General features: G+C 52.3%; 7 protein-coding genes across 9 annotated transcripts; 4 read left to right on the top strand and 3 right to left on the bottom strand.

The window, feature by feature from the left end:
- Positions 1–10,754: 10,754 nt before the first annotated feature.
- On the bottom strand, positions 10,755–13,270 carry LOC132592496 (lysophosphatidic acid receptor 6-like). The gene is made up of 2 exons (XM_060277509.1): positions 13,265–13,270; positions 10,755–11,852 (listed from the first exon to the last, which is right to left on the bottom strand). Exons 1-2 carry the CDS (start codon positions 13,268–13,270, stop codon positions 10,755–10,757), a joined length of 1,104 nt encoding a protein of 367 aa, XP_060133492.1.
- Positions 13,271–17,175: 3,905 nt separating this feature from the next.
- Positions 17,176–20,306, top strand: COPS6 (COP9 signalosome subunit 6). Its single transcript, XM_035122428.2, has 10 exons — positions 17,176–17,289; positions 17,392–17,517; positions 17,810–17,941; positions 18,354–18,442; positions 18,589–18,651; positions 18,758–18,805; positions 19,076–19,190; positions 19,384–19,476; positions 19,591–19,691; positions 20,129–20,306. Exons 1-10 carry the CDS (start codon positions 17,211–17,213, stop codon positions 20,267–20,269), a joined length of 987 nt encoding a protein of 328 aa, XP_034978319.1. The 5' UTR covers positions 17,176–17,210; the 3' UTR covers positions 20,270–20,306.
- Positions 20,307–20,532: 226 nt separating this feature from the next.
- Positions 20,533–27,790, bottom strand: MCM7 (minichromosome maintenance complex component 7). Of its 2 annotated transcripts, none has more exons than XM_035122426.2 (15): positions 27,662–27,790; positions 27,286–27,362; positions 27,011–27,175; positions 26,791–26,918; positions 26,286–26,466; positions 26,040–26,177; positions 24,837–24,986; positions 24,638–24,752; positions 23,750–23,881; positions 23,495–23,578; positions 22,620–23,013; positions 22,441–22,524; positions 22,175–22,343; positions 20,979–21,088; positions 20,533–20,885 (listed from the first exon to the last, which is right to left on the bottom strand). In XM_035122426.2, exons 1-15 carry the CDS (start codon positions 27,702–27,704, stop codon positions 20,678–20,680), a joined length of 2,178 nt encoding a protein of 725 aa, XP_034978317.1. In that variant the 5' UTR covers positions 27,705–27,790; the 3' UTR covers positions 20,533–20,677. The 2 variants fall into 2 exon arrangements, with proteins under 2 accessions (XP_034978317.1, XP_034978318.1); XM_035122427.2 differs by having other exon boundaries at positions 26,791–26,915.
- A 144-nt stretch (positions 27,791–27,934) lies between these two features.
- Positions 27,935–35,259, top strand: AP4M1 (adaptor related protein complex 4 subunit mu 1). The gene is made up of 15 exons (XM_035122430.2): positions 27,935–28,164; positions 28,296–28,381; positions 28,475–28,584; positions 28,676–28,772; positions 29,348–29,458; positions 30,346–30,426; positions 32,234–32,296; positions 32,400–32,466; positions 33,068–33,121; positions 33,195–33,301; positions 33,387–33,478; positions 33,589–33,633; positions 33,713–33,763; positions 33,872–33,989; positions 34,098–35,259. Exons 1-15 carry the CDS (start codon positions 28,107–28,109, stop codon positions 34,296–34,298), a joined length of 1,341 nt encoding a protein of 446 aa, XP_034978321.1. The 5' UTR covers positions 27,935–28,106; the 3' UTR covers positions 34,299–35,259.
- A 292-nt stretch (positions 35,260–35,551) lies between these two features.
- On the bottom strand, positions 35,552–62,820 carry STAG3 (STAG3 cohesin complex component). Its single transcript, XM_060277508.1, is given in 29 exon segments — positions 35,552–35,976; positions 36,076–36,204; positions 36,524–36,669; positions 36,987–37,088; positions 43,975–44,108; positions 44,212–44,374; positions 45,332–45,479; positions 45,549–45,598; positions 45,850–45,937; positions 46,116–46,189; positions 46,493–46,693; positions 46,825–46,914; positions 47,130–47,222; positions 47,316–47,419; positions 48,173–48,284; positions 48,355–48,424; positions 48,683–48,790; positions 49,047–49,126; positions 49,268–49,366; positions 49,812–49,935; positions 50,027–50,100; positions 59,619–59,770; positions 59,866–60,070; positions 60,178–60,254; positions 60,403–60,499; positions 61,273–61,371; positions 61,487–61,574; positions 61,668–62,110; positions 62,617–62,820. Coding segments are annotated over 29 exon segments (3,897 nt in total). The 3' UTR covers positions 35,552–35,633.
- A 23,314-nt stretch (positions 62,821–86,134) lies between these two features.
- LOC118088736 (protein-glutamine gamma-glutamyltransferase E) lies at positions 86,135–99,409 on the top strand. Its single transcript, XM_035122751.2, has 13 exons — positions 86,135–86,239; positions 88,364–88,531; positions 88,736–88,972; positions 89,432–89,550; positions 91,806–91,934; positions 92,226–92,403; positions 93,437–93,572; positions 93,764–93,867; positions 94,987–95,232; positions 95,816–96,109; positions 96,847–97,004; positions 97,277–97,410; positions 99,167–99,409. Exons 1-13 carry the CDS (start codon positions 86,233–86,235, stop codon positions 99,312–99,314), a joined length of 2,058 nt encoding a protein of 685 aa, XP_034978642.1. The 5' UTR covers positions 86,135–86,232; the 3' UTR covers positions 99,315–99,409.
- Positions 99,410–106,807: 7,398 nt separating this feature from the next.
- On the top strand, positions 106,808–124,057 carry LOC118089357 (protein-glutamine gamma-glutamyltransferase E). Of its 2 annotated transcripts, XM_035123945.2 has the most exons (15): positions 106,808–107,142; positions 107,752–107,852; positions 108,665–108,788; positions 111,083–111,256; positions 111,886–112,128; positions 114,143–114,261; positions 115,977–116,105; positions 116,239–116,419; positions 116,514–116,649; positions 118,146–118,249; positions 118,327–118,569; positions 120,648–120,968; positions 122,049–122,206; positions 123,442–123,566; positions 123,812–124,057. In XM_035123945.2, the coding sequence occupies exons 3-15, from the start codon at positions 108,782–108,784 to the stop codon at positions 123,969–123,971; spliced, it is 2,100 nt and encodes a 699-aa protein (XP_034979836.1). In that variant the 5' UTR covers positions 106,808–107,142; positions 107,752–107,852; positions 108,665–108,781; the 3' UTR covers positions 123,972–124,057. The 2 variants fall into 2 exon arrangements, with proteins under 2 accessions (XP_034979836.1, XP_034979837.1); XM_035123946.2 differs by lacking the exons at positions 106,808–107,142; positions 107,752–107,852 and having other exon boundaries at positions 108,611–108,788.
- Positions 124,058–138,112: the final 14,055 nt, after the last annotated feature.

Raw genomic sequence — 138,112 nt, 5'->3', positions numbered from 1 at the left:
AACAATTATAGAAGCTGCTCAAACACCTCCTCCCCAAGAGAGGGGAGCCTCCCTGCATAATTCAGCACATTTTCCTGCCTTTTTAGAACTCCTTTATTCCACACCCCACACAGACGACCAAGACCACGCTCCAGAAGCAAGCATTTGATATTTAAATTGGAAAGGCATATTTTGGGGTGGGTGGGAGGGTAGGATCTGTTCCTAGGGAGTTTTTCCTCTGAGAAAAGGCAGAAATCCTTACCTTTCGACAAAGAGCACACGGCGCTCCCCCTGTGCAAAGCAAGATTTGAGAGGCGGGCCACTTTACTATTTCCTCTTATTTCCCCCCACAACGTGTAAACCCATTGGCTGCCCAGCGGAGGCCCTTAGACACAGTAGCTCGAGACTGCCCAGGCTGCTCGGGCACAGGGAGTAGTGCTCTTCATAACACCAACACACACACCCCGCCCCAGAATAAATAGCGATGTGGTTTTGTGATGATTATTTTTTAATCCATTCTCTGCACAGCGCCTCCATCTCTTGCAAGGGGGAGACACAGTACCGATACACAGGAGTGGAGGAGGAGGAAGGAGATTGCTGCTGGGTTGTGGGTTTGGGTGGGTTGTTGTTGTTTTTAGCTCCTGTTTTTTTTAACGGGAGCGCACAGGGTGCTGGAGCCGACCATGGGGTTGAGGATGGAGCTGCCAGCACCTCTGCAGCGCCTGCCCGCGGTGGAACTGAGCCAGGGAGGGAGAGGGACAGGAAGCCGCTTTGCAGCAAGCGGAGGGATTCTCTGCTCCTGGCTGCAGCAGGGGCGGTGGGATTTTCCTTTCCCAGTGGCAGAGGGATCCCGGGGCGGTTTGCTGACGGCGCCGCTCGAGGGTCGTAGGGCGCAGCAGCAGAGCCATTCCGGCCGGCGGAGCCTCCCTGATGACGCTCAGAGGCAGCAGGAGGAGGAGGCGATCGAGCCGGGCGTGCAGCGATCAGCCTCCCTCCCTCCCTCTCTGGTGTGCGCTCCGGAGACCAGGAGGCGGGAAACATTAGAAACATACTCCCCACGCGCCTCTGGGGCTTCGCGCGGGGAGTGGGAGCCTGGGGCCACCTCCGCTGAATAGCTGAGAGGAGAGGCGCAGCGAGGTAGCCCCAGGCTCGCACTCCCAGCGCGCCTCCGGGAGGCGGCCCCAGGCAGCACCGGGCGACAGGGGGCGAGCTGGCGGGCGGGGGGCGAGCTGTTCAGCACCCCCTCCATTCTGGCGCTCTAGGCAGTGGCCTAATTTGCCTTGATGGGTGCACCGGCCCTGGTTTCAGCTTGTCAGTATCCTTCTTGAACTGTGGTGCCCAGAACTGGACACAGTACTCCAGGTGAGGTCTGACCAGAGCAGAATACAGTGGTACTATTACTTCCCTTGATCTAGTTTTAGGTAGGTAGCCGTGTTGGTCTGAGTTGAAGCAAAATAAAAAATTCCTTCAGTAGCACCTTAAAGACCAACTAAGTTTTTATTTTGGTATGAGCTTTTGTGTGCATGCACACTTCTTCAGATACACTTGAAACAGAAGCAACCAGATGAAACAGAAGCAACCAGACCCTTATATATATCCAGAGGGTGGGGGGGGGGTGATGGGAATGGGTGATGGGCTGTAAGAGTGGTAAACCTGTTGATGGCTGTTAACAAGGGCTGAGGCTAAAGAAAGCTTGATCATGCATAATGAGATAAGAATCCTATGTCCTTATTCATCCCAGGTGGCCACAGCCCTTGTTTTTCCCCCGCAGGACCTATTGCAGTAATCAGCGGCGGGGTATAAATAAATTATTATTATTATTATTATTATTATTATTATTGACGGTGAGTTAGGTGTGGCCCCAAGCAAAAAGCATTAGAATCCGTGAGGATCCATGCATCAATAACCACGTTTTTGGGCCACGGTGTCGCCAGGAAGCTGTAGATCCTTGATTTTTGTGGTGCAGACCGTGCCCCTGGGCATGATATGTGATTTGACAGTGAGTTAGGGGTGGCCCCATGCAAAAAGTGTGAGGATCCATGAGGATCTGTACCTCAAAACCACATTTTTTCACCCTGGTATCGCCAGGAAGCCGTGAATCCGTGATTTTTGTGGTGCAGGCTGTGCCCCTGGGCATGATATGTGATTTGAGGGTGAGTTCGGGGTGGCCCAATTAAAAAGGCGTGAGGATCCATCAGGATCCGTGCTTCAAAACCACGTTTTGTCACTGTGGTGTCACCAGGAAGTCGTGGATCCATGATTTTTGTGGTGCAGGCTGTGCCCCTGGGCATGATATGTGATTTGACGGTGAGTTCGGGGTGGCCCAGGGACCCAGGTGGCGCTGTGGTTAAACCATATCCAGTTCTAACTGTAGCTTCTTGTCCCACATAGAGATTTCTCAGGAGGCAGATGAGGTGATCAGGCACTCTGCCATCAAGGTTGTGTCATCTGCATATCTGAGGTTGTTGATATTTCTTCCGGCAATCTTAATTCCGGCTTGGGATTCATCTAGTCCAGCCTTTCGCATGATGAATTCTGCATATAAGTTAAATAAGCAGGGAGACAATATACAACCTTGTCGTACTCCTTTCCCAATTTTGAACCAATCAGTTGTTCCATATCCAGTGCTAACTGTAGCTTCTTGTCCCACATAGAGATTTCTCAGGAGACAGATGAGGTGATCAGGCACTCCCATTTCTTTGAGAACTTGCCATAGTTTGCTGTGGTCGACACAGTCAAAGCTTTTGCATAGTCTCGGAAATGTTATGCGAGCCAATATAGGTCTTTCAGGACCGGTGTTATATGGTTTTGGCGGCCACTCCCAGTCACCAGTCTAGCCACAGCATTCTGAATTAGTTGCAGTTACCAAACCACCTTCAAAGACCACAGACCCTAGGACTTGGGTTAAACCACAGACCCTAGGACTTGCTGATCAGAAGGTCGGCGGTTCGAATCCCTGTGACGGGGTGAGCGCCCGTTGCTTGGTCCCAGCTCCTGCCAACCTAGCAGTTCGAAAGCACGTCAAAATGCAAGTAGATAAATAGGAACCGCTACAGCGGGAAGGTAAACGGCGTTTCCATGTGCTGCTCTGGTTTGCCAGAAGTGGCTTTGTCATGCTGGCCACATGACCTGGAAGCTATACGCCGGCTCCCTCGGCGAATAATGCGAGATGAGCGTGCAACCCCAGAGTCGGTCACGACTGGACCTAATGGTCAGGGGTCCCTTTACCTTTACCTTTAGGGGTGGCCCTATTCAAAAAGTGTGAGGATCCATCAGGATCCGTGCTTTGAAACCACGTTTTTTCACCCTGGTATCACCAGGAAGCCGTGGATCCGTGTTTTTTTGTGGTGCAGGCTGTGCCCCTGGGCATGATATGTGATTTGACAGTGAGTTAGGGGTGGCCCAGTTCAAAAAGCATGAGGATCCATGAAGATCCGTGCTTCAAAACCACGTTTTTGCGCCCTATTGTCGCCAGGAAGTCGTGGATCCGTGATTTTTGTGGTGCAGGCTGTGCCCCTGGGCATGATATGCGATTTGAGGGTGAGTTCAGGGTGGCCCAATGCAAAAAGCGTGAGGATCCGTTGGGATCCGTGCTTCAAAACCACGTTTTTGGGCCACGGTGTCGCCAGGAAGCTGTGGGTCCTTGATTTTTGTGGTGCAGGCTGTGCCCCTGGGCATGATATGTGATTTGACAGTCAGTTAGGGGTGGCCCCATGCAAAAAGCATTAGGATCCGTGATGATCCATGCGTCAAAACCACTTTTTTGGGCCACTGTGTCGCCAGGAAACTGTGGATCCTTGATCTTTTTGGTGCAGGCTGTGCCCCTGGCCATGATATGTGATTTTTGCGCCATTGCGGCCCCAGGAAACAGTGGGTGCATGATTTTTTGTTGTTGGTGCCTATAGACTAAGATGTGGTCTAGAGCATCATGATACTTTTATTTTGTTTCAATATAAAAACCATATGAATTCATGAAGATTCATCCTTTGTAACCACGTTTTTGGACCCTGGTGTCTCCAGGAAGCCGTGGATCCGTGTTTTTTGTGGTCAGGCTGTGCCCCTGGCTATGATGTGTGAGTTGAGGGATCCATGTGGATCCGTGCTTCAAAACCACGTTTTTGGGCCGTGGTGTCGCCAGGAAGTCGTGGATCCGTGGTTTTTGTGGTGCAGTCTGTGCCCCGGTCTATGATGTGTTATTTGATGGTGAGTTAGGGTGGCAAAATGCAATAAACGTGAGGATCCATGTGGATCCGTGCTTTGTAACCACGTTTCTGCGCCATTGCAGCCCCACCAAACAGTGGATGCGTGATTTTTTTGGTGGTGCCTACAGACTAAGATGTGGTCTAGAGTATCATGGTGGTTTTATTTTGTTTCAATATAAAAATCATATGAATTCATGAGGATCCGTGCCTCGGATCCATGTTTTTGTGGTGCTGCAGGGCAGCAAAGTCTTGGATCCACGTTTTTTATAGTCCAGTCTGTAGGCGTGGCTTCCAGATGTGATTTGACACTGGATTTGTTGGAGTTGTTTTCGCATTTTACCTTCTTCCTATTAGCGGTAATAAGAATAAGAATAGAATAGTTACAGGTAAGTAGCCGTGTTGGTATGCCGTAAAGGTAAAGGTAAAGGTAAAGGGGCCCCTGACCATCAGGTCCAGTCATGTCCGACTCTGGGGTTGCGGCGCTCATCTCGCCCTATAGGCCGAGGGTGCCAGCGTTTGTCCGCAGACAGCTTCCGGGTCATGTGGCCAGCATGACAAAGCTGCTTCTGGCGAACCAGAGCAGCACACAGAAACGCCGTTTACCTTCCCGCCGGAGCGGTCCCTATTTATCTACAGTACTTGCAATTTGATGTGCTTTCGAACTGCTAGGTGGGCAAGAGTTTGGTATGCCGTAGTTGAAACAAAATTTTAAAAAAATCCTTCCAGTAACAAACTTAGTTGGTCTCTAAGGTGCTACTGGAAGGAATTTTGAAGAATAAGAATGGTGATGATGAGCAAAGGGTTCAACAACCATTTAATCAAGAAGTCCCTATTAAAAACTTGGGGAAACTACAGACGATTGCTGGAACCAAAAACACCGAAATGGGCATCGCCAATAGAAATAATTACAATAAAAAAAATAAATTCAGAAGGAAAATGGGGAAAGTATATAGATTTATTGGAAGTAAAGGAAGGCAAATTTAAGCTCAAAAAGTATGAAGAAATAAAACAATATTTAACAGGGTGGTTGCAATATCATAAATAGCAGATTCAATTAGGACTATTCTAAAAATGGCTTCCAGACTGAACCCTCTTTATTAGAAATTAATTTGCTGCAAGGTGATCAGAAAATTATAACCAAGATGTACAAGGTGCTATTGGAATGGGAATTAAAGGATGAAACAGTAAAGGAGACAATGACTAAATGGACAATAGATCTGGGAAAGCCCATACCAGGGGTCTGCAACCTTTAAGACAAAAAGAGCCACTTGGACCCGTTTCCGAAGAAAAAAAATAAACTGGGAGCCGCAAAACAGGGACGTAATTAGAAATCAGAGGGCCCCATGGCAAAATTTGCTATGCCCAATAATCAATGCCCCAAAATGCCATAGAAAATTAATCAGGGCCCCAGTGTACCATAAATCATAATCAGTGCCTGATGAAAATAATAATTAATAATGAGGGCCCAATGTCATCCTCGTTATTATAAAAATAACTTTGAGTTTGGGCTGCCTTGATTACTGGGAACATAGCTGCCAAGTTCTCCCTTTTTTTAAGGGAAATTCCCTTATGCTGAATAGGCTTCCTCGTGAGAAAAGGGAAAACTTGGCAGCTATGACTGGGAATGGGCACCAGCAACCACTGCCTTATGAGTTTGGGCTGCCTTGATTACTGGGAATGGGCAAAACTCTGACTCCCTTATTAGGACACCTGTATGGTTTCATGTGTGTTGCTCCCATCAAGTGAATTTATAAAATTTCCTCATATTGAATCAACCCATTGATTAATACATCTACCTCAATCTCCTGACCAGGCCGGCAGGAGGCCACAGGCAGGCTGCAGGCAGCAGCAGCAGCAGCAGCAGCAGCAGCAGCAGCAGCAGCAAACACGCGCTCTGAGCCCGCAAGCCTTTTCTGCTGCTGGGCGGGAAGAAGCGCACCCGTTTAAAAAAATAAATAACTCCGCCCCCGCCCCCCCGTGAGCCTATTGGCTGCAGAAATGCGGCAGGGAGGGGCTGATGCAGGGAGGGGGCCGATCACGCTCCCCGGGCTGCTAACATCACCTTGTGTCCTTTTTGCACAGCGCACGCGCACAGCAGAGTTGTGGACTCCGGCGGGCGCCATGCGGGGCGCACAGCGCGCCGCCGCAGCTGTGTGCTCCGGCAGCGGTGGGCACTGCGTGAGTGTCTGGCGGGCGTGACATGTGCCGCCACATGGCTCAGGCGGCGCATGGCTCGGACGCCTCCTCCCCTCGTATCCGCTCCGGAGCCACAGCAAAGGTGTAAAAGAGCCACATGCGGCTCCGGAGCCGCAGGTTGCAGACCCCTGGCCCATACAAATGGAGAGCTGGGAAAGGTTATGGAAAATCTCATAGAGATTCACGGCGTCAGAGGGGATTAAGGAAAACATGGTTAAAATGTTTTACAAGTGGTACCTCACACTGGTAAAAATAAATAAAATGTACAGAATTAAAGACAACCTCTGTTGGAGGTGCAAGAAAGAAGTGGGGACATTTGTGCATATATGGTGGCACTGCGACAAAGTTAAATTATTTTGGAATGGAATACTGGAGGAATTCAATTGTTGTTGTTTTCTAATATGCTTCTCTCTCATTCACTCTGTATGCACACACTTGTTTTATTTTCATAAAAACCTGAGCCTATGATGGAAGAGTTCAAAGAATTACAGTACAAGAGGTCCCTTACCCTTGTGTGAGTGCCTGGAGGCGGTTGGAAGATGGATGGCGGCTAATGAATGGGGTAACTGTGCCCCTGAATGACCAGATGCGCAGTCTAGGACTCATTTTGGACTCACAGCTGTCCATGGAGGTGCAGGTCAATTCTGTGTCCAGGACGACTGTCTACCAGCTCCATCTGCTACGCAGGCTGGGACCCTAGAATCATAGAATCATAGAGTTGGAAGAGACTACAAGGGCCATCCAGTCCAACCCCCTGCCAAGCAGGAAACACCATCAAAGCATTCTTGACATATGTCTGTCAAGCCTCTGCTTAAAGACCTCCAAAGAAGGAGACCACCACACTTCTTGGCAGCAAATTCCACTGTCAAACAGCTCTTACTGTCAGGAAGTTCTTCCTAATGTTTAGGTGGAATCTTCTTTCTTGTAGTTTGAATCCATTGCTCCGTGTCCGCTTCTCTGGAGCAGCAGAAAACAACCTTTCACCCAGAATTGCATTGGCTTTTTTAGCTGCTGCATCACACTGTTGACTCATGTCAAGTTTGTGGTCTACCAGGACTCCTAGATCCTTTTCACATGTACTGCTCTCAAGCCGGGTGTCTCCCATCCTGTATTTGTGACTTTCATTTTTTTTGCCCAAGTGTAGTACTTTACATTTCTCCTTGTTAAAATTCATCTTCTTTGCTTTGGCCCAGTTGTCTAATCTGTTAAGGTCATTCTGAAGTGTGATTCTGTCCTCCGGGGTATTAGCCACCCCTCCCAATTTGGTGTCGTCTGCAAACTTGCTCAGGATGCCCTCAAGCCCATCATCTGAGTCATTGATAAAGATGTTTAATAAGACTGGGCCGAAGACAGAATCCTGTGGCACCCCACTAGTCACTACTCTCCAGGATGAAGAGGAGCCATTGATGAGCACCCTTTGGGTTCGGTCAGTCAGCCTGTTACAAATCCACTGAATGGTAGCATTGTCTAGCCCGCATTTTACCAGCTTCTTTACAAGAATATCATGGGGCACCTTGTCAAAGGCCTTGCTGAAATCAAGATAGGCTATATCCACAGGATCCCCTTCATCTACTAGGCTTGTAATTCTGTCAAAAAATGTGATCAGATTAGTCTGACATGACTTGTTTTTCAGAAACCCATGCTGACTTTTAGTGATCACAGCGTTCCTTTCTAGGTGCCCACAGACTGTTTGCTTAATGATCTGCTCTAGAATCTTTCCTGGTATTGATGTCAGGCTGACTGGGCGGTAATTGTTTGGGTCCTCTCTTTCCCCCTTTTTGAAAATAGGGACAACATTTTCCCTCCTCCAGTCTGCTGGGACTTCACCTGTTCTCCAGGAATTCTCAAAGATTATTGCCAGTGGTTCTGAAATCACCTCTGCTAGTTCTTTTAATACTCTTGGATGTAGTTCATCTGGCCCTGGAGACTTGAATACATCTAAATTAGCCAAGCATTCTTGTATTACCTCCTTACTTATTCTGGGCTGTGTTTCCCCTGCTGAATCATAGAATCATAGAGTTGGAAGAGACCACAAGGGCCATCTAGTCCAACCCTCTGCCAAGCAGGAAACACCATCAAAGCATTCTTGACATATGCCTGTCAAGCCTCTGCTTAAAGTCCTCCAAAGAAGGAGACTCCACCACACTTATTGGCAGCAAATTCCACTGTTGAACAGCTCTTACTGTCAGGAAGTTCTTCCTAATGTTTAGGTGGAATCTTCTTTCTTGTAGTTTGAATCCATTGCTCTGTGTCCGCATCAGCTCCATATTCTTTAGGCCTAGGGCTTGCCAATCAGAAGGTTGGCGGTTTGAATCCCCGCAATAGGATGAGCTCCCACCAGGGCGATGGGTTTTTCATGGGTGCTGATGGTTTAGTGCAGCAGCACCTGCCCTTACGAACTCCCTGCCTCTTGATGTCAAGCAGACCCTGCCACTGTGCTCTTTTTGGTGACTGCTGAAAACTTCCTTTTTAGACAAGCCTACCCTAGACAACCTAGCAGTTCGAAAGCACTTCAAAGTGCAAGTGGATAAATAGGTACCACTCTGGCAGGAAGGTAAACAGTGTTTCCGTTTGTAGCTCTGGTTTGCCAGAAGTGCCTTAGTCATGCTGGCCAATTTAGACATTTTAGGAGTGTCTTGCCCCCAACCAGCTGCCACCATGAAATTATAATGCTAGCTTGTTATGATTTCTTAGGTTAAAGATCAAACAAGAACAAAAACTGGGGGGGGGGACACGGGTAGTTTCCCCAACTCTTGGGAAGCGTTCCCCAACATTCTTTTGCTGATGGGCAGTCCCACCACATGTGCAGCCCAGTCACCACAGAACTGCAGCCCCTCCAATGCAATGCTGAAACCAATTGATAGGGGTATATTGCCATTTATCCCACACCTGTAGGGTTTAAAGAGAAATGTAAAACATTCTACGGTAGCAAATAAATATTTTATGTACCTTAGACCATCTGTCACATTGTTTGTATTTATCTGGACAATACAATTTTGGAAGGGAGCCAGGGACAGGCCTGCATTCCATTTTCCCCCATACCACCAGAGTGGAGGAAAAGGTGGCTACTTTTCCAAATCAATGACCTTGATGGGCTCAGAAGCAGTAATGCCTTGATGCTGGAGCACAAAGAAGTGAATCAAGCTGAACACAAAGGAAGGTCTTTTGCATCTCTAATTATCTGTATAACATGTCTCAACCAAAATGCCTTGTAATACAGTTTCAGGTTTGGGATTCCCAGACCAACCTGTTCCACTCTGTAGAATGTGTTGCCACTTACTCTGCCCCCCCCCAGGCAAAATAAAGTTATTTAACATCTTTTGCTGTTTAGCTAGTTGTTGTTTTGGTATTGTAATGGAAAGGCTCTAGACTAAAAACAGAGATTTGGGCAGGAGCAAGAGAATCAATGCCTATAGCAACCTATATTGTATGTTGTAACCCTCTCCCCATCTTCTTTGCAATATGTGAATACTGTGTCTTACCTGAACTGCATTACTCTGACACTAACACTGTTTCCTAGAAGCACCCGCCCATTTTGCTGGCTCCCCCCTCCACTTATTACCCCTGCACTCACAGCCAAGTGGCAATGAGGGCTGTTGGGATGTTCCCTGGCAAACTTGGCCATTCAGACATCATATTTGTGTGTGTTTGTGCATGTGCAGAATGGCCGCATCAGATGCTGAGGAGGGTGTGAGGCAAAGGGGTACATAGGCCCATACAGCACTCCTTCTTTTTTCGATCCATTAGCAAGATAGAAGGTTGCCTTATTTTTCGACAGACCATCTAGCTCAATGCTGTCTGCGCTGACTGGCAGCAGCACTCCAGATTTCAGCCTACGGTCTCTCTCAGCCCTTCCTGGAAACGTCAGAAATTGAAGCTGGGCCCCTCTGCGTGCAAAAGATGCTCTCTTCTCCTTCTTCTGCCTGGGTGTGGAAGCCCCTCCCTACCTTTACTCTAATTGGTGTATAGAAAGCAGGGAGTACCTGCACCTTGTTAAAGTCTGCCTGCCACAAAGACTTCGGAAGAGGTCCCAACTGCGAAACCCCAACTCCCGCAGCAGCAGCTCTAGAAACCCCTTCAAGGGAGGGGAACTCTCTCTCCCCCGCCCTCTCCTTCTCCCTCTCTTTGCCTTCCACATTCCCATCTCACACTGTGCTTGCGACGAACGGGCTGTGGGTGTAAATGAGCACTTTAACGTGAAGAGGGCGAAGGGACCTCCTCCAGGGCAGTTTAACTGGTCATCAATATGCTGGACGCTTGTCAGAAATGGGATGCTTGTCGAAGGCTGAGGAACTACTTCGCTCGCACGAACGCGCAGCCAGAATGCCCGAGGAGCACGCGGTCGCACCTCCGACGATCACCGATCTGCTGGAGAGCTCACTGCGCCGTCCCGGGAGCGCTTTCTCCCCCCGAGGATGACCCCTGCTTACTGGCCACAAACCCGCGGAGTCTCAGCAGGGACGGCTGGGCGGTTTCTAGCCGGCAGCAGCAGCAGCAGCAGCATTTCCACCAACCGGGCTTCCAGGCAAAGCGCTCGGCGGCGAAGTAGTAGACGAGCGGGTCGAGGCAGGCGTTGAGGCTGGTGAGGGCCATGGTGAGCCGGCGGGCCACGTAGGTGGCGCGAATGAGCGGGCAGCCTCCCAGCACGCCTGCGCGCCCCAACGTGTGCACCACTTGCACCAGGTGATACGGCGCGAAGCAAACCAGAAAGACGCCCAGCACCACTAGCACCGTGCGCAGCGCCTTGCGCCGCACCGCTCGTGAGCCAGGCTGCATTCCTGGAGTGGCCAACAGCCGCCAGGCAATGAGCGGGTAGCAGACGCCGATGAGGAAGAGCGGCAGCAGGAAGCCCACGGCAGCGGCGAAGAGACTGACGGAGGAGATGCGTCCCCGCCAGGAGCTGGAGGAGAAGTTCTCCAAGCAAGCGGTGCGGCCGTCGGGGAAGCGGCTGGTCAGCGGGCCGCGGAGCGCCAGGTACAGGACGGCGGCGGCTAGCACCGCCCAAACCCCGACGGCGGCCGTCACCCGGTACCGCAGCTGCCGGAGCCGGAGGTGGCGCAGCGGGTGCACGACGGCCACGTAGCGCTCCAGGCAGATACAGGCCAGGAAGAGGGAGCTGCCGTACAGGTTGGCGAAGAAGAGGCAGCCAGTGATCTTGCACAGCGCCTCGCCGAAGACCCAGTCATTGCGCAGCGCGTGGTAGGCAATGCGGAAGGGCAGCGTTAGCACGAAGAGCAGGTCGATGGCGACCAGGTTCACCAAAAAGACGTTGGCGGGCTCCGCGGCGGACTTGGTGCGGAAGAAGTAGCCTAGAACGAAGAGGTTCCCCGCCAGGCCCAAGGCAAAGACCAGACTGTAAACCACGGGGAAGAGCAGGTACTGGAAGTCGGCGCTCTCCAAGCAGCCGGAGGTGCTGTTGCTGCTGTTCCACGCTGAGCCACCAGAAAGCGGCACTGAGAGGTTCTTCGACGGCCGCTGGGAAAAAATGAAAGGAAACCGCTATTTATTTATTTATTTATTCGCCCTTCATCCGTATTGCTCAGAGCGGTTCACAAAGTTAAAATGCAATTTAAAAACACAAAATACATAATAAAAATTAGAACAAAAACAAACCAAGAATCTCCCACTCCCACAACACATTTAAAAGGCCAAACATGCACTCGGCGTCCTGTTCGCGATGCTTGTTCCTTAGCTACGGCGTGTTTCTCCCTCTCCTAGGCTAACACTTCTCTCACCCACCCTATAGCTGTCTACTGAGTATCTCCGAAGCAAGGAGCCACCCAGAGAGCAACCACCTGTTGTCCCCGTCTGTCTAATGTACCCGTCAATCATTGCGCTGGAAAAACCTTCAGATGCCTCGGGCCTCCTGGGTTTTCCACAGAGATGGACATAAAGGAGAAAAAGAAAGAAAAAGGCGGGGAGCGGGCAGAGAGTGGTCTTTCCTTTTGTTTTTGTAGTGCACTGGGCCCTGAAATTTTGCCTGCTGCAACCTACCTTTTCCTCCTTTAAATGGCTCTTTTTTATTTTATCCTTTTTCGGCCCCTCTTTGCCTGATTCTTAGTTCTCCCTCCCTCCCCCCCCCCAATTTTATATAACTTCCAACCACTTTCGAAATATTTGACAATCTTGACTCTCCCTTTTAACCTGAAACCCTTTCTTAGGATTCTGCGGTGCTTGGAGATGCTTTATCAATGGCTGCTTGGCCATGATGACTATGTCGCTATGCTCTACCTAAATACCGGTAACTTGAGGCAATAATGCCTCCGAATACCAGTTCCCGGAAGGCTCAAGAGAGGAGAATGCTCTTGTGCCTGAATCCGGCTTGCAGGTTTTCCTTGGGGGTATCTGGTTGGCGGCTCTTCTGTCCTAGATTGTCCCTACTTAAAAGAAGTCTCAAATCCTGACATCTCCGCATTTCGTCCAGTTGAGACTGGGCGGGGGGGGGGGGAGGCCGTGCTCTTCTTCCTGCAGAGGACTCTCTCTCTCTCTCGCTCTCTCGCTCTCGGGGCTCACAGGCAGTCCCTCCGCGGAGGCTGGTGTAGTATTTCCTCCCTGGAGCTACTGGCTGAGCCCCTTGGAAAGGAACGGGGAGGGGGCGAGAGAAGTAGGTGGGCAGGTGGGAGGGAGCACTGGCCGTCGACGGGGTGGGAGTGCCTTTCTTCCCCACTCCCGGCTGTCCAGGGTGCTGACGACCCTCCCGGAGCTTCTCGCTTCCTACAAAGCGTCTCCGCCGCCCTCCCCCAAGCCCCGGGAGCAGAGTTGACTCCTTCCTCCCCATGGGACCCAAGAGTCCTGCCGTCGGCGCCAAACGAGTCCTGCCGCCGTCTCCCTGCCTCACCTTGGCTCACAGCCAAGCAACCGGCGCCCCCAGTCCCATTCCCTCCTACCTCCATGTGGGTATCTATCCGCCTGCCCGCCCTGCGGCTGCTGCTGCTGCCAATGCCCGGCAACTCTAGGCCCCCTTGCGCAACCTCAACCCCTCCAGGCACATTCCGGGAAGGTTTGCCTCGGACCCACTTCCTCCCCCCGCCCTCCGGCGTCTCCGGCTGGGGAAAACCACAAGCCGCGTCTCTCGCCAGCCCCTTCCCTGTTGACTGCATGGGGGGGGCAAGCCCCACAACTGCCATTGATTCTGCTGTTTATATTGCGTTTGGATGTCTCTAGAAGGTGAAGAACTTAGTGAAAATAAAACTGCTGTTATCATGTTCTTGAACCAATCTATAGTGCCACCGTTTCTGGAATACTGTGTGCAGTACTGGACGGCTTACTTCAGAAAGAATACTGTATTGCATAGTTGGAAAAGGGTCAGAAACGGGACACCAAAATGATAAAGAGGAACGAGAGGCTAAGGCTTCCCTACGAACAGGTTGCAGCGTTTGTGACTTTTTAGTTTTTTGAAGTCAGTTTTTTAAAATTAAACTTTATACAGTACACATATATTCCAGATTACAACTTTGTTTTACATTTCTCTTTAAACTTTGACTTCCCGCCGTTCTCTCCATGCTATTCTTAATCCCATCACATTTACATAACGCATTCAAATAAACATTTCAGCTAAAACATATTCCTTTATTTTATATACAGTATTATCAATCGTCAATGGCTGCTCATATTTCATATCCTGCTCCCGAATTCATCTGCTTATTTTTGAGGTGTTTCCAAAAGGGCTTCCATTCTTCATGACTAGCCCTTCATGTTGGTGCATGCACACTTCTTCCTCATACCAATGACAAACATAGTTGGTCTCTAAGGTGCTACTGGAAGGAATTTTTTAATTTTGTTTCTTATTTTTGCTGTTAGTTTTGCCAGCTCCGCATAGGGATTTTTTAGTTTAAAGAACATTCAAGTAAGAGGCGACAGGATAGAAGTTTATAAAATTATGCATGGCATGGAGACATGGGCGTAGCCAGGCTTTTAATAGGGGGCCCCGGCTTCTGCTGGGGGGGAAATAAAACTTAGGTTAATACTTTTAAATAATATTTGGGGGGGGGGCCTCCCCTTGGCTACGCCCATGCATGGAGAAAGTGGAAATAGGCAATTTTTTCTCCCTCTCTCGTGACCCTGGAATACAGGGGCATCCGCCCAATGAAGCTGATTGTTGGGAGATGCAGGACAAAAAAAAAAATCTAAAGTCCTTCTTCACGCAGCGCAGAGTCAAGCTATGGAACTCGCTCTCCCAAAAGTCAGAAATGGGCACCGATTTGGTTGGCTTTAAAATAATGTTAGAGAAAATCATGGAGACTAAGGCTATTATAGCTGCTAGCAGCCACAATGCCTAAGTTCTGCCTCCACAATTGGAGGCAGCAATGCTTCTGAACCCCAGTTGCTGGGGATCGAGAGTGGGGCGAGTGGCTGGTGCGCCAGGTCTTGCTTGCGGGCTTTCCATGCGGGTCTCTGGCTGGGAGGAAAACCGGATGCTGGGCTAGATGGGCCTTTTGGCCTGATGCAGCCGCCGGCCTCTTCTGATATCCTTATAACTGGTGTGTTTAGATGACCCTCAGGATCCCTTCCAATTCTACAGTTCTATGATTCCTAAAAGAGAGAGGCGCTCCCAGGCACCTCTCCCCCTACACACGTGAGCTCGTCTGCACTTGTGAATGCTGAAGGCGCCTCCCTGCCCGCCACTCTGGGCGCTCAGTGGCAACACACGGCAGAAGCCGCTCCCCACTGCCGCTCTTGAGCCGGGAATGCCCGGGTTGCGCAATGCGCTGATTGCTGAGACCGGCGCGCCCAAAAGGAGCTGCAGATGTCAGAGGAGGCAGCTGAAAGCAGCGCGGGCGCCTCCCTCCAGCCTCGCTCAATTAGCTCCCTCTCTGCCTGCTGGGACGCGGGTGGCGCTGTGGGTTAAACCACTGAGCCTAGGGCTTGCCGATCAGAAGGTCGGCGGTTCAAATCCCCGCGATGGGGTGAGCTCGGTCCCAGCTCCTGCCAACCTAGCAGTTCGAAAGCACGTGGAAGTGCAAGTAGATAAATAGGTGGTACCGCTACAGCGGGAAGGTAAACGGTTTCCGTGCTCTGCTCTGGTTCGCCAGGAGCGGTTTAGTCATGCTGGCCACATGACCTGGAAGCTGTACGCAGGCTCCCTCGGCCAATACCGTGAGATGAGCGCCGCAACCCCAGAGTCAGTCACGACTGGACCTACCCTTTACAGCCTGCTGAGCTGGCCCTGGAGGGCGAATTCCCCTTTCCGTGCGGACAGGAGGAGGAACTGAGATTTCAGTCGGGCTGGGGCAGCCCCTTCTTCCCGCTCGCCAGAGCAGACGCAGCTGTCGAGAAAGAGGGAAATCGGAGAGGCAGAGGTTCCCCATCCTGCCTCACATATAAAGAGAAAGGAGTGGCGACACGATTTGCCACTGTCTTGCGACAGAAACGTTCGTGGATTATATTCCACTTTATCAGGTGCTTGAACGGTGATCCAGTTTGCAGGAATATTTGTTCGCTTTGTGCACATACCTAAGTGCACGAAGAAAAGAAAGCAGCGGAGAGGAAATGAAATCGAAAAGTACAGTACTGTACTGACTAACACTGAAGCTTAAATGCCTGCTTAAAAGGCAAAATTTTGTAGTACTTAGAATGCCGGACTAGGTTTTGCCTGGCACCTACATAACTGCAGCTTGGAACATCCATAGAAACACAGAGCACAAGTTAGACTGATAGAATTGTCGAGTTGGAAGGAACCCCCAAGGGTCATCTAGTCCACCTCCCGAGGGAGACCGTTCCACTGTAGAACAGCTCTTATTGTCAGAAAACTCTTCCTGATGTTGAGTCTGAATCTCTTTCTTATAACTAGAAGGCATGAAGCAAAATAAAAAAAATCCTTCAGTAGCACCTTAAAGACCAACTAAGTTTTTGTTTTGGTATGAGCTTTCGTGTGCATGCACACTTCTTCAGATACACACGAAAGCTCATACCAAAATAAAAACTTAGTTGGTCTTTAACGTGCTACTGAAGGATTTTTTTATTTTGCTTCGACTCAGACCAACACGGCTACCTACCTGTAACTAGGAGGCATGGGTTCGAGTCCTGCCCTCCAGAGCAGCAGAAAATAAGCTTGCTCCCTCTTCCCAGCCCTTGAGGTATTTGAAGAAGAATCTCGTATCTCCTCTCAGTCTCCTCTTTTCCAGGCTAAACATCCCCAGCAACTATCCCTCATAAGGTTTGGTTCCCCAGACCTTTGATCATCTTGCACACCTTCTGGCTTGTCAATATCCTTCTTAAACTGTGGCGTCCAGAGCTGTACACGGTATTTCAGATGTGGAATTATTACTGGGGGGCGGGGGGCGGGGCGGGGGCTGCGTGCAGCTCTAGCTTCAGCCCGGCCGCCCCCACCCCGCTGCCAGTGGGACTCCAGAAAAAGGATGGGGGGGCATAAGGGTATTTCTAGGCCAGGCATTCCCAAACCTCGGCCCTCCAGATGCTTTGGACTACAATTCTCATCATCCCTGACCACTGGTCCTCTTAGCTAGGGTTCATGGGAGTTGTAGGCCAAAACATCTGGAGGGCCGCAGTTTGGGGATGCCTGTTCTAGGCGGACGAGAAATGAAAATCTCAGCGGGTGTTGGGGACGGCAGCTGCTCCGCCTCCGCCACCCGCAGCAAGGGTAGCCAGGACCCGCCCTGCCTCCTCCCCTGTAAGGGCCCTTCCTCCCCTCCCTGCCCCCCCCCCGCAGCTGGAGGTAAGAAGCCGAGCTGCTTTGAGAAGAACCCGGAAGTTCCATCTCGGGATCCTTCTACATTCTTCATATCTCTTTGGCTTCACTCCCGACGCTCATGCGCCCTTCGTCCGTCGGGGAGATTTCTCTACGGAGAGCGCGACGGGACATACGCGGCCAAGATGGCGGCTGCTCCCAGCGGCGGCGGTTCTTGCCCGGCCGGGAGCAGCAACGGGGCCGGCATGGAGGTGGACGCGGCGGGTAAGCCCGGGAGGCGGCGGGCGGGGGGGGGCTGGCTGGGAAGAGCGGCGGAGCCGCCCTCGGGGCCTCCCTCCGTCCTCACGGCTCCCTCGGTCTCCGCAGCGGCGCCGGCGGTGATGGCGTCGGGCGTGACGGGGAGCGTGTCGGTGGCGCTGCACCCGCTCGTCATTCTCAACATCAGCGACCACTGGATCCGGATGCGCTCGCAGGAGGGGCGCCCCGTCCAAGGTGAGCGGGGGGGGGGGAGGAGAGCTGCACCTGGTGGGCTTCTGCCTGCGAGCCGGGAAGGGGCGGCCTCCCGCGGGACCCCGGAGTGAAGGGACCTAGCCCGGCGGTCGGGGGCGCGCGCGAATGCATCTTCTGCACCCCCAGGCCGCCCGCCCGGGAAGGGAGGGGAGAGAGGTCCCTCCCCCCCAAAAAATCTCTGGCAAGACTCCAACTCGCGTTGTTCTGGAGCATGAGCCGCCCTTGCTGGGGCTGCTGGGAGGAGGCGTCCTGACTCCCCCCCTCACCCCCGCAGTAATCGGGGCCCTGATCGGCCGCCAGGAGGGGCGCAACATCGAGGTGATGAACTCCTTCGAGCTGCTGTCGCACACGGTGGGAGAGAACGTGGTCATCGACAAGGAGTATTACTATACCAAGGAGGAACAGTGTGAGTCGGCAATTGGGCCTGCCAGGAGGACGAGGGGGGCTGGTGGGGGCAACTCACAGGACAGGCATGAGCCAAAGAGGGCCTCTCAGAGCAGCCTGGCTGGTAGCAGGGGGCTGAGGGGCACAGAGCCCAGCACTCTTTCTCCACAGTGGTAAACCAGAGGCACACTCCCCTGGGAGCTGGCAAGCAGGACCCCGGTGCAGCTGCACCCCTCCCCCTCCCCCCGGGGTGATTCCTGGCAACTGGTACTCAGAATTCTGCCTCCAATAGTAAAGGTAATATAGATCCGTCGTCATATTCACAAGCAATAGTCTTATCCTCCATAACTTAGTTTAATGCCTTATTGCAGCCATCGTAGTTGGCCAGTGTCACTTTATGTTGTGATAGCCGTTTTTCTTCCGATATCCTGCAGTTAAACAAGTCTTCAAAGATTTGGAGTTCCTAGGCTGGTACACAACAGGCGGCCCCCCAGACCAGTCTGACATCCATGTCCACAAGCAGGTGAGCCCGGCCCTCATCCCCTTTGCTGCCTGCTGACTGTGAGATGGGTGTGCAGAGGCCTCTGAGCAGCCCTCTGGTTTCACATTGCCAAGGGACAGAGGCCCAAACTTCTGCCGCTCCTGATAGCACCTTCATTTTTTCCTCAGGTGTGTGAGATCATTGAGAGCCCCCTCTTCCTCAAGCTGAACCCCATGACGAAACACACGGATGTGAGTATCTGCTCTTCTTCCCTTCCATGACTGAAACCTCAAACAGCTGCACCAAGGGACATCTGAGTGAGCTGCTGTGCACTCTCTCTCTCTCTCTCCCCCTCAGCTGCCTGTCAGTGTCTTCGAGTCGGTGATTGACATCATCAATGGAGAGGTAATATCCACCACTCTTGCGCCATCTCACTCTTTTTAGAAAGGCGTGTATTGCAAGGACTTGGGTAGAAGTGGGCAATCTTTCCTGTATGGGAGGAGAGATCCGCAGTGCAGGAGTCACAGCTAAAGGATCCCTCACCGTCCAACCTCTGCTTAAAAATCTCCAAGGAAGGAGAGCCAGCTGCCTTTGGAGGGAGCCCCACTTGCTGCCAGTGCAGGGGGGGGGAGGCTTATCTGTGTGCTTATTGTCTCTTTCCCCCTTTCTATCAAGGCTACAATGCTGTTTGCTGAACTGATGTACACTCTGGCCACAGAGGAGGCCGAGCGCATTGGGGTTGATCATGTGGCACGGATGACAGCGACAGGCAGTGGCGAGAACTCCACAGGCAAGGGAGGGCAACGGGCAGTGAGGCTGTTAGCCAGTTAGTGCTAACTTTGGGCTGGAGCTGCAAGGTCTCCTGTGAGAGGATGGTGGAAGCTGTCCCTGGCCTGCTTCATGCCTCAGGGGAGACAGGTGTTCGGGCACTTTTCAGGCTTCTCCCCCTGACTCTCTCCCCCCCCCCCCACTTGTCACTGTAGTGGCCGAGCATCTCATTGCCCAGCACAGTGCCATAAAGATGCTTCACAGCCGTGTCAAGCTCATCTTGGAGTATGTTAAAGCCTCGGAAGCAGGTGAGGGCTGTGGGTGAAGCAGCAGTGTCCACCTTTGTCTGTTCCTCTTTCCTGCAGGTGGGAAGCACCTCAGCCTCCTCTCTAACTTGTTGCTTCTTTTCACACCCTCGTCAGGGGAGGTGCCCTTCAACCATGAGATCTTGCGTGAGGCCTATGCTCTCTGCCACTGCCTGCCTGTGCTGAGCACTGACAAGTTCAAAACAGATTTCTATGATGTGAGTGTCCTGGGCAAGGGAAACTTGTATGGGAAGACATGTCAAACTGGAGCAAGGGAGAGGAATCCCTTGTTAATGGGGAGTAGGGATGGAGCAGGAATGTTGTCATTTGCTTCTACTTCCTCTGGCCTGGGGGGTTCTTGCATCTCACAGAGACCTCCACAAAAGCAAAAGGTTGGAAATGTACCTGCCAACTTGATCTTTTCTGGCATTGCAAGGGGTTGGACTAGATGATCCTCAATGTCTCTTCCAATGCTACGATTATGGCAAAGCTGTTGCAAGAGCCTGATCTGAGGGCAGCTGGAGAAGAGCTCTGGTGCATGGGAAGGTGGGAGGAAGAAGTGCTTCCAAGAGCTGTGCAGGGCACATGCCACAGCAGCTGCCCTTACCTGGGGTGTCCCCTCTGATCAGCCAGCCTCCTTTTGTCTCCCTCTCAGCAATGCAATGACGTGGGCCTCATGACATACCTTGGCACCATCACCAAGACCTGCAACACCATGAACCAGTTTGTGAACAAGTTTAACATTCTATATGACCGCCAGGGCATTGGCCGGCGAATGCGGGGGCTCTTCTTTTGAGATGTTGGCTCTTCCTAATAAAGCAGTTGTGACGGCAGAGACTGTGTGTGGTTCATGTCTTTGGCCTCTTTGGGGTGGTAGTGTGTAGGAGGTCCTACAACACCCCCCTTGCTTCTCTTCCTCAATGGACATTGCAACCTTGAACAGGCTGCCCATCCTGCCCCCCCCCTGCTCCAAGACAGAAAGAGCCCTGGAAGCAGAGGGCTGCTAGGAGATGGAAGGGGTCAACATTCAGCTGTCAGCATTATTTAGATCACAAGATATACAAATTAATTGCTTTATTAGGAAAAAATGCCAGTCTTAAGAGAAGCGATAGCAGGAGACACCCTGCCACTCTGCAAATGGTCCCCCAGCCCAGGTCCAACCCAAGGTGGGAGAGAGCAGACACCAAGACGACACCTGCAGGGTTCAGACGAAAGTGAGGCGGGTCTTTTTCTGGTTCACCTGCCAGACATTGAGCTCCTCATACTCCGAGAGCGCAGCCTGGAACTGGGCGGGAGTGAAGCCCTTCGAGACGCAGCGCTGCTCAGCTGCCGCCAGGTGCACAGAGCGAGGTCCCCCAGCCGGAACCAATTCCCTGATGGCTGCAAAGATCAGTTCAGAGGGGCGCTGTGTCCTGCAGTGGGGAGGGGGGAGGTCAATCCAGTAGCCCAAGAGAAGTCTGGTGCCCCCACTCCACAGCACGAGGGAGGGAGGGAAATAACAATACCTGCTTGGCTGTCCCTTGTCTGCCAGAAGGGAGTCTTTGGACATCTCCATGAGGCGCATGGCTTCATTCACATCCTCCTTTTCCACCAAGTCCACACGCCGCAGACGAGCCTAAAGAGGAGCCCCACAATGTCAGCCGGCTCACCCACCGTCCCTCCACCACCGCAGGGAAGAAATAGTTCCCTTCCTGCTCCAAACCACCAAGCGATGCCCTCCAAGGTCCTGCCGCTGCATTGAAACCCTTTCAGTGCAGGCTCCAGAATTGCAGGAGCCAACCCTAAGCAGGCTTCTTAAGGATTAAAAAAAGAAAAATAGGGAAGCAAAGTACAGTATTCTAAAAAGATGTTTGCCCCACTGCAATTTCTGCTACATCCACACAAATTTCTGGAAGTGAGAAGGTGGAGCAGGTGGCCTGGAATGGATTCACCTGTTTCCCTCTGAAGTATTGGCCAGAGGACAGCATGGAGACTACAAATACAGTTGATGGGAGGAAACTAGATATGACAGAACTACAATTACAGGTGAAACTCGGAAAATTAGAATATCGTCGAAAAGTGCATTTCTTTCAGTAATACAACTTATTATTTTTTATTTTTATTTTTACAAATGCTTTCTTTTGGAAATTCCACAGTAATAAAACAAATAGTTACAATAATACAAAAATAAACATCGCCATTACATTTCATTAATTACATTCCATTTATAATTGACCCGCCTAATGACAAATAATTACAATTACAACAAATAAAGGCTTGACATATCTTGCTTTGCATGTCATGCATCTATCTCATATATTGGTTTCACCTTTTAAGTTGCATTACTTGAAAGAAATGCACTTTTTGACAATATTCTAATTTTCCGAGTTTCACCTGTAATAATTATATTTTGGGGTGGGGGAGGGGAGAGCTGAACCCTGGAAGAATTAGAGCAGACAAATGCAGCGCTCGTGGCCTCTGACTCAGATGGTTTTAAAAGGATGAGACAACCCCGGGGGGCGGGGGGGCAAAAGGCTACTGGCAGCCACTAGCTGCAACGTCTATGTTCCACCTCCATCATCAGAGCTGGGTAGCAGCTGTTGGCAACTGTAAGTGGGAAGAACTGCTGCCCTGTGGGTCTGCTGGTGGGCTCCCAGACATGGGGCTATGGTGGCTCCTGGCCTGGTCAGCTGCTGCAGGACTCTCGTTGCTCTCTACTCACCAGGGCGGTGGCCAGACGCAGGATCCCCAGCAAGGTGCGGGCCGAGGTGTAGGTGGTGTCCTTGTTGGACAAGGCCTCCTTCCGCATCTCCACGTAAGCGGCTGTGATGTAGTCTGCCAGAGCCTCAGGCACCGCTGGCTGCTTCTGCTTGCACATGGCAATGTACCGCCTGGCAGGAAACACAAGGAGATGAGCCCTGAGCCAAGGCCTCCGCTGCATGGGAGCCACCCTCCCTGCAGCTTGCGCCAATGCCCAGTCCCCCTCACCTCATGAGGCCCATGTCGAGCTCCTGGAACTGGCAGGGGGGCTGGTGGTTGTGCTGGTGCACGTAGGTGATGTGCTGGGCAAGACTGTGGGAAACAGACAACCATTCAGAAAAAGCAGCAAAACCCGGGGGGGGGGGGCGGAGGGGCCTCATCTGCAGCGCCTGGTGGCCCTTGCTCACCGGAGGTCGTTGTCACGGTCTGGCCGGTCCTGGATGAGCCACAGCAAGTCGAAGCGGGAGAGGAGGGCAGCTGGGAGCTGGATGTTCTGCTCCAGGCTGCGTTTGGGATTGTAGCGGCCATAGGTGGGGTTGGCGGCCGCCAGGATGGCACAGCGGGCGTTCAGCGTGGTCAGGATGCCAGCCTTGGCAATGGAGAGGGTCTGCTGCTCCATCACTTCATGGATGGCCGTCCGGTCTGCTTCCAGCATCTTGTCAAACTCGTCGATGCAGCAGACGCCTTGGTCAGCCAGCACCAGCGCCCCCCCCTCTAGGGTCAGCTCCCCTGTCAGCGGGTCACGCAGCACAGCAGCTGTCAGCCCCACACCAGAGGAGCCGCGGCCCGTGGTGTACTGGCCTGGAGAACGGGACGGAAGTTGGGCCTGTCACTAAAGCAGCTCTCCTCCGCCCTCACCCAATGCTCCTGGGCTCAAGGCAGGAAACATCCACCCCCAGAGCTAAGTTTCAGGCACTGGGTGACAGGCCCCCGGCTGCACAAAAAATCCATGGGCTGAGGCAAAAGGGGTGTCTTGTCCAACTGACAAAACGACATCAGGCGAGATGCACCTCAGAGGCAAGGCTTTTCTAGAGGCAAGGGGACCCCTCTGCCCCCCCCCCGGTAGCTTCTTCTGAAGCGGAGAGCTCAGGTGGTCTTCCCCCTCCATGGCAGCTTGTAGGTCTCCTTAGCGGGAGCTGGGTAACTCTTGGACCCTCTCCAGCAGCTGCAACATCAGCCAGACAGGCGCTGGTCAGGGACAGAGCACCTGCCTTGCAGGCAGAAGGTCCCAGGCTCAGTCCCATGCAGCATCCCTTTCAGTGAACTCTGAAGTGGTACTCACTGCGTGGCGCCAGGCGCGTGATGTATGACAGCAGCTGGGACTTGGCCACACCAGGGTCCCCCATGAGGCAGATGTTGATGTTCCCTACAAGGTCCAGGAGTAGGAAGAAGACGGCACATTATCCAGGGGTGTCTCTGGCCTCTGGAGAAAATGTTGCCCCACCCTTGGGAGCAAAGGCAGCACTTTGCAGAGATGGCAGCAGAGGGAGGAAGGTGGCGCAGGAGAGCAGCTGCTTGCAGCCCCGGGGGGTCTTACCCCGAATCTTCATGCCCCGGGGGTTCTGGTCCACGCCCCCCACCAGCAGGAGGAGGAGGGCCTTTTTGACATCCTCATGGCCATAGATCTCAGGGGCGATGGAGGCCGCCAGCTTGTCGTAGAAGTCCTCCTCTGCAAGAGTAAGCAGGAGGGAGATGTGAGTGCAGGCCAGGGGCCCCTCCTAGAGCGACCGAAGGAGGGGCCCCTGCACTGCACCTTCCAGGCACTCAACTAGACCATGCCAGCCCCTTGGGCAATTCAGGATCCTGGGGGCAGGAAGGGGCTGGGAGGCACTGTGTGGGATGGTGCTGGACAGACGCCCCACCCCCTGCACAAGCAGGTTTGCCAGTAATCTTGCTTGAGGGACGGAAGCACCCAAACTATGGCCAGCCAACCTCCAGAGAAACTCTCCAAATCAGGGTGTGAAAGAGGCAGTTACAATCCAGATTACAGCTGAGGCAGCTGAGAGATGCCCACAGGAGGGGCCAGACAGGCAAGACTCTGGCTTCACTTCGGCCAGGAACAAGGAGGCAGCGCTTTGGGCGAGATTTCTGCCATGACCCCAAGGTTGTCTTCCTGGACAGTCATTGCCCAAGGGCCCTACAGAAGCTTCCCAGTTAAATCCCTGCCAACAGCATCGCCAGGTAGGGCTGGGAAAGACTCTCTGCCTTATACCTTGGGCCTAACTCAGTATAAGGCAGCTGCTTCCTCTGTTTCGCTGCAGCTCTGAGGCACCTCTTCTGAGAAGGAATTTTGCCCAAAGCATCTTGGAACCAGAGTACACAAGGCAGGCCGGAGCACCACTTCCCCACCACAACCAGCTTCCTGGAAGCTCCTTTCCAAGCCCCACGGAGCCAGAGGTGCAGGGAGGATGAAGCCACCCCTCACCTGTGATCTGGCGCAGCTCCTCCTCCGTGAGCCCCTCTCCACCCAGCTCCTCCTGCTCACTCTTGCTCACACAGACGATGTGGTGGGCCTCCAGGTATGTGTCGGACAGAAGGCCCTACAATGCAGCAAGAGATGTGCTCAGTCCAGAGCCCCAGCACCACCCCCAGACGCCTCCCAGCTTCACCTACTGCTCTCCCACCTGCAGGATCTGCCGGAATCCTGTCTGCCGCAAAGGGAGGAAGATGCCAGTAATGCTGACGTGGTCCCCTGGCTGCACAAGGCGCGTATTCTCCCCTTGCACGCTGACGCTGATGGAGCGTGGCAAGTTCCCCACCGGCACCTGGTCGCTCTATGAGGGAGGGAGGGAGGGAGGGAAGGAGGGAGGGAGGGGGAGGTGAGAGCAGGGCTCCCTCCTTGCCCTTCCAGTGCACCCAGACCCTCTGCCCATGCACCAGGCAGTCCATCTACTCCAATCCCCTGCATTGCAGGCATCATACATAAAGAATCCCTGGCCACCCAGGGATGAAAGAGAGCCCATCACCTTCATTGGAGGTTTCTGAATATCCAGTCACCCACCCACCTGCCCTAGCCCAGAACAGCACTGCCTACTCTGACCGCAGCACCTGCCCAAGAGCTCCCCCCCACACACCCAGAGACTGTGAAGAGTCCCTGCCCCCCACCTGGAGGTGCTTGTGGAGGCAGCAGCTGCACAGCCCCCACACTGGCCCCTGCAGGATTTAGTCCATTGTCAAGCATGCTCCTCCCTTGCTTGTGTCTTGTTAAGCGAATCACTTTGGGGTGCCTGATGTTTCCAGTGTAGCATCCAGTCTTGGGTTATGTCTGAATGTCACTTGCTGTGCCCCAAGGATGTGGGCATGGAGTGGCTCAGTCTCCACAAGCGGTAAGTGCCTCCTTGAGGGAAGGGATAGGCACACCTGCTGTGAAGGAGGCAGCCAATCATAGGGCTGCTCCAAAAGAAGCACTTCCTTGGGGCCCAAGGACCAGAACCACTTTGGGCCAGCTGACAGGTGCACATCGACTGGGAAACGTGCAGAATGACCAATTCTGCATGTTAATCACCCAACTAACATTACTTTTTACTCTTTTATTGTAAGCCACTCTAAAAGACTTTGGGAATTGATGAGCAAGACAGAAACACTTAAAGTAAAATTGTGCCTTTCCCCGTCAAACCAACCCAACAACCTTTCCTTTGAGATGCTGGGGACCTTTTGCCTGTGAAACATGCTCTCTGCAACCACTGGCCCACGCTGCTTCCATTGGTGGCTGAGCAGCTAGATATTGGCTCTCCACACCACCCCTGGAACACTGTGGGTGGGAAGGGGGAAAATGGCTACAGCAGCAGAAGGGCCCATTGTTTTGACAGAAACACACAGAGGCTCACATGCTCCTGGATCTTCAGCTCCTGATACTTGATGAACTTGGAGCCACGGCTCTGCAGGTAAAGTCGGCCACCAGCTTGGTTGGTCTGGCACTCCCGGCTGGGGCACATCAGCAGAGGGGTGAAGTTGGGGGCCTGTATCTGGGAGGAGGCAAGAGCAGGAAGAAGGGGGGTCAGGTGCAAGGAGCCTCGGCTGGGGTATCACCCCCTTGTGCATTTCCCTTTCCCACTGAAAGGCTGTCTCCTCACCGGCTGATAGGTCTCAGCACCACACTGGTCACAGCTGTAGGTAGCTACCACCATGCGAGGCTTCACTTCAGAGACGCGGGTGACAATGCCCCGGATGGCCACAAGCTTCCCAATGGCATCAGCCTTCACCTCCCGGATCACCTGGGCCTTGGTGCTCGATGGCGCCTTGAAGTACAGCTCACTATGAATCGGGGTGGGGGGAGACAGAGTGAGACCACGGTGGGCCATGAGGCGCCCTGGGAGAGAGCTGCCTCTGCCCGAAAAGCCAGAAGGGGGCTCACGTGTATAAGGTGTCTCCTCTGCAGCTTTGCAGCAATATCTGGAGATGGGGGAAAGGACACCCCCATCCCCTGCCCTCCTCAGCTCACAGAGCCACACTCCCCCCCCCCCGCTTCCATTTCTACCAGAAGGAGAGGAACTCAGCAAATGCTCCCTCTGCTTGCAGGGGCGGCCACAGAGGCAGCAGGATTCCCGGCCAGGCTGGCAAAGGGGGGGCGGCACTCACAAGCGGCGCATGAGCTCTGGCGGGAACTGGTTCTGGGGGTCGTGGGGTTGGCCGGGCTCCCGCCCGCGCCCCTCCAGCAGCAACCGGTGCTCGATGTAGACATCCAGCGCATCCTTGTGGGCGACCTGCTGGGCGAGAGGAGAGGGGCAAGGCAGCGGTCACCCCGCGGCAGGAAGGCCGCAGCCTGGGAAAAGGAGTGGGGCGCGGGCCCGAGGCTCACCTCCCGCTGCCGGTACCGGGGCAGCAGCTCCGCGACGGCGTCGGCGAAGACCTTCTCATAGCGCTTCGCGTTCTCGCACACCGAGTCCACCAGCGCCGGGTCCTCCTCGGCCACGTCGTCCAGATCCACGCGCAGCGCCACCTGTTCCCGCTGCGCCACCCGCCGCTGCCGGGAAGGAGCCAGGGAGGGAAGGGCGTCAGCGGCGGAGGGCCGAGGAAGGGCCCCTGTCCCCCGCCCCGCACACGCTCCGGCGCCCGCCCCGCGCCCCGCCTCACCAGCTGCTCCACGTAAGGAAACTCCTTCCCCGCCTCGCTCTGCCGGTAGAAGCCCTCCAGGAACGCCGAAGCCCTCGCTGTGGGGAGAGAGTTAGTTACAGGTGTTGGTCTGACGTAGTCGAAACAAAATAAAAAAATTCCTTCAGTAGCACCTTAAAGACCAACTCAGTTTTTATTTTGGTATGAGCTTTCGTGTGCATGCATCTGAAGAAGTATCTGAAGAAGTGTGCATGCACACGAAAGCTCATACCAAAATAAAAACTGAGTTGGTCTTTAAGGTGCTACTGAAGGAATTTTTGTGAGGAGAGAGAGAGAGACAGAGACGGTCGGCTCGGCTCCGCTCGCCCTCGCCCGCCTCCGCCGCCCCTCCGCTCACCGGCCTCCTCCGCGTAGTCGCGGCCTCCGGCTTTTCCCGCCATCTTGGTCGCTTCGCCTCCTTCTCCTTTTTCCCGCCACGGAACTGAGTGACGCGGGAAGTGGCGCCAATTCCGCCTATGGCCGCTCTCGTCACCTCCTGCCGGTCAGGAAGGCCAATCCCCACACGGGAAGGAACGCCCGTCTCCCCCCTCCATATCACCCAATCAGTCCCCATCGTCAGCAGAAGTCCCGCCCACCGACTTTCCCCCTCCTCTCCCTCTGTACGGCAAGCTGTCACTTGACGGCGGCCAGCTTCCGAAAAGAGCGGAGGTCCCGGATGTAGGGGGCGGGCGTAAAAGGGATCTGTATACCCAGCCCCGGACCCGGAATCTCCTTCCGCCGGGCTCTCCGGGTCATGTGCAGAGTGTCCGGCTCGCCCTCCTCCTCCTCCTCCCTCCGCGACGATGCTGCCTCAGGTCTTCGTGCTCTCCGCCAAGGGCGACCGCCTCCTCTATAAGGACTGTATCCTCCACGCGCTCCTTGGCCCGCACAACAGCCCGGCAGCTGGGGAAGGGGAGGGCAGAGGGGCCCCGGGCGCAGGGGGACCGAGCGGGCTCTGACTCCCCCCCTTTTTCCTTGATCCCCCCCCTCAGTCCGCGGCGACGGCGACTCCGAGCTGGTCGATACCTTTTGCCAGAAGATTGCTGCGCTGCCGGGGGACCAGGCGCCCGTTTTCATGGTAGAGAAGCGGGCAGGGTGGGGGGCTCTGTGTCTTGCAAGGAGAAGCGGGGCGACGCTGACTGACACCCCTCTCCTCCTTCCTTTCCTCCAGCAGGCGCGCCAGGGACTCCACTTCGCGCACGTGCGCCACGCCGGGCTGTACTTCGTGGCGACATTGCTTCCCAGCACCTCTCCCTTCACAGCTGTCGAGTTCCTCAACCGGTGAGACTGCTGCCTGGGGGGCACAGGCGGGGCACAGGCGGGGCGCTGAGGGGACCCCACTGTTGACACCAGTACTCCCTCCTGCCTCCAGGCTGGTGACTCTCCTCCGGGACTACTGTGGCTCTCTGAGTGAGAAGACTGTCAGCCTGAACTTTGCACTCATCTACGAACTCCTGGATGAGCTCTTGGTAGGTGGGGTGTGGGGTGCACCAGGCCCCCTTTTGACAGCAAGCCAGCTGCCCCATGCAAATAAATGGCACCTGCCAGGATGGCCAGCCAGTGCAAAAAGCTCCAATATCAAACAAGGCCATGACAAATTCGTAGCAGTTTCCGCAGAACGCAGGGTAAGGACATCCACCGTGTAAGAGGAAGAAGATACCAGAGGTGCCAACAGGCTCACATCCAGCTTCAAGGATCAAAATGTGTGACACCTCATCAGGAAAGTTGGGTAGGGGGGCACCATGGTCCCAAGCCAGAATAGGGCCATTGCGGAGGAAGGGTCCATTCATGCAAACCATTTTAAAAGGGCAGCGCCTGGCATTAGATCCGCTTCTATCTGAAGTTGGGATGAGGAGGCTACCACTTGACCCCCCCCCCCCCATAGCCATTATTGGCTTTCTATCTTAAGTGATTTCCTTTGATCAAATCTGTGCATGGCTAGTAATCCTGCTGCATAGATGCTTCCAGGTGTTTTCTCTCTTGGGGCACAAAGGGGAAGGGAAGGAGGGAACTGGTTGCACCCACAACTCTCCCCTCCCCTCAGGATTATGGCTACATCCAGACAACAGCGCCTGACGTGCTGAAGAACTTCATCCAGATGGAGCCTGTGCTCAGCCAGCCCTTCAGCCTTCTCGACCTCAGTACGGTGGGCCTGGTGAGTGGGGCTGGTAGTGCAAGACCCAGAAATGGGCTCCATGGGAGTGAATGGCAACCTGGCATTGAGGTCACCTAAAGCCTTTTAGCTTCTAAAGATCAGCTCTTCCCGAGAAGCCCCAGCTGCTAGATGAGGGAGACTTGCTTGCACAGCACAAGACTGTGCATGTGGCCATGCGCTTCTGTCCAGTTGTCAAGATCCCTTGGGCTGGATTTGTCATGCTTAGCCTGAAAATGCTAAGAAATGGCTCTGCTCTGGGTGCCTCTCCGACACTGCAGCCAAAGCCGCCTCCTGCTAGATGGGCAAAGTGAGGCTGCAAGGAAAGAAAGCAGGAAAGAGAGGGTGGTGGGTTCAGTGTTGAAACAAAGCCTATGTATAACACCTCTTCGAACACGTTGGGTATGCCAGTCCCACTGCTGGTTCCTCAAGCTGTGTTTTCTACACTGACTGCCAGTGATAATCCAAGATTTTGCACAGGGGCTTCTCCCAGCCATACTGCCAAAATGGCTGACAGTGGTTGAAGGAGCTAAGGATCCAGCCCACTGGCTGGAAAATGGTCCCCACCCCAATAAACAACGGGCATTGCATAAGTGCTCTGGGTAAAGTATATTGGTGACCTCTGCTTTTCAAGCATTTATTATGATGGTACAGCCTCTGCTGCATTCCAGCCTCACTCCCAGTAATGTTGGGGTGCCATTGCTCTTTTCCTCTTTGTGTTCTGTAGCATCTTATTATGTGGATGTTGTGGCATTCTCCAAGATCTCACACACTGTCACTGAGAGTCTGCAATAAGCTGCTCTGCTGTTCACAGAGCTGAGGACTCTTTCAGCTTCACAGGACTCAGATTAACATCCGTTTTCAATAATAATTATTTCTTGTGGATCCAGTTTGGAGCAGATACACAGCAAAGCAAAGTGGCTCCCAGTTGCGCAGCTGCCCGTCCTGTCCTGTCCCTGCGGGGGGAACAGGTAAGATGCCCCGTATCTTGAGTCACTCAGCAAAACCTCCCCAAAGGTGCTTGCAGGGCTGGAGTTGTGCCGACTGCCAACAAGCATTTATTTATTTTAGTAATCAGATCCCATATAAAAAGTTACAATAACTTTAAAATAAACAACTTATACCAAATAAAGCAATGATGCAACAAATGCCTCAGTCTCCCACCCATAATCTGAAACCACCACTATCGTAATGCCATGGTATCAGCCTACAATTCTATGGCATTAACACATTGGCTCCCATTACGTTTCCGAGCACAATTCAAAGTGTTGGTGCTGACCTTTAAAGCCCTAAATGGCCTCGGTCCTGTATATCTGGAGGAGCGATTCCACCCCCATCGTTCAGCCCAGACACTTGAGATCCAGCGCCAAGGGCCTCCTGGCGGTTCCCTCACTGCGAGAAGCAAAGCTACAGGGAACCAGGCAGAGGGCCTTCTTGGTAGTGGCACCCTGTGGAACAGCCTCCCATCGGAGGTCAGAGAGATAAACAACTTAGAAAATACCTAAAGGCAGCCCTGTTTAGAGAAGTTTTTAATCTGTGATATTTTAATGTACAGTGATACCTCGCAATATGAATGCCTCGCAAAACGAAAAACTTGCAAGACGAATGAGTTTTGCCTTGCGCGAGGGACTCGCAAGACGATGAGGTTTTCTATGGCCACCGCTTTATCTTGCGAAGCACGGCCATAGAATGTAGCACGAGAAGGCGTCAAAGGAAAATCAGCTGTCAGTGCAGGAAGCTGACAGCCGACATTAGACGGGGCTTCGGGGAAGGCGTAGCGCTTCTCCGAAGCCCCATCCGATGCTCCCAGGTGTCTGCGGCGTGGTGGCGGGGGAGAAGCGGATCCTTATTCTCCGCTTCTCCCCCCGCCGCCTCGCACACAGCCGACATCGGACGGAGCTTCGGAGAAGGCGCATGCTCCTGGGTGTCCGCGGCGTGGCTGCAGGGGGAGAAGCGGCCAAGAGAGCAAGCGCCGCCGCCGCCAGTCCCCTGGAGCCCATAGGAACGCATGAAGTTTCAATGCATTTCTATGGGAAACCGTGACTCGCAAGACAAATTTTTCGTAGGACGAATTGAGTCCTGGAACGAATTAAATTGGTCTTGCGAGGCACCAATGTATTTTAATGTGTGTTGGAAGCTGCCCAGAGTGGCGGGGGGGGGGGGCCCGGCCAGATGGGCGGGGTATAAATAATAAATTATTATTATTATTATCATCATCATCATCATCATCAACACACCAAGTTCAGTTCTGGTTGTTGCACCTAGAATCCTAGAACTGCAGTTTGAATGTACCCCAAAATCATCTAGGTCAACCCCCTGCAAGATAAATATTGCAGAGCTGGGAAACGTTTGGAAAAGGTCAACCAAAATTATCAAGCAGGTGGAGCGACTCCCCCATGAGGAAAGTTGTGTTTGGGGCTTGGTAGTTCAGAAAAAAAAGGCAGAAGTGCAGAGAAAGGGGCTAGGAGAGGGTTTTCTTTCTCTTCTGGTATCAGAACCCAAATGGGGCTTAGAAACTGGTGGAAGATTCATTCAGGCAAGCAGGAAGAAGGGCACCTTCACCCAGCCAGAATCCTCCCCGGCCCCCAACACAGAGAGCATGAGAGGGGGACTTGCTGCCATCCTTTGCCTGCCGGTGGGCTTCGGAGAAGCATTTGCCTGGCCACTGTGAGAACAGAATTGCAGAACTGTAGGGTTGGAAGGGACCCCCAAGGGCCATCTAGTTGAGTCCCCTGCAATGCAAGAGCCCCAGCAGAGCTGTCCTGTCTCTTCCTCCAGAGTTCGCGGCCAGAGGTCTTCCTGGACGTAGTGGAGCGTCTCACGGTCATCATTGCAGCGAACGTAAGTCGAAAGCAGCGCCAGAGATTCCCTCTTGCACAGCTCTTCCCTGACCCCATAGCACTGCCCAGGTGGAGACCCTGAGCCCTGTGCCTCTTCCCTCCAGGGAACCCCCATGAAGACTGACATACAAGGGGAAATCCGCCTCAAGAGTTTCTTTCCTGGCTGCTCCGGTGAGTAAATTCCCTCAGACATGTCCTGACCAGGGAGGGCAGCCGCTGAGTCGGATAGCTTCTGCTTGCGCCTCCCTTTATCTGCCCATCAGAAAGTAAAGCGCCTGGCGGGTTTTCAGAGGACAAGCCAGGACCGGGGGGGGGGGGGCAGATTTGTCCTAGGGGCTGCTCCTTTAGAGGCTGCCAGTCTGGGGCAGGATATTTCTCTGGAGGCTCCTGGAAAGGATGGTGCAAAGTGACCAAGGAATCCATGCCATGTTGGGTGTGTGTGTGTGCCTAGAAATAGGGATTTCTGCTGCAGGGAGATGTGACACTGGCCCTACTGTGAAGGTTCATTTCTTGCAGGGAATGGGGGTTCCTCCCTCCCACTTTCCCGCTAGGCAGGCCTTGTGCAAGTTAAGTGTACCCACTGCCCCATCACCATGGGGCAGGGCGACCTCAGTTGCAAATAAGCTGAAGGATAAAAACTGAGCAGCCATGAGGGAGAGAAGCAGCTCCTGCTTGGAGCCACGAGGCAGCGAGGGCTCTCCTCCTCCCTGGGGGGGAAATGCCCCTTGAGGAACTAGAACTCATGGAGGCTGTGCCCTTTTCTCCCCTGCAGAGATGCGGGTTGGCCTCACTGAAGAGTTCTGTGTGGGCAAGACTGAGCTGCGAGGTGAGTGTGCCCCCTGCGCCCCACAGAACCTCAGGAGCTGCCCCCCCTAAAGCCTCTCTTGCTTTGCACCCAGGCTATGGCACAGCAGTGCGGGTGGACGAGTGCTCCTTCCACAGCTCCGTCAAGCTGGACGAATTTGAGCGCAGCCGCATCCTCCGCGTAAACCCCAGCCAAGGGGAGGTAAAGGCAAGCCGGGGGGGGGGGGGGCTGGGCCCATGGGGATTGGGAGAAGCCCACCAGCTGAGCCCTGTCCTTCTTTGAGCAGCTGACTCTGATGCAGTACCAGCTGGCGGATGACACCCCTGCGGCCTTGCCCTTCCATCTTTTCCCCACCATCAACCACGACCCCAATGGCCGGTGAGTGGGGCCTGGCTGCCACCTCAAGCAGCCCTCAAAGTGCTTTTGAGGAGGACAATGGGGCGCCCCCCCCAGCCCTGCCTCACCATGCACCTTTTCCGCCCCTGCAGAGTGCAGATCTACCTCAAGCTTCGCTGTGACTTGTCACCAAAAAGGTAGAGTCCTTCCCTGTAGTTTGGGGGGGGGGCTAGCTTCACCCTGCTCTGCCCCACTTACGGGTCCCATCTCTTTCAGCCATGCAGTGAACATCCACCTCCACTTGCCTGTGCCTAAGGCCACTCTAAGGTAAGGTGAGGGGGGCGGCTGCTGCAAGGCCCCTTCCAACATGGCAGGTGTCCTTGTGCCCCTGCTTGGTGCTCTCTCCCTCTCTCACGGCTGTTCCCCCACCCCCAGCCTCTCCCAGGAGCTGAGCAGTCCTGAGCAGTCCGCCACCTTTCAGCCCTCCACAAAGTCCATCAAGTGGGTCATTCCCAGAGTCCAAGGTGGCTCCCAGCTCTCAGCTCTTTTCAAGGTAAGGGGTTAACCGGGGCCCCCGGCAGTTGGTGCAGCAATGGAGGGAAGCCCCACAATGGTGACCCTCCAGCTGCTGCTGCCCCAATCATGTGCGTCTGTTTTGCAGCTAGAGGTGCCAGGGCTGAGCCGGGCGCGGCTGCTGGAGTTGGGCCCTGCCAACCTCTCCTTTGAGGTGCCAGCACACACATCGTCTGGTCTGCAGATCCGCTTCCTGCGCTTTGTGGGGCCGCAGCCGAGCCTCCCTCACCGCTGGGTGCGCTACATGACCCACAGCGATTCCTACGTCATCCGCCTCAGCGCAGGGTAGATGCATTAGGGCCCAACTGTGCAACATCCCTCGCCAGCCCCCGTCAAAGCAGCCTCATTGCAGGCACCAAAAGTTTTCCATAAACAGTTTTATTTCTCAGCCAACAGCAGAACAGAAATAGTCTCACAAGTGAGAGCAGCTGAGGCAAAACCTCAAGTGCAAAACAACAAATGGGGGCAAGGAGAGCCCCTAAGGCACCAAAAACAGATCGTCAATTAGACAAACAGCACTGGCAACAAGCAACTGAAGCTTCCAACCCCAGGAGGGGCAGCGCAGCATAGAGCCCCCTGAGAAACTGTGAGGGGGGAGCCTACCTCAGGAATCCTGCAGGAAAAGGGAAAGCAGGTGTTAAGGGGAGCCATATTGCTCTGCCCCGCTCATTTATCCTTTAAGAAGCCATTAGGTAAGATCCTGCAAGCAAGGAGAGGCCTCAGCTCTGACTCCTGCGGACAGAAGCCAGGCGGGCCAAAGTGGAGTCACTCCAGCAAAGCCAAAAGCAGCCCTTCCTCCCGCCCCCAAGAGGGAAACCAGGGCGCAAGGAGGACCAGGTGCTGCAGGTCAGGCTGGCTGGGGCTCTCAGGGGACCTGGGGGCAGGCATCATTCTCCCCCCCCCCCCATTGCCAGGGGCTTCTTTTCACCTTGCCAAAGGCGACCTCCTCCTCGCTGGTCTCAGACTCTTCCACCACCGCCTCTCCCACTTCCATCAGGGTCAGCCTGTGAGGCAGAAACAGAGGCATGTCTTGGCCCAGCAAAGCGACATTTGCTGCCTGGCCATGTTGGGGAGGCAGTCTGGATGGCTCCAAGCTGGTGCCTGTCCCGCCTCTGCCTTTCCACAGCTGCCCTGCAAAGACCATCTGGTCACAGGAATCTCTCTCTGGATGCACAGATGCCAAGCAGCTTAGCTTTATTGTAATAATGACTATTCATATTAATGAATAAAACCACAAACCCATAAAATAATGTATACAGAATCTTGTATCACTTGTTCTTCTCTCATGGAAAACATTACATTACCAGAGGCCTCGTGGCGAAACCCTATTGCCCGCTCTCCAGCTTCCCAGACAAACTTACCACCCCAGCTGCGGGCCTAGGCTGCCACGATTCTTGGGCTGCAGCTGGCGGCGAGGAGCTTTGTGGCGCTGCTGCGGCCCCAGCGGTGGTTGGCTGAAAAGGCAGAAGAGAAGCAAGTCAAGCCACCTGCAGGGAGGGTGCTAGCAAGTCCCAGCCCACCCCCAGCCCAGCTCACCTTTGCACAAACTCCGACTCGGAGCCCGAGTCCTCCTGGCCCAGCAGCTGGGCAGCTGAGTGGCCTTTTCTCCGCAGGGTGGTGGATGTCAGCAAGGGGCTCTGTAAGCGGCTGCCGGAAGTGGAGGAGAAACTGGTATCGCTATGCCCAAGGGACTCTGCCAAGGCAGGAGAAACATGGCCGTTTCCACTTCCAACTCTGCAGCCGTACAAGCACCACCCCCCTGCCCCCCTCCATTCCGCCTCCCACCATTCAGGTGCCGCCTCTTGGCAGGTGGTCCAGGCTTCTGCTGGGCAGGTGCATCTGGTGAGGGGGCTGTCTCCTCCTGGGGGCTCAAGGAGCGCTGATAGATCAGGAGCGAGCCCCAGAGGTGCTCTTCTCCATGTCGGGAGGACAGATGTGCCTGGCTGATCTTCTTGAGGTAGGACAGGCTGCCAGAGGGAGGAGGTGCGTTAGGCTTAACAGCAGAGAAAGGAGCCGAAGGGCACAGGGACCTTCCAGCCTCCCCTCTTCCCTCGCAAGTCACTCACAGTAAGGCTTTGTCGGGAGACAACAGCCGTGGAGAAAACTCGCTCAGCAGCTCCAAGAAGGGCAAGTGGACAAGGTCCAGCCTTGAGTCGGAGGCCACCTGTTCTTGGAAGGCAAACTTTATCCCATCCCTATGGCAAATGAAAGTGCAGTCGGGATGCCTCCTGGGCCTGGGGAGCCACCCTCTTGGCTTGCCCTTCCCACACCTGGGAACTGGGCAAGGCTGTGCTTCAGGGCAGAAGCAGCTACTTTGCGCCCAGGTCCATTGCAGGCAGAACCCTGCAAGGCCACTGCCAGTTGATGTAGAGAGCACTGAGCCAGTGGACCAGCCATCTCTGGCTTCCCAAGTCCCACCCTTCCACCTGCTCAACTGGCTTCGTGTCACCTGCCCCCCCCACTACTTCCCACACCCTGCAAGACAGGAGAAGCCTCTGGCAGCAGCATCCTCACTTATGCAGTGTGACAAGGGCGGAGCGGTTCTGCAGCTGGTGCAGCCCAAAGAGCAGAGAGAAGCGCCGTGCCAAATCCCGGATCTCCAGGAAGGTGGCCGAGTTGATGCCTGCAGGTCCCTGCTCCAGAAGCAGCTGAGTCAGCAACTAGGAGGAAGAAGAAGAAGAAGAGTTTGGATTTGATATCCCGCTTTATCACTACCCGAAGGAGTCTCAAAGCAGCTAACAATCTATTTTCCCCTCCTCCCCCACAACAGACACTCTGTGAGGTGAGTGGGGCTGAGAGACTTCAGAGAAGTGTGACTAGCCCAAGGTCACCCAGCAGCTGCATGGGGAGGAGCGGAGACACGAACCCGGTTCCCCAGATTAGGAGTCTACCGCTCTTAACCCCTACACCACACTGGAAGGGCAAGGGAGTGTCACCCAAGGCCTCTCCCCAACCTCTTGGCTCCTTTCCCCATTACCTGCTGCAGAGTAAGTAGCAGCGTGTGAGCCCATTCGGTCCGGTCAATCTGGCGGGTCTCATTCAGTGTCGCCTTGATGATGTCCCCGTAGTTGTCGTAGGACTGGTGGGGGCAAAGAGTGATTCAGAGAAAGAAGCAACAGTGGGAAGAACACTAACGTCACTCCAGTCCCAGGGCAGAGGCTTAAGCCATAGAGAAACACACAGAAAGGTCTATTCCCTATGATGGGATGGGTAAGGATGGGCAATAGTCCTAGCAGGCAGCACTCCTTGGCTAGAGTCCAACTGGAAATGGGCTTCCAAACATCCACTTATGCCCAAGAGCCATGACTTATGCATTTCAAGTTTTGCTTCTGTGAACAATACACTGGCTGGCTATTTTGGTTAACTGGAAAATCAGGCAGCTGGACAGCAGCTGGCAACCTGCGTGAGACACCTCAGGCCCCCAAAGCACAGCACTCAGGGGCCATTGAGATGCCTTTGACTGGGCTCTGAAGGCTGCCAAGGGGCTGGGCTGGAGCACAGGCAGAGGGAACTGTGAGGGACAGGGGATATCGCGAAGTCCCTCCCCTCCTGAGTTCAAGCCCATCCCCGAGCACAGGGGAAAGCAGAGAGAGTTCCGATTCCAGTGGGGAAGCAGGAAGTCGTGTCCGAGGCTCAGGCAAGGTAGCGGAGCCAGGGTCTCAGGTGGAACAGGAAGGGGCAAATAAGGGGGGGAGACCCATCCCCCCAACTCCGGAATTGCGCAGAAAGAGGAGAGGAAAGAGGATGGGTCTACCGAGGCTTTTGTGTTGGAGAAAGACGCGCCAAAAGCCATTCGGAGGTTCTGAACCCGACTGAACACATAGCTCCGTGTATATAGCAATGACTTCAGCACTGTAAATACGCAGCACCAATAAAAGAATAAAATGCAGAGCTGTGTAGAATCGTTACTCTGAAGTAGCCCGCTCCGGCCACTGTGACAGCAACCTCCGAATCTTTTTTTGGGCTACTTTGGAGTTGCCGGGATGAGTGCGTCAGAGGTGGAGAAATGGCGGCAGATCGCGGAGAAAGCCCAACAGGACCTGCAGCAACAGGCGCTGCAGGCACAGGGGGAATTAAAGGCAGCTAAAGAAGAAACCAAGAAGGTCCAGGAGGACCGGCTACAACTTGCGGAACAGGTGAGAGCGCTTCAGGAAAAAGAGCAGCAATTAAGGGCGGTGGCGGTAGAGCTCCAAAACAAGCTGGATGCCGAGAAAAACAAGGCGGGAGGGGCCCCCCAACTCCAAGTGCTGCCAGGAAGGAGAGCGGGAACCCTAGTAAGCAAGTTCAATGGAGACCCGAGGGAATATCATGGCTTTGAGACTGAGATCGTGTATGCTCTTGAGCTGCACCATGATGAGTTCCCTGATGATGAGCACAGGGTAGCGTTTATTGTGGAACACCTTACAGGGGCAGCCAGGGAGTGGCTAAGACCGTTAATTGCGACAAAAAATCCTTGCATGAAGAATGTCAAACTATTTCTAGAGGCTTTAAAAACTATGTATGCGTCCGATAGTCATATGGACCAGACCAAGGAGGAACTGCATAATTTAAGGCAAAGAACAATGACAGTTCGCGAATATTGGGCGAGATTCACCATGCTAGTGCACCGACTGGGGTGGGAACTGCACTCGCCTCCGATGGAAGCGGCGTTCTACCTGGGGTTGAATGAGGATGTGAAAGATGAGCTCTCGAGAGGTCCAAAGCCCAGTAATATGGATCAGCTGAGCAAAGCGGCTCTGGCGGTGGGGGTGAGACAGGAATCCCGGTGGAACGACAAGCAAGCAACGCGCGCAAAGCGGGCTTGGTTCCCACGGTCGCAGGAGAAGCCACTCCCCCAACAACCCTTCCAAGCCACGCCTGGGACCAGCCAGGACCAGGAACCCATGCAAATTGATAGCGCGCGCGGGCTTTTCAAACCCCAGCGGCGACAAGACGCAAGGAGGGAAGGGGCGGGAATTGCTTTCTCTGCAACTCCCCCCAGCATCTCGTCAGAGACTGCCCACATCGCAGAGAGTGGCAAGGAAAGGCGGGAACGGTGGTGCCCTCCCCCACTGACGCAGCACCACAGCAGGGAAACGGGAAAGCCTGGTTGCAGGAGACAAGGGGCAGCAGCCAGGCGCAGTCAGCAGACAACAGCCCCAGCCCACCCACCCGCACAGCGCGGAGCAGAGCCAGCCCACCCCTCCCAGAGCAGGAGTGGTTCTAGAAGTGACGTTAACGCTCCCAAATGGCTATCCCCTGACAGTCCTCGCCTTAATTGACAGTGGTGCATCTGCCAACTTCTTCTCGAGAAACTTTGCAGAAGAGCACCAAATACAGCTTCTGCAGCTGGACTTTCCCTTGCACGTAGCCACCATTGACGGCAGGGAGCTGCTGGGAGGGGCCATCACTCATCAAACCCCCCCCCATGAGAATGACGGTGGGAAGGCACTCTGAGACACTGGCATTCAACGTCACCACCATCTCAGACCCCCCCATCGTCTTGGGCATGAGCTAGCTGGCGCGCCACGACCCCTCCATCAGTTGGCACCAGAGATGCATCACGTTTGGGTCGGACTTTTGTCTGGAACATTGCATGCAGCACCAACCAGGGGAGGGGCCTCCAATAGCCACGGTGGCCACCATGCACGTCAAAGGGGGTGAGGCGATACCCAAACCATACTGGGACCTGCAGGAGGTCTTCAGCGAAGCGGAGTCCGACCACCTGCCCCCACACAGGTCTTTTGACTGCCAGATCAACCTGGTGCCAGGGGCAACGATACCCCCAGCCAAGCTGTACGCCATGTCAGATCAGGAGCTGGAGGATCTGCGTGCGTTTATAGACAAGAACCTCAAACGGGGGTTCATCAGAGAAAGCAAGGCAGCAGGGGGCAGCCCGGTCTTCTGGGTGGACAAGAAAGACACGCAACAGCGCCGCCTTGTGGTGGATTTTAGACGACTGAATTCAGTGACAGAGCCAGTGGCTTTCCCCATGCCCAGAGTGGACGATCTCCTGACAGCGGCACGCAGGGGCAAGATTTTCACCAAGCTAGACCTGAGGGGGGCGTACAACTTAATCAGGATCCGGGAAGGCGATGAGTGGAAAACCACGATGTTCACGCCCCTGGGCTCTTTTGAATATCTGGTGATGCCCTTCGGGTTGCAAGGGGGCTCAGCATGCTTCCAGGCCTTCATGCACCACGTCCTGGGGTCCCTCCTCTTCAAGAACTGCTTGGTCTTCCTGGATGACATCCTTATCTATTCCAACGACCCAGTGCAACATGTGAAGGATGTCAGGGAGGTGTTGCAGCGCCTGAAGGAGAACCACCTGTATGTGAAGCTGGAGAAGTGCAAGTTTCACACCAGGGAAGTAGACTTCCTGGGCTACAAACTGTCAGACAAGGGGCTGGCGATGGACAAGGACAAGGTACAAGCCATCCTGGACTGGCACAGCCCCAGGACGCGCAAAGATGCCCAACGCCTCCTAGGCTTCGCCAACTTCTACAGGAAATTCATCAAGAACTTCTCACGGGTTACGGCTCCCATCACGGACTGCCTGAGAGGCAAGCAGAAGTTCAGGTGGACACAGGAGGCGCAAGCAGCGTTCGAAAGCCTCAAGAGGGTGTTCGCTTCGGACCAAAACCTGTTCCACGTGGTGCAGGATGCGCCCCTACGCGTTGAGACCGATGCTTCAGACAGGGCTTTGGGAGCGATCCTGTTGCAACTGGACGCCAACAGAGAGTGGAGACCTTGTGCCTTCTTCTCCAGGAAGCTGACCCAGCCAGAACGCAACTACACGGTGTTTGATAGGGAACTTCTTGCGATCCACGCTGCTTTCCAGCACTGGCGACACTTCCTGGTGGGCGCCAAGCACCCCATCCAGGTGTGCACAGACCACAAGAACCTGGAGTTCTGGAGAACAGCCAGGGTGCTCAACCAGCGGCAGATACGGTGGGCAGAGTTCTTCTCGAACTTCAACTTCTCCATCCACTACATACCGGGGGAGCAGAACGTCAGGGCAGATGCCCTCTCCCGCAAACCAGAGTACATGGAGCAGGAGTTGCCACCAGCACCCAGGCACATTTCCCCCCCATCAGCATGGTCCTGCGGAGCAGCAGTGGTGAGCGAGGCAGAACTCACAGCACTGACGGCAGCAGATGAGTTTGCCTCCCGCATCTTCAGAGAACTGAGAGGGGGGGGGGGTGCAGGCAAAAGACTTTGCAGAACGCAGGGGGCTGCTTTTCCACAAGGGGGCACTATACCTGCCCACGACCCAGCTTAGACGTAAGATCCTCAAGCAAATGCACGACAACCCGACGGCGGGTCATTTTGGAAGGGACAAAACCGCTCACCTAGTCATGAGACACTTCTGGTGGCCAGGGGTGCGGGAAGATGTTAGAGACTATGTACGGGGCTGTGACACCTGCCAGCGGGCAAAGGTAGTCAGAGCAGCGCCAGCAGGATTGCTGGAGCCCTTAGCCACACCTCACAGGCCGTGGGAAGTGGTGTCCATGGACTTCATCACGGACCTGCCTGCATCCAGGGGCAAGACCGCAGTGTTGGTGGTGGTGGACCTTATGTCCAAAATGTGCCACTTTATACCGTGTGCCAGGGCGGTCTCTGCAGAAGAGACAGCCAAACTGTTTGTTGACCACGTCTTCAGACTGCATGGATTACCTTTAAGGGTTATTTCGGATCGTGGCCGCCAATTTGTTTCCAGGTTCTGGAGGCGGCTCATGAAACTCCTGCAGGTGGAGGTCAGCTTATCGACGGCTAGACACCCGCAGACTAACGGACAGGCGGAGAGGGTCAACGCCATTCTGCAGCAGTACCTGAGATGCTACGTCAGCCAGAGGCAAACGGACTGGGTGGATCGCCTGCCACTGGCGGAATTTGCCTACAATAATGCAGTGCACGTCTCCACAGGGGTGTCGCCCTTTAAGGCCAATTATGGGCGCGACCTCAGATCTTTCCCGGAGAGGGAGGGGGAGGAGGAGGAGGAGGGCCCACGGGCAGAGGATTGGGCAGAGGAACTAGAGACGGTGCACCAACAGCTCAGAGAGCACTTGGAGAGGGCCAAGGAAGCGTACAAGAAGGGGGCAGATCGCCACAGGCGACAAGGGGAGGTCATCAGGGTGGGGGACAAGGTTTGGTTGTCCTCGGAGGGCCTTCCCATTAGAGGGAGGTGCAAAAAGCTGGCGCCCAGACGGCTGGGCCCCTTCACGGTCACGCAACAGGTCAATCCGGTGGCCTTCAGATTGGCACTACCAGAGGACATGAGGGTGCATCCAGTGTTTCATAGATCGCTGCTGACAGCGACCAAACCCCCGAGGGAGGGGGGGAGAGGGAAGGCAGGGAGCAACTCAATGAGGCCACGGCCATCCTGGATTCACGGAGAGGGGTGGGGGGCCTGGAGTACCTCATGGCATGGGAGGACGCCCCGCCATCCCAAAATGAGTGGGTCCCAGCCTCTCAAATACAGGAGGAATTCTTGGTGGAAGAATTTCACGCCCTCTTTCCCCACAGACCCAAGCCCTGGCACATGGAAAGGGAGGGGGAGGGGGAGAGGGAGGAAGTACTGGAGAGCAGTTCACCATGGGGATGGGAAGCGGAGTTTGAGGAACCAGAGGAAGAAGTATGGGCGTCGCCGAGATCCACTCAGTCAGAGGAAGAAGCAGACTGGCAGCACATTTTTACCCCCACCAGCTCTGACGCCACGGACTTTTTGGGATTCCAGTCCTCCCAGGCGGAAGGGGGGGCTCGCAAGACTGGGGGGAGGTGTTCACACCAACGGGCTCGGAAAGTACTGAGTTCTTAGGCTTCCAGTCGTCACCGACACCCGGGGGGGACCTGGGGAGGGGAGAAGGGGAGCTTGGAAGGGGGGTGGATGTGAGGGACAGGGGATATCGCGAAGTCCCTCCCCTCCTGAGTTCAAGCCCATCCCCGAGCACAGGGGAAAGCAGAGAGAGTTCCGATTCCAGTGGGGAAGCAGGAAGTCGTGTCCGAGGCTCAGGCAAGGTAGCGGAGCCAGGGTCTCAGGTGGAACAGGAAGGGGCAAATAAGGGGGGGAGACCCATCCCCCCAACTCCGGAATTGCGCAGAAAGAGGAGAGGAAAGAGGATGGGTCTACCGAGGCTTTTGTGTTGGAGAAAGACGCGCCAAAAGCCATTCGGAGGTTCTGAACCCGACTGAACACATAGCTCCGTGTATATAGCAATGACTTCAGCACTGTAAATACGCAGCACCAATAAAAGAATAAAATGCAGAGCTGTGTAGAATCGTTACTCTGAAGTAGCCCGCTCCGGCCACTGTGACAGGAACCTTTCCCAGCCATCTGCCCAGGAGGAAGGAGTGGAACCACTGTATAACCAACAGTGCCATCTGCTAGGATGCCAGAAAGACTGGGTCAAAGACAGCTATTATGACAGTCCTCTGCTGACCATCATGTAGAACAGAGAACCTCAGGGTTTGTCCCCAGGTGGATGCTGCACAAAGCTAGCCAGAATTGAACCCCTGCCCACAGAACGCCCCCAGCCAGGCCCGACCAGCCTCCTGAGTAGTGGTGAGACTTTGGGTGAGGAAATAGGGTCTTTAAAATCTGCTGCTGCCTGATCATCCGAGTTCAGTGTGCTTCTGGCTATGTGCCTAATGCTTTGCACTTGTACCCTGAGCCTGCGATCTTTTGAACTGTAACACATATTCCCCATCCTCAGGGTGGGAAAAGAATCCCTTGGGAGCCTGGGAGAAGGTCCCCATCCTCTACCACCAGGCAGCTGCTGTGCATTACAGCCCCAGGTAATGCCGAAAGCACATCCCCCCCAAACCGCAGCCCACCAGAGCTGCACATGGAGGACCAGCTGTCGTGCATCTCTTGGGGCCTTGCTGGCTAATCTGGCACCCAACCAGCTGTCCAGCAACATCGCTGAGCAAGAGGAAGGGGACCCATGTCAGAGCCAAGAGCCTGGGCACATCCGCCCCCCCCCCACCTTGGAGTAATGCTTGAAGATGTCTGAGGCAGCACTCAGCTCCAGGACTCCGTAGATAATGAGCTTGCAGAATCCGGCCAGCAGCTTGCGGCGCTGGTGCAGTTGCTCGATCTGGAGCATCTCATCCTGGCTGCCTGCGACCAACAAGGGGAAGGGTGGGTGAGGGTGGGTGAGGGTGCTCTGCACAGGGACCCCTGCCCTCCTGCAGCCAGTGGCTTCATGGGCCCGGCCCAGTACCTTCAACCTGGTCATGGTTGAAGACGTGGTCCACAAGGAAGCCAGCCAGCTGCGACTGCAAAGCAACATCCGGCTCGTACACCAGCTCCCGGAGAAGGCGGTGGCCCCCATACGGCAGTTGAGGGCCGAAAATAATGAGCAGGTCAGTCAGCACCACAAAGGCCTGGCAGGGAAACCAGAGACAGAAAGTGAGGGGGCAGGAAGGGACATCACACAATTCACGAGCAAGTCCTAGAAAATGGGGGAGGGGGAAGGAAAATGGCAGCAAGCAGGGACACACTGCCTTGTTTCTGTACGCCCCTCCTCTGGGCACGCAAAGGGGAGAAGTAGCCTCTTCCTTGTCCACTGCATTACAGTTGTGGCTGGGGCAAGAAATCAATGCCTCTCCTCCTCCATGACTCCTGCCTGGGGCTGCTGCCTCCCAACCCCCCAAACCCCAACCCCAAATCAGCTGCACAAGGCCAAGCCATGCAACAAATGAAACCATGCGTCGTTCCTTCTTGTAGTTTCTTGCCCTTTAGCAGGTTTCTGGAGCACCGCTCAGTCTCCTACCCATCAATGAAGTTATTGTCCCCAGTAACTGGTGTTCTGACTGTAATGTTGTCTCCCTCTCAGGATCTAGTTTAAAGATCTCCTGATCAGGTTTGTGAGACTCTTAGCAAACACATTCTGTGAGGTGCAGCCCATCTCTTGCCAGAAGTCTTTCCTCAAGAAGTGGAGACCATGATCCAAGATGCCAAACCCTTCCTGACATTACCCGCACGGCCAGTGGTTGGCCTCCAGTATTTCCCTTTGGGGGGGCCACAGCCTTCAACAGGAAGGAATGATGAAAAGACCACCTGCACCCCAAGGTTTCCTGCCCAGAGTATCAAGAGTCCTTTGCTATATGCTGTAGTTGTGTGGCAGTGGTGCTTGTACCCATATGAATAAGAAGGAAGGGGTTGTAAGATTTGGCAACTTATCTCTCTCATGTTGTGAAGGGAGAATGTGAACAAGAGATGAGCAAGCATCCTTGTGGCCAACAGAAGAAGCCCGGCTCTTTTGAGTGTTTCACGAAGTTGGCAAGAGCCAGAATCCCAACTCCCATAGGGAACACAGGAACCCTGTCTGCTGCTCTCACCTGCTGCTGAACACCGGGGTCCATGTCCACAAGGTAGTTCTGACAGAGGGAGCAGAAGGAAGCCACTTTTCCCTTCAGGCTGAGCAGTTGCTCCTGGAAGGAGGAGTGGTCTCATGAGTGTGTGGTGGTGCAAAGGGAGACCCACCCGCTCTTAAAAGCCCTGCTCACCTGTCTGGGAAGAGGGTCAGAGGCTGTGGCGGCGGCACAGAGGTGGTACAGCTCCCAATAGAGTGAGAAGTATGAACAGGATATGGCAGAGATGACCACCTGCAACGAAGGAAGTCAGGCAGATATGGAAGCAGCCAAAGCAAGATCAAGAATATTTGGGGTGGTGAGGAACCTTCCACTCTGCAGCTGCAAGGCTGTACCCACCCCCAAAAATGGGGGAAGGGAGTAGGATGTGGTAGCAACAGTGAGACGACACAGGCATGCAACTGTGGGCACATGTGCCTATGTTCATCTCCACTTTTCCAGGGCACTCGTCAGTTCAAGCCACTCTCCCTGCAACCCTGCAGTACCTGCTTGGGGATCTCCTCTGTGTCCACCGTGTGGTGCAGGAATCGGATGCAGGGGTCAAAGAAATTCCACGGGGTCAGGTCATGAGCACTGCAGACAAAAAAGCAAAAGACAGTCCTTGCCTCTTCCTTCCATGCAACAGAAGCAGCATGGGGCTGCTCCAGAGCAGCAGAGGGAGGGTCTAAAAGCCTTGGGCTGGGATGCTAGCTAGGATGGGGCCTGCAGAACAACAGAACTGCCTGGTTCTCTCCCTCCTCCCTGTGCTCACCTGTGCAGGATGGCAATGCGTTTGAGAGTGGCAGCCACACGGTATACATCTTCATTCTCCAGACAGCAGGGGGACTGAACAGGAACCAAGAGAAAGAAAACCTCATTGACCATGGCCGTTTCTCCTCCTCCTTGATCATTGCAGTCTTTTGGCCTTCCATGGACTGCAATGACAGTGAAGCAGGAAAGCAACCCAGCACCTCAACCCTCTTACAGTCTCCTATGTGGAGGAGGGAGAAATGAAGGAAAAGCATTGCTCCATACATGCACTGCCTAGCCCAGCCACCAGCCCCACATTCCCAGGCACCTCCACCTGTGGCCTGGCCACTGCCTTCCCACTGACCATTCCAAGCTGCCATGGCCACCAGCGCTCTGTACCTGGAACAGTTCAGTCGCCTCATGTTGGAATTTATCCGCCAGATGGTCCACCAGACGACTGCGGGCAAAATCTGCACGGCTGTAGAAAGCCAGTTCTGGAGAGCAGAGCATGTGCAGAGTCCTGGAAGTAGCCTCCAGCACTTCACAGTCTGTGTGCTTTTCCATCACCTCCCACAGCTGGGCCAGCAGCAGCTCTAAATGCTTGGCAGAAGGGCAGCAGCCTGGTTGGTTGGCAGCTCGGGACAGGCTTCTCTAGGGGGAGAGGGCAGGCCCAGCCCCACACCCAAGCCCTGGTCTGGCGAAGGGAGGGGGCAGGCGCAGGGCTCCCTCACCTTTTCCAGACGGCCACTGCTGTAAAGAGTCAGGTCAAAGTAGCACGGGACCTCCAACAGATAAACCACTTTTTCGGCATCAGCTGAGAACTGGCCAAAGGGAGCAGAGAGAAGGAACATTCAGGCTCCCACATAGCCAAGAGGGGACATGAACAGGAAGGCACTGCCCAGGGCAAGGGAAACCATCTAGTCTGCATTTGCAGAAGCCAAGAATGTCAAGTCCCATGAACCCAGACCCCAAGGGGGAGGGACATGTCAGTCACCCCAGAATGCTTCCATGCCCCCCCACCCCTCACAGGGCTCACCTTAGCCAGCAGCAGGGGCAGCAGGGGGATGAGGTGCTGGGTGAGTCTGAGGCGATCCTCCACTTGCACCTTCCGCTCCCGAGCAGAAAGCACCTTGCAGAGCAGAAAGAATGGGAAGCATAGCCCAGTGGAGGGTAGAAGCGGAGCTGAGAACACCTCAGGCGGCCACCCCGACCCTTCCTTTACCTTCTTCCCAGAGATCCGACCGACAGGTGGCTGCCCCTCTGTGGCCTGCCGCACACTGGCTGCCAAGAACATGATGAGGCTGTTCTCCTCTCGGTCTCCGAGGCCTGTGGAACAAGGCAGCAGCTGAGCCAGGGAGCGAGTTCTGCAGGCCCTTTGCTGGCCTGTGCAATGTAGTTGTTCCACACTGTGCACCTCATACACGGTCCGTGTCTGGGCTGCCCTTTAAACCCACCTCAACATTGGTGAACTGCAGCTTCCATCATCCCTGGTCATCTGCCACGCCTGCTAGGGCTGATGGGAGTTGTAGTTCACCACCTTGTATGTTCCCCACTCCAACTTTAGCCTACCCTGTGAGAAGTCTCGAAGGAGAGGTTTCATTTCACCAGCAGCCATTATTTCTCCATCTCGACTTGTGTGAAGGTAAAAAATAGGCAACTAGACTGAAAGCTGCTCCTGAATCTCTTCACAGCCAGAGAAACTGCTTAAAACTGCCAACATGCAAATGACTCCGCCTCCTCCCCTGGTGCCTTTGGAAGCAGCCAAAGGAGGGCTGGATATGTACCTGCTAGGAATGTGTCCAGGCGATACTAAAAATGACAAGCAGGCGCCCAATCTGAGGTAACCCCTCCCCTTCCATTATTCTACTCAGACCTTGCAATTGTGAGCTGATCACTGAAGAGCTGGGTGGATCCTGGACCACACCAGATTGAAAGCTTTCACCTTAGACACTTCACTTGCAGACGTGCCCAGCAAGAGCCAACCTTCCCCCCCCCCCATCACTTGTGCAAGCTGGGCAGAGATGTCAATGCTCATCACTGCTTCCAGGTGTCCCTTCAGCCCCCCCCCCTGTTCCTCACCTTCCGCAGGGGGTTCCTCCAGCAGCAGCCCAGTCAGCAGCTGCCAGTCCTTCAGCAAGGCAGCCGCACAGTCCCACAGGCTGTCCACCAGGTAGCTGGCATGGTCGTGGAACTGTGTGGGGAGAGCAATGTCATGCCCCTGCCTGGGAAGGTCTCTCCCCCTGCCCCCCCGGCTGCCTCACCTCACTCTCAATGGAAAAGGCCAGCAGCAGCTGGAAGGCGGCTCGGGTGCGCTGCTTCCCTGCCATCCCCCTGGCACACAAGGTGGGAGCCAACAACCTAGGGGCCAAACCGCTATTGTTAAGAAAGGGGAGATGGAATCAAGGATTCTGCAGGAAGGCTTGTAAGAGGCAGCAGAGCAGGAGCAAGTCTCGTTTATTTAATAAAATTTATAGACCGCTTGATTGCAGCAAAACACATGATTTACAAGATAGATGAAAAAACAAGCTGGTCTTCTGCTTGAGATGCTGCAGTTCTGGGGAGGGGGGGTAGAGGGGGGGACACACTCACTTGTTATATAAGAATTCACCAGCGGCTGCTGCAAGAGGATGGCTAGAAGCATACACAAGTGGAAAGACGCTTGCACAATCCAAGTCTGTAAGCACGTCATCCATATTCCTGAACGGAGATCAAGCATCCACTAATCAGTGGGCCGTGGCTGGAGCTCAGTGGCAGAGCACATGCCCTGCATGCAAAGGTCCCAGGCAGGGCTGAGAAAGACCTTGACCCAACCCTGGAGGCGGCTTGCTTGTCAGCGCAGCCAACACTGCATTGACTGGACCAAGGAAGTTTCCTGTGTGCACACTATGGACTTGGGGGGAGGGGATCCAAGGGGCTCAGGCCCTAGCATCCCCCCCACCCTGACAACACTTACTGAAAGATGAGGGTGAGCAGCCTGACAGCTTCCACTGCCACCTGGGGCTCCTTGTCCAGGACCATGGACACCATTCGCTCCTGCAGGGAAGAGCGCAGGCATTGGGCAGGGGAGCAACGCACAGATACAAGGACCCCACAGCAGAAGGTCCAGGAACAGAGGAAGGCCAAGAAGGTGTGGAAGACATCCAGCTGACAGCATTCTTAGGTCAAGACCCTTACCTTGAAACGGCTGGTGAAGAGCTCCATGCGAGCAGCCCTCTCCTGGCTGCGATACAGTCCTTGCAGAGCAAGCAGGCACTTGAGCCGGACCTCCCCCTGCTGCAAGACAAACAGGAGGAGATTAGAAGCAAGAGACTAGCAGCTGCCAGGCCAGCTCCTTGGGCTTCTTCAAGAGAGATCAGCAAGGCCAGACCCTAAGGTGGACATTCTCCCAGGAGAACCTCAACTTTCACAGACATGTTTCTACTTTCACAGAACCAACTAAGAATATTACCTGCACTATCTACACTGATGAACAAGTAACTAGTATAACCACAGATTCTTATAGTCACCTAAACAAGCCTGCAATCTTAGTTAAATTTTGTTTCAATGGGTTTTAAGGAGCCTTGACTTCAAAGGACTCCAAGACAGCTGTCCTAAGTCAAGTAACTTCTACCTGAAAGCTTCATATGGCAAAACAGCAAGTTGTTAAGTTTTTCCTCTGAACTATTGTACGCCCCGCTGGATGCAACACCCACCTTCTTCCATCTACCTACCTACCTACCTTGTCATGTAGCGTCCAGCCAATGTACTTGAGATAGCTGTCAGTCAGGAAGGAGTTGCTGTAATGCTCTATCCACTGGCCCATCTCTTCAATGCAAATGGCACGGATTTCAGGCATAAGGTCCCTTGACAAGCAAATAACGAAGAAAGTGTTAAGACGGACAGCATAGTTCACTGGTCCCTGCTCTAGCTGAACTTGCCCTCACCCCAACTCACCGATAGCGGTGAATGAAGACCCCCTTGAAGATAGCGTTCATCAAATTCTCAAGCTCTTCCTGTTTCTCCTGGAGCTGGCAACACACAAAGCAGGACACAAGTGGTTTAAGCCTCCAGCCAGGCACTTGTGTGCGCTGCCACCGGCATCTGACATGTCAAAGGGACTCTCACAAGGAGCAGGCTATCTGCCCTGCTTGAAGCAGTCACATCTTCCGTCTCTGGCATGTAAAAATGACACTGAGTCAAAATTGCCTCCTAATGAGTTAGAATGAATCTCTACAGAGGTTGCAGCCCACAGAAGATCAATTCAGTAGCTGTAGTGCTATAACATTTAATCTAGGGGTTCCGTGACAGGAAGATTGAACCCTTCCCCTCCTGTCTATGAGAAATGAACCCAGCCAATGCTTTTATTGATACATTAGAGCCCCAGAGTTCCATGATCCCAAGCACAGCCACCTGGATGCTCTGAAGCCTTTATCAAGAGAGCACAAGGAAAAGTTGGGACAGGGGAAGGGATCCAGCAGATACCCATAAGAAATGTTAACTCCCACAAGAGTCTAGGGAAGTCACAGTGGAGAGCCTTTGTGTAACAGCAGATGCTCCCTTTAAGTCCACAGAGGGCTTTGCGGAGCTCTGGTGTGTGAGCACAGGGATATGTTCCCAAAAGACGTGTTGTGAAGGGTCTGCTTGGGTCCTGGTGGTTTCTGTGCCGAATCTGCATGTTTCTGTTCCAAAATTTCACCTGAAGAAATACTAGATCAACATTGTTGTTGTTTAGTCGTATAGTCGTGTCCGACTCTTCGTGACCCCATGGACCAGAGCACACCAAGCACTCGTCTTCCACTGCCTCCCGCAGTTTGGTCAAACTCATGTTTGTAGCTTCAAGAACACTGTCCAGCCATCTCGTCCTCTGTCGTCCCCTTCTCCCTGCGCCCTCCATCTTTCCCAACATCAGGGTCTTTTCCAGGAAGTCTTCTCTTCTCATGAGGTGGCCAAAGTATTGGAGCCTCAGCTTCACGATCTGTCCTTCCAGTGAGCACTCGGGGCTGATTTCCTTCAGAATGGATAGGTTTGATCTTCTTGCAGTCCATGGGACTCTCAAGAGTCTCCTCCAGCACCATAGTGAGCCCCAAAATGCTGTCAAGAAACTCAAAATCCAAAGATGTATTTTGCACTTTAGACCTGTGGCATGCCAGACATTCATGAATGACAACTCCAAAGAATTCTCAAAGATTATCGAGGCTCCGAGATTAAATCTGCAAGCTCCATTAGTACCCTTGGGTGCTGCTCATCAGTCCCTGGAGATCTGAAGGCATTTAACGTTGCTATGATGCTCTTACCATCTCTTTTCCTATCTTGGGCTGCAACTCCTCCCTCCCTCCCTTCACTTATCATGCTATCACTAGGTTGGGCATTGATTTTCTTTTGGGTGAAGAAAGAAGTAAAGGAAGCGTTGAGCAGTTCTGCTGTCAGTGAAGGAACTTCTCTGACATTTGCCTTCTCTCTCATCCAACAGCACTTCTCCAACTTCTCCACACAGAGGACCTGCCACTTGATTGTTCCTCTTGCTTCGAACACAGCCAAAAAAAACCCAAACACCTTTTTAAATCTCTCTTGCAAACTTGAGTTCATTCTGAGCTTTAGCCCATCTGACATTCACCCTGCAACTGTTGGCTACTTGTATATACTCCTCCTCCATTCTTTCCTTTCTTCCCTTCTCAAATTTCAACTCATCTGTGAGCTCATTCTGCATCCATAGAATCATAGAATCATAGAGTTGGAAGAGACCACAAGGGCCATCCAGTCCAACCCCCTGCCAAGCAGGAAACACCATCAAAGCATTCCTGACAGATGGCTGTCAAGCCTCTGCTTAAAGACCTCCAAAGAAGGAGACTCCACCACACTCCTTGGCAGCAAATTCCACTGCCGAACAGCTCTTACTGTCAGGAAGTTCTTCCTAATGTTTAGGTGGAATTTTCTTTCTTGTAGTTTGAATCCGTTGCTCCGTGTCCGCTTCTCTGGAGCAGCAGAAAACAACCTTTCTCCCTCCTCTATATGACATCCTTTTATATATTTGAACATGGTTATCATATCACCCCTTAACCTTCTCTTCTCCAGGCTAAACATACCCAGCTCCCTAAGCCGTTCCTCATAAGGCATCGTTTCCAGGCCTTTGACCATTTTGGTTGCCCTCTTCTGGACACGTTCCAGCTTATCAGTATCCTTCTTGAACTGTGGTGCCCAGAACTGGACACAGTACTCCAGGTGAGGTCTGACCAGAGCAGAATACAGTGGTACTATTACTTCCCTTGATCTAGATGCTATACTCCTATTGATGCAGCCCAGAATTGCATTGGCTTTTTTAGCTGCTGCATCACACTGCTGACTCATGTCAAGTTTGTGGTCTACCAAGACTCCTAGATCCTTTTCACATGTACTGCTCTCAAGCCAGGTGTCTCCCATCCTGTATTTGTGCCTTTCATTTTTTTTTGCCCAAGTGTAGTACTTTACATTTCTCCTTGTTAAAATTCATCTTGTTTGCTTTGGCCCAGTTGTCTAATCTATTAAGGTCATTTTGAAGTGTGATCCTGTCCTCTGGGGTGTTAGCCACCCCTCCCAATTTGGTGTCATCTGCAAACTTGCTCAGGATGCCCTCAAGCCCATCATCCAAGTCATTGATAAAGATGTTGAACAAGACTGGGCACCAAGACAGAACCCTGTGGCACCCCACTAGTCACTACTCTCCAGGATGAGGAGGAGCCATTGATGAGCACCCTTTGGGTTCGGTCAGTAAGCCAGTTACAAATCCACTGAATGGTAGCATTGTCTAGTCCACATTTTACCAGCTTCTTTACAAGAATATCATGGGGCACCATGTCAAAGGCCTTGCTGAAATCAAGATAGGCTACATCCACAGCGTTCCCTTCATCTACCAGGCTTGTAATTCTGTCAAAAAATGAGATCAGATTAGTCTGACATGACTTATTTTTCAGGAACCCATGCTGACTTTTAGTGATCACAGAGTTTCTTTCTAGGTGCTCACAGACTGTTTGCTTAATGATCTGCTCTAGAATCGTTCCTGGTATTGATGTCAGGCTGACTGGGCGGTAATTGTTTGGGTCCTCTCTTTTCCCCTTTTTGAAAATAGGGACAACATTTGCCCTCCTCCAGTCTGCTGGAACTTCGCCTGTTCTCCAGGAATTTTCAAAGATTATTGCCAGTGGTTCTGAAATCACCTCTGCCAGTTCTTTTAATACTCTTGGATATAGTTCATCTGGCCCTGGAGACTTGAATACATCTAAACTAGCCAAGTATTCTTGTACTACCTCCTTACTTATTCTGGGCTGTGTTTCCCCTGCTGAATCATCTGCTCCATATTCTTCAGGTCGGGCGTTGTTTTCTTTCTTGGAGAAGACTGAGGCAAAGAAGGCATTGAGGAGTTCTGCCCTTTCTCTGTCCCCTGTTTGCATTTCACCATCTTCTCCTCTGAGTGACCCCACTGTTTCCTTGTTTTTCCTTTTGCTACGGACATACCCATAAAAGCCCTTTTTGTTGCTTTTAACCTCTCTAGCGAGCCTGAGTTCATTCTGTGCTTTAGCTTTTCTGACTTTGTCTCTACACGTGCTGGCTATATGTTTGAATTCCTCTCTGGTGGTTTTCCCCTTTTTGCATTTTTGTACATATCCCTTTTAAATCTTAACTCAGTCAAAAGTTCTTTAGATAGCCAGCCTGGCTTCTTTAGGCACCTTCCATGTTTCCGTCTCATTGGTATTGCCTGAAGTTGTGCTTTTAATATCTCCCTTTTAACAAACTCCCAACCATCATAAACTCCCTTCCCTTTTAGTATTACTGTCCATGGGATTTCACCCAGCGTTTCCCTAAGTTTTCTGAAGTTGGCTTTCTTAAAGTCTAGAATTTGGACCTTAGTATGCTTGGTTGCTCCTTTCCGCTGGATAATAAACTCCAGAAGAGCATGGTCACTCCCACCTAATGATCCTGCCACTTCTACCCCACTAACCAAGTCATCACTATTGGTTAGGACCAGATCTAAAATGGCTGATCCTCTTGTTGCTTCTCCCACTTTCTGGACAATGAAGTTGTCTGCAAGGCCAGTGAGGAATCTGTTCGACCTTATGCTCTTGGCTGAGTTTGACATCCAACAAATATCAGGATAGTTGAAATCCCCCATTACTACTATCTCACTTCCTTTGGAATGCTTGGCCATCTGTTCCAGGAAGGCATCATCTGTGTCCTCAGTTTGGCTTGGGGATCTATAGTAAACTCCCACAATGAGATCACTGTTGTTTTTCTCTCCCTTAAATTCTTGTTCCTGAGAATCCAATTCTTGTTAGAATTGTCTGCATTTAAGCTTTTAATATTTCACCTTTAAGAAACTCCCATCCATCCTGGGCTCCAATCTCTGAGTATTTCCAACCATGGCATGTCACAGTAGTTCCTTCAACTTTTTGAAATCGGCCTTTTTAAAGTCCAGAGTGCATGTCTGAGCAAACTTTCCCTTGCCTCTACATTTTGAAACCCAAGAGGACATGATCACTTCCTCCCAAGGTTTCAAAGACTTCTACTTTGTTGATCAGTTCATCCCTGTTGGCAAGGACCAAGTGAGGAATTTGTTGGACACATTGTTTGCTTTGGCCCAGTTGTCTAATCTGTTAAGGAAGGTCATTTTGAAGTGTTATCGTGTCCTCTGGGGTATTAAATTGCATTGTTTCCTGTTGGGGGGGGGGCCCTCTCCAGAACGGAAGGAGAAGGGAGTGACTTGTGAAGTCATCCCAATCATCACTCCAACCAGCAGGTGGCACTGCTGAGGTCAGAGCAGTGGAAAGTTTGCCCTTTGAGAAGTTTGGACTTCTCAGGAACATTTGTTGCATTTCTGACAGGCGACATGAAGCAAGGCCAGGGATGCAGAGCTTCAGCAGATTTGGTGACAGTCTGATCCAGTGCTGAGGTTCAAGAATCTTTTGTGCTAGATTCTGAGGTGAAGGCACACCTTTGTGCAAGATGGAACTGTGTACGCCACAGAAGGAACTGATCCAACAGTTGGTTGGAGACTCCTTGGGGGTGCATAACACAGGGATCATGGAACTAAAAAGCTGAAACGTTGTGATGTTTAATGTGTTTAAACACTAGGAATGGCTGGTTCTTACCATGTTGTGATTTAAACATGGGGGATGCTTTGATGGTGTTTCCTGCTTGGCAGGGGGTTGGACTGGATGGCCCTTGTGGTCTCTTCCAACTCTAAGATTCTATGGATGGTGGGAAGGTTGGAGAGACATGTGCTATTACATCTGATAACAATTTTTTTCATTCAGGATGTGTGCATGCGTCTTCCAGCTTGCTGATGTCTGACACAAGGATGGTCAGGTGTACCAGTGCTCAGGACAAAGCAAAAGGGGGAGGCAATATGGGTATCTCACAGAGGCACCCAATTGGTAATGGAGATGGTGACAGTGACAAGGCAAACCCGGAAAAAGCCAAGATGCCAATGATTGGGTCTGACATGTGGGTTGAGATGTCACAAGGCAGGGAGCATAGATTCTTCCTGTGGTATGGAGGCATGAACAGGTAAGGCCTCATACCGAGCTGATTTTACTCACTAGGGTTGTTGAGTGCAGTGCAGTATGGGAGGAAAATAAGGGTATTTTCCAAGGCTACCCCACTGTGGAAGGTTCTGATACAGAGTCTGCTGCTGATGCTAACACGGAGGTGAGTTCCACTAATACAGTGGAGATGTGCCAGGTGCGCAGATCAGGAGGAGCTACAAGGGATGAAATGCCCACCAGGTATGCTCAGGAGTTTGCTAACACAGCCGTTGCAGATTTAGCTGTGGTTAGTGGCTCGACACAGGTCTTGAAACCCGGAGTCTTAAAAGGGGTAGAGGGTTTGTCCTCAAGGGATGGGAAACCACACCCAAAGGCTGTAAGGGTAGACACTGTTTCCTTGGAGAAGGAAGCAGAATCACATCCAGAGGCCATGTGTGAAAACATTGATTCCTCAGAGAGGAACAAGGCTAGGGTTCAAGTCCCAACAAAGCCAAGTGTGAGACTTCCTCATAGTCAGAAAGGCTATGTTGCCAAGAAGTGCAAGATGGTAAGGCCCAAGGCCAATCCAGTTGCAGGTAGTTCCAAGGGTTAATACAGGGATATACTGTGGGTATGGCATCTGTATGTTTGTTGCAGTTACACTGATGACTGCAACATGGTTCATGAATCGGGGGAGGTTATTGGAGATTCATTCCCTGTGTTTGCATTCATGGGATTGTTGTCTATCACATGATGGTGTACGTTTTCATTCCAGAGTCGGACGTGACGGAAACAGGATGTTTGTGTTACTGTGTGCTGTGAAGTGGGACAATTGTTCTTTCTCTTTGCTGCCTGATGCTAGAGAGAGAGGGAGCCATGTTGCAGTGCTCCATGTGTGTTTATATGTAAATAAACATAATTAGCCAAATGCTGTGTTGCTGAGGCCTGTTATGCAATTGCGCAAACTCTGAAGATCCATAAGTGTGTTGATGTCAGTTGGCATCAGTCGCTGTGATGTTCAGGCTGGAGAAAGCTTTTGAGGCTCCCGAACAATCGACCAGGAGGGAGAGAACGTGCCAGTCGGGTCCTACTTGTGAGTAAGAGATCATAACACTCTCATCATCCCCGTTTCTACTCTGATCCATGCGTTTGATAAGCATCTGGGAACTTGTAGGAGGGCTCTAAGGAGTTTGGGTTGCACTCCAATCCAAGGGGGAGGAGGGGGGAGAAAGCAGAGGATGGCAGGCCCAGAAAGAATCCATATAGGAGCTGTGCCAACGTTTTGGCCTTGTATAATTTTAGGGCCGTGGGGATGAAAAAGCCCCCTTGGGTTCTAAAAAATTTGAGGCTGCAATTTGCTGTTTTTTCCTCAGAGCTCCCGATGGAATTTATGTGTAGTTTATTGGATCCTGAAGCCTGGACCACCATTCCTAAATACTTATACAGTAGTTTGAGACTTGTTCTAGTTTATGGCCTCAGAAGTTCCCAGCTTCTAAACTTAGGTTCCCCCCCCCCCCCCCGAAAACAAGAATCTTGGCCTTTTGGTAAGCTTATATTAAGACATTCCGTTTCACAGTAGGCTGCAAGCTTTCTTAATGCTTTTTTGAGCCCAATGGGGGTTCTGGATAGAATTACCGCATCATCAGCGTAAAGCAAAACCGAAATATGCTGATTTGCTAGCTCGGGGGGGTGGGGTGGAATTCTGGGTTACTGAGAGCGGTTACTAAGTTATTGAAATAAAAATAGTAGGGGGGCCAAAAGGCACCCTTGCCTGGCTCCCTTAAAGGTTTTAATGGGGTCTGTTAGGTGTCCAAGGGGCTACACCTAACTCTAAGAGCCGTATTTGAGTGAAGTGCCTGGATCTATGATGGTACCCTGAAGTCTCTCCCAAAGTCTAGGGACTTTCCCAGAGGAATTGAAGGAAGCAGTGGTGCGTCTGCTCTTAAAGAAAACATCTCTAGATCCTTTAGATCTATCCAATTATTGCCCGGTTTTGAATCTTCCGTACCTGGGTAAGATAATTGAGAGAGCGGTTGCCGAATAGCTTGGTAGGTTTCTGGATGAAACATCGGCTCTAGATCCATTTCAGTCTGGCTTTCGCCCTGGTCATGGGACCGAGACAGCTCTGGTCGCCTTAACAGATGATCTCCGTAGACAGCTGGATCGAGGTGGGTCGGGACTGATTCTTTTAGATTTGTCACCAGCCTTCGATATGGTCAATCACGAACTTTTAGACCGCCTTGCCGACGTGGGGATTCAGGGCAGTCCAACAATGGCTGCGCTCCTTTATCTCAGGTTGGGGACAGAGGGTGGCGCTAGGGAGGGAGTTGTCGCTGCGGCACTCCTTGGTGTGTGGAGTCCCGCAAGGTGCAATCCTTTCCCCAATGCTTTTTAATATCTTTATGCGCCCCCTTGCCCAGATTGTCCGGAGTTTTGGGCTGGGTTGTCATCAATATGCTGATGACACCCAGATCTATCTGTTGATGGATGGCTGTCCTGCCTCGGCCCCGGACACACTGACCAAGTGCTTGGAAGCTGTGGCTGGATGGCTACGTGGGAGCCGGTTGAAGCTAAATCCTTCGAAGACAGAGGTTCTCTGGCTGGGTCGGGACGACATGGGGTTGGGAGGCCAACTCCCATCTCTTGCAGGGGCTCAATTAGTGCCAGCGCCTTCTGTCAAGAGTCTAGGTGTAACCTTCAATGCCTCTCTTTCCATGGAGGCGTAGGCTGCAGCCACAACTAAGGTGGCATTTTTCCATCTCCGCCGTATCAAGCAGTTGGTCCCTTACCTCTCTCGCCCTGATCTGGCCACAGTGGTCCATGCGACGGTCACCTCCAGGCTTGATTATTGTAACTCGCTCTACGCGGGGCTGCCCTTGAAAATGACCCAGAAACTCCAGCGGGTGCAGAATGCCGCGGTGAGGCTCCTTACGGGGTCCCGGCCACAGGATCACATTCATCCAGTGCTTTACCAGCTGCAATGGCTCCAGGTGGAGTACAAGATCGGGTTTAAGGTGCTGGTTTTGACCTTTAAAGCCCTATGCAGCTTGGGACCCTCGTACCTACAGGACTGCTTCTCCTAGTATGCCCCGCGGAGGACCTTAAGGTCCACAAACAATATTCTGGAGATCCCGAGCCATAAGGTGGCTAGATTGGCCTCAACTAGGGCCAGGGCCTTTTCAGTATTGGCTCCAACTTGGTGGAACACTCTTTCACAGGAGACCAGGGCCCTGCAGGATTTCTCATCTTTCCGCAGGGCCTGCAAGACAGAGCTGTTCTGCCTGGCCTTAGGGTTGGATTCAGTCTGACCCCTGTGTTTTCCTCCCTTATGGTTTGGATTTATGGACTACTTAAAATGAGGCTGCATTTTAAATTTTAATATTGTATTTTAATCTGTATTTTAATTGTTTTTTTAATGTCTTATTGTAATTTTATTGGTGTTAGCCGCCCTGAGCCCGGTTTTAACTGGGGAGGGCGGGGTATAAATAATAATTTAACATTATTATTAGTTCTAGGGACTGTGTCGAAGGCTGCTTTTAGATCTACGAAGGTGGCGTATAGTGAGGCCCACCAGACCCACTGGCAGACCAATTCTGTGCTACAAAAATGTCTGCAAACATGACATAAAGTCTGGAAACATCAACATCAACACCACCCTGTGGGAATCCTTTGCAGATGACCACAATGCCTGGAGACAGACAGGTCCTGCATCCATAGCAGTGACCAGAAGAGGGATGACCGCTGAAAGGAGCAGAGAGAGAAGAAACACCATAGTGCATCCGCAGCAGCACAACCAGATGCCTTCATCTGCCCCGGCTGCAACAAAACACATCTCTTTTGTATTGGACTCTACAGCCAGAACTGGTGCTGTAACCTTCCAACAGTTTACCCCACCTCCAAAGATGCCCTTCTCCACTGTCTCCCGAGACAGGTGGATGACGTTAAGTTATGAGTCTCATTCTACAAGATTTCAATAATTTCCATGAGGTCATATTTGCCTGCTCTCCCACCCCACCCCATGCCACCTTGTGCTGCAACCCTGCCACCTTCACCTCTCTGTGTTGTTCCAGCAGCCCTTCCAGCTTCTCCAGAGCCCGGCAGCTTGATCCCTTGGCCTGCTCAGCCTCATACTGGCGCTGACTGTTGTCCTTCTGCAGGCTGACACTCAGAGCTACACGCACCAAACCTGTCATTAGTTTCATGGCTACAGAAAAAGACGAAGCATAGCATGGCATTTCTCAGCTCCTCTCAGAAAGGGATGCATCCATCTGCTCACCCAAACCCAGACTACTCTCCTACCTGCCAAGGTGCTCGTGTGGCGGAAAGCACGAACCTGGGAGTCAGACATGCCAGTAAGCAGGGCGATGAGGCTACCCATCAAATACTCATCATAGAGAACAGCATGTTGTGTACGGTGCACAAGAACCGCCAACAGCTCACAGAACCCCTGCCGAAACCGCCGCCAGACTGGGGTGTTCAACAACAGCGGGTACTCTGCTGAGCCCTGGGAAAAGATTTGTCTGAGTCCACCATTTGTCTCTGCTACCCTCCTTCCAAGGTGACTTTTTAGATTTAAACTCCCCAGAAACACCCCCTTCCTTTAGTTCTCACCTCATCAAATGATTCTGTCAGTTGCTGGATGATCTCCGAGTTCTGAAGGCCTCTCAGCATCTCCAGGGTCACTACACCTGCAGGGCCGCGGAGGGAAGAGAAAGGGGAGAGAGAGGGAGGAGAGCGCCAGTCCAGCCTCACATCACTGCAGGGCAAGCATGCAACTGGAAGAAGGGTGGCTTTTGCAAGAGTACGCAGAAGCACAACACTCCACTCTAAACTCACCTTTACAACCACAGGAGTGGACAATGAAGTTGAAGAGCTCCAGGAACCCAGATTCCCTGTCTTTCTTGTAACTCTCAAGCCAATCATCAACTACAGACTGTGACAGTTGACAGAGGATGGCAATAGGCAAAAGGAGCAGGGCAAGGACACACACACAGAAACAAGAGATTGAAGTGAGACCCACAACAGCACAAGCATACTAGAGGATTTGAGTTTCCCCTAAGCCACATTCCTCTGTCCTTTCCCTCCAGCATATCCCTGCTCCTTATCTTTCTCCAGCCAACCCTGCCACTCTCATCTGCCCCAAGTCTCCTTTCAAAAACCCAACCCTTGCTCCATTGCAGCCCACCATGCCAGCTATCCCATTCCAGCACACAGGACAGAGGTGGAGGCACATCTTTTCCTCTCCTTCAAAAGCCCCCCTTTCCGTGCTAATCTTCCAGTTTGCTCCTCAACTAATTTTTTACTGTAGGCCAGGTGGCCAGAAACTTTTCACTGGCTCCTTTGTAAAATCCCACATGTGTGGAAGACACCCCACCCCCACCCTGCTTCTCCACTGGAACCCCAAGACCTGCAAGGAGGATGAGCCACCCCCACATTTCACTGCTTCTGGGAAAGTGAGCTTGGTCTTCCTGGGACTCCCCTTCTGCTCCCCTGGGGACGGCTCCTCCTGCTGGCACTCCCAGGCTGCTCCCAACCTGCATCCCATGGAATCAAGCAGCTCCTTGGGGTCCAGAAGGGGTGGTGCCTTCTCCGCGCTGGGCCCTCCCCGCTCTCTGCCCAGACTGGAGCCCAGAGCAGGGCCTTCTCCGAGCGGCTCCTGCGCTCAGAGGCAGCCCCGCCCCCCGCCCCCAATCCCCGCCCCTTCACCTGCGCGGCGCTCCTGCCCGCCTTCACCGCCTGGAAGAGGCCGCTTTGCTCCGCGCGGGCCGGCAGAGGGTCCTTCGGGGCCGCCCTTCGCCTCGTCGCCTGAGGGGGACGGAGAGAGAGGGGGAGGAAGCCAGGGAGCCCCAGCCGCCCCACGAAGCAACAACCCCGGCCAGCGCCCTCCCTCCGGCCCTCCCTCGGGGCGGGCGGCGCCTACCTGCCGCTTGCCGGCCTTGCCGCGAAGGGTTTCCTCGAAGGCGCTGCCGCCGGAATCGGAGGCCACCGAGTCGTCGCTGCCGGTCGCCCTGCGGACCAAGAGGGAGCTCAGCCCAGCGCGGTCCAGACGCCGCCCTCGCCCGGCCCAGGAAAGCCCGCCCGGCCGGCCCTCCAGGACTCACTGCGCGGGGGCCGAGCGGCGGGGCCGGAGAGCCCTGGCCGACGAAGCCATGGCGGGACCCGAGCGGAGGCGAGGCTGGCGAGGCTTCCTCCTCCTCCTCCGAGGCTGCCGATGCTGCTTCGCGTCCGCTCCCTCAGCGCAACTGCGCGGGAAACGCGGCGGCTCGGCTCCGGCCCCGCCCAGCTCGCCTGCCCGGCACGCGGCTCCCAGCGGCACTGCGCAGGCGCCACACGTGCCCAGCGCCTGAGCTCGCTCTCCCGGCGCTGCTCTCCCCGCGACCACAAGGCGGCGGCGGCCTGGAGGCGAGGGGAAAGGGGAAGGGCGCCCGCGCTCTCCTTCGCCGCTGGGGGGCGCCCCTCGCTCGCCGGCTCGCGGCGCCTCCGGGGCGGGGCGGGGACCGGAGTCTGGGCTCCGTTGCAGCGGAGGGGAGGGAGGCGCCTTCGCCTGGGGAAAGTTGAAGCGGAAGAGGGGGCCGGTCTGGTTCTGCACCTTGGGGCCCGACGAGGGCCGGATTGAGGTTGAATGCGGCCCTCAGCTCCTGAAGGGAATGGGGCCCTTTCTGTGTCCTGCTGTCCTTTGTCAGTAACAGATTGTCGCTGTTTTTTGTGTTGAACATATGCTAGAGGAAGACCTTTTATTGCCTACAGCCACCCAATCTTAACTCCTCACCCACAATAATACCACCACCAGACTGGTACCAGAGACTACAATAAACCCAGATGCCAACTTTGCTCCCACATACACCCAGATACCATTACTGGCCCCAACAACATCCAACATACCATCTCAGGGCTGTTTACAGTGGAACCTCTTCTTATGAATTCAATCCGTTCCAAATGCACATTCGTAAGTAGAAAGATTCGTAAGTCGAAACGATGTTTCCCATAGGAATGCATTGGGAATGGATTAATTCGTTCCAGAGCCTAGGAAAAAGACCCTTTAAAAGAGACTTTAAAGGCATGCAAACTGCGCAGGTGGGTGGCGGCAAGGCGGCAGGTTAGTGGTGGCGGTGGGGGCCTGATCCGGCCGTAGGCCGAGTGGGGGAGGCGGCGATCTGGCGGGAGGCCGGCTAGTGGCAGCGGCGGGACCCGATCCAGCCGTAGGCCAAGCGCCAGGAGACCGCTAGTGGTGGCGGCAGGGCCCGATCCAGCCATGGGCCGAGCGCCGGAGGCCGCTAGTGGCGGCAGCAGGGCCCGATCCGGCCATGGGCCGAGCGCCGGAGGCCGCTAGCAGCAGCGGTGGGGCCCGATCAGGTTGTGAGCCGAGCGCCCAAGGCGGCGGGAGGCTGCTAGTGGAGGCGGCGGGGCCCGATCCGGCCTTCGGATGTTGAAAAAAATTGTAGGCGGGCCCCAATTTGTATCGTTCGTAAGTAGAATTTTTCGTAAGTAGGGTTATTCGTTAGTCGAGGTACCACTGTAATTGCTCATCTTCTAACATTGTGTATGCCATCAAATGCCATCAGTGCCCTTCAGCTCTCTATATTGGACAAACAGGCCAAACCCTACGCCAAAGGATAAATGGACATAAATCTGACATCAGGAACCATAAGACTGAAAAACCAGTAGGAGAACACTTCAATCTCCCAGGACATTCTATACAAGATCTCAAAGTAGCTGTCTTATTACAGAAAAAATTCAGAAACAGACTGGAAAGAGAAGTTGCTGAATTGCAACTCATTACCAAGCTTAAGAATACTTTTCTCTTGGTCGCAGGAATGTCATTTGTTATTATTCCCAAGAGGAACACTTCAGGTTTTTTATTGCACGGCATTTTAAGCATTTTTAAAAGATCCTCTTGCATAGTGGTCCAAATTTTTAAAATATGTACACATTCCCACCACATATGATACATTGTTCCGATGTCTTTTTCGCATCTCCAACACACATTGGTTTTTGATTTATATATTCCAACCCAGGGGTCCCCAAACTAAGGCCCAGGGGCTGGATGCGGCCCAATCGCCTTCTAAATCCGGCCTGTGGACGGTCCGGGAATCAGCATGTTTCTACATGAGTAGAATGTATCCTTTTATTTAAAATGCATCTCTGGGTTATTTGTGGGGCATAGGAATTCGTTCATATTTGTTTTCAAAATATAGTCCGGCCCCCCATAAGGTCTGAGGGACAGTGGACCGGCCCCCTGCTGAAAAAGTTTGCTGACCCCTGTTTTAGCCAGTTTAATCAGGGTTAAATACCATTGGTTTATCATTTTCATTAAGTTTTCTCTAATTATGGAGCATGCTGTAAATTTAAAGTTGTGTCTCCATAAATTCTCCCATTGTTCCAACTGGATTGTATGGCCTATATCTCTGGCCCATCTGATCATAACCTATAATAATAATTGCTGGGTTCCCCCAGCCTCTCCCCTCGCAAGGATATTGTTGGGCTGGAAAAGGTTCAGAAAGGGCAACCCAAATGATTAAGTGGGGGGATAGAGTGGCACCCCATGAACAAAGGCTGCAGCATTTGGGACTTATCGGTTTAGAAAAAAGGCAAGTGAGAAGCAACATGAAATCATAAGAGTTGGAAGGGACCCCAAGGGTCATCTAGTCCAGCCCCATGCAATGCAGGAAACGCAACTAAAGTTCCCATGACATGACCATCCAACCTCTGCTTAAAAACCTCCAAGGAAGGAGAGTCCTCCACTTTCTGAAGGAATCCATTTCACTGTCAAACAGCTCTTACTGTCAGAAAGTTCTTCCTGGTGTTGAGTTGCAGTCTCCTTTCTTGTAACTTGAAGCCATGGGTTCAAGTCCTACCCTGCAGAGCAGGAGAAAACAAGCTTGCTCCCTCTTCCACGTGACAGTCCTTGAGATATTTGAAGATGGCTATCGTATCTCGTCTCATTCTCCTCTTTTCCAGGCTAAGCATAAGCAACTCCTTCAACTCTTCCTCATAATGCTTGGTTTCCAGACCCTTGATAATCTTGATTGCCCTCCTTTGCACACATTCTAGCTTGTCAACATCTCATATATACCCGTATATACTTGAGTATAACCCGACCCGAATATAAGCTGAGGCACCTAATTTTACCTCAAAAAAACCTGGGAAAACTTATTGACTCAAGTATAAGCCCTGGGTGGGAAATGCAGCAGCTACTGGTAAATTTCAAAAATAAAAATAAATACCATCCTATGCCTTTCCCAGCTGTCGGCAGCAGGGTGGGGGGGAGAAGCGGCGAGGAAGGATCCCTTCCTCGCTGCTTCTCCCTCCCCGCTGCCTCGCACAGAGCAGGCATAGGACAGGGGTTCGGAGAGTTGCAGCGCAGCGCTTCTCTGAACCCCCAGTCCTATGCCTTTCTCCGCCTCACTCGAATACAAGCCGAGGGCGGCTTTTTCAGCACATTTTTGGTGCTGAAAAAGTAGACTTATACTCGAGTATATATGGTATATTTGTTGGGCTGCTTCCAACAAAATATTAAAAACACGATAAAACATTAAAAACTTCCCTAAATAGGGCTGCCTTCAGATGTCTTCTAAAAAGTCACATAGTTCTTTATCTCCTTGACTCTGATGGGAGGGCATTCCACAGGGAGGGCACCACTACCGTGAAGACCTTTTGCCTGATTCCCTGTCATCTCATTTCACGCAGTGAGGGAACCGCCAGAAGACCCTCGGAGCTGGACCTCAGTGTCTGGGCTGAATGATGGGAGCATGCCTGGAGTTGCTCAGCAGCCAGCCACCCACTCAATCACCCTGCCCAAGAATGGAAGATTTTAGACTGGGTGATAGTTGGCCATATTAGCCGGGTCAAAATATGGTTTTTTAAGAAGCGGTTTAGTAACCGCCTCTTTCAGTGGGTCTGGGAAGGCTCACTCACAGGGGGATGCATTCACCACCCCACAGAGCCCGCCGCCCAGCCCTTCCCAAATGGGCAAGGATCAAGGAGACAGGTGGTCGATTTCACTCATTCAAACAGCCTGTCCACATCCTCAGAGGTAACAGATTGGATTTTATCCCATGCAACTGGACTAGACGGGATATTGGGTCCTTCCCAGGCCCCAATGGCGAAGGTGGTTTTTAGATTGCGAACCTCCTGAAAGAGTCCCCTGCTACTGTTTTCTGCAATAGAGGCAGTGAAGAAGGTCCTCTTCGCCATCACTATCGCCACTTGGTAGGCTTGACATCGAGCTCTAACCCATGTCCTGTCCAATTCAGAATGAGTTTTCTGCCACTGGTGCTCTAGCCGTCTCAGCAACTTGTTTCATCGACTCAGCTTTGGGGGAAACCATGGAGCTGTCCAGCTTTTATTCAATCAGAGGGGGCACTTCAGAGCCAAACAGTCAATAGCCCTTGTTAACTCCACATTCCAGCGGGCCACCAGGAAATCAGCTGAAAGGCCATCAACATGGGTTAAAACATCCCCTACCTCTGGAAAGATGGAGAAGCTCTATACAGTCAGCAAGAACAAGACCTGGAACTGACTGTGGCTTAGATCATCAGCTTCTTATAGCAAAATTCCAGCTTATTTCTACTTCCAACGGCGTTACATTGTAAATCCTCTGTAGTAATTTCTAAATCTTAATCTTATACCTTATACCTTATATCTTATATCATAAAAAATCTCACACATACTGCTTATTTATAACTACACCTCAATATCAATATTTATCTAAACATTTTTTATTTCTACAACCTCCCTGTACCTCCTAAACTTCTATTAATTCTTTCCAATAACATGTTTATTCCTTAAATACACTTTGAATTTTTTCCAATCTTCTTCCACCGCTTTCCCCTCTGGTCTCGGAGTCTCCCGGTTAGCTCTGCCAGTTCCATAAATTCTATCATCTTCTTCTGCCATTCAGAGTTCTGCCCTTTCTCTTTCCCCTGTTCGCATTTCACCATCTTCTCCTCTAAGTGACGCCACTGTTTCCTTGTTCTTCCTTTTGCTATGGACATACCCATAAAAGCCCTTTTTGTTGCTTTTAACCTCTCTGGCAAGCCTGAGTTCATTCTGTGCTTTAGCTTTTCTGACTCTGTCTCTACACGTGCTGGCTATTTGTTTGAATTCCTCTCTGGTGGTTTCCCCCTTTTTCCATTTTTGGTACATATCCCTTTAAAATCTTAACTCAGTTAAAAGTTCTTTAGATAGCCACCCTGGCTTCTTTAGGCACCTGCCATGTTTCTGTCTCATTGGTATTGCCTGAAGTTGTCCTTTTAATATCTCCCTTTTAACAAACTCCCAACCATCATGAACTCCCTTCCCTTTTAATAATAATAATAATAATAATAATAATAATAATAATAATAATAATAATAATTTATTTATCCCCCGCCCATCTGTCTGGGTTTCCCCAGCCACTCTGGGCGGCTTCCAACTGAATATTAAAAACAGTACAGCATCAAACATTAAAAACTTCCCTAAACAGGGCCACCTTCAGTTGTCTTCTAAACGTAAAATAGTTGCTTATTGCCTTGACATCTGCTGGGAGGGCGTTCCACAGGGCGGGTGCCACTACCGAGAAGGCCCTCTGTCTGGTTCCCTGTAACCTCACTGGGAGCCAGTGTATATCTCTCAGGACCGGTGTTATGTGGTCCTGGCAGCCACTCCCAGTCACCAGTCTAGCTGCTGCATTCTGGATTAATTGCAGTTTCCGGGTCACCTTCAAAGGAAGCCCCACGTAGAGCGCATTGCAGTAGTCCAAGCGGGAGATAACCCGAGCATGCACCACTCTGGCGAGAGAGTCCGCGGGCAGGTAGGGTCTCAGCCTGCATACCAGATGGAGCTGATAGACAGCTGCCCTGGACACAGAATTGACCTGTGCCTCCATGGACAGCTGTGAGTCCAAAATGACTCCCAGGCTGCACACCTGGTCCTTCAGGGGCACAGTTACCCCATTTAGGACCAGGGAGTCCTCCACACCTGCCAGCCTCCTGTCCCCCGAAAACAGTACTTCTGTCTTGTCAGGATTCAACCTCATCCTCCAACCGCCTCCAGGCACTCACACAGGACTTTCACTGCCTTCACTGGTTCTGATTTAAAAGAGAGGTAGAGCTGGGTGTCATCTGCATACTGATAAACACCCAGCCCAAACCCCCTGATGATCTCTCCCAGCAACTTCATATAGATATTAAAAAACATGGGGGAGAGAACGGAACCATGAGGCACCCCACAAGTGAGTGCCCAGGGGTCTGAACACTCATCCCCCAACACCACTTTCTGAACATGGCCCAGGAGGAAGGAGCAGAACCACTGTATGACAGTGCCCCCAGCTCCCAACCCCTCTAGATGGTCCAGAAGGATATTGGTCGATGGTGTCAAAAGCTGCTGGGAGATCAGCAGAACTAGGAAACAGCTCTCACCTTTGTCCCTAGCTCACCGGAGATCACCGACCAGCGCGACCAAGGCAGTTTCAGTCCCATGGTGAGGCCTGAATCCCGATTGGAAGGCATCCAAATGGTCCGCTTCTTTCAGGCGTGCTTGGAGTATTTCTGTCCATGGGATTTCACCCAGCGTTTCCCTAAGTTTTCTGAAGTCGGCTTTCTTAAAGTCTAGAATTTGAGTCTTAGTATCCTTGGTTGCTCCTTTCTGCTGTATAATAAACTCAAGAAGAGCATGGTCACTCTCACCTCATGATCCTGCCACTTCTACCCCACTAACCAGGTCATCACTATTGGTTAGGATCAGGTCTATTTTTGTTTTAATGATATTTATTCATTTTTTCCCATCACCAAACCTGAACATTGTTCTTCATGCTTGTATACATATACATATACATTTACATACATATACATACATATACATATACATATACATATACATTTATGTTTGTTTGTTACAATTTTTCGTATCGTATTTCTAATCCTCCTTTCCCAGAGAAAAAAAGGGAAAGGAGAAAAGAAAAGAAAAAAAGAAAAGAAAAGAAAGTAAATTTTATCTTTGGACTTCCTGTTATCTCCATCAGCATGTTGTTTGTTGTTTAGTCATTTAGTCGTGTCCGACTCTTCGTGACCCGATGGACCAGAGCACGCCAAGCACTCCTGTCTTCCACTGCTTCTCGCAGTTTGGTCAAACTCATGTTTGTAGCTTCGAGAACACTGTCCAACCATCTTGTCCTCTGTCGTCCCCTTCTCCTTGTGCCCTCAATCTTTCCCAACATCAGGGTCTTTTCCAGGGAGTCTTCTCTTCTCATGAAGTGGCCAAAGTATTGGAGCCTCAGCTTCACAATCTGCCCTTCCAGTGAGCACTCAGGGCTGATTTCCTTCAGAATGGATAGGTTTGATCTTCTTGCAGTCCATGGGACTCTCAAGAGTCTCCTCCAGCACCATAATTCAAAAGCATCAATTCTTCGGCGATCAGCCTTCTTGATGGTCCAGCTCTCACTTCCATACATCACTACTGGGAAAACCATAGCTTTAACTATACGGACCTTTGTCGGCAAGGTGATGTCTCTGCTTTTTAAGATGCTGTCTAGGTTTGTCATTGCTTTTCTCCCAAGAAGCAGGCGTCTTTTAATTTCGTGACTGCTGTCACCATCAGCATACTCTCCTCTTTTTGTCGCAGAGTGTATATTCAATCCATGCTATCTCTGTTTTTACATATCGTTTGACACTCCTATTTCTTAAGGAAACTGATTTCTGCAAATCCAAACAGATTTTTCCCTTTTTTACTCAAACGCTATCATAGAAATTTTGTTCTCAGTATATTTTCTAACATATTTCTTGTACCTGTCCCATTTTTAAAGAAATTCTTCTTTAACCTTTCCTCTCAAACTGTTTGTTAACTGTGCCATTTCGGCAAACTCTTGAAGTTTATTTTGCCAATCTATAATTCTTGGAGCTTCTTTTTCTTTCCATCCTTTGGCAATAACAATACGAGCCGCTGCTAATGAATATAGAAGGAGTTCTTTTGCCTGTATGGGAATATCTTTTTGAAAGGTGATACTTAGTAGAAAGATCTCTGGTCTTTTGGGGATATTCCTACCTATAATTTTTTGGGTCTCATCATGAATTTTATCCCAAAATTTCCTGATATTCTCACAGGTCCACCACATATGAAACAGGTTCCCATCGTTTCCCCCACACCTCCAGCAGACATTTGCGATGTTCTTATACATTTTAGAAAGTCTGGAAGGTGTGAGGTACCACCTGTGGTTCATCTTTAGCATGTTTTCTCTTATATTATAGCTCGAGGTAAATTTCATATTTATTTTCCACAAATTTTCCCACTCCGAGCATGTAATCGGATAACCACAGTCCTGTGCCCATTTGGTCATAGAAGCGGTGACCGTTTCATCCATTACTTCATAATCCAATAACAACTTATACATTTTGGAAATAAGTTTTGTTTTGCCGTTCAACAGTTCTTTTTCAAATCTTGACCTCTCCTTTTGGAACCCTACTTGATTGTCCTTTTTGAATAATTCGTTCAACTGATAATAATCCAAACACGTGTTAAGTTGTTCCCTTATGTTTTCATATTTTTTTATCTTTGTTTGTCCTTCCTCTTCTAATATCATCTTATCGTATGTTATCCAAGTAGCTCCCATGTTAACTCTTTTTGGTGTTGGTTAGGATCAGATCTAAAATGGCTGATCCTCTTGTTGCTTCTCCCACTTTCTGAACAATGAAGTTGTCTGCAAAGCCAGTGAGGAATCTGTTCGACCTTATGCTCTTGGCTGAGTTTGACATCCAACAAATATCAGGATAGTGGAAATCCCCCATTTATACTATCTCACTTCCTTTTGAATGCTTGGTCATCTATTCCAGGAAGGCTTCATCTGTGTCCTCAGTTTGGCTTGGGGATCTATAGTGAACTCCCACAATGAGATCACTGCTATTTTTCTCTCCCTTAATTTTGACCAAGATACTCTCAATATGGCTTTGAAGTTTTAAATCCTGGAACTCTTCACAGGTATACACATCCCTGACGTATAACGCCACCCCTCCTCCTTTCCTGTTTCGTCTATTTCTCCAAAATAGATTGTATCCCTCTATTACTACATTCCAATCATGAGACTCATCCCACCAGGTTTCAGTGATGCCTATTATGTCGTATTTAGTTTGCTGTACCAAGAGCTCAAGTTCATCTTGTTTATTTCCCATGCTCTGTGCATTAGTATACAGACATTGAAGACCATTGATAATCCCCCCATGTCTCTTATTTAAGGATTTTTTTCCTCCCACCACTAAGTCTGCGTGCTGTTTCCTCCATTTGGTCCTTGACATTTGGGTGATCATCTTCAGCACTTGGTAGACTCCTACCTTCAGCACCGCACACTTTTTTTTTTTGTATGGTTGTGTATATGCAAGCATGTAATCTCTCTCACGGTCCTGGTTTATCCCGTCCGAAGTCTCTGCGCTCCAAGTCCCAACAGCTGTCCGTGGGGCACATGTGCAGTAGCGCAATCCCACGGACACACGGACTGGACGCAGAGACACTTGCATATTATTATATAGGATTTAACTCCCTCATTCCTTTATTATTCCTTTGTTATAAGTTACACTGTTGAATTTATCTTAATCCTACTAATTTGTTCACATGTTTACAGTTGTTTTCCACATACTACACACAAAAATTCCATTCCTCTTTGTATACTTGATCTTCTTGTTCTCTTATTTTACTTGTTAGACCCGCTAACTGCATATTCCGTCATTTTTAATTGCCAACCCTCCTTATTTGGGACCTCACTCACCTGCCATTTCTGGGCTAACAAAATCCTAGCTGCTGTAGTAGCATACATAAGTATGTAAAAGGTAAAGGTAAAGGGACCCCTGACCATTAGGTCCAGTCGTGACCGACTCTGGGGTTGCCCGCTCATCTCGCATTATTGGCCGAGGGAGCCGGCGTATAGCTTCCAGGTAATGTGGCCAGCATGACAAAGCCGCTTCTGGCAAACCAGAGCAGCGCACGGAAACGCCGTTTACCTTCCCGCTGTAGCGGTTCCTATTTATCTACTTGCATTTTGACGTGCTTTCGAACTGCTAGGTTGGCAGGAACATAAGTATGTACCATTCCCAAAAGAAATGGGTTTTTTTTGGGGGGGGAGTTTTTAAACATTTTTTTTTTATCTCATCATATATCATTATCATTTTATATCATTATATATCATTTCCTGATATTTTTAAACTATTTTACATCACATGTGAACATCCTTCTTGAATTGTGGTGCCCAGAACTGGACACAGTATTCCAGATGTGGTCTGACCAAGGCAGTTTCAAGTTTTGCGCTTACCATTTTTTCTATAAGACATCTGTTATGAAAACTGAAGTTAACGTGTGTGTGTGTGTGTGTGGTTAGCCTTGCCTAGGGTGCAAAATAGCATGGCATTGGCATTGAGGCTGCTACACACGGACAACAGGAACCTGTTTTCCCAGACCCTAATTGGCAGGAGATTGCTGAAATCATTTGGGGAAGTATGCAATAAGCAACAGTTATGTGTCAATTAGGCCAAGACCAATTTAGACGTATTTGGCAACTGAGCAGTTAAGCACAAATGGCAATCAAGCAGGCATCTGTTGGAGCAATTTGATAGATTTAATTGACCGGAGATTTCTTTTGCCCAAAATGGTCTTTGGAATAGTTGGAGTTTGGTGCAGTCAGTGTTTGCATTTCCCAGAGTGAAGGGTGGGGATATTGTAGTGCTGCCTCGGAGAGTTTTTGAAGTTGAGGTTATTCCTCAGTTGACACGTGGGGCAGAAATCTGGGGCATATCAGAGCCAGGACTGTCGGACACATCACAGAGATGAGAAGCCAGTAATTTTCTGGCCAGGGGCTCCTCTGTGCTTATATAGGAAGCCAGTTGCAGTTTCAGGAGCGACCAGCTGTGGGGCAGCTTTAGCTATGCGGGTCCAGCCAGCTCTTCAGGGAGAAGATCTTGAGAAAGGGAGTCGGTCCTGCCATCCATGAGCTTGTCAGTGACGGGGGATGACTGCAGCAACAGCAGCAAGCCTTTTCTGGCGGTGGAGCTGTCCTTGCCTTCCTGAAATTCTGGAGAAACAACATTTTCTCTCATTTTATTATCCTTGAGGAAGAGTTGCTTATCTTAGTTTGAGGCATTGTCCAGTCAGCCTTCAAATGCTCAAGAAAGCCTGGGGTGTTTTACTGTGATTTCAGCTGGTAAATTGGTAGATTATCCTGATTTGTGAACAACTGCACTGCATATTCTATTTGCTGCTGAGCTTTAACTCTGAAAGTGTGTCCTAAAATTCTTTCCTATGTTTTTTAAAATTTCAGCAGGGAAACTGAAATTGAGCTATAAATTGAGCTACTAGATAATTCCATTAAAATGTCGACTACAAACCCATTTTTCATCTTCACATGTTCTTAACATGTTCTGATCATTTTAAAGATAATTTTCTAGTTTCATTATCTGACAACAGTTTTCAAAATGGCATTTTACATTTGATTAAAACAACATGCGACTCAGGAGTTCTTTCCCCCCCCTAAACTTCAGTTAGATATCGCTCCAAGAAATTAGACCAGGCATAGGCAACCTTGGCTCTCAAAGATGTTTCGGAACTACAATGCCCACGATCCCTGACCACTGGGAGTTGTAGTTCCAAAACATCTGGAGAACCAAGGTTGCCTATGCCTGAATTAGACAATAGGTTAATGACCCTTATTGTACCGATAGATATGCTTTCTTACTTGCTGAACTGAGAATAAATGTTGCATTAGGATTACACGAGCTTAGAATAATGGCCTCACGGTCCCAATGGAGGAAGACTGGTGGGCCAAGGATGCCCCACAGGCTGGAGATACTCTAGATCAAGATGACCGAGAGATCTTTTGGGGAGACAAAAGTCTTAACTTGCCTCAGAGGACAAGTACAACCCTGCGGCAGGTTGAAGGTTGTCTCAAACATAAAGTGTACATGAATTTGGCACATAATTGAAAACAAGCGGCACCAAGACACGGAATAATGTCCCGATGGAAACTGATTGTCCTGCAGAAGCAGAAAGCAGCCCTGGAGTGCTGGTGTCAGCTGGCATCTCTGACATTGTTGAACCTGGGAAACTGAAAAGGAAATTGGTTGGCCAGAGGATACAATACAATATTTATTGGTATGAAATCCTCTTCTTCTTGAGAAAGAGAACTTCCTTGACATTTGTCTTCCCTGTAAACGATAATAAACGTTGGGTGGAAAAGTCACAAATCATTAGGGTGTTGCTAAAGCAAAGTGTCTGTTTCTCCACATTACAACTTCCACGTAGACCCGATGTTGACCTTCAACCTGTGACTGCAGAGTGAAGTGTTGTATACACAGGGTTTTGCTTTGGAAAAATTTATGTGGCTTGAATTGTCACATGTCACGTCGGTTATGTTACATTGGCCACAGGTTCTTTGCCAGAAAAGCTTTCCCCCACAGTTTCCAACAAATATTGCCATATGTTTAGCACTTGCCCATGAAGCTATAGCTCTTTCTCCTTTTGCCACAGATGTGTTTTTTAATTGTTCAAGTACTTTTAGAGAAAATATTTCTCCAAGTTACAGATAAATTATTGAAGTTGCAAAACAGTTACACTGGTCACATCCTTTAAAAAACACAATTTCAAAAAAGCATTTAAATTACCTGTGGAATACCATCATAGCCACATCCCAGCCTCACTCAGCTGACACTTGCCGGTCTCAGGGCCAGCCTTGCACTCAGCCTGAGGTCTGCTGGATCTTTTGCCACCGGAGCCAAGTGCTCAACTCCAATGCTAGAAGCTTCAGAAAGAGGAGCACATGGCTGGTTTTTTTAAGCACCTCAAAGATTTTGTCTACCTGAGAGTTTTTCTCAGAGCAGATATTTCTTTTAAAAATTCCTTCCAGTAGCATCTTGTTGTTGTTGTTTAGCCATTTAGTCGTGTCCAACTCTTTTTCCTGCTTGGCAGGGGTTGGACTGGATGGCCCTTGTGGTCTCTTCCAACTCTATAATTCTATGATTCTTCGTGACCCCATGGACCAGAGCACGCCAAGCACTCCTGTCTTCCACTGCCTCCCACAGTTTGGTCAAACTCAGGTTGGTAGCTTTGAGAACACTGTCCAACCATCTCATCCTCTGTCGTTCCCTTCTCCTTGTGCCCTCAATCTTCCCCAGCATCAGAGTCTTTCCTTAAGAATGGATAGGTTTGATCTTCTTGCAGTCCATGGGACTCTCAAGAGTCTCCTCCAGCACCATAATTCAAAAGCATCAATTCTTCGGCGATCAGCCTTCTTTATGGTCCAGCTCTCACTTCCATACATCACTGCTGGGAAAACCATAGCTTTAACTATACGGACCATTGTAGGCAAGGTGATGTCTCTGCTTTTTAAGATGCTGTCTTGGTTTGTCATTGCTTTTCTCCCAAGAAGCAGGCGTCTTTTAATTTCGTGACTGCTGTCACCATCTGCAGTGATCAAGGAGCCCAAGAAAGTAAAATCTCTCACTGCCTCCATTTCTTCCCCTTCTATTTGCCAGGAGGTGATGGGACCAGTGGCCATGATCTTGGTTTTTTTGATGTTGAGCTTCAGACCATATTTTGCGCTCTCCTCTTTCACCCTCATTAAAAAGTTCTTTAATTCCTCCTCACTTTCTGCCATCAAGGTTGTGTCATCAGCATATCTGAGGTTGTTGATATTTCTTCCGGCAACCTTAATTCCGGCTTGGGATTCATCTAGTCCAGCCTTTCACATGATGAATTCTGCATATAAGTTAAATAAGCACAGAGACAATATACAGCCTTGTCGTACTCCTTTCCCAATTTTGAACTGTAGGTTCTTGTCCCACATAGAGATTTCTCAGGAGACAGATGAGGTGATCAGGCACTCCCATTTCTTTAAGTACTTGCCATATTTTGCTGTGGTCTACACAGTCAAATGCTTTTGCGTAGTCAATGAAGCAGAAGTAGATGTTTTTCTGGAACTCTGGTATCTGAAGAGGTGTGCATGCACACAAAAGCTCATACCAATGACAAACTTAGTTGGTCTCTAAGGTGCTACTGGAAGGATCCCCCCCTTTTGTTTTGACCACGGCAGACCAACATGGCTACCTACCTGTAACTAGAGATTTCTTAGTTTCCCCAGTGGGAAATGAGAACCAGTGTGGTATATTAGTTAGAGTGTCAGACTAGGAGTGTCAGACTGGGAGACCGGGGTTTGAATCCCCAGTTGGCCATTAAGCTTTCTGTGACCTTGGGGGCTTCTCAGCCTAAATGACCTCATGGGGTTGTGGGGATTAAATGAGGAAGCGGAGAACCAGGCACATATATCACCTTGAGCTTCTTGGAGAAACGAGGTGGGAGAGCAACATGATGATTGAATGGATGCTGGACTAGATGGGCCATTGGCCTGATCCAGCAGGCTTGTCTTATGTACTTATCCAAGCTTCCATCTGCTGTGATGTCAAGGCAGGAGGCTTTGGTGTGAGATGTTGTCTTCAAAATGGGAGCTTGAAAGAGGATGAAATGACCTAGAGTGGAGCAAGACCAGCAGAGTCTCTCAGGTGCCCCGCATGTGGCCAGCAGCTGGGCTGAAAAAGAGGAAGGGTCAGCCAGAGGCCTGACTGTGGCTCAGCCGAGAGAAAGAGATCTGTCCCTCACAAACAGTCACCTCCCATAAGCAAGCAGAGCTGAAGTTTCACCATCATCAGAAATGCTGTTTGTGTGCCCTGCAGCTGCCACTGAGAAAACCTTCCTTCTTCCCCAGCAGCCCGGGCAGCACCCAGGAAAGTCCAGTGGCATATCAGGGTGCCATGGGAGTCACCTCTCCCACCTACAGGAGCACCCTAGCTCTGTAGATGGAGAAACTCGATTCAATTTCTACTGAAAGGGGAAGCAAACCTTGCAAGAATTCAAACACAGCTATCCTTTAAAATTTCCCCCAAAATTTTGGAATGGAGTTCTCCAGCCCAGTAATGTATACTAAAATGCACATACTGTAATCAAGTGTACATAAAAGTGCATGCATTGGTGAAAACAATATACAAAAATCAATTATTTGGGGAGTTGGGGGGGAGCACTTTGCAAAGAAGTGTCTATCAGGCAAAATCGCCTACAAACATGGAAATATTAGGGGGGGGGGACACTCTGAGGGTAAGAACTGTGGGATGCAAAGGGTTAAGTGCAGTCAAGTCACAACAATCCCTAGATAGTCCACTTGGAGGACTGAGGAGGAGGATATGACTAAACGTAGTTTCCTCTTCCTTCACATGCAAATGAGTTGAGGAAGTGGCAGATAAATCCTGAAGGAAACAGCCATTTTCCCTCTCTTGGACCAGACCTCTTGGACTACACACATCTTAGTGAGTCTCTCCCTCAAGGCCTCCAGCCTAGAGAGAGAGATGAGATGGAGTCTCACTTCTTATAAGTGAACTTCACAATGTATATATTACCTTTTAACTAAGCAAGTCTACCTCTTGAGTGTGCTGTACCTCGAGATGCTTGTAAGTAAACATCTTTTATACTTTTAAGAGCATTGTGTTGTGTCTTTTCTTTTAAGAGGGAAAAAGGGGAAATACCAGGAAAATACACTTTATTTTAGTGGCTTAAATCAAGCCTGCGCAAACGTTCTTCTGCTGTGTATTTTGCAAAAGGGGAATGTTTTACTCTGCTAAAGTTTTGTGCTTGCTAGCGCAAGCGGGGATAGGATATATTAAACAATATCTCCTCATCCACATTCCTGAACATTCCCACATAGGGTTATTGCGGCCCAGAGTTGCGTATTTTGTGTATTTTTGAAGGATTGATTTGGATTGTGATTTTGAACTCTGTAGGATTTTTCCAGTTAGGATTTCCTGGTTGAGCACATGGTCTCTTTGTTCTGCAGTGTGCTTGGGGGATTAACTACCCCTCCCCTCCCTCAGAGTTTACAGCACTGAGAAAGCTCAGAGGTAGTGAAGATATTTTTGAGATTTTGAATTTGATTTTTGAAAGATTTTTGAATTTTGGAAATTTTTGAAGTTTTAAGATGGCAAGCTCCAGTTTTGATAGTGAGGCAAGACCAAGTTTTATGCTGCTGGATGACAATAATTTTGTGCAGTGGAAGCAGCGCGTTTTAGTTTATCTTGCTGCTAGGCGTGTTCTGCAGGCCATTAAGGAAGAAAAGCCTACAGGAACCGATGCAGAAGCTTTAGCTAAGATAGAAGCTTGGAGTATTAAAAATGATGAAGCCAAGCACATAATTTTGAGCAGTTTGAGGAATGAGCATCTATCAATGATAAATTTTGAAGATGATGCATCTAAGATCCTAGAGGACATTGAACGCATTTATGCACAATCTACAGAGAGTTCCTATAGATACTTGTTGGATAAGTTACTCAAGTTGAAGATGAATTCTAGAGAAGAGTTTACAGAGCATTTTAAGAATTTTTCTGAGATTGTTCAAAGAATTGCCCTTACTCCCAGAGCCTTTGATGATGTGACTAAAGTAACGTTTATGCTTGCATCATTGGGACCTACGTTTGCTCCATTTAAAAGTATAATGGATCACACAAAGGATTTAACTTTTAATGAGCTTATCAACCATTTAAGAGAGGAATGCAGAGATAGCCTTGATTCTCAAGAAAGGAATCCAAGGAGGAAGGATAGCAGCTATGCATCCAAGCATTTTGGAAAGTCCAGACAGACATCTAGAGAAATAATTTGTTTTAAATGCAATGGGAAAAACCACATAGCAAGGAACTGCAAGAGTCAAAATGGGGATAAAGTTGAATCCCACCCCTCAAAACCACAAGGTGTTAAGAAGGGGAGTCATGAGCAAACCATGTTGATGCAGGAGAGGAGTTTAGCTGTCCAGGATTGTGAAAATAAGCGCAATAAGTGGATTCTTGACAGTGGAGCGAGTTCTCATTTCTGTTATGAAAAGGAGTATTTTAATGAGATTAATGGGGATGAAACCTCTGAAATTGAGATTGCTGATGGCAACATTGTAAAGGCAATTGGTTCAGGAACTGTGAATTTGAAATTCAACGTAGATCATGAAACAATTAATACTAAGATAACTGAAGTTAAGTTTGCACCAAAGCTTAATTGCAACTTACTCAGCGTGTCCAGTTTGGACAGGAAAGGTTTTAAAATTACATTTGAAAAAGGACAATGTATTGTGACTAAGCATGATGAAGTTTATGTTCAAGGCACACTAAAGGATGGTGTATATGAGCTTAATGTTTCAGAGAACCAGCAGAACCAGTCTGCAAAGGTGGCGCAACCAAGTCAAAAGGACGAAGGAAGTCTGGAACTCTGGCACAAGAGACTTGGACACAGAGACACCAACGTTATTCTGGAACTACAGAAAGGTGATCTTGTGAGAGGTCTGCAGGTAAAGCAAAGCAACACAAATACACCAACATCAAAATGTATAACTTGTGTTAGTGAGAAAGCAACTAAACCTTCTTTCCCACGTTGTGCAGAGAAGAGAAGCACTAAAGTATTGGACATTGTCCATACAGATCTATGTGGACCAATGAATGTGTCTTCTCTAGGAGGTAATAAATATATTTTGATATTTTTGGACGATTTCTCGAGATTCTGCGTAGCCTACTTTATCAAGGAGAAGAGTGAGACAGTGGAATTGTTCAGGGACTATCTTAACATGGTCAAGAACAAGTTCCAGCGAGCCCCTTCCATTTTAATGTCCGATAATGGTGGGGAATTTTGTTCACATGAGATGCAGGCCGTCATGGCTAGAGAAGGCATATCACACGTGACCACAGTTGCCTACACACCCCAACAAAACTCAATTGCAGAGAGGAAATTTAGATCCATTTTGGAAATGACAAGGTGCATGCTAAAGGAAGCTAACTTGTCACACAGGCTGTGGGGTGAAGCGGCTCGTTGCTCAGTCTATCTTCAGAACAGACTGCCCACAAAAGGCGCAGAGCGCACACCATTTGAACTTTGGCATGGAAAAGCCCCAAATTTGTCACATATACGTGTATTTGGAAGTTTGTGCTACTATCATGTGCCCAAGGAGCACAGACACAAACTTGATTCCAGAGCGAAGGCAGGGATCCTAGTTGGGTACGCTTCTGGAGGAAAAGGATATAGAGTCTTGGATCCGCAAACTGGCAAGACAAGTTCGCAGCATGTAATTTACTTCGATGAGCAAGGCAAAGTTGATACAAAGGACACTGCCATTGATTGTTCCAAGGAGCCACAGGATGAGGAATTTGTGATTTTTCCTTTTGAACCAATACAAAGTACTAATCCAACTTCTAGTGTCGTAGCACCCCCTATAGGTGACACCCGAGAAGACGTGGAGGTCCAGGCCCCTGGCAGCACCAGAGACGAAGATGATGACGAGCAGCTGTATGGGGATATGCCACTGCTGGAGGAGGATGAGGAAGCTGATGCGGTCGAAAGACCAGAGGTCAGACGCTCATCCAGAACCAACAGAGGTGTTCCACCATTACGGCTGTCCTACCTTACAAGGTCGGCGTCTCCACAGGAACCTTCCAAATGGGAAGAGATAGAGAGGATGCCACCAGATGAAGCCAGTCTCTGGAGGAAAGCTGCTCAGGAGGAGATAGATGCACTTCATCGGAACAGGACCTGGACACTCACAGAACTACCTCCTGGTAAGGAAGCAATTGGAAGTAAATGGGTGTTCAAGGTTAAAAAGGGTTCAGAAGGGGAGGTGCAACGCTACAAAGCTAGGCTTGTGGCACAAGGTTTTTCCCAGAAGTATGGAGAGGATTACGATCAAGTGTTTGCACCGACAGTTCGATACAGCAGTGTCAGACTACTTTTAAGTATTGCAGCATCTAAGCAAATGTCAGTTTACCATATTGACATTGCGACAGCCTTTCTTCACGGCGAAATTTCTGAGCAGATTTATATGAAGCAGCCCAAAGGTTTCATTAAACCAAATGAGGCACATCTAGTGTGCAAGCTGCAGAAAGGACTTTATGGTTTGAAGCAAGCAGCGAGGGCTTGGAACCAGAAACTCCATGAGATGCTGGTGCAGCTTGGGTACAAGCAAGGGACTGCTGATAAGTGCTTGTACACCAAACAAAGGAATGGACAGTTTTCGTACATTTTAGCCTTTGTTGACGACCTTTTAATTTCTACGTCAAATGAGAAAGACTATAAAGACATAGTCAAACACCTCAACAGGGAAGTAGAGGTCAAGGAACTTGGAAAAGTGAAATACTACTTGGGAATTCAAGTTGAGAGAGAAGAGGATGGATCGTTCTTACTCAGCCAAAGGCAAAAGATAACTGAACTGATTGAAAGCATGCAGATGCAGGACGCACACCCAGTTGCGACACCGATGGCCACAGACTTCTTGAAGAATCAACAAGGTTCGAAGTTGCTGCCAAACAACACGCAATACAGGTCAGCGGTCGGCAAACTTTTGTATTTGGTTACCACATGCAGACCTGACCTGGCAAGTGCAGTGGGGATCCTAAGTAGGAAAGTAAGTTGTCCCACTGAGCATGATTGGGCTGGAGTTAAGAGGGTTGTTCGTTATCTAAAGGGAACCATGGACTGTAAATTAAAACTGCCAGCTGTCAGAGACCCTAAACTGCTTGGGTACACTGATGCGGATTGGGCTGGGGACAATAAGGATTATAAATCCACAAGTGGCTATGTTTTTATGTATGGGGACGGAGCTATTGCATGGGGCAGCTATAAACAGAAATGTGTAGCTTTATCGTCCACAGAATCTGAGTACATTGCGGCTTCGGAAGCTTGCAGAGAGATCCCCTGGCTGGATCAGCTCCTGAAGGACTTTGGCGTGCCAAGAACGGGACCTGTCAGCTTGATGGAGGACAATCAGAGCAGTATGAAGCTGACACAAAGTGAAAAGTTCCTTGCACGCACCAAACACATTGGGGTCAGGTACCACTACATACGCCAGGTGATCGAGGATGGACTTGTTGAAATGTGTTACTGCAACACTGACCAGATGACTGCAGATGTCCTAACAAAGCCCCTGCCAAGAGAGAAGTTCCAGGATCTTCGTGGCAAGCTGGGACTCTTGGGTGGTTGATTAAAGTTATTTATGTATGTTTTTGTGTATGTTGTGAATTGCCTGAGAAGGGGTTTGTGGGATGCAAAGGGTTAAGTGCAGTCAAGTCACAACAATCCCTAGATAGTCCACTTGGAGGACTGAGGAGGAGGATATGACTAAGCGTAGTTTCCTCTTCCTTCACATGCAAATGAGTTGAGGAAGTGGCAGATAAATCCTGAAGGAAACAGCCATTTTCCCTCTCTTGGACCAGACCTCTTGGACTACACACATCTTAGTGAGTCTCTCCCTCAAGGCCTCCAGCCTAGAGAGAGAGATGAGATGGAGTCTCACTTCTTATAAGTGAACTTCACAATGTATATATTACCTTTTAACTAAGCAAGTCTACCTCTTGAGTGTGCTGTACCTCGAGATGCTTGTAAGTAAACATCTTTTATACTTTTAAGAGCATTGTGTTGTGTCTTTTCTTTTAAGAGGGAAAAAGGGGAAATACCAGGAAAATACACTTTATTTTAGTGGCTTAAATCAAGCCTGCGCAAACGTTCTTCTGCTGTGTATTTTGCAAAAGGGGAATGTTTTACTCTGCTAAAGTTTTGTGCTTGCTAGCGCAAGCGGGGATAGGATATATTAAACAATATCTCCTCATCCACATTCCTGAACATTCCCACAAGAACTGTTGGGCAGTGGGGCAGACGCTCCTCCACATGCAGCTGCTGGGTGACCTTGGGCTAGTCATCACACACTCTCAGCCCCACTCACCTCACAGGGTGTCTGTTGTGGGGGAGGAGGGGAAAGGAGATTGTTAGCCGCTTTGAGACTCCTTTGGGTAGTGATAAAGCGGGATATCAAATCCAAACTCTCTTCTTCTTCTTCTTCTTCTTCTTCTTCTTCTTCTTCTTCTTCTTCTTCTTCTTCTTCTTCTTCTTCTTCTTCTTCTTCTTCTTCTTCTCGGAAGGTGCTGGGCTCTCCATCATTGGGGAGTTTTAAGCAGAGACTCGATCACCAACTATTAGGGAGACTTTAGTTGTGATTCCTGCATTGCAGGGATTTTGTCATGGGCCAGGAATCAGCTTCACCTGTTGAGCAGCAGCCTGAAGGAGCAGAAGTCAGAGTGACTCCACCTGCCACTGATCAGCCTTCTTGCTCCTGATGAGAACCAGCTGGCTCCAGCTTTCTTCAACAGGGTTTCCAGCCTCAGTCAGTTGCTGGAAACAATATTCGCCGTTCCTGACCAGACTTTGCTGCTTCTTGCCTCTTGTGACCTTGGACTTTCTGCTTTCTTGACCCCGGACTGCTGACTACATGAACTGAAATACTTCTGGCCTTAGGACTGGACTGAACCTTGCATCAGTGGCGGAGCTTCATGCTCCGGCACTGGGGGGAGCCTCCCAGAGGGGTGGGGTGCGTGTTCCAGGGCCGTGGTGCACCTCCCAGGGGCACAGCGTGCCTCCCGGAGTGGCGTGACGCACGTTCCGGGGTTGTGGCGGGTGCCTGCGATGGCGCCCCCTGGAGCCCGCCGCTCGGGGCGGCCCACCCCCACCGCCCCTATCTCCCTACGCCCCTGCCTTGCATATACACTCTGCCTCAAGGCAAGTACCCCCTGAGACTCGGCTGGTTAGCGCTGGCTTCTCCTACCACTGAGCTCTGCCTGGTTGAGCAGCACGGGACTATGACAGTGTTGGACTAGATGACCCTTGGGACCCCATCCAACTCTATAATTCTGAGAGTCCCTGCTGTTGGTATGACTACTATTAGAAACATCCCAGCTCTATGAATATTAGTCTGCTCTCCCTTGAGAGCCAGTGAAGCCCGTGCGCCATCAGAGCTGGTGGCAGCAAGGTTGTGGCTAAGGTGAGTTTTGAACAGGGGGCGGCCAGTCCTGGCCCACATCTTGAACCAATGGCCAGTTCCTTGCAAGGAACAGGATTTCTTTCGGTCAGCTGTTTCGCAATTCAAACGGCAACCATTTGATGGTTAAAGATTTCCTCACATTGGTTAATGCACACACAGCCAACCCAATCTGCTCCTGGCCTTGTGAGCATCATCCTTGGGGTGCGTGGGCCAGTCAGCCTGTCCACCCCAGGAGGGGCTGAGCAGGAGCCAAGAACTGTGGGGTTGGCACATCCCTTCCCCAGAAGGATTGCCCCAGCAGCTCTTCCTCCCTCGCTCTTGCTCACTTGGGGCCAGATTGCTCCAGCATTTCCTCCCCATCTGACTTTCATAACTGTGTCACGCGAGTCACCCTGAAGTGGGGCAATATCTCTGGCCAAAGAGGCAGGAAGGCTCCCAAACTCCCGGGCCCCTTCATTTGGGAGGGAGGTGCCAGGAGGGGATTTCTGCTGCCCCTCTACAAGGTACAAGACCAAGAGTAGCTTGGAAACAACAAGGAGTTGGGCCCAGGTGAAGGTGGAGGGACAGAGCAAGCCCAGCCCAGCCCCAAGGCCAGTGTCAGGGCAACCAAGAGCATGGGGGGGGCACCATCAACAGGTGGGGACAACTATACCTTCTCCTGGAGCACTGCCAGGGGAGGAGGGTGGCCAGGATCTGAGCAAACTCACCACCTGCAATAAGGTCTAGGAGAATCTATGTTTGGGGACAAAGCACTGAGAGGGGGGGGGGGAAGCAATCTTTCCCCTCCCCCCCAAGCTTGCCAACCTCACTGCCAGTAGCCAGAGGCCAGCACATGGCCCCATCCCACCCCAGGTGCTCCTCATCCAAGGGCAGTAGAAGGTCTGAAGATGTAGGGATTCTGTGGCAGGAATGAGCCTGTCCAGTCAACCTGATGGCAGCTGGAGGGTGTGTGTGTGTGTGTCTGTCTGTCTCGCCGTCCCTTGATTGAGCTCCACCTTGCCCCTCCCTCCAGGTAAGCAGGTGAGCCACAGACCTGGGGAGGAGTGATCATTTCCACACTTTTATCCCTGGCAGTCACTGGTGAATATGCAGAACTAGATGTAACAAGATTCCCTGGATAGGAAAACCATCAGCTCAGGGTGTGGCCCTTCATAATAATCTGCTTGCCGTTGGCCTATGTTGCCACTCAGTGCTGAGGCAGCCTGAATGGAGCAACATAAAGGAGATTCTGGCTGCATCAGTCACTGTGCGGTGAGCCGGGAAATGCCAGCATTGCTTCCTCTGTCATGGCCTGGAGGACGGTGGAGCCAACAGCAGAGCCCACCTAAGAGAAGGCAGCTCCTGGGCCACTGGCTCCAGACCCTGCGATATGCATCTGCAAGTGAGGCTTTCTCCATGGGCTGCAGTTCCTTGCACAGATGCCCAGCCTGCAAACTGGTCGGAGGACTTGCTGTCTTGAGATGTTTGTTGGGCAAAGGGATGGCACCGCTGCATCAGAAGGAGAGGAAGAGCAGGCAAGGCTGGCATGCCATGTGCTCCCGACTGGCACCAAGGCTCTGCCTTGACTTCCTGTAGAAAGAGGGCTGCTTTCCAGTTTCAATGGGAAAGCCCATTAGCAGGAAGAGGGTTCCCTCTGCTTTTCCTGTGAGCAAAACTGCAACACTGGAAGAATTGGTAGACGTATCAGCTCGTGACTCAGTGGAGTCACATCCGTCTCATGTGTAGAAACACATATGGATAGTGGTTCCTTGCCACACACTCTTTCATGGAGGGTTTTGACATAAGGAAGCACTTCTTAGTCACTGCCATGACAGTCACTGGTGCAAATGGCCAGATCCTGGAAGCCAGCAGGCCCCATCACAGCTCCCCTGCCTGCTTGGTCCCAGCACTGGCCGAGAGAGCACTGCTCTGGAAGAGGCCAGGCCTGTTTCATGTGTGGCAGCAAAAATAAGTTGGTGCATGAATATGCATCAGTTGTTTAAGAAGCCTATTAACATAAGAAGCTTTGAGCCTCCCCTGCAAGTGGTTGCCCAGGAATACTGGAGAGAGGGAGGGAGGGAGGGAAAGGGACGCTTTTTCTGAGGTGCCTTTGGAGGGTCTCCTTCCTTGATTGCTTTGTCGCCACACACAGGCCACACATCCGTCCTGTGCTGGGATGGGCATATTGGAGGGAGGAGGCAGTGCGTTCCTGCTTTTGTCAGAAATGGCCTTGACTTCTCTGGTAACAAGTTCAGGGAAGAGTTGACCTGCGCACAGGCAGCTGCAGCCATCCACCACCTCCCACCCAGCAGAACTGCAGCAGGCAGAGTGTCTGACATGCAGGGAGTGCGGGATGCAGCAAGGAATTAGTGTTAAGGAAGGAGTGCAGCTTAATGAGGTTGCACCACCCAGCTGTTCCCCAGTGGGAAATGCTGGCTTCATGAGTTAAGAGATGCCCTGGTTGTACAGAGCCCCGTGTACCTGCCCCAGAGGGCTGGCCGCTTGAGGGCTTTGTGCCAAGGCCTTCCTAGAAAGACTAGGGAAAAGGATACTGGTGGCTGATTCAGGTCCCTTTCTTCTGACCTGGAAATGACTCCCCGCTGCAGGCACCCTTTCTGTCATCAGCCTTCCTGGAGTGAAGAGCCAACCAGAGTCACTCCTGCCTGCCCCTCCCATGGCAGGCGCACTCTGTCAGGGAAGGTTGCAGCACTGTTGATGTGACTTGTGAGCCTCGCCCACCTTTGGACAAAAAGGAGGAGTCTCCAGTGTGCTGCATATAAGGTGTTTCCAAACCCATTGAGAGACTCATCCTATCCCTGGGAGCTTCTCCAGAGAACCCAAAGAGCAGCAGAACAAGAGACAGCATGGCTGGTGAGTACAAGCTGCCCTGGGCAAGGCCCCAATATGGGCTGCCTGCAGAGCTGGGCAGGTGTGAATAAGGAAGGCTTGTCCATAATTTCATGGACCTGTTGGGCATGCCAGCAAATCAAGGCTTTGCCTTTGCCCTCTCCTCTACCCCTCCACAGCATCAGCTAATAGAAGACAAGCCAGCTGGGTTCTTCCTCTGCAGAGGGAGCCTTTGCATCTCTCTGGTGGGCTGGCCTTCCTCTAGCCATGCACCCTACCTTGCTCGGACAGACCCAGTACACCTGCCCCCCTGCCCAGAGGGGCTAGGCACAGCCCTGCCCATTTCCCCCAGCCCTGTTGCTGCCATCCTGGAGGGGATGGTGAGGGTCCTCTGCTTTCTAGAGTGGATAAAGACCGGTGGGGCTCATCCTGGGCAGGCAGCAAAGCAGAGCCAGCTTATCAAGGACATGGATGGGAAAGGGGACTACCCTGGGCAGGGCAGGGTAGTTAAAGTTAACCTCTATCCTGACCCCACAGAATATGCATATACCACTATATCACAGAAAGAACCCGTGCTTACAACATCTACATGCAGTTAAAAGCACATGAAAATTAAACTCAGGGATCCTCCACTAACTACAGTATTATGGTGTCTGCTCCAACCTTTGGAACTCCCTCTCTAGTGATCGCTCAGTCCGTAGAGTATGAGGCTCTTAAACTCAGGGTCATGTGTTCAGCCCCACCTTGGGCAACAGATTTCTGCAATGCAGAGGGTAGACTAGATGACCCTCGGGGTGCCTTCCAACTCTACGATTCTATGAGCCTTTGAAAGGTGATGTCTTAATTGTCTGCATGAGCTGGGCAGCGCGGAAAAGTTTTCAGCAGGCGTCCATTGGACTTCCAGTGACAGCGCGTTTCGCAAGGCAGGGCCGGCTCTCTCAGAGGAGCCTCGCCAGCTCGGAGGACCAACGAGGCTCCGACAGTTCCGTTATGGGGCGTCCGCCGCCAAGCAGCAGCTTGCCAAAGGCAAATCTTTAATCCCCGGCTGCCTCCTGGGCTGGGACCCGGGCCTGCCCTCTCCCCACCGGGACACGCTCCGCGCGCTGTCCGCCCCGTTTGAAGAGCCGTAATTACAGCGAGAGGCGAGGGCAGGGCAAGCTAGCGCTTGCGGGACGCGGCTGGGCTCGGGACTTCGGGGCCCAGCTCCTTCGGTCTGCAGCCCAGCCCAAGCGCTCCCGCACCCCGGGACAAGGAGCGGCGGGGCCTGGAGTCTTCCCAGGGCGATGCAGGACACACGAGAGATGGTGAGAGAGAGAGAGAGAGAGAGAGAGAGAGAGAGAGAGAGAGAGAGAGAGAGAGAGAGAGAGAGAGAGAGAGAGAGAGAGAGAGAGAGAGAGAGAGAGAGAGAGAGAGAGAAGAGAGAGAGAGAGAGAGAGAGAGAGAGAGAGAGAGAGAGAGAGAGAGAGAGAGAGAGAGAGAGAAGGCTTGGCCGCATCCAGAATGTGGCCGGACTCCCATGGCGAGAGACTGGGCGACTGCCCCACTCCCGCCCGGTCCCGTCCCAGGCACTAAGAGAGGTCGGTCCGGAGCTGCCCAGCAAGTGCTGAGCCCTTAAATTCGTGAGTGGATTTTGCTTAGTCACAATCCATCCCTTGACTAAATACTTTGGCACCGGGGACGATGGTTTCTGTCAGGGTTCTGTATACGCAACCCAACACGCGTGAATCCGCAGAAAGCGACTGAGCTCAGCTGGGCCAGGCCGGGCCAGGCGGGCTGGTGCCCTTGCGCTGCCCTGCTCCGCAGCGTCTGCTCTTGCCAAAGTGCCGCAGCGCCACATGGAGGGCTTGCCCTGCCCTCCTGCCCACAACTCCGCAGCTGCCACAGATCTCCTCCTCCTTTCGCACGGGAGATCTATTTGCATTGGTGTCAAATGCGGTGAAGTTGAGCGTCAAGAGCTCCATTTCACGCGCGTTTTTCCAGCCGAGGGAAAGGTGGTCCCCTGACTCTTGGTCTTCAGGGAAAGGAGCGCCCTGTGACTGAAGGGTGCCTTCTGGGTCTCTACTAGGGCATGACCTGTTTAGGAAAGGCGCAGGCGAGCCTCCCTCCCTGCCTGCCTCAACCTTTGGGGTCTTGTCCCCGCTTTTGCAGCTGTGCCAAAGATTGACTGGAAGCTGGAAGCCAATGGCAGCGCGCACCACACCGAGCAGTACCCCGGCACCGAGCTGGTGGTACGACGGGCACAACCTTTCAATATCTCTCTGGCCTTCGGTGGAGCAGCGCCAGCTCCAGGCAGCCTCAAGTTCACCGTCGAAACAGGTAAGCCGCCACCCTCTCCGAAGGGAGCTGACCCTGTGGGCTGCATTGTGCGCAGCCACCGAAATGCAGAGCCCAGCTGGGTGACTCCTTGGCTCTCCATGTCCAGGGGGCCACTTGGCGTAAAGGCCCCCACCCCGGAGTGCGGGCTGCCCAAGATGTGACCTCCACTATGCCCAAAGCTTACCGCCTTCCTCCTGCTGCCAGGATCGACCTCTGCCCTGCAGGACAAGACCCGCGTGGCTTTTGGCATCTCCAGCGCCGCACCCAGCGGCGGCTCCTGGGGCGCCGTCCAGGCCTCTCCGGCGGCTTCGGGCTCCCTGAGCATCGCCATTTCCAGTCCTGCGAGTGCCGCCATCGGGCGCTACCGGCTGGGGATCAAAACGAACACCGGCGCCTCCCACCTCGGCACTTTCGTGCTGCTCTTTAACCCCTGGGTGACAGGTATTTATTAATTAAATTTGTATGCCGTCCTTCATCCGTAGATCTCAAGGAGGTTCACAACATAAACATATAAGAAACACGAAACACTTAATAAAAACAAGAACGAAAACAAACCAAAAATACACGGCCCCCCCCAGCGCTTGATGCCAGCGACCCCACCCCACCGTCCCCTCCCCCGACGACTGTCCCCTTGTCCCACGGCCTTTTCTTGTGGGGACCCGAGACTCGTCCTCGTCCTCGTCCTCCTCCTGGCTAGGTGCTTCCAGCTGCACGAAGCGGCCTCAGGGTGGCTCACGGGTAGCGCCGGGGGGCCTCTTGCACCAAGGCGCGCAGGGACAGGACGGGCCACCTGCAGCTACAGGGACAAGGGCTAGGGGCATCCCAAGGAGGTATTGGGGATTCCGAGTTTTTCCCCAGCCAAGTGGCCCCTCAGCACCGGCCTGTTTCTTTCGCTTGCAGGAGACGACGTCTTCATGGGCAACGAAGCGGAGCGCAAGGAATACGTCCTCTCTGAGTTCGGCGTCGTCTTCGTGGGCAGCGCGAACCGCATCTCCACCGTCGGGTGGAACATTGGCCAGGTAGGGGGAAGCCTTTGGGCGGTGGCTGGAGACCGGGGTGGGGTGGGGTTAGGAGAGACGCTACCTGCCCCGTCCAGAAATGCCCAGAGCAACTGGAGCTCAGCTACGTGCACACGCGCGCCCTCCAAATCCCGTTTCCCCACACTTTCTCAAAAGAAGAGAGAGAAAACGCGTCCTGGGTGTGAAACCAAAGGACCTTTCCAGCTGCTCCTCAATTCCAGTTGTGGATAGCAATGCCTCGTGTCTCCTCCCCCTCGACCAGAGGCCAGAGCGCACTTCCCAGGCTGGCTGGACGGTCCCTGGGGGGGGGGGTCTTCGGGTTGCCATATTTTGAAGAGCAAAAAACAGGACACATTTGCCGACTTCTACTTTTAACTATGGATTACCATGATAGGGCTGCCATACGTCTCGCTTTCCCCCAGACACGTCTGTGAATCGGACTGTCCAAACGGTGTCTGGGAGGATTTTTTGCCAAATTGGCGAAATGTCCAGAAAACTCCGAACGTATGGCAACTAAGTCACCTTTTGAGGAAAATGCTGTAAAAATCCCCCCAAAGCCCAAAGACTTAGTTTTTTGGAGAGAGATTATGACTAGCCATGAAAAAGAGGGCCTGTCTTGGAAAAAGAAGACATATGGCAATCCCGGGAAGCGGGGGGGGGGGAGGGGAGAGGGAGAAGGAGGAGCCCCTGGCCTGGGTAGTCTTAACAAGCTGAACATTCTCCGGGATAGTCCAAGGGAGGGAGAGGGGCAGGAAACCTTCGGAGCCATTGTGGGCCCCTCTTGCCCACTCAGGCCCTGTGAGAGATTAGCAGTCAAACCTCACAAGCACATGTTCTTGATCCCTTATATTTAAATTATTTATTTCTTTTATTGATGGCAACCTTGATGGCAGAAAGTGAGGAGGAATTAAAGAACCTTTTAATGAGGGTGAAAGAGGAGAGTGCAAAATATGGTCTGAAGCTCAACATAAAAAAAAAACCCAAGATAATGGCCACTGGTCCCATCACCTCCTGGCAAATAGAAGGGGAAGAATGGAGGCAGTGAGAGATTTTACTTTCTTGGGCTCCATGATTACTGCAGATGGTGACAGCAGTCACAAAATTAAAAGATGCTTGCTTCTTGGGAGAAAACCAATGACAAACCTAGACAGCATCTTAAAAAGCAGAGACATCACCTTGCTGACAAAGGTCCGTATAGTTAAAGCTATGGTTTCCCCAGTAGTGATGTATGGAAGTGAGAGCTGGACCATCAAGAAGGCTGATCGCCGAAGAATTGATGCTTTTGAATTATGCTGCTGGAGGAGACTCTTGAGAGTCCCATGGACTGCAAGAAGATCAAACCTATCCATTCTTAAGGAAATCAGCCCTGAGTGCTCACTGGAAGGGCAGATTGTGAAGCTGAGGCTCTAATACTTTGGCCACCTCATGAGAAGAGAAGACTCCCTGGAAAAGACCCTGATGTTGGGAAAGATTGAGGGCACAAGGAGAAGGGGATGACAGAGGATGAGGTGGTTGGACAGTGTTCTCAAAGCTACCAACATGAGTTTGACCAAACTGCGGGAGGCAGTGCAAGACAGGAGTGCTTGGCGTGCTCTGGTCCATGGGGTCACGAAGAGTCGGACACGACTAAACGACTAAACAACAACATTTATTTTATTTAGTTTGTATATTGGCCTTCTTCCTAAGATCACAGTTGACAACATAAAAATACAGAAAAATACAAAATGAAAACACAAAATAAATAAGAAAAGCAAAAGCAAAACAAGTCAGTAATTTCCCCAACACATGAGAAGGCGCTAAATCCACAGAACCGCATTGCTGATAGGCCGACTCAGACCATAGAAATGCAATTGGCAGAGAGGGCTCTGTGTGGTGTCATTTCCCCTCCTCTCCTGCAGAGGAAGGAACAAATAGTACCCCCTGGTCCTCTCTCTCTTCCTTCAACCAGTTCATAGTTTTGAAGGAAGTTTTACAAAACACAGTTTTACAACCTAATTCCTGTGCATTTAATTTTGCTGCCAAGGTTGGGGTTTTGAAACTCTGTTCAGTCCACAGTTATGGCCACTTGGAGGGATAAATCGCAGTTAAAACCCACCCCACAGGCTGAAGCTCAGCCATTCCCTTGGGGAGTCTGGAACTCCTGGCCAGGCCAAGATGCCTCCTGGGGGAGCTCCAGGTTACCGTATGTGTGCAGCACTGGGTGATGCTGCCACAGGATGAAGAACCATTTCATTTGTCTTCCTCTCTGTGTTCAGTTTCAAGAGGACATTTTGGATGTCTGCCTTGCCATCCTAGACCGGAGCTTGAGCTACCGCAAGGACCCAACTGCTGACGTGCGCAGACGGAATGACCCCAAATACGTTGGGCGGGTGCTCAGCGCCATGGTAAGGAAAGCCCAATATGAGCCAGCTTCCCACCCTCCCCAATGGATGGGAGCGAGTGTCCCTGAGCCACGAGGGGACTCTTGCCTGCCTGCCTACAATTGTATGATTCTATTAACTTTCCTCACTGCTTTGCAAAAGATGTGGAGGTGGGATCATGGGTGGAAAGGGGAAGGCAGGCAGTCGCCTACTCCCTTCCTGCTGCTCCCTGGTACAATCCAGCCTGTGCAAAAAAGGGGGGAGGAGCAGGAGCAGCTCATTGACCTCTCTCAACTCCCCCCTCCCCCGGTGCAGGTCAACAGCAATGACGACAGAGGAGTCCTGCAAGGAAACTGGAGTGGGAATTACAGTGGTGGGGAGAGTCCAAGCAGCTGGAATGGAAGCGTGGACATCTTGAGGAAATGGAAGGACTCAGGATTTAGACCTGTCCTGTATGGGCAGTGCTGGGTCTTTGCTGGAGTGCTGACTACAGGTAGGTCTGCCTGAAACACCACCATGCACCACCAAGCTGCTGGGGTGAGGAATTAGCTCAACCACCAGCTGTGGGTTTTCATGGCAGGCTCGGCTGCCTCTGGTCAGCAGCCAAACCACAGGTGGCAGGCAGGCAGCAAGCGTTTGGTCTGGGCAAAATGGGTGGCTGAGTGCAAAGGGTGCCATGCTTTTGGCTGCAAGCAGCTTCTCTGCTGCTGCCCCCCCCAAAAAAAATTCAGAGTCCCCAGGGAACCATTGTTAGAGGGATTTTGTGGGAAGGATAGGAGATATGATTTTCCCCTTTCTCCCTCTTAATAAAAGAATCACACATAAAATAGTACTTACATAAAGTCTTGCACTTGACTCCAGCAGTTACAAACAGGCAAATTCTGCTTCTAGATTACAATACATAGTTGAGCTAAAAAATGGAATCTCCACTGGAGCAGAGACCAGACAGACGTCCATCTGCCTCAGAAGCATGGCGGAAGCATGTTTGTGTGTGTTGTGACTGGGGAGAGAAGCATCACCCTCTCTGGGTCCGTGAACTCCCCTGGTGGGACTCTTTCCGGGCTGGTGGTCTCAGTCGTCTGACAGGCTCTGCTGGGTCCCCCTGGCATTTTCAGATGTGTGAGGAGGCAGAAAAGGTGCTGGCCCTGACAAAGAGGGCAGTGGGGCATGAGGCAGCTGTCTATCTAGTGATGAAGTTTCAACTTTGCACCTGCCTCTCTCACCCAGCACCCTAAACCAGTCCTCGTCACAGGAGACTCTGGAGTGGAAATGGCAGCCACTGCTCTACTTCCTTCCAGTGACCCCTCCCTGGGCTCCAACCCCTTTCCATGCTTGCTATTGTGCCAGCCCACAGAGGGAGGGGGTTGGTCAATGGCAACGTCTCCCAAGGAGCGCTCACAGGCCACAGAGCCAAGAGCACCTGCCTGAGAAGTTGATGTTTCAGCCAAGAGTCTTCCCCAGCCATTGCCTCTGCCCCTGAGGAACAGCCTCACAAATTTCATATTCTCTCTCTCATTCCCTCTCAGTCCTCCGATGCCTGGGAATTCCAGCACGCATGATCTCCAATTTCAATTCTGCCCACGACACCGACAAAAACCTGACTGTGGACGAGTACTATGACAGCTCTGGGAACCCCCTGAACATTGCTTCCGACAGTGTCTGGTAACTCAGTCTGACTCTTCCCCCCACCCCACCTGCACCAGCATCACCACCTGGGGGGGGGAGGGTGGAAGGGATCTCTTGGTCCTTTCCTTGCCTCCGTTGGCAGGAGGAAGTTGCCATGGTGGAAGCCACAGTCTGCCCTCATCTCACTGCAAACCTTCACCTCAGGCTTGTTTTCTTCTCTGGCCCAGGAACTTCCATGTCTGGAATGAAGGTTGGTTTGTCCGGCCGGACCTGGGATCCCAGTTCAATGGGTGGCAAATTCTGGATGCAACTCCCCAGGAGAGGAGCACAGGTGAGGACTGCGCGGGGGGAGGGGCGGCTGATTTGTGCTTTGCCTTCTTGCCACACTGTTCCCCATGGCAGAAATGCCTAGGTTTGGCGAGGGGCTAAGTGGCAGGCAGCAGAATCAAGGAACTGTAGCGTTGGAAGCAACCCAAAGGCTCTGTGTTGTTCCAGTTCAATTCACTATTTGGGACCAATTCTGATCTGCTAAATATGTATTTTTTGAAAGGAAAGATTTTGTGGGGTGCAGAACACCAAGGTTGATTGTAGGGACCAACCAGAAGCAACATTGGCCATTTGCACTAGCTGCCATTCTGCTATCGGGCCAAGTTCAAGGCCTTGGTACTTTCATATATGGTCCCTATACAGCTTGGAAGCAGGTTCCTTGCAAGAGAGACCGTCTTATCCCTTTGCTGCCCACAGGGCTGGATTGAGGTTTGATGAGGCCCTAAGCTACAGAAGGTAATGGGGCCCTTCATATGTCCAGCTGTCCTTTGTCAACAACAAATTGTCCATTCACATCAAAATAATTTTGAATTACCAATATACATAAAATTGATTAATTTTAATAGATCCATACACAACACAAAACACTGTTGCTGTATGTAGGTTTTATCTTATTTGTTTTTTTATCTTATATTTTGGAAATGTACATCCAGGGTTTTTTTTCTTTAATTCCCCCCCACGGCCCCCAGAGAGTGGGGCCCTAAGCTGCAGCTGGCGGGAGGTTTCTCCTGCAAGTTCAAAAAATCTCCCCTGCCTCTCTCTCTGCCCCTTCTCTCACCCCCAAACTCACAATGGCTCTCACCCAAAGCAACTGACCTGTAAAGAAGCAGGGCTTTGAGTGGGGCTGCCCTTCTTCTGTGGAGCAGCATCCCTGGTGAGAAATGACAGGCAACCGTGATCTGCACTTTCTGGAAGCAGCTGAAGACATTTTTGTTCTGACAGGCTTTCCCAGCTGACTTAGTGGGTCTTTGCTATGAAAGTTTATTTTGTAGGCTTTTCATTTTGTTTTAAATGTACTGTATCTGCTATCTGGGGTTTTGTTAGCCCCCCCCCAACTGTTTTCTTGCATGTGGCCTTGAGGCGCAGAATGCCCACTGGTTCTCCTTCCCTTTCTTTCCTGCAGGCATCTTCCAGTGCGGTCCAGCTTCACTGACGGCCATCAAGGAAGGAGATGTTGACCTGAACTACGATTGCCCATTTGTCTATGCGGAGGTCAATGCTGACCGCGTCACCTGGACGTATGACACGGACACGGGAAAGAAAACGAAGGTCTACTCTGAAACCAAGACGATTGGCCAGAAGACAAGCACCAAGGCCGTGGGCAGCAATGCCCGCCGGGATGTTACCAACAATTATAAATACCCAGAAGGTAAGGCATGCAAATGGAGACAGAAACTGGAAATGTTGAGGTATCTTGATTATTGCCAAGGAAATGAGCCCTTACCCAAGTTGTGGGGAGCAAGACTGGCCCATCAGATGAGCAAATCAGAGGGAGGCTCACATGGGTGTAGCCAGTATTTTTGGTGGGGGGGGGCAGAACCTCAGTTAAATATTTTTATGGATTTACATGATGGGGGGCAGCTGCTCCCCTACTCCCCCTTGGCTACACCTATGGAGGCTCAGGTGTTTCTCAGAAGCATTTCCCAGAAGCTTCTTTGGCCGCCCTGTCAGCAGATAGGGTGGAACATGGGTGGCATTGCCCACCAATGAGTGGGAGGGAAGGCAGGCAAAGGTTTTCAGTCCATGCGCCACACCCAAGCCAGGCCTGAGCAATGAGCCCCATGGCCTGCCTGCCAGCCCTCCGGACCCCAGCCCTCCTGCCAAGGCCCCAAGAGCCCCTGGCCTGGGGAAGGAGAGGGATGGGGCCCTTCATGCAACTGCTGGTCCCTATGGCTCCTGCATTGGGGCCTGACAGCCCCGCTGGGCTTTGCCACCTGCTGTTTCTCTTCCAGGCTCAGAGAAGGAAAGAGCCATCTTCAAAAAGGCCAGCGAGAAGCTGAACCTGGACACGTTCAATGCCATATCTGCCAAGGGTCTGAACCCCAACCTCTCAGGGACTCTGAAGTCCAAGAGCCCTGAGCCAAAGGTTGGTCAGGATGTTGACTTGGTCTTCACCCTGAAGAACCTCGCCTCCGAGGCCAGGAGCCTGACGGCCAAGATGACCGCCTGGTCCATCGTTTACAATGGGAAGCTCATTAATGAACTCTGGAAGGACTCTCTCGAGGTGACTCTGGGACCACAAGAAGGTAAGCCTTTTGTGGGCTCCCCACAGCAAGGGGGCAGTCTCCAATGCTCCCTCTTCCTCCTCCTCCGCCCCCAAGCCACAGCCAGGCCTTCTGGAGAAGCCCACTCAGAGGGGTGTGTGTGTGTGTGTGTGTGTGTGTGTGTGTGTGTGTGTGTGGCAGAGATACTTCTCATACGTCTTCCTCTTGGCTTGTTGGGGTGGGGGATGGTGAGTTCCAGCGACCTCCTCAGATCTTGGGGTGTAAGGAACACCCACTGCTGGTGTGTGCCGACTTCTGTGCTTGGCCTGCCTGCCCCTTTTCCCACTTGCTCTACCCCAAGAGATGGGGGCCTCCTCTTTTTGCACCCATGGGCAATGTTGGGGGGCAGGGGAAATGGAAGAGGGGGATTGTTGCTCCCCAGACCCCCCCCCCCCCGCTAGCCAAGCTCCTGCCTTGGTAGCCTCTGACTGTTCTTCACCAAGGGCTATGGGACTCACCTTCCCCTGAAGAAAGGGCAACACTTTGGGGTTCTTCCTGGCTTCAGAGGGGGATTTAGAGCACCGCGAGAGGTTATTCTGCACCAGCCACTGAGCCACAAGGTGTTGCAACTACTGCATGAGGCAGGGTATGAGCATGAGGCAGGGTGCCAAATTTGGCTTTCCACGGGTACTGCTGAACTATGGAAGACCAAATTCTGCCCCTACTGGCTTGCATGACCCACATCTCATGGAAGGCCCTTTGTTACTTGTCACTTTCAGAGAAAAAGTTTCCTCTCAAGATCTCATATGCTGAGTACCAGCAACGCCTGACACCAGACAACATGATTCGAACCACAGCCTTGTGCCAACTCTCACAGGGGAATGAAATTGTGGTGGAAGGAGACATCACACTGGGCAACCCCTCCATCACCTTGAAAGTAAGCCTTCCTTAGCTGTCTCTGTGCCCAGGAGAGGCTCCTGAGTGCCTCCCTGCCTTGATGCCCACAGAATTGCCTCTCGAGTTTCTCTCTCTTTCTCTCTCTCTCTCTCTCTCTCTCTCTCTCTCTCTCTCTCTCTCTCTCTCTCTCCTTGCTGGGCGGTTCGTGGCCCCCTTTGGAGGCCTGTGCCCTCCTGGCTTTGCCCCCTGGCCTGCCCCCTGGGAGGCCTGGGGAGTGGCCATCTTGCTCAATGGGGACCTTTCTCTGGGCAGGTGCTGGGACAGGCGAAAGTGGACCAGCCGCTGAAGGTGGAGGTGGCCTTCACCAACCCCCTCAATGAAGAAGTGAAGGACTGTGTGCTGCAGGCAGAGGGCAGTGACTTACTGGCAGAGAGGCTCAAGCTGAAGTAAGTAACTGGGACATCCAGGCAGGTGGGCACCTCCAAGGGGTGCCGTGTCCCTCCCCAGGACTGGGGGTGGCTGCTGGGGTGCTCCCTTGTGGTGCTCCAAGCTCCCAGTTCCTCAGCTGCACTTCTGGACCAGGCAAAGTCAGGGCTCCAGTCTCCTGGGGGGGGGAATCTGGAAAGGGGCACCCAGAAGGGACTCCTGTGTCTTTCTGGCCATGTGGGGCTTCCTTCCCCGAAAGAGTCACAGCCCACTTTTCTTTCACCTTCCTAGTCAACTTTTCTACATGTGCCAGTAATTGTCAGTGACAGAGGCTGGGGCCCTTTTGCTTCAGAGATGTCTTTTAATAGTTGAGGAATTGCTTCAGGGAAGTGTGTGTGTGTGTGTGTGTGTGTGTGTGTGTGTGTGTGTGTGTGAGAGAGAGAGAGAGAGAGAGAGAGAGAGAGAGAGAGAGAGAGAGAGAGAGAGAGCGCTGTGCACAGGCAGCCTCTGCTGCAGACATGGGTTTCTGCCACGCTTTAGAAATGTTTGCACAAATAGTGGTGAAAACCCTCTCTCCCCCCCCACCAGCACCCCACTGCTCAAACTGCTCATTTGTAAACCCCGCCCCCCACATGCCAACCACCCCAGGCAGTGCTTGCACTGGTGCTGTCACTCACCCCACCTGGTGGCAGCTGTGTGGGGCTGGGGCTGGGGCTGGGTGTCCCCAATGCCTTTCAACACTCCAGCCAGGAACTGGCAAAGGCAGAGCTGGGCTGCCGTTTCTTTGGCACATCCAAAGTCAGGAGGAGGCTGGGCTGCCATTGGGGACAAACTACTCTGAGTGATCTTAGAAGAAAAAGTGATCCTAGAAGAAAGACTTCAAGGAGGACCCTTCCAGAGAGGAATTGGGACACTGGGTTTGATGGGATGTCAAAGTATTTTGTGGGGAGAGGGACCCGTGCTCCAAATTGGAGCAATGAAGGTCCCACAAGCCACTTGTGTGCTTTAGCTGGGCCCAGGCTGGCTCCCCGGCTCCCCACCTTGCTGGCATGTCTGTGGGAGCTTCTGGCTACCTTCAGCCTGAGCTGCTTAATTGGGGGACATTTAGTTTGGCCCTCAAATCAGAAGTAGGATAAATTCCCAGGCATACGCCCCCCCAATACCCTTCCTGCCATCTGCTGCTGCTGCCACAAGGTGATGGGGGGAGGGAGGGGCCGTCCAGAGCTGCTCTTCCTAGAGTGGTCTGAGAGGGAGGTGATGGGCAATGGGAGATTGCTCAGCACCCCCCCCCCGTGGGTCCATCATGTAATCCCTTTGGGCAATGCTCGGCCTAGGGCTGCCATTCATTGTTTCTCCAGGCTCAGAGTCCCCACCCCCCACTGGCTGTATCTACTGATCCACCTGAGTGATCATGGCATGTCCAACCTGGACCCCGTTAGCCCCAACCCCCGCCCTGGTCCCTTTGGGAGCTGCCCTCCTAGCTGTGGGTCCTTCTGAAGGGGAAGCACCTGCTTCTGCCACTGCTCCTCCCCCAACTCACAGTTATTGTGCTTGATCTAATTAGTAGTGAAAAACAAATGAAGAAGCAGCCTAGCCTGTGCATGGGATCCCAGCAGGGAGAGGGAGACCCTGGGAGAGCCTCTGGCTTGGCGGCTGCTGCGGCTGGAGCTAGCCCTGGATTCCTGAAGGGCAGCGGAGGGCCAGGCAGCCCCCATGCCAGGCCCACAGCTCCTCCTGAGCATCAGCTGACTGGCATCTTTTGCTCCTTGTTTGCAGTGCGCCACCCCTGCAGGCCAAGCAGAGCACCCGCCTCGAGTTCGAGGTGAAGCCCACGAAGAGTGGGACGAAGCAGCTGCTGGTTAATTTCTCCTGTGACCAATTTCAAGACATCAAAGCCTTTGAGACCATTAATGTCTCTGCCTGAGCATGACTAGCCATGGGGCAGCTGCCAGGAGGATGGAGCCAAGCGGTAGAAGGGGGAGCCTGCGCACAGGGGGGCCTCAGCCCCGTTGTTTTCATACACATTTTAATACAAGTTTTCTTCTTATATCTCCACTGTGTGGCGTCATCTTCTTCTGGCTGGTGCGTGCCTTTGAGAACCCCCCAAACCCGACACATTAGCTGTGAGCCTTAACCCCTTTGGTCTCTCCCAATTCTATGGCTCTCTGATTCTATGACATTTTGACTCTTGGGACACCACGGCCTGCCAACCCAGCAGGCAGAAACAGGGGATGAAAAGCAGACCCCATGCAATCGACAGGACTGGGGGGCGGGATTCCAGACTCTTTGCAGGGAGGGGGGCTGAAACCTGGAATGGAAAGTCATGGTTGAAGCAGCAGTGGCCGTTCCTTCACCAACCATCCATCTCCTTCATGTGTGTGTAATCCTTGGACCCCAATAACAGCTCAGAGCAGAGGACACCAAAGGGGGGGGGATCCCATCCTTGGCTGCAACATTAAAAGCACAGGGATTAGGCTATGAAACCTTGTTTTACGCAAGTCCAGCTATCAACTCAACTGACTCTCCCTTTCCTACCCTGATTAACAAAGTCAACAACCTGGGAAGTAAGTTTAAAATATAATTTACTTATTATCATGCATTGGTTCACAGCAATGGCAGGAGTACAAATTATGCAGGCAAAATACCTCTGAACTCCTGCCATAAACCAATCACCCAGCACACTTCCAGCAGAGTTGTAAACATGGAGCTTTTGCAAGCGGATTTGCCCTGATGGATAAACAGCTCAAGACGCAAGCGCACTCCAGGCAATTAGCTCCTTATTGCCTGTATTAAGCTTAGTGGTTGCAATATATACAGAAAGTCAATTTATGGCTGCTGGTCCCAACAGTGAAACATCTCACTTAGCATACTGTGGCACACAGCAGTAGTCTAAGGAGAAACTCCAGGTATAGGGTGGTAAATTCAATAAATAATAAAATAATAAAAAGCAGAGTTTTTCAAGGCTATTCCAGATACTGCAAGCTCACAATGATCTCATTCTTCTTATCTTGCAGCTGTGTAACCATTCTGGTTTCTCTGGCCAGCATCACATACAGAACAGACACTCACTCAGTTGTCTGTAACACAAATGATCCATCCCCCAACAATATTGACCTTTACAGTACAGTCAAACCTCGGTTGTCAAACGTAATCCATTCCAGAAGACAGTTTGACTTCCGAAATGTTGGACAACCGAGGATCGAAGGGTGGCCGGCAAAGTCAATGGAGATAAAAGGGGGGGGGGGACTCCACAGAAGCTGTTCGGCTTCCAAAAATTGTTCGAAAACCGGAGCAGTTATTTCCGGGTTTTCGGCATTCGGGAGCCAAAATGTTCCAAAACAGAGGCGTTTGCAAACCGAGGTTTGACTGTATAACTGGAGCAGGAAGTACCAGGAGGAAGTACCCCTTCTCCAGGAGAGGAGGGGAAATGACATCACACAGAGCCCTCTCTACCAATTGCATTTTGATGGTCTTGGTCCTTAGCTGTCAGCTGTAGTCTTAGCCCCTCCAGCTGCTAGCTAGCAAGAACCTGCACTTTTTAGGTTGGACTGCCAACCTAACCCTAACCCTCCGATTCAGGTAGGTTGGTCTGACGCAGTCAAAATAAATTAAAAAATTGTCCAGTAGCACCTGAGAGACCAACTAAGTTTGTGCATGCACACAAAAGCTTATACCCAGAACAAACTTAGTTGTTCTCTAAGGTGCTTCTGGTCAGTTTTGTTATTCTAACCATCAGAGAGAGCCCTCTCTGCAAATTGTATTTCTATAGTCTGAGTCTCTGCCTGTCAGCAGTGACTCTTTTAGCCCCTTCTCAGGCTAACTAGCGAGAATGGGCTTTTGTTTTGTTTGGCTGCTAATCTCGCACACTTTTCCAGCTGAGGCAAGCAGACCTATGCCCCAGCACACCCTGTTCTGTTCCCCATCTGCTGCTGGGGCCAAGCAGGCTGCAGTGGGATTCTCTTTCTTGCTCAGGCTCCGCAGGCGTCCTGCTGGCCCCCCCAGCAATCGGCTGCATGTTCAGCAGTTTCCCGATGAGCAGGTGTGGCAAGGAGATTTGCTCCGTGGGTGGCCCAGTCCGTCTGGCTCCTCCAGGAGTGGGAGGCACAGCCAGGGAAGCGCCACTGGATCCCCTTGGCTGTGCTGGCCTCCATCAGGGCAGCTCTGGCAGAGCAGCTCCCCAAGGAAAGCTGCATGGTGGCTCATCCCCACCCCCTCCGTGGCACTCTGAACCCCAACGGCTCAGACTCTCACCTCTGCCTTTCCCTGCAGAGGAATAAAAGCCAAGGACGAAATGCTGCAAGCCTATTGAGGTGAGCTCCAACCCAGAGACTGTGCAAGAAGGAAGACGTTCAAGACTAATCCTTGTTAGCTTCCTCTCCCCCTTCCTCTCAATGGGGCCCAATGGCTATGGGGGAAGGGCATCTCTGAAGATTTGCCTTCCAGCTCTCAGTGATGTTCAAAAGAAAAATCCTCCCCCTCACCTGCAGTTATGATGCTGGGATAGGATCATAGGACCAAAAGAAAAAAGACAAAACTTCTCCCATTGGGAAGCTGGCAGTAAAGTTAAGTTTCCCCAGAAAAAAATGCAGAATGAAGGAGAATAACAGAACCCTGAAAACCGAAGCTGCAGAGGGATAACCCTTGGCACAAGAGTTTCTCAATGCTCCTTGTTGTGGTTCTGGTTCATACATAAACTACTTATGCTGCAAATTACCATCATTAATGGAATTGATCTGTGCAAGACCAAGGTTGCCTAAGGCAGAACACCTGCCTGTCCCTGTAATTTGCAGGCGCCCCAAATGTGGCTTGAGCATCATGCTCCCCTTCCAGTTTATTTTCTTGCTCCCTGGCTCCCTGGCTTCCAAGATGCCTGGTGAGGCCAGAAAGCAGAGGTTGTTTCTCATTCTGCTTTCACCTGGAGGGGTTTCTGAATCCAAGTTGTATTTCATAGGAGCACAACGAAGACAGGAGATGGGACAGGACTGCAAATGTGGAAAGGGTGTTTGGGCTGGAACCCCTTTGTGGCTGAATGTTAGATAAACTGAGCATTTCGCTACTGGTGCGCTGAACCAATCTTTCTGAAAATATGCCCTGTGGGAGATGCAGCAGAAATATTGGGTGACAAAATATAGTGATTCTTCAACATCAGCTTCTTTGAACTGGTCATGCTCTTCAGATGCCTGATTATCGTCTTCCAAAGCAACTACTCTATTCCAAATTTAAGAATGGAAAATGTAATGCTTGTGGTCAACAAAGGAGGTTTAAAGACTCTTTCAATGCAAATCTATTTTAAAAAGTAGTATAAACACCAACAACTGGGAAACATTGGCCTGTGAGCACGCCAATTGGAGAACAGCATTTACCAAAGGTGTTGTGGGCTTTAAAGACACTCGAACTCAGGACGCAAGGGAGAAATGTGCTAAGAGGAAGGCACGCTTGGCAAATCCACACCGTGATCAACTCCCACCCGGAAACCAATGTCCCCACTGTGGAAGGACATGTGGATCCAGAATTGGCCTCCACAGTCACAGACTCACTGTTAAGACCAGGCACCCCCAAACTTCGGCCCTCCAGATGTTTTGGACTACAATTCCCATCTTCCCCAACCACTGGTCCTGTTAGCTAGGGATCTTGGGAGTTGTAGGCCAAAACATCTGGAGGGCCACAGTTTGGGGGTGCCTGGTTAAGACCATGTTCATGGAAGACAATCTTACTCAGCTATGAGGGGTCACATGCAACCCATGTTTGGGGTTCCTACCCTTTGTGTATTTGAACCTTGAGGCAACAATAAAGATTGGGTCTACTGGCTGCACTTTTGGTTTTTAAACTTGGCTGGAAATTCCTTCTTTACTGACCGGAGGGACCCACGGGGAGTGAAACTCCAACGAGCTGGGCAGTGGAGTCAGCCTGCACCCCAGGGTTTTCCTTATTAACTATATGTCAACTTTATGCACCCAAGTAGCCAGTGTCTGTCCACCATATCATGTCTGTTCTTCAGAAAGATCTGTGTCTGTTGCTGAAATATGTAAATTACTTTACAACTCCATTTTTATCTCTCCAGATATCAACAAGTTCCCAATTATCCATCTTTTTAAAAATAAAATAAAAATGTTTTTTTAAAATGAGAGCTGGACCATAAAGAAGGCTGATCGCCGAAGAATTGATGCTTTTGAATTATGGTGCTGGAGGAGACTCTTGAGAGTCCCATGGACTGCAAGAAGATCAAACCTATCCATTCTGAAGGAAATCAGCCCTGAGTGCTCACTGGAAGGACAGATCGTGAAGCTGAGGCTCCAATACTTTGGCCACCTCATGAGAAGAGAAGACTCCCTGGAAAAGACCCTGATGCTGGGAAATATGGAGGGCACTAGGAGAAGGGGATGACAGAGGACGAGATGGTTGGACAGTGTTCTCGAAGCTACGAACATGAGTTTGACCAAACTGCGGGAGGCAGTGCAAGACAGGAGTGCCTGGCGTGCTCTGGTCCATGGGGTCACGAAGAGTCGGACACGACTAAACGACTAAACAACAACAAGAGACTAACAACCCTAGGAAGTTTTAATATTTTTCTCTGAAGCTCTGTCCTGTATTGTGAAGACCACTCCATTCCAATCTCCCACAAGGCACCAATTTTCATATGAAAAATCCACCAACTTTTCCATAAATCAATTATAAATTATTGATTTTTCTTCATTTGGGGCATAAATGCCTAAAGCCACACTTTTCATAGAATCATAGAATCATAGAGTTGGAAGAGACCACAAGGGCCATCCAGTCCAACCCCCTGCCAAGCAGGAAACACCATCAAAGCATTCCTGACATATGCCTGTCAAGCCTCTGCTTAAAGACCTCCAAAGAAGGAGACTCCACCACACTCCTTGGTAGCAAATTCCACTGCCGAACAGCTCTTACTGTCAGGATGTTCTTCCTAATGTTGAGGTGGAATCTTCTTTCTTGTAGTTTGGATCCATTGCTCCGTGTCCGCTTCTCTGGAGCAGCAGAAAACAATCTTTCACCCTCCTCTATATGACATCCTTTTACATATTTGAGCATTGCTATCACCCCTTAACCTTCTCTTCTCCAGGCTAAACATACCCCCCCCCCAGCTCCCTAAGCCGTTTCTCATTAGGCATTGTTTCCAGGCCTTTGACCATTTTGGTGGACCTCCTCTGGACACGTTCCAGCTTGTCAATATCCTTCTTGAACTGTGGTGCCCAGAACTGGACACAGTACTCCAGGTGAGGTCTGACCAGAGCAGAATACAGTGGTACTATTACTTCCCTTGATCTAGACGCTATACTCCTATTGATGCAGCCCAGAATTGCATTGGCTTTTTTAGCTGCTGCATCACACTGCTGACTCATGTCAAGTTTGTGGTCTACCAAGACTCCTAGATCCTTTTCACATGTACTGCTCTCAAGCCAGGTGTCTCCCATCCTGTATTTGTGCCTTTCATTCCCCCCTCCCAAGTGTAGTACTTTACATTTCTCCTTGTTAAAATTCATCTTGTTTGCTTTGGCCCAGCTGTCTAATCTGTTAAGGTCATTTTGAAGTGTGATCCTGTCCTCTGGGGTATTAGCCACCCCTCCCAATTTGGTGTCGTCTGCAAACTTGCTCAGGATGCCCTCAAGCCCATCATCCAAGTCATTGATAAAGATGTTGAATAAAACTGGGCCCAAGACAGAACCCTGTGGCACCCCACTAGTCACTACTCTCCAGGATGGGGAGGAGCCATTGATGAGCACCCTTTGGGTTCGGTCAGATTATTCTCTTGGATGCTAACTTCCACCCCAACATATCTACCTTGTTCATCAGAAAATATCAGTTTTGGGCAAAATTTTATATTGTTTTCCCTAATATGTGTTTCTGGTAAACAAACAAATAAGATCCAATTTCAGTTTTTTTACGCTAATGAAAGATCTCTTTTCTCTTTTCAAATATAACATATAAAGTCCTGCACAGCTTTTGTTGTTGTTTAGTCGTGTCCGACTCTTCGTGACCCCATGGACCAGAGCACGCCAGGCACTCCTGGGTCCAAGCTATCGGAAATGTCATATCGCTTCACATAAAAGTGCCTCCAAGATCTTTGGGGAAGCCTTTCTCTTGGTCCTGCTGCCCTCATGGGCACCCTTGGGGGGGGGGGTGGCTTTCTCAGTGGTGGTTGTCGGAGATGGATTGAGGGTTAAATCTGCAGGCTAAATTTTAAACCACCTATCTCACATGTGTGGGGAAAATGCAAAAGTAAACTGGCTGTGAAGCCTCCGTAACAGAGTAAAACGCTTATACGTTTTGCAGCTTAATAAAGTTTAGGAACAAGGCAATCATACCTTGTACCGCTTTTATTTGTGGTCTTCTGACCTTTCCATTGCAGAGAATGAACCACACAGCTTTTTTAGTAAGATAGACCAAAAAAGTTTATGTACAGGAAAACACTTCTAAGTTACAGTAAAACAAGAGCTTGTAGTTGCAACAAACATGGCTGAAGCCAGCAGCTCAGGAAAACAAATCTGCTTAGCTTGGAAGAGAGGCAACTATGGAACTCCCTGCCTAGAGAAGTTGCTCTTCCACCAGCAGGTGGGGAGCTTCTCGTTTCAACAGGCTTTGGGGAACTGACTGCTTTTAATGAACGGGTTGGCACCCTGCTGTTTTCATTGTAATTATCTGTCTGTTATGTGAGTGTGTGTACAAAATTTTATTAATAATTATTTTATAAAAATGATTTCCCCTATATTTTTTAGCTGTTCTTATTTTATCTGTAAGCAGCCTTAAGTCCTTGTCAGGGGGAAAGGTTGGGTATGAATCAATTTTAAAAAATTAGTAGTAGTAGTAGTATGAAGCTGATTTTTTGGACATAAGGCTCCGAATGGAAGAGGGTGTTGTTGTGGACCTGTACCTGTGTGCTTGCTGTCCATCCCCTGGGAAAGGACTCTGTACCTGCTCTGAACATGCAGCTCTTGCAGCAGCAGGAGGAGAAGAGTAAGGCAACCGTGTCAGGCAGCTGCCCACTTGCACGGGTGCAAGATGGGGAGAAGGTGGATCCCTGTAATTGCAGGTGGCGCAGAAGCAGAAGCCGTCTGAAGAAGAGGAAGGGAGCTGGAAGTGCTCAGCTGGGGTGGAGGAGGATGCTGAGGGGAAATTAAGCAGAGCAACAGCCTTAGACATCTTCCCAGCATTCTGTGATTCACAAAGAAGGCTTTGGAGCAGGCTACTTCCTCCTGAGTAGGACATTGAGCAACATCAGGACCATTAAGCTGGGCGGGGAAGTGGCAACAGCATTGCTCAACTCCAGCCCTGTGGCAGACTTCCAGAATCCATCATGCAGTTCAGGCTGGGCTGGTGACGATTCCTGGTGAAGAATCCAGGAAGCAAACCAGGACAAAGTTGCAGTTCAGCAGATGAATCTCCAAACTGGAAAGTCAAGCCAGGCAGATACGGATCTGCACACAGCAAGGAGAATTCCTGGGCTGGGAATTCTGGGCTGGGACAAGCATGGCTGCCAGCAGGAAAGGTGTGGAGGTCAAGTTCTGGAGCAGGCAAAAGGCTCAGAGCAGGTAGTTTGCAGGAGCCCCAGAGCTGGGAGAAAGCTGGGATCAAAGACCCGGCACCGTGGCTTGTAATGAAGGGGTGGGGTGAGTGCAGCACGACTGAAGCAACACCACCGCTTGAGACTGCCTGAGCAACAAGAGGAGGCGGTAGCAGGTGGTTCCCAAGGCACCGCAGCAGCAGCAGCAGCACAAGGAGGAAGTGCCACGGTAGGAAGCAGGGGCTGCCCCCAGAGGAAGCCAGACTGAGAGAGGTGGCCCAGAAGCAGCTCACACCCAAGAGGCTGATGGGACATTGTGGGAGTGAGCTTTTGGCCAGATCCAGCCACAGTGCTCTTTCATGCTCTCAGGTGAAATGGGGCAGGGGGAGGGTGAAGCTCCCCTGGTGCATCCCACACCTGGCAGTCTGTGGGGCAGGGGGGCTGCACAGCTCCTTGTCTTCTGTGGTTCTGTAGTGTGGAGATTGCTCCAGGTCCTGCTGGGGGGCAGGTGCCAGCCTGAGAGGACAAAGGAAGGTGTGAGGTCTGTTGAGTGATGAGGAAAAAGTGGGTGTCTGGTTGGACAAATGATGGAGAGGACCTAAGAGGATGGAAGGCACTCAGGAAAGGCTCCATGTTGGAGGGTACCAAGAAGGTCCCCAGCAGAAGAGAAAGAGAGAGACCGGCACCCTTTGGGGCACCCAGTAGGGTGGGGGAAGCCGGTATGACCCCAGGTTGGCCACATGGCAATGTCACCCGTTAGACAAGCCTTGCTGAGAGGTGACCTAGCCACACCTTCCCTCCAGAAGATGACTGGTGCTCTTGTCTCACATCTTCCTAGCTGAGTCTTTTTGAATTCCAAGCCTGGAAGACATTCTTGATGCAAAGCAACCAAGGGCCCCTGGGGACCCTCAGAGAAGATCAACACTCCACTGGCAAAAGGTACTTCACTTTCCTTGGCCAAAACACCATTTCTAGAAGCCTCAGTAAAGCTCATCTGAGGAGATGGAAAGGCTCCTCCACTGTCTGAGGTACCACCTCAAGCCCAGGAGAAACAAAAATGGGGAGGGGAGAATGTTGATGCCAATGGGGCATTGTGCAAGAGGCCCAAGGGAGCCAGCCAGTGGTGGGCTTCTGGAAGAGTCCCTGGGCTGGGTCGTCCCCTTCTCAGCCATGGAAGTCACTTGGTGGCTTTGGGTCTCTCTCTGGTCAAACAAGGCTACTGCCAACACAGCCTAGCAGCCCCGCCTTCCCTCCCTCTCAGCTGACTGCCTCAAGAGGCTCTTTGGGCAGAACTGTAGATTGGCGAGAGACCCAAAGAGTCTTCTAGTCCAAACCCCTGCAATGCTGGAAGCACAGTTACCTTGTGAGGACCAAATGGGGCCATGCCAGCTTCCTGGGGGAAGGGCAGGAGGCCAAAGGGATGTCCTTACACAGGCAGGAACCCCATTGGGAAATGGGAGGTGGCTGGGCTTGTGCAATGAAGGAGATGCAGCCTCTGCCTAATGGAAGGGTGTGGGGAGAGAGGCTCTCTCTTCCTCCTGCAGTTTCTCTCCCTTCCCACCTGTTTCCTCGCCTCTGGGGGTGACTCCTCGCCTTGGAATTCCATGTAGGAAGTCCTGCATGTCATCCCTACGCAAGCAAGTGAATGCACTTCCTCTGAGTAAACAAGGATGGCTTCTCCTCCCACTGGAGAGGAAAATTGCCCTTGCGCTGCCACCGATTACATGAACTGGCTAATTGCACCTGGGTAGTTTTTAGGGATCAGCGGAAACATCCTCACATCACACCTGGCTCAGCGGACAGCAGGAGAGCGGCGAGGAATGTGCAGTAGGAGCTCCTGGCCGTGCTGAAGAAGACAAGACTCAAGGATGGGAGGTGAGTTTGGGGTGGAGGCATCTGCCTGGGCCAGCCCTGCTCCCTGCTACCTGCCTTGCAGCCTCCATGCTGTGGTCCTTGCTAGGCTGGGAAGAGGGAGCAAGGGAAGGAGCTTTGCTCCTGGGCTTTCTCTTTGGTGGCCTTTGGCTTGTTGCTCTGCTGAGACGGAAGTCCTCAGAAGAACACAAGGCAACTGTGCATTTGCTGCCTCCCACATCCAAGGGCTCCAGCCCAGCTGCCTGGGGCCTTTCAAGCAAGAGATCGTGACTTTCTGGGTGCTCAGAGAAATGGGGTGCTCCTCTTCCCCAGCAGCTTTACCCTCAGGGTGCAAGAGGGCCTGGAAGGTCCCAAGTGATGGCTCTTCCTCTCAAGGCGCATTCTTGAGCAGCCTGGAGTTCCTGCACCAGCCTCTTCTTCCATCTCTCCACTTCATGTCTTTATGACTGGAAAATATTTCTGTATTGCTCTTCATAAATAGCACCAGAGCGGTTTAGAACAACCCCCCACCAAAAGCTCATCAGCAGGTAGCCCTTCCAACCCCCTCAGAGTCCTGCTCTGGTTGGCCTCCCACTACAACCCTCCTTGAGGCTCCTTTACCAAACAGTCATGGGGTGTGTGCATCTCTCTGTGTGTGTTCACACGCGAGCCTGCTGCTTTGATCTTTGTCCTGATCTGGTCTAACCCAGGTGGGAACTGCAGGACTGAGTACCCAGCACCCCCCCCCCGCCATTGGCATTGTTGTTGTTTAGTCGTTTAGTTGTGTCCGACTCTTCGTGACCCCATGGACCAGAGCAAGCCAGGCACTCCTGTCTTGCACTGCCTCCCGCAGTTTGGTCAAACTCATGTTCGTAGCTTCATGAACACTGTCCAACCATCTCGTCCTCTGTTGTCCCCTTCTCCTAGTGCCCTCAATCTTTCCCAACATCAGGGTCTTTTCCAAGGATTATTCTCTTCTCATGAGGTGGCCAAAGTATTGGAGCCTCAGCTTCAGGATCTGTCCTTCCAGTGAGCACCCAGGGCTGATTTCCTTAAGAATGGATAGGTTTGATCTTCTTGCAGTCCATGGGACTCTCAAGAGTCTCCTCCAGCAGCATAATTCAAAAGCCTCAATTCTTTGGCGATCAGCCTTCTTTATGGTCCAGCTCTCACTTCCATACATCACTACTGGGAAAACCAGAGCTTGAACTAGACGGACCTTTGTAGGCAAGGTGATGTCTCTGCTTTTTAAGATGCTGTCTAGCATCTTTTTAATTAACCCCTGTGAAAGAACTGGGCAGCAAGTGGCACCTGAAGACCCAACAGCCACGTCTCCCCAATGTTAGGGCAGGTTCTGCCTGGCTGGCATTTAATGCCTGGAACACCTGAGAGCATTTCCTGGTCTCACCACAATGGGAGCAACTGAGTCTTTGATCTCCCTCCCTCCCTCCCCTGGTGACTCATCCTTCTCACTTCATCCTTCAGGTTCAGATTTGCCAAGTCTAGAGAGCAAAAAACCCCGAAGCAGCTGCTTCCCGCTCCATCCCCAAAGCAGCAGCTGGATTATGGGCAACTCTAGAACGCTCTCTCTGGACTTGGACATGGAGACCCAGTCTTGGCCCTGACTTTGACCCTGTGCTGTCCTGGTGGTGCTGGAAACCCCAAAGACGCAGCAGCAGCAGCCCTTCGGCTGGGGTGATCAGGTTGTGCCTGAGGAGGATATTGCAGGGAGCTGCATTGGGAAAAGAGTCCCTCAGCTCCCCTGAGCTCCTCTGCACTTGGGTGGCAAGGGCTGCTCGGCATCAGGGTGTTGCAAATCACCTTGTGTGTCTAATGAAGGCAAGGCCTCTTCCTCTTTGATGTCCCTGTTGGGAGACATGCAGCTCCTTCCCTGGCTGGCGCCCCCGCCCATGCTGCTTCCTAATCTGTGATGATTGATGGATGGTTATACACCCCACCCCCTTCATCGCTTTCACACACAATCTTGACTTTTCATTTGATGCTGCCCTCTCCCCTTTTCCTTTTTTGTTGCAGTTTTCATATTTTGTGACATTGATTTAATTGGATATTGTAAGGTGGGTTGAAGAAACTTACCTGGAGAATGGGATGTAGGTGTGTTACTAAATAAAATGACGATAGCTGCTCTGGTCAGCATGGATATTGCCACCCAAGAATCAGAGTCTTCTTAGGAGAAGGCTTGGCGACATGAAGGTGGATGAGCAGCAGCTGCATCTGGCTGGCTGGGGGAGAGCAGAGTCAGGCCAGGCTCCACTGGCCCAGGCAGGCCCCTTCCAGACTCACCTCTTGCTGTTCCACAGATCTGACACCAACACAGCTGAGCTGGCAAATCCCGGCCAACGGCCAGGCCCACCACACCAGCCGCTTTGCCTGCTCAGAGCTGGCAGTACGTCGGGGGCAAGGCTTCTTGATGAGCGTCTACTTCAATAGACCCCTTCAGTCCGGGGACAACTTTGCTTTCGTTGTAGAGACAGGTAAGGCTACTCCCACCACTGCTTTCCCCCATCCTCCTCCATGGACAGCTGGCATCACTCGCCTACGGTAGGCGCCTCTTGGCCTGATCTATGGCTGCAGGACAAAAAGGCGTCTCCAGGATGGCACCTCCGCTCCCCTTAGGTCCTTGCACACCTTTGACCTCTGCACATGGAAACAGCAGGTCTCCTGGGCCTCTCGCCTGCCAAGACCTTTTTGACCATGGGGTTTCCCTTTCCCACCGTCCCACCCCTGCATGCAAACATCTCTCTCCCACAAGAAGCTTGTCTGTCTTTAAGGTGCTGCCAAAGACCCCTGGCTTGCCCTGTGCAACGTTGTGCCCTCCACAGCATTCTCTCTGGTGGGAAGCCAAGATGGCACCACCACCACAGGAGCTGTTCTGCGGCACGGAAGAGACCGGGTCCAGTGCAGACGCACACACGCACCAACACTCGTGTCCCAGGGGGTTCGTGCAGTGCCTGCGTCCAGAGGTTGGAATCAGGTTGGGCAGCTGGCTGGGTCTTCCGGCTAACCCAACCTTTCAAGGAGAACGTTGCCACTTGGGTAACCTCTCACAGGTCTGAGTCGCCTCCCGTGACACCTTTGCCTTTGCCTCTGTTCTCTCTGGCAGGGAGAGCCCCTTCGGAGTCCCAGCACACCCGGGCCGTCTTCCCAGTCTCCAGCGCCCTGACTGGAGGGTCCTGGAGCGCTGTGCTCAGCTCCATCAATGGCAACTGTGCCAACTTCACCATCGCCAGCCCCCCCACCGCTGCCATCGGCCGCTACAAGCTGAGCCTGCAGGTGATGTGTGGCAACCAGGCCTATGCCCGCTACCTGGGGCAGTTCGTCCTGCTCTTTAACCCTTGGTGCCAAGGTAAGATGGTCCTCCTGCCTGCCTGCTTGCACAGGCCCTGCTGCTGCCCTTGGGATGGGCTTCTCCCCACAGGGGTGTTTCTGCTGAGGGGTGCCAGGCAGACAAGGCAGTTGGGTGCCACATGACTCCCTTCCGCACCACAGCTCTGTGGTTTAGGACTCGTCCCTTAGGACAGCTTCCCAAAGCAAGCAGGCAGGGAATCATAGACTCAGAGAATTGGAGGGGTCTTTCGGCTTATTTGTCGCTCAAAGCAGAAGCCTTGCACAGACCTCATCCCCACCCCAGATGTTGGCATCTGGGCAATGAGATGCCTGACCCAGAAGCTGCTCTGGAAGCCTGACTGGGGCACAGCAACGCTGTACTGACTGGCTGCTGATGCCTGCAAGAGTTTGTAATGGTGGTCCCAGAGACAGAGGTCAGTCCCGTTCCCCCCGCAGCACATGGGGCCAAGTGTGCTTTGCAGCAGCAGCAGCAGCAGCAGGAGGAGGCCTCCCCTCTCCCTCCCTCCCTCCCTCCCTGCCTCCCAGGGATTCTCCTCCTGTTCTTCTGGTTGCATCACCCAGGGCCTCTCGGCTGCTCATCCATCATCCAGCTGGGCGGTGGAAACTCAGCACTCAGGACTAGCTAAAAATGGGAACTGGGCTGAAAGAAGAAGGGCAAGATCCAGCATAGTGGGCAGATCCCTCTTTGCCCAGAAGAACGTGGCCCAGTGAGCCTCCCAGAGGCACCTGCAGATCTGACTGCTGCTGCGTCCGACCGAGTCCTGACTTGCCCCTTCCATGCGTCAGCAGAGCAAGCGGCAGCAGCAGCACAGGGAAGCCCCCCCCTCACACTTCCATGGTCCCCTTTCAACCCCCCCCCCCCGCCAAGCAGCGGATCTAGACTAGTGGTTGTACTACCCAACCCCCCAAAGGAGAAGGAAGGGGGTAAGATGGTCCCACTGGCTTTGCAAGGCCTAGCCGACAGCCCTTCCACCCCTCCCCTCCTAGGACAGATGCTGGGGGGGGGGGGTTGCCTCGAGTCAGGCCAAATCCCTGGCCTTGGAAGGCCCTGGAACTTGCCCATGACAGGCTGGGAGACTCCAGAGCAGGCAGCCCCAAACTTTGGCCCTCCAGATGTTTTGGACTACAATTCCCATCATCCCTGACCACTGGTCCTCTTAGCTAGGGACCATGGGAGTTGTAGGCCAAAACATCTGGAGGGCCGCAGTTTGGGGGTGCCTGCTCCAGAGGATGCCAGGTTTTCCTTGGAAGGAAGCCAAGGGCTAGGAAATCCCTTGCTGCAAAAGGCAGAGTCCCAGAATGGCCGGCTTGAGAAGGAGGTCCTCCACGGCAGCTCCTTCTTATGGCCCAAGGAGGCAGGAGCAACGATGGGGCTCAGCAAAGAAGCTCCTTGTGGGGCAGGGACATGGCAGGGAAGGGGCTCCCCTCTCACCGCCCAAGCAGAGCAGAGCAGGATGTGACCCTTTTGCACTGCTCAGCTGGAAAGCTCTCCCTCTCAGTTGTCAAGATGAGTGTCCCCCTCCCCTGGGGCAGGGTCTCTGGCCTTCAGGGTCAGAGCCATGGTCTGCAGTGTCTACGCAAGAACCACAGAATAATAAAACTGTATTGTTGGAACAGACCGCAAGGGTCATCTAATCCAACCCTCCGCAATGCAGGAGCACAGTCAGAGCATCCCTGACAGAGGGCCGTCCTTCCCAAGGAGTCTGCTCCACTCTTGAACAGCTCTTACCCCCAGAAAGTTCTTCCTAATGTTTTTCTGGAATCTCCTCTCTTGCAATCCAGCTCTTTCCTAAACTTACATTTGCAAGGATGTTCTAATCAGCAAAATAATTATTTTCCAAGCAACTGTTCAAACTTGCCCAGCACACACTAGAGGGAAACTGATTTATCTGATAAAGTTCCGATTTTAGAGCAAAGCTGGAGGCCCCCAAAGATATCTGAGGGGGGCATTTACCCCTTCCCACTTGGTTTGCTTGAAGCACCCACCGCCAACCTCTTCCCCCGCCCAACAGGAGACCTTGTCTACATGGCAGATGAAGGCGAGAGGCAAGAATACGTTCTGAATGAAAACGGGATCATCTTCGTGGGAAACGCCAACTATATAGAAGCGCGAGGCTGGTACTACGGGCAGGTCAGTGTTAAGGTCTTGCTCATGGCCTTCAAAGCACCAGCTTTGCTGACCCTATATCTCTGGGCTGTGGGGCTGTGACCCTATATCTCTGGGCTTGGGGTTCCACCACCCCTGCCAGGGGGACAGCAGCGGTGCCCTTGTAGCCTTAAGATGGAGAGGTGACCAGGAGAGGAAGTGATGGCAAGGGAGAAGAGGCAGCATTTTCCTCTGCCTGGATCCTCAGAGCGATGGAAACATTCATGGGAGGATAAGCAGGACAAGCCGTCCTTGGAAATGGGGTCATGGGGAGGTTGAGGAGAGCAGCTTCCTAGGCCATTGCTGTATGGCTGCACAGTCACTGTCGTGTGGGATGGGCCTTAATAGGTAGGAGAAGATATATTAATTGCAATTTATCCATCTAGGCACCCACGTGTGTGGGTTGAACACAGGCGCGGTGCTAGGGCTTTTTGCGCCCTAAGTAAAACATCTTCTGGCGCCCCCTGGCCGCATGCGTCATGACGCACGCACACCGCTGATGCCCCTGCGTCCCCTCCATTGGCGGGAGGAGCGCGGGCCAAGGGGGGAGCTCGGCGCCCTCCCACCTGTGGAGGGGACGCTTTGAGGTCCTCAGCGGTGGCAGCTGCAGCGAGCAAGTGGTGGCAGCGGCAGCAGCGCCCATAGCTGAAGGCTGCGGCTGCGGCCGCTTGCCGCCACTACCGCCTCCGCTTGCTCGCTGCAGCCGCCGCCGCTGGAGAGCTCTCGGCGTCCCCTCCATAGGCTTAAAGACCTCCAAAGAAGGAGACTCCACCACACTTCTTGGCAGCTCTTACTGTCAGGAAGTTCTTCCTAATGTTTACTACTTCCTACTTGTCTGAGCTGGAGCAAGGGAGGCAGGTCTGCACCCATTGCTGGTCAAAGGAAGAGGGAGAGAGGAAGTACTATTTGCTCCTCCTTCTCCGGAGAGGAGGGGAAATGACATCACACAGAGCCCTCTCTACCAATTGCATTTCTATGGTCTTGGTCCTTAGCTGTCAGCAATACAGCTCTGTAGTCTTAGCCCCTTCTCCTGCTAGCTAGCAGGAACCGGCACTTATTAGGTTGGGCTGCCAATTTCACACACGTTGCTGGTGCAGTTGATGGTCGTCCACATGTTCTGAGACTGTGTGTGTAGCCCAAACTAGAGAGTGCATTGCATGATGGAAGCTGTGCCAGCCTTGGGCTACAATGGGCCTCCCCCAGGAATGGTTCCTGCCACCACTAGGAGTAGAACAAGGCAAGACTCTCTCAGGGTCAGCATTGTCGGGTATTCCCTCCCAGTGTCAGGGGTTAAAGGTGGAAAAGAGGGGATCTGAGGCAACCCCAGGCTGAGCCCAGCTCCATCTGTGCCTCATGGAATGGAGATGGTTCTGCTCAGAGGATGCTGGGCTGAGGCCTGAGATTCTCTGTATCACAGAGATTGAGCAGAGGAGCGGCAGGTGCGCCTGCTAGCTGTGGAGCGCTGGGGGCCCCCGCTTGCCCTGGAACCAGTTGGTACTTCTGCATCTTCATGTGCATAAGAAGACCCTCTGGTTCTAACGTGCCCTGGTCTGGGGGCCCATGCTTCCCTCTCCACCTCTTGCCCCAACTGGAGTGCACCTTGGCTGGGTGCTGATCGGACCCTGGGTGACTTTTGGCTGTGGTGTCTGCGCTTATTTGTCTGCGTGTGGATGCTCCCCTGCATCCTTTCCGCATTGCAGTTCCAAGAGAACATCCTCAACCTCTCCCTGATGCTGCTGGATCTGAGCCTCTACCATCGCCAGGACCCAGGTGGGGACACGTCGCGCAGGAGCGACCCTCGATACGTGGGCCGGGTGATCAGCTCCATGGTAAGCACAAGCCCTCTGTCACTTGATCCCAGGCAGGTGGGATCCTTCAGGGCGCCTGAAAACCCTCCCCAGCCCCCAGGCAGCCCTCACCCGCCTGCTCCTCACGTTCTGGCTCGGCTCCCTGTTGCTTTAGGTCAACGGAAATGACAACGACAACGGGGTGCTGGAGGGCAAGTGGAGCGAGGAATTTGCCCACCACGAGAACCCCTCTCGGTGGGACGGCAGCGTGGCCATCCTCAGGAAGTGGGCGCAGGACAACTTCCAGCCAGTCCAGTATGGCCAGTGCTGGGTCTTCGCCGGGGTGGGTGGCACAGGTAGGCTTCTGGTGGCAAAGCGGAGGAAGAAATTGGGGTCCGGAGCACTGAGCAGAGCCCAGACCCACTGGCCTCTCTCTCCTCTCTTTTGCAGTCCTGAGGTGCCTGGGCATCCCGACTCGTTTGGTCACCAACTTCAATTCCGCTCACGACGCAGACACGAACTTCAGCATCGACAAATACTACGATCCCTCTGGGAAGAGCATCAAGAAGGGACAAGACTCTGTTTGGTAAATGTGTCTGTCCAGCTGGTGGTGGGTGGGGAGGAGGGAGGGGGCTCTTCAGATGCTCGATCGCAGGATTCCCTTCATAGAATCATAGAACTGTAGAGTGAGAAGCGACCCTGAGGGTCATCAATTCCAACCTTCCACAATGCAGGAATCTCAACTAAAGCCCCCCCCCCCCACACCGGTGACAGCCACCTGTCAGAGATGCTGTAGTTGAGATTCCTGCATTGCCGGGGAGGAGGTTGGTCTAGATGAGCCTTGAGATGCCTTCCAACTCTACACTTCTATGAGTCTATTCATGTCTGTGTTTGGCTCTGGGGATCAGCCCCCTACAGGCAATGGACCTGTCAGAGGGATGCCAGATCTTGGGCCAGGATCCTGGCAAAACCTGACGTGGTCCTCCTCAGCCTGGGCTCCTGGGGGAGATAGGACTGTTCTGGCCCAGGGGCCATTTCTCCCTTCCAAGCTCTTTAGGGGAGAGGAGTCACTTTCCCAGGAGAGCTGGAAGGTGGAAGGAGCCAAGGCAAACCCCTGTCCCTTGGGCAATGCTGCTCACCGTCCTGTTTGCAGAGGCAGTTATGGCTCAGGGAGCCCCTCTTCGCTCATCCAGCCCAGGATCAACAAGGGCAGAGCCCAGGTCACTCGGCTTGGCTAGGCAGCCGGTTCTCACGCCAGGAGCAGCCATTGGTTTGATTCATCCCCATGTCTTTACCCTGCTTCTTTGTCTATTTGGGGGGCTCTTATGATAGCTAAATATGACTCAATTATAAAGCAATACTAAAACATGGGAGGGGGAATAATCACTAACCAGTCAGGAAATATTCCCCCTAAAGGTCCCAGAGGACCCATTGCTGACCTGTTTGAGCAGATTTGGCTGGAAGCCCACAGACAGGACCTCCCTGCCTGCCTTTCTGCCTCTGGGCTCTGGGGCAGCGTCATCTTTGAGGAGCCAACTCCTAGGGCCGAGATCCCTTCAGCCACCCTATAACATATTTGAGGGGGCTGGCTCCCCAAAGTTGATGGGCATTGCCATTCAAATGGTGTCCATGAACCGCCTCATGTGATTGATGATGTGGAGAAGGGCTTACTTGCCCTGCCCCAATATTTTATTCAAGTTGGCACCCTTGCCACCCACCCTCCTTGTGAGCTCAGCCCGTTGGTTTGACATTTGTGCACGAGGTTCGTTTTGTATAGAAGCTGTGTGGAGAGACCCCTGGCTCTGCCTCGTGCTGCCCTCTCTTCAGGCAACCCTCCAGCACCTTCAGGGGAAGGGACACAGCTCAGCAGGGCCCAAGCCTCTGCCTTGCATGCAGCAGGTCCCCTGTTCAACCCCCAGCATCTCCAGGGAGGGCAGGAGAGAACCTGGCCTGAAACCCGGGAGATCTGCTGCCAGTCAGTGTGGACAGTGCTGAGCTAGATGAGCCAGTGGTCTGACGGTGTAAGGCAGCTTTCTATGTCCCCAGGTTCCTATCTCCTTCTCTGTTCCTTCCCCCCTTCAGGGATTACCATGTCTGGAATGAATGCTGGTTCACTCGGAGGGATCTCGGGAATGCCTACTGCGGGTGGCAGGTGGTAGACGGAACCCCCCAGGAGAAAAGCCAAGGTAAGGCCCTCTCCTGCCCCCACCCACCCCCCTGGTCACCTTCCTTCCAGAGCAACTGCATCCTGCTTTCCTTCCAGGGATCTACCAATGTGGACCAGCCTCTGTCCTGGCTGTCAAGCAAGGAGACGTGCGGCTGAACTACGACACGGGATTCGTCTTCTCCGAGGTGAATGCCGATATCAACCGATGGGTCCTCTATCCTGATGGGAGGAAAGTCAGGGTCTATTGCGACACTACGTCCATCGGCAGCCACATCAGCACCAAAGCCGTGGGCAGCAACTATCGGGTGGACATCACCAACAACTACAAGTACCCAGAAGGTGAGTCCCCTTCCCTCCTGGACCAGCCCCTTCCGGCTGGCTTCCCCCCGTTTCCCCATTTCTGATCTGTGGGATCTCTCAGGGGACACACTAGGTGGGGAGAGGCAGAAGCCACCACTGGCCAGGCCAGCACAGAGGCCGCCAAATTAGCATACAGGTGCTCTCTCCAAACTGGGCGGCAGAATAGCAGGTTCAATGGAGTATCAATAAGGGCAAACTGATGCAGGGTGAGGCAACTTGTCATCAGCTGTGCCCCCCCCCCCCCGGATGCAAACTTTGCCACTGTACTAGAAAGCAAGACCAAAAGATTATCAACTAGGAAAAGGGAGTAAAAGGACAACCACCAGAATCACAATGCCGGTGTTTAAACTCCATTGGAGAATCGCAAATTTGGAAGGGACCTTGAAGGACATCTAGTCCACACACACACACTGCTCCATATGGGAATGAGTGATACAATAAGAACTTAAAACTACCTTGCTGAAACAGCCCCCCAAAAGGGGGGCACCTAGTCCAAATAGCCAAAGAGATGCCCCCATGGAAAACCCATAAGCAGGACCTGAGCACAAGAGCCCTCTCCTCTCCCCTCCTGGGGTTCCCATTCCCAGCAGCTGGCAGTCAGAAGCATTGCTGCCTCCAAACAACGGCGCCCATCAGGGCCAGTAAGACCTCCGTTGTGGAGGGGCTGGATCCTGCCGGTCCGAAGGAGGCCCCAGTTCTTGACTGTGGAGCAAAAGACAAACAGGAGATGCACAGCAGGTGTGTACAAGTATGAATAGCTGCCAACAGAGGGGAGTCTGTCTGCCTCGTGCCAGTCCACCGCCCTCCCCCAGCAATCTCTTTCCCTTCTAGAACAGAGAAAAGAGAGTCCTTTCTCAGTGGCAAAACTCTCAGGGAGGAGGGGATCTGTCAGTGGCGCAAAATGACGAGGAGGCGCAAAATGGAGACTCCAGGCTCAGAGGGAGAAGACCTCTGCATGCCAGATAGTCAGACATCAACATTGGGGTTCAGCCCTTCCGGGAAGGTGCATTTGGTTGGCCACAGCTGGAGGCAGAATGAGGGACTGGGAGAGCCCACAGAGGCACCTGCACCCTTGGCCCCTCCCCCTGTTTGGGACACCCGCTGGCAGAGGCTCTTCTCCCATCCCACATGCAAACCTTCCTGCCTGTGCTCTGCCTGCCTTCCCTCAGTCTCAGGAATTCTGGTTGGAAGCAGCATTTGGGAAGGAAGGGAGCCTTCCTTCTGTGGGGAGGAGAGCACATGCTGTGTGTGCAGAAGGTGCTGCTTCTGGTCCTTGGCCCTGGAGAGAAGAGCTGGGAATCCTGAGGCACCCCTTCCCATGCCCCTCCCTGAGTCTCCCTGTGGGTGCCAGCAGAGCCAACTGCCCTGTGCTGAGCTTTAATTCTGCAGAAGGCGACTTCTGGGGCTCCGAGTCTGACTCCGTGCAGCCCACTCTGCATTCACAGCACCCCATACGTCCTCAGGCACACCCGCCCTCCCTGTTGCGGTGCAGCTGCTGCCTGGACTCTGGAATGCGCTCTGTGCACATTCTCTGGGGATGAGGAGCCCCAGCCCTTGGCTCCTGTCCCAGCTCCACGTGCTGGAAACCTGCCAGATGACCACTCCCACCTTCACCTGTGTCCGTTGGACATCCTAAAGCACCCCATGTAGGAGCTCCGGAAGGTGCTCTGTTCTGAGTTAGACCAGTAGTCCATCTTAAGAGCATCAGAAGGGGGGGGGCACCTAGATACTCTCACAATAGGATTAACAAGCTTTTTGTTTTTGGGCCACTCAATTGGTCAACTGCTTTTGACCGCTCAAAGGGCCAGTGCTATTTGTCTCCCACTCGCCCGCCCAGCTAGACTAGGGGAAGCACCAGCCGAGTCAGGTCATTTCCTGCAAGGTTCCTGCAGGTGTTCTTCCCATGTGCGCAGGCAGAAAAGGGGCACAGCGGGTGGGCAGTGTGTCAGACTAGACCTAAAGAGCTGGAGGTGAGCTGGAGGCCTGCATTTTGGCAGGGGGCCTTAGAAGGTGTGCCAAGGAACTGGGGGCTGAGTGCTCCCTTCTTTTCCTTGCAGGCTCTGCCGAGGAGAGAAACATCTACCGCAAGGCCTGTTCCCAGATGTCTGGGTCCACCCCCAGCGAGAGCCGCATGAGCATGACCGACGACGCCACCGCCTCTGAACTCATCACGCACCCAGGGCTCTTTGGGAAGTTCAGGCTGGCCCAGCCGCCCATCCTGGGCAGAGACATCAACCTCATCCTCACCCTGGCCAACTTGGCCCCGGAGCCCAAGACCGTGACCGTCAACCTGAGCGTCTCGAGTGTCCTGTACACCCGGGCGGCCATCAGAGAGATCCTGAAGGAAGTGATGACTGTCAGCCTTGGCAACAAGGAAGGTAAGTGCCCCCCCCCACTCCATGTCTCAAAGCCCATCCAGGGATGTTGTGTGGGGCCCCCATTGCCTGCAGGGTGGATCTACACAGCCTCTGCTGCCATCCAGGAGTGGAACTTACTGGGCTGCCCTTTGCAGGCACAGGGGCCCCCACCCGCTCTACCTTCTGCCCCCCCACACTCTGCGATGGCCCCCTGAGGCTTCCAGACACAAGGCTCTTGCAAGGCTCCCCCCTCGCTCAGGCTCCCACTAGGGGCAGCTGTGGAGAAATGCAGCCCAGCAGTAGAAATGCTGTGCAGGAACAGGTCTCTGGGCAGGAGCACCCACAGCCCCACTATCAAAGCCACAGGTTCCTGGACCAGGTGGGGGGTGGTGGTCCTCTGAGGCCCAAGCCACCAAACATCACCTTCAGGGAGCCAGCAAAGGCAGGAAGCCCAGCCCAGGTGAGTCTGTACCTGCCCTTGGCGTCTGGAGTGGAGCAGGGAAGGGAACCCAGCACAGGAAGGCAATGGCAGGGGGCAACTGGAGCAGCATGTCTGGAGGGAGCCCCAGCGCATAGGCTGCCCCCCCCCCCCCGGCTGAGGAGGGCCAAGGCAGGCTGCTCTCACTTGGCAAGCTGGAGAGCTAAATTGGAGGCCCAGGATTTCTTTGCTTGTCTTGTTCATTTAAAAGCATTTATAAAGATACTGTAGCACAAAAGCATAGACGATCTTAGAAAGACAAACGAGACAGGGATTTGAGGTGTTTGGAGCCATAAACAAGGGTCTCGCTTTGTGGGTCAGGCAAAGAGGTCAGCATCTTTTGTGCTCTGAGCTCTGACCTTCCAGCCAAGGGGGTCCTGGCTAGGAATGTTGTGCCCTTTGGGGGCTCCCAAGGAGGAGGAGGAGGAAGGATGTCCTCTAAGCTGCTTCCCTCTGGAAGCTGCACCGTCCCCTGGAAAAGGGGGAGGGAGAGTTGTGATCATCACTGGGCTGAATCCATGGAGCTGAATCCATGTTCTTGCATGGAACAAGTTCGGGGGGTGGGGTGGGTTGCCTCTGAGGAAAGGATCCTGACTCCCCCACCCCACCCCTCTGCCTTTCAGAGAAGCACCTCCCACTGCGGATCACGTACGGCCACTATGGGGCATCCCTGACGGATGACAAGAAGCTCTTGGTCACGGCCTTATGTGATGTTGTGGACGGCGTGAAGCTGCTGGTGGAGAAGGCCATCACCCTGGAGACCCAGAACATCTCCATCACAGTAAGGGGACCCTCTGCGCTTAAGGGCTGCAGCCAAGAAGGAATGCCCCCCCCTCCCTGGCTGGTCCCCTGTCCTGGAACCGCAGCCCCCCACCCACAAGTGATTGTAGTCACTGCTGCTGCTGCTGCTGCTGATTATGAGGCTAACATGATGGTGGGAAGATTGAGGACAGATGAAAGAAAGTCCTCCTTCTTGCAGTGCAGAGTTAAACTGTGGAACTCCCTCCCACAGGAGGCAGGGATGGCCACCAACTTGGATGGCTTTGGAAGTGGATGGGACAAATTCATGGAGGATGAGGGGGCAATTGAGGGCCACTAGTCTAGATGGCTATGTCTGCCCTCCACAGCTGGAGGCAGCAATGCTTCTGAATCCCAGTTGCTGGAAATTGCAGGAGGGGAGAGGGGCTCCTGTGCCTGGGTCGGTCCTGCTTGCAGGATTCCCCATAGAAGCATCTGGTTGGCTCCTGTGAGAAGAGGATGCTGGACTAGACGGGCCAATGGCCTGATCCAGTTCTTCTGATGTTCATATGGCAATGAAGATGCAAGGCCAAATTGAGAGGCTTCTTCTAGCCTCAAGACCCCAAATAAGAGGGGCTGAGTTTGGAGTCTGTCCTTGGGCAAGGGGGGAGGGGCGTCCAGTCCCCTGTCTCTCCTCATCTGACCCCAAGTCCATACTGCAGTACCTGCAAACCCTGCCTCACCTCCCCATCCTGGTTCAGCCCTGTTGCATCATGGGATGCCATCCCAGAATGCAACAGCTCATAAGGGAGCTTGGGGAGGAGGTGGTGAGCCCCAAAGGGTTAATGATGCAGCCTGACTATCCCAAGGCAGCTGCCTCCCAGTTGGCATTCAGGGCCGAGCTGGATGCAACCTTGCGGGGCAGTTGGGTTCCCCCTGCAACTGGATCATGGGGGGGGGAGAGCTCAACCCTTTGCTCCTGCTGAGGTCCTGATCCAATTTGGAATGTGGCTGTGAGTATCCTGTTTGCAACAGTTCCAAGATTTCAAGGCCTAAATAGGTACAGTGTTTGGCCATATTTGAAAGAATGGGAGGGGCTCTGGAGAGGTGGTGGCTGTGCCTGAGGAGGGGGCCCTGGCTCAGCAAGCCCCCTGGGCCTGATGCTAAAGTGTGGCTTCCGTGGCTCTGCTCAGAAGGAGGGAGCCCTGCACCTGCCAGGATAAGTGCTGGTGCAGAGTGCGTCCCCAGAGACTGAGCAGCTCCTCTCCTTGGCTGCAGGCCCCTCCAAGCGTTGTAGCCAACCAACCGGCCACCGTGGAGATCTTCTACACCAACCCTCTCCCAGAGCCAGTGGACAACTGTGTGCTGCTGGTGACCCTGATGGGCCAAGCTGTGAAGATCAAGTAAGTCTGGCGGGGGGAGGAGCAACCAGCAAGTGGGAGGAGCTTGGCTGGCCCACTCTCCTGCCTGGCAAGGGGAAGGGGAGGAGATGTCCCTCCCAAGCGACTCCTCTGAGCTCTGGGTGGAAGAGAAGCCAAGCCAGCTGCAGTCATGGCCCTTTGGAGGACATGACCCCTGCAGGCCTCTGGCTGGTCACTCCAGGGCTGCATCCTTGCATGTGTGTGTGACCCCCTCTCTCTCCCTTCAGTGTGGCAGCGCTGGCACCTGGGGAGAAGTCCAAAATCTTCTTCGAGTTCACCCCACGCAACGCGGGGGCCATGCAGCTCCACGTCGACTTCTCCTGCAACAAGTTCCAGCACCTCAAGGGCTTTGTGCTCATGAACGTGGCCCCGGCCGGGTCCATGTGATCCGGGGCAAGGGGCTGCGGTGGTGAAAGAGAAAGTGTGTGTGTGTGTGACTGTCCTGTTCCTGCGTGATGATTAAAAGCTTTTTTCCCCAGGCAGAAAAGTGGCAGCATTTGTTTGTTCTGGGGGGCTGTGGATGGCTAATGACATCTCATGGGTGGGGTGGGGAACTCCTCCTGCTCCCCCTCCTTCAATCATCAAATTATAGAGTTGGAAGGGGCCTCAAGGATCACCCAGTCCAAGCCCCTGCAGTGCCAGAATCTCCACTAAAGCATCCCTGACAGATGGCCAGCCAACCTCTGCTTAACAACCTCCAAGGAAGGAGAGGCCACCACCTTCCAAGGGACTCCCTTCCACTGTCCAACAGCTCTTGCCCTCTTCCTGATGTTGAGCTGGAGTCTCCTTTCTTGCCATTTGTATCCCTTGGTTCTGGTCCTCCCCTCTGGAGCAGCAGGAAACAAGCTTCTTCCATCTTCCACATGACAGGTTCTCCTCCTCCTCCTCCTCCTCCTCCTCCTCCACCACCACCACCTCTTCTAGGGATCTTTGGGCAGCCTGGTATGCTCTGATGTGCTCAGAAACTGGGTCAAATTGCACCACTTGGGCCTCTCCAAGGCACAGAACCACCTCCTAGCAAATGGTCAGCTAAGAAGGCATGCTAGGCATGCATCTTGCAAAATCTGCTTGGTCACGGGGAGGAGGGGGCAGGTGGCATTCACACAGTGACCTCTTCCAGGGCTGGGGTGCTCTTCTTCCTGGCTGAATTGCAGCAACTTTTGCCAAAGGGAAGGTCATAGAATCATAGAATCATAGAGTTGGAAGAGACCACAAGGACCATCCAGTCCAACCCCCTGCCAAGCAGGAAACACCATCAAAGCATTCTTGACATATGCCTGTCAAGCCTCTGCTTAAAGACCTCCAAAGAAGGAGACTCCACCACACTCCTTGGCAGCAAATTCCACTGCCGAACAGCTCTTACTGTCAAGAAGTTATTCCTAATGTTCTAAGGTCACACAAGCTGGGCCCTGGAAGCAGATGAAGAACCTCCAGGAGCCCCACTTGAGGGGCCTCCCTGAGGCTTCTGCTGCCCAGGCGTCAGGAGTGAACCCAGCCCCCCCTTTGTTCCCAGCATGGTCTCCCCAGAGGTCAGACAGGCTCCTCGGTCTTGCCTCACTCTAGCCTCCATCCAACTCCCTCCCCTCTCAGGGCCCTTGCTAGTACTACAATATTCACACAAACACACACACCAATTCAACCTAAGAGAAGAGGGTCAGCTTGCCTCAACCTTTCCCCCCATGGTTGCCTTGGCCCAGCTCTACCCCCTGAAGAAGCCACCAACCCTCTCTCTCCCTCTCCCTGCCCTAGTTGGCTCTGCCCCCACCCTGCCCCAGACCGCTACTCAGCGCTTCCTTCATGACGGTTGGGCTGCCCTCCTCCCCTCCCCTCCACCTCATAATGAACATGCTGGAATATCATAACAATAATTAACCATAATAGATGTGGAACCAGCTGACTGGTTCAACTGGATTTCTGTGGTTTTGAATCAGGGGGGTGTTGGAGTGCCACCTTTAAACTAGGTCAGCCAGGACTGAGTGGGGGCACCAGACTCCCCTGCTTGCTGGCTCTCTCCTTCATCCAGCGGCTGGCTCTACTCAGGAGGAGGGAGAAGGAGAAAAGGCCGGGTCAGAGTCATTTGCTCCCTCAGTCAGTCCTAGCTCAGGGAGGAGGGACTTCATGGATACAAAGTGGGAAGTTGCGGATGACAATGAGCATTGGACTAGATGACCCCTGGGGGTCCCTTCCAGCTCTGGGTGGTTTTTCAAGGGATGAAAGAGCCCCTGCCTGGAAGATCCTCTGGGCCTTGCCACTGGCTACTCCCATGGTCAGAGAAGAAGTCCCTTTGAGTCCTGGCCTTAGGATGGGAGCAGTGGCAGAGGAGGGGCTCTCCCTTCAAATAACCCTGGAATTGTAGCGGCCCAGAACTGGACACAGAATTCCAGGTGGCAGGGGTGCTAACTTGAATAGAATAGGGGGGGCAGGTAAACCCTGCATAATCAATCACATGATGCAGTGCACACACACCATTTGAATGGCAATGCCCATCAACTTTGGTGGCCCCCACCTCCCTCAAATATTTTATTGAGGGGACAAAGCCCCTCGGCTCCTAGGAATTGGCTCCTATGCCGAGGGGGGTGGGTCTGACCAAGGCAGACTAGAGTAGGATGCTGGACTCGGAGTCCCTCCCTCCGATTCCTCCTATTGCGCAGGCAACACAGCACAGAGGGCTGAGGGGGGTGGCTTGGGGGGGGGGTTGAAACAAGCAAGGAGCGGGGCCATTTAGATGAAGTACCAGGGGAGCCACAGCTGCCCCATCAGCAAGAGAAGACGAGCCACCCATGGGAGCTCAGAGCTCTTCTCCAAGTCTCTTGGGCCAAGGGCCTCCCAACTCGCTTCATGACAGTGACTGCCAGTCCTGGGGGAGGCTCAGCTCTGACTGCACTCTTGGAGGCAGTCAATGCTTCTGAATCCCAGTTGCTGGACTGCTCTTGAACTCAGGTCCTGCTTTGAGGCTTCCGTTCCCCCTGTGGCATCTGGGTAGCCAGTGGGAGGCTGGGAGGCCGGGAGGCCAGACTGGCCTGATCCAGAATGACTCTTATGTTAAACTTTAGGAAGGAAGATGGATTGGCCTGGGTTGTCTCCCCCATTATGATCACCCAAAATCACGGGAAAGCCCCCAGCAAGTCTCCCAAGCCGAGCATCTCCTCACCACCAGCACATCCAGCTGCAAACAGGGTCCCCCTGGCTTCCTTTGGCCCCCTCCCCCAAGCCTCCGCTCCAAGGGAAGCAGCCAGAGCCAATCCTCTTCCCCCATCCAGGGAGCCCCATGCGGAAAAGCCACCTCGCGGCCGACCTGCCCTTGGACACCTGCCAGTTGTGGGGAAGAGACGAGTAATTAGGAAGCTGCTGGAGAGAGGAGCTTGTTCTGCGTGGGTGGTCAACACGCAGCCCAAATGACAGCCAGCAGCCCCACCCAGCTGCATCCCATACCTGGGGTTGGAAACGGAGCGGGAGAGAACCCCGCCCCTGCCGCAGGCTGTGGCGCTGCGGGTGGGGAGCCTAGGGCGCCCTTGGAGCCCCCAAAGATCACTGAGTCTCATCACCCCCACATCCAATGCCCTTTTAAATGAGTGGGGGGGGGTATTGATTTGTTTTGTTCTTATTTTTATTATGTCGGTTTTGGTTTTTTTATATTGTAATTTTATGTTGTGTGAACCACCCTGAGTGAGATCTATAGATGAAATGCAGTATACAAATTTATTTAATAATGATAATGATAATAATACCTAAGGCGAGAAGAAACCCACCCAGGGGCAGCGTCTTTGGACTGTCCCACGCCTGGGCTGTGCTTGCCATCTCCGCTGCCCCATGGGAGGGCCTGGAGCCCAGTGCCAGGATCCAGGGCGCAGGGGATCTGCAGCAGCTTGTCCTGCTCTTTAGCCCTGAACTGAGCACCCAAGTTCCTAAGAAAGAGCCTCGGGCTCTATCTCCGCATCATGAGGCAGAGTTGGAAAGGCCTCTCTCTCTCTCTCTCTCTCTCTCTCTCTCCGCACCGTCCTCTGTTGTGCCGCCTCTTACTCACGTGTCTTCTTCTACTAAAAGTCCTAAATGTGGCAACCTTTCTACATAAGGGAGTTGTTCCACCCCTTGGCTGTTTCAGTTGCCCTTTTCTGAAGCTTTTCCAGCTCCACAATCTCGTTTCTGAAGGAAGGCAACCAGAAGACGCCAAGTGTGCTTGCACTGTGCCATTTCCATACCTGCAAGTTTTACATGCCTTCCAAGTGTCCCCATCCCAGTTTCTGATCTGATCCCAGAATGTCCCTGGTTTTCCTTTTTCCTCTCCTCCACGTCTCAGAGAACAATTAAGAATGGTGTGTGTGCATGTGCAAAAACGGAGTCCAGTTTATACAGAAAATAAAATCCCTGCACCAAATGAAGGAAATAGTGAACCTGGCATAAAAAGCCTTTCCTATAATTTTGAAGGGAAATGTCAGCAATCCACTTTAAATTGCAATGCTTCAGCAGCCGGGCATTTTTAAGGAAATGTGTGGAGTATTTATTCCTTTATTGTAATCTATTTAAGGTGTTGTACACGATCCCTTCACTTGCACATTTTTTCTTTACAACAATCCTTTGAGGTAGGTTTAGTGGAGAGGTTGTCATTGGCCCAAGGTGACAAATGATGTGTATGTGATGTGTGGCAAGATCAAACACAGGAACAAGAACAACAACAACAACAACAACAACAACAACAACAACAACAACAACAACAACAACAGCCTGGGTTGCCCCAGTCACTCTGTGTAGAATAGACTGTCCCTATTTTCACTGCACAAATGATGGAGGGTCTGGTATGAGCAGTGTGGGGAGCCCTGAAGGATGGACTCCACCTGTCAATCAATCCCTGCTTTGCACATGCTCTGCTTCAGTGCCCTAAGCTCAGCTGTTAGGCAGGTGTTTGACAAGAGCAGACCTGCCCAGGAGCTGCCTAGGGCAGCAGAATCTCAAGAGGTGGGCACAGGAAGACACGGTTGTCAGCCACATGTCCTCTTCTGGAATCACTTTTGGGGCACACGTACAGCCACCTCCCCCAGGCTGCTCTCCAGCGAAACCTGGTCTTCTGGTTTTTGGCAAGGACCAGGGTTACATGCAGAGTCTGGCAAAAATAGTGGGAGGAGGCCGCCCTGTTGAAATGCACATGACATCTAGAAGGCAAGCCCAGCCAGCACAGCTGTAAAAAAAATTCCCTGCTAGTGATCATTGGGAAAGAGACTGGAATTAAAACTGGAAACTTGAATAGATAACCAGTCTGAAACCATACCGGACTTGGCTAAGCTTTGCAAATGTGCTCGCAGTTTTATTGCTGCACCAATGGCATAGAGAGGCAGGTCTAGCGGGGGGGTGACCCTTAAGCTGAGAGCCCCCCCCCAACTCAAGACTGGGGCTTTGCAGCAGAAGGGCCTCCAGGATAAAAAGGGGGCAGAATTTCTAGCATAGCCAAGGGACCCAACCCCTCCCTCTGTTTTTCTGTCTTTGTCAGGGGTCCCCAAACTAAGGCCTGGGGGCTGGATGTGGCCCAATCACCTTCTAAATCCGGCCCGCGGACGGTCCGGGAATCAGCATGTTTTTACATGAGTAGAATGTGTTCTTTTATTTAAAATGCATCTCTGGGTTATTTGTGGGGCCTGCCTAATGTTTTTACATGAGTAGAATCATAGAATCATAGAATCATAGAGTTGGAAGAGACCACAAGGGCCATCCAGTCCAACCCCCTGCCAAGCAGGAAACACCATCAAAGCATTCCTGACAGATGGCTGTCAAGCCTCTGCTTAAAGACCTCCAAAGAAGGAGACTCCACCACACTCCTTGGCAGCAAATTCCACTGCCGAACAGCTCTTACTGTCAGGAAGTTCTTCCTAATGTTTAGGTGGAATTTTCTTTCTTGTAGTTTGAATCCGTTGCTCCTTTTATTTAAAATGCATCTCTGGGTTATTTGTGGGGCATAGGAATTCATTCCTTTTTCCCTCAAAATATAGTCCGGCCCCCCACAAGGTCTGAGGGACAGTGGACCGGCCCCCTGCTGAAAAAGTTTGCTGACCCCTGGTCTTTGTCTTTTATTTTTATGCTATGAACCACCCTAAGATATACGTATGAAGGGAGGCATATAAATTTAATTCATCATCATTTCAGCAGAGCCCCTCCTGGAGAGCAACTGGGGGGGGCAGTTGCCGTGCCCAAGGGTGGGAGTGGGTGGGTGCATCTTGTTGGAGGGTATATGGTTGTCAATGGGGCTCTTTTCACCCAGCCGGAGCTGAAGGGCAACAGCAGCCACAACAGGAGGATGGAGTGGGGGGGGCTGCCGAGGGGTGAGTTTCACATGGACAAGAAGGACACTCCTGCCCTGGAGCCCAAAATGAACTTGCCTCAAAAATGCTGCTTGGCTGCAGGCATGAAAGGAGAGAGTAGCAGGAAATGCTTCTCACGCACTTTGCTTCTGGGGAAGAGGAACTTGACGCAGGGCTTGCTTTGAATGCCCCCCTCCTTCCTCCAGGCGTGTAATTCCAGCCCTCACCCCTGGTCCCACAGAACTGGATGGGGCAGGGAGCACCAGACCCGGAGGGGCATCCTTGGTCTCTGGTCTCCAGTCAGGTCTGGGCAGATGGAAGAATGTAGAGGCAGAATCCGAGAGAGGAAAGGGAGATATTGCAGGGGGGGTGAAATGTACTCGGAGTCGAGAGTGAATTTCATGCTCTTTATTCAGCTCATAGTCATCAAGGAGAAGAGGAGAAGAAGAATGGCTCTTTTCCCAAAACCATCTGCTTATATACATTATTTACACAATGGGCCTTGCGTGATTGGCTACTTCAGGGCTACACCTGTGGGCCAATTATATTGTGGATTGACTTCTGCCTGCAGCCTGATTGGCTGCTCCTACAGGCCAATCAGGTAGCAGATTCACTTCTGCCAGCCGCCTGATTGGCTGCTCCAGCAGGCCAATCAGGTTGCGGATTCACTTCCACCTGGAGTTGGATTGGGTAGCTCCCGCTGATTCTGAATCCTATTGTTCTAGGATTCAGCTCAGTACATAACACCCCTCCCCTCTAAGTTCCAGTCCTGCCCGGGAAGTTGCATTCGTAGTCCCCAAGGTCTGCTGGCCGCCTCCGTGTGCGTTGTGGCCTGGGGTGTTCCTTGGTCAGGGGTTCTGGTTCTGGCTCGTGTTCCGAGGCTGCTGGCTGTGCCGGGGCTGTCTGGTCTGGCGCCACTGAACCACTAGGTTGTGGCTCTGGTTCCGGTGTCCTTCCAGCCTCGGGGCGCCCCTCTGTGCCTACTGCTTCTGCTTCCCCTGCCCACCCCTCTCGCTCTACAGGCCTCACTGCCCTGCTGTCCCCTTGGGACCCCTCTGTCCCGCTCTCCTCCCGGGTTCCTCCTGGGAATCGTCGCCGTAGCTGGTCGCAGTGGCGGCGCCAACATTGCCCCCCTTCCGTTAGTACCTCGTACGACACGGGACCGGTCACCTTGGTGACTGTGGCGGGTACCCATGCTGGGCCTGCCCCAAAATTCTTTGCGTACACTGCGTCCTGGGCCACAAATGTCCGGGGGTTCCTGCCTTTCCCCACCACTACCTCATCCTGAGCTCTGTCGGGGTGAAGTCGGTCCAGTCTAGTTGCAAGGCGCCGGCCCATTAGTAGTTCAGCTGGGCTCCGGCCCGTCGTTGTGCTTGGGGTGCTGTGCTGTGCTAGAAGAAATGCGGCAAGGCGGTATTCCCAGTCCCCTTGTGTCATGCGGCGGAGGCTGTCCTTGGTGGTCCGCACCATGCGCTCCGCTTGGCCATTGGTGGCAGGGTGGAATGGTGCTGAGCGGATGTGGCGGATGGCGTTCTGCGCTGTGAAGGTCTGGAACTCCTCTGACGTGAATGCGGTTCCATTGTCCGAGACGAGGGTGTCAGGGAGCCCGTGGGTTGCAAAAAGCTTACGTAGTACCCGGATGGCTGCCGCCGTAGAAGTGGACGGTACCAGTGCGACCTCCAGCCATTTGGTGTAGGAATCCACCACTATGAAGAATGTTTTTCCCTGGAAGGGGCCAGCGAAGTCCACGTGCAAGCGTGACCATGGATGTCGGGCGGACTCCCAGGGCTGGACTGGGGCCCTTGGGGGATCCGGGCGGGATTCTTGGCAGGTCTGGCAGTGTTGTACCCAGGCCTCTATCTCTCTGTCAATCCCTGGCCACCACACATAACTCCTGGCAAGGGCCTTCATCCTCACTACCCCTGGGTGTGTCTCGTGTAGGGCTGTGAGGACCCTTTTGCGGAGGGGCTGGGGAACAACAACCCTGCTTCCCCATAACAGGCACCCCTTGTGGGCCGACAGTTCATGTTTGCGGTTTGTGTAGCCAGCGAATTCTGGCCCGGGGCTGCTGCTGGGCCATCCTCGCCACACCCAGTCCAGGACCCGGGAGATGACCCTATCTTTTGTGGAATGGTGCGCAACTTCTTGTGCCTGAATGGGTCGGTCGGGAAGCAGCTCCAGGGTCATAACCTCTTGCGCAGGCGCTGGGTCGGGGCCTGTTTCTGGTAGTGGTAGCCTGCTGAGGGCGTCTGCGTGGCCCATCGCCTTCCCAGGGCGGTGGATTAGTGCATACTGGTAGCCGGCAAGGAAAATTGACCACCTGAGGACACGTGGAGACAACACTTGGGGGGTCTGCTTCTCGGGGGCAAACAGGCCAAGCAACGGCTTGTGGTCAGTCACTATGGTAAAGGGCCGCCCATACAAGAAATCATGGAATTTTTTTACGCCCTTCACGATTGCCAGACCCTCCTTGTCAATCTGTGAGTAGTTTCGTTCGGCTGCAGCAAGCGTCTGGGAGAAGTATGCCACCGGCACCTCTCTTCCATCCGGGAGTTGGTGTCCCAGGACAGCGCCGATGCCATAGGGAGAGGCGTCGCATGCCAGCACCACTGGCAGCCTCTCGTCGAAGTGTGCCAAGACCGAGTTCGAGACGAGCAAGTCCTTGACTGCCTGGAATGCGGCCCTTTGTCGCTGGCCCCACACCCAAGGGGCCCTTTTATCTAGGAGTCTGTGTAGGGGCTCCGCTACCGCTGCCTTATGGGGAAGGAAGGCATGGTAAAAGTTCAATAGTCCCAAGAATGACTGAAGTTCGGGCTTGCTCTTGGGCGCTGGGGCCTCACAAATGGCCCGTACCTTGTCACCGGTTGGATGGACCCCTTCTGCGTCCACCTTAAATCCCAGAAAGTCCACCTGCGGCACTCCCAGTAAACACTTTTCCCGCTTCACCTTGAGGCCCGCCGTCTGGAAACGGTGCAGGACGGAGCGGAGGCGGTCCTCAAATTCCTCTGGTGTGGGCCCGGCGATCAGTACATCATCGAAGAAGGGGGTGACGCCAGGAATCCCTTTAAGGAGAGAGTCCATTAGATTCTGGAATATGCCTGGTGCCACGCTAACGCCAAATTGCAGCCGCTTTACTCTGAATGCCCCTCTGTGCGTCACAATCGTCTGAGCCTCTGCTGTGGCTTCGTCCACAGGCAACTGTTGATACGCTTGGGCCAAGTCCAGTTTGCCAAAGATTTTTGACCCAGCCAGGGTGGCGAGGACATGGCTGACCACTGGCACTGGGTATGCATGGGCCGTGAGAGCCTTGTTTATGGTGCATTTGTAGTCTGCACAGATGCGGACCGAACCGTTAGGCTTGACGGGTGTGACAATTGGAGTTTCCCAGGGGGCGTTGGGCACCGGCTCCAGCACTCCTTGCTCCACGAGCCGGTCCAATTCCTCGTCTATGCGGGGTTTCAGGGCGAACGGGACCCGGCGGGCCTTGTGCCTGATGGGTCGTACAGCGGGGTCTAACTGTAGGGCAATGGGGGGTCCTGTATATCGTCCCAATGCCCCATCGAAAACCCCTGGAAACTCTTTGCATATGGCGTCCACGTCCACTTGTAAGCTAGTGCGGTTCACCCCGGTAACGGCTAGCCCCAGAGGTCCAAACCATGCCAGTCCCAGTAAGCTAACGTAGGGGCCCTTAACTACCAGCAAGTCCAATTGTTGCTTTCGCCCTCGATATTGCACCCTGAAGGTCCCCACCCCCATTGTAGGGACCTTACGTTTCTGGAAGTCCCGGAGGGTGAATGGGGCCGGCCTTAGTTTGGGACCCCCATTAGGGCACAGTTCCCTTAATGTTCGGGCCGAGATTATGGATAGAGTTGAACCCGTGTCCAGCTCCATGCGGCATGGGGCTCCCTCTATCTGTACCTCTATATAAATTTTCTCTGTGCTGGGATGGGGCAACTGGAATACCTGGTAGTCCGTGATCTCCGTCGAGTTGCCTTGGTGCATGGTGCCGTGTGACCTGGGGCTCCTGGGTCGGTCATCTGATGCTTGTCGACGGGTGAGTCGAGCCCGACACACCCGGGTGATGTGTCCCAATTTTCTGCACTGCCTGCACTCTGCGTTGCGGAAACGACAGGTCCTCCTCTCGTGGTTCTCCCCGCAGCTTGCACAGTTCCCTCCTTCTCGTCGAGGCTGCTGTGGTGTGTGTGCTGCTTGAGTGTGCCGCTGTACTCGGTGTACTTCCTCCCTGTCAAATTCGGATTCGTCGGTGAGGTCTTCGTGGTAGACCCTCGGTTGGGATGGCGGGGCCGGTCGTGCCTCTTGCGTTGACCTCTCGGCGGCTTCGGTTGCCAGGGCTTCCTCCAGAGCAATCTGGAACGTGAGGTCTTTTTTGGCGTAGAGGCGTCGTTGCAACATCTCGTCCCTCAGGCCACCAACGAGGCGGTCACGAAGCATGTTCTCCAACTCTGAGAAGTTGCATAGCCGGGCGGCTTGGCGGAGGGAGGTCACAAACCCAGTTATGGTTTCCCCCGGGGCTTGCCGCTTTGCGTAGAAGGCATTTCGGCAAGCTACCACCGAGGGCTGTGGTGAGAAGTGCTCCTTCAGCCGTTCCATTATTGTTTTGTAAGAGACGGTAGCGACATCTCTAGGTGCAAGGAGAGCCCGGGCGATTTCAAACGTCTCCTCTCCACAGACGCTGAAGAATGTCGCCCTCTTCATGGCATCGTTGGTGACTTCTTTCGCTTGCAGGAGGAAGTTGAAACGGGCGGCGTACCCTTCCCAGTCTCCTGATGCTGGTTTGAATGGCGAGAAGCTGCTGTCGGTTGCCATTCTGGGTTCCTTGGGTCCTGGAGCTGAAGCCTGGATGCACGGTGCGATGCAGCGGTGCAGCAGGTGGCGGTGCTGCGGTGCAGTGCGTGGTGGCGGTCAGCTCAGCAGGATCCCACCTTCGTCGCCAGTGAAATGTACTCGGAGTCGAGAGTGAATTTCATGCTCTTTATTCAGCTCATAGTCATCAAGGAGAAGAGGAGAAGAAGAATGGCTCTTTTCCCAAAACCATCTGCTTATATACATTATTTACACAATGGGCCTTGCGTGATTGGCTACTTCAGGGCTACACCTGTGGGCCAATTATATTGTGGATTGACTTCTGCCTGCAGCCTGATTGGCTGCTCCTACAGGCCAATCAGGTAGCAGATTCACTTCTGCCAGCCGCCTGATTGGCTGCTCCAGCAGGCCAATCAGGTTGCGGATTCACTTCCACCTGGAGTTGGATTGGGTAGCTCCCGCTGATTCTGAATCCTATTGTTCTAGGATTCAGCTCAGTACATAACAGGGGGGGAGAGAAGAGAAGAGCAGCTTATCTGATGCAATGTCCTCCCTCCCTCCCTCCCTCCTGAGCTGACCAGGACAGGTTCTTATCATTGCCTGCTGCTCCTGTTTCTCACGCCAGGCCAGGGACTTGCCTTGTACAGGTAAGAGGATGGGTCACCTGAAGTTCATGCACCACAGAATCTCTTCTCTCCTTCTCCCCCCCCCCCCATGTCCAGGCAGCCTTGGAAGGGAGCAAGTGGCTCTGTTTGCGCCCCCCCCATCTTTCCTTAGGTGCTTCCAAGGGGAAAGAGGCTCAGGAAGGGCCAGTCGGAGGCCTCAGGTGGCAGATGCTGGGGGGCAGGAGGGGCTGGAGGACAGGGCTGTGCCTGGATTGGGGACTGCCCTGCCAGAAGTACTCCTGGTCGTAGTGTTTGCAGGGAATGGCGGCCCAGGAGAGGGCCTCCTCAGGGGCTCCCTTTGGCCCTCAGGTGGACTCATGCAGTCCTTTGCTTCTCTATGAACGCACCCTGGATGGTGGCCTAGAGGCCCACAAGTGTTTTTGCAGCCCAAGGCCTGGCTGAGCTGATGCTTGTCATCCCTCCCGGCTCCCTTCCGGGGATGCAGAGATCATGCCACACACCTGGGGCTTTGCCTTCCTGTCAGCTTCTCTCCAGCTCCAGGTGCCAAATGCCTCTGCCATGCTGAGACAACAGAGTTCGCTGGTGTGGGGCGGCTGCTCTGCTCTGCTGCATATATTTCAGTTCTGCATGTTGCATTTCATGCCATCTAATGACCCTTATTTTTTTAAAAAAACAACTCTGAACCCAAATGAGATGAACCTTTTGTGTTCACAAGACAGCTTCTACTGGAATAAAGTTGTTTGTCCTCAAAGTGCCCCAATATTATCTGCTGTTGCTTCTCCCCAGCTTTTTAGAAAGCAGGAACAGAGTCATTTGTCATGCCGATGAGCATTGTGGCAACTTCCATGTTGCATTTGCACTGCAAACCACCCTGCTTCTCTCAACATCCTGAGCGCACCTGCCTTTCTGGATTTGCTGTGGACATTTCACAACAATGCATGGTGAGAGGGCCGGTTGGCATGACAGCCCAATCTGATTGGATAGGGCAAGGCCCAGAAGGGTATCTGATGCCCCTTCACCTGGCCTGGCACAGCCATAGCTCCCCCTGCCCATGATGCTGCCAGGAGGAGCCTGGGTGGGGCGATGGCAGTCCCTGAAGGGCCTGTCTCCAGCTTAGCAGCCCCCCTGCTTGCAGGGTGGGCTTAGTAGATTGCAGGGTGGGCTCAACATTGGCTAGTGGAAGATTGTGGGCAGCTCATTCCTGGCACTAACCAAGGATCTGCAGCGCAGGATGAAGGCAGCCTGGAGATTTGTCTGCAGGCGGCTGATGAGGCAACCCTTGGCAGCTCACCTTCAAATGCATGCTGGCAAGTTATGTGAGCAGCCTCCTTGTGGGAACCTGGCTTAACTGGCATCTCCTGCTGGCAAGAGAGTCCACCTCTCTATTAACCTAAGTAGGCAGGCAGGCAGGCAGGCAAACAGCCTCCTCTGTTGTCACTCACACTTTGCTACAAGGGCAGACAAGCAACACCCAGCAGCAGGCAGGCAGGCAGGAGAAGATGCCAAGAGGGCTGCCAAGCGGCTGCCTGCGCCTGCCTTTTACCTGGCGGCTCCATTGGCTCCTTCTCCCCCAGGCTGGGAGGCTGCTTGGAATGGCTCCATCTGCGAGACCTGAGCAGGATGCTGCTGCCTGTCACTCAAGACAAGCACAGAGGCAAATTCTCAGCAGGCCAAGGAGAAGCTCTTGTGATGCCTGGCCAAGGTGGGTGGGGAGGCTGAGGTGCTAAGAAGAACTTTGGAAGCAGCCGTATATCAAGTCAGACCATTGGCTCATCTAGCTCAGGACTGCCTACACTGGCTGGCAGCAGCAGCAGCTCTCCAGGATTTCAGGCAGGGGCCCTCCCTGAAGATGCCAGAGGAGATTGAACCAGGGACCTTCTGTCTGCAAGGCAGACGCCCTCCCCCAACTTGCACAGCCCCCATGGAGGTCTCCTGCTGGTGCTTCAACATCATCTCCTCCCCTCCTCAAGCAAGAGCTTACATCCACCTGCAGGTGCTGCTCCTGTTGCTGCGGACATTGATTGTGGGCCTTGGGACATTGGAGCTCAGAGTGGTTTGTGGGGGACTTTGCCCACCTGGACCCAGAGTATCCTCTTTTCCAGGGCTTCTGGGGCAAAGGAGGGCCTTTCTCCCACCTGCTGCTACCTGGGATCCTGGGGCCTTTCCCCTCCAAGGCAGGTGGCCAAGGGGCCAAACATGCTGGCTTCTCCCTAGCCTTCCCTGCACACCTGAGGAGTGAAACATGGCCCGGGGTGGGCAGCAGAGTCTGCATGGGATGGGGCAAGAGAACCAGGCCAAGGACTTGGTAATGCAGCTGCTGCTTGTTGTTGTTGTTTAGTCGTTTAGTCGTGTCCGACTCTTCGTGACCCCATGGACCATAGCACGCCAGGCACTCCTGTCTTCCACTGCCTCCCGCAGTTTGGTCAAACTCATGTTCGTAGCTTCGAGAACACTGTCCAAGCATCTCGTCCTCTGTCGTCCCCTTCTCCTAGTGCCCTCAATCTTTCCCAACATCAGGGTCTTTTCCAAGGATTCTTCTCTTCTCATGAGGTGGCCAAAGTATTGGAGCCTCAGCTTCACGATCTGTCCTTCCAGTGAGCACTCAGGGCTGATTTCATTCAGAATGGATAGGTTTGATCTTCTTGCAGTCCATGGGACTCTCAAGAGTCTCCTCCAGCACCATAATTCAAAAGCATCAATTCTTCGGCGATCAGCCTTCTTTATGGTCCAGCTCTCACTTCCATACATCACTACTGGGAAAACCATAGCTTTAACTATACGGACCTTTGTC

This window comes from Zootoca vivipara, chromosome 7, assembly GCF_963506605.1.
Source record: "Zootoca vivipara chromosome 7, rZooViv1.1, whole genome shotgun sequence".
NCBI classification, from domain to species: Eukaryota; Metazoa; Chordata; class Lepidosauria; order Squamata; family Lacertidae; genus Zootoca; species Zootoca vivipara.
Note: the sequence above shows the minus strand (reverse complement) of the source record. Positions and strands in the feature narration are given on the sequence as shown.

What these genes read in the sequence shown, in the direction of transcription:
- COPS6 (XM_035122428.2), top strand. Translation starts at nt 17,211, where the DNA reads ATGGCGGCTGCTCCCAGCGGCGGCGGTTCTTGCCCGGCCGGGAGCAGC. An exon ending in ACATCCATGTCCACAAGCAG is followed by an intron (nt 18,443 to 18,588) that starts GTGAGCCCGGCC and finishes TTTTTTCCTCAG; the next exon opens with GTGTGTGAGATCATTGAGAG. An exon ending in TTGACATCATCAATGGAGAG is followed by an intron (nt 18,806 to 19,075) that starts GTAATATCCACC and finishes CTTTCTATCAAG; the next exon opens with GCTACAATGCTGTTTGCTGA.
- MCM7 (XM_035122426.2), bottom strand. Translation starts at nt 27,704, where the DNA reads ATGGCGGGAAAAGCCGGAGGCCGCGACTACGCGGAGGAGGCCG. An exon ending in CCAGAGCTCATGCGCCGCTT is followed by an intron (nt 26,467 to 26,790) that starts GTGAGTGCCGCC and finishes CCCGATTCATAG; the next exon opens with TGAGCTGTACTTCAAGGCGC. An exon ending in GATTCCGGCAGATCCTGCAG is followed by an intron (nt 24,753 to 24,836) that starts GTGGGAGAGCAG and finishes GCTGCATTGTAG; the next exon opens with GGCCTTCTGTCCGACACATA.
- AP4M1 (XM_035122430.2), top strand. Translation starts at nt 28,107, where the DNA reads ATGCTGCCTCAGGTCTTCGTGCTCTCCGCCAAGGGCGACCGCCTCCTC. An exon ending in GGGCAAGACTGAGCTGCGAG is followed by an intron (nt 33,122 to 33,194) that starts GTGAGTGTGCCC and finishes CTTTGCACCCAG; the next exon opens with GCTATGGCACAGCAGTGCGG. An exon ending in AGCTCTCAGCTCTTTTCAAG is followed by an intron (nt 33,990 to 34,097) that starts GTAAGGGGTTAA and finishes TCTGTTTTGCAG; the next exon opens with CTAGAGGTGCCAGGGCTGAG.
- LOC118088736 (XM_035122751.2), top strand. An exon ending in ATTGCTTCCGACAGTGTCTG is followed by an intron (nt 93,573 to 93,763) that starts GTAACTCAGTCT and finishes TCTCTGGCCCAG; the next exon opens with GAACTTCCATGTCTGGAATG. An exon ending in TCCCCAGGAGAGGAGCACAG is followed by an intron (nt 93,868 to 94,986) that starts GTGAGGACTGCG and finishes TCTTTCCTGCAG; the next exon opens with GCATCTTCCAGTGCGGTCCA.
- LOC118089357 (XM_035123945.2), top strand. An exon ending in GCCGGGTGATCAGCTCCATG is followed by an intron (nt 116,106 to 116,238) that starts GTAAGCACAAGC and finishes CTGTTGCTTTAG; the next exon opens with GTCAACGGAAATGACAACGA. An exon ending in AAGGGACAAGACTCTGTTTG is followed by an intron (nt 116,650 to 118,145) that starts GTAAATGTGTCT and finishes TCCCCCCTTCAG; the next exon opens with GGATTACCATGTCTGGAATG.